Source organism: Sparus aurata, chromosome 8 (genome assembly GCF_900880675.1).
Source record: "Sparus aurata chromosome 8, fSpaAur1.1, whole genome shotgun sequence".
Classification (NCBI taxonomy): Eukaryota; Metazoa; Chordata; class Actinopteri; order Spariformes; family Sparidae; genus Sparus; species Sparus aurata.
The window spans coordinates 11,082,376-11,203,699 of NC_044194.1; the positions used below are offsets into that span (position 1 = coordinate 11,082,376).

At 42.2% G+C, this 121,324-nt stretch overlaps 4 protein-coding genes and 3 long non-coding RNA genes across 10 annotated transcripts; 4 read left to right on the top strand and 3 right to left on the bottom strand.

Moving 5' to 3' along the window:
• Positions 1 to 15,989: 15,989 nt before the first annotated feature.
• On the bottom strand, positions 15,990 to 16,596 carry LOC115587023 (uncharacterized). The gene is made up of 2 exons (XR_003984953.1): positions 16,386 to 16,596; positions 15,990 to 16,299 (listed from the first exon to the last, which is right to left on the bottom strand). It is a non-coding gene; the product is annotated as an uncharacterized LOC115587023 (long non-coding RNA).
• Positions 16,597 to 20,557: 3,961 nt separating this feature from the next.
• LOC115586171 (uncharacterized) lies at positions 20,558 to 21,827 on the top strand. 2 transcript variants are annotated; one of them, XR_003984829.1, is made up of 3 exons: positions 20,558 to 20,696; positions 20,771 to 20,836; positions 21,328 to 21,827. It is a non-coding gene; the product is annotated as an uncharacterized LOC115586171 (long non-coding RNA). The 2 variants fall into 2 exon arrangements; XR_003984828.1 differs by having other exon boundaries at positions 20,558 to 20,836.
• A 6,395-nt stretch (positions 21,828 to 28,222) lies between these two features.
• Positions 28,223 to 29,726, top strand: LOC115586172 (uncharacterized). 2 transcript variants are annotated; one of them, XR_003984831.1, is made up of 3 exons: positions 28,223 to 28,596; positions 28,671 to 28,736; positions 29,227 to 29,726. It is a non-coding gene; the product is annotated as an uncharacterized LOC115586172 (long non-coding RNA). The 2 variants fall into 2 exon arrangements; XR_003984830.1 differs by having other exon boundaries at positions 28,223 to 28,736.
• A 6,764-nt stretch (positions 29,727 to 36,490) lies between these two features.
• pex11a (peroxisomal biogenesis factor 11 alpha) lies at positions 36,491 to 41,687 on the top strand. The gene is made up of 3 exons (XM_030425965.1): positions 36,491 to 36,865; positions 37,043 to 37,158; positions 40,266 to 41,687. The coding sequence occupies exons 1-3, from the start codon at positions 36,810 to 36,812 to the stop codon at positions 40,832 to 40,834; spliced, it is 741 nt and encodes a 246-aa protein (XP_030281825.1). The 5' UTR covers positions 36,491 to 36,809; the 3' UTR covers positions 40,835 to 41,687.
• A 307-nt stretch (positions 41,688 to 41,994) lies between these two features.
• On the bottom strand, positions 41,995 to 72,611 carry LOC115586700 (RNA polymerase II elongation factor ELL). Its single transcript, XM_030425964.1, has 12 exons — positions 72,466 to 72,611; positions 69,328 to 69,375; positions 57,252 to 57,379; positions 56,600 to 56,754; positions 54,005 to 54,246; positions 53,244 to 53,368; positions 51,139 to 51,253; positions 49,152 to 49,608; positions 48,565 to 48,628; positions 47,911 to 48,082; positions 47,761 to 47,805; positions 41,995 to 46,548 (listed from the first exon to the last, which is right to left on the bottom strand). The coding sequence occupies exons 1-12, from the start codon at positions 72,601 to 72,603 to the stop codon at positions 46,438 to 46,440; spliced, it is 1,800 nt and encodes a 599-aa protein (XP_030281824.1). The 5' UTR covers positions 72,604 to 72,611; the 3' UTR covers positions 41,995 to 46,437.
• Positions 72,612 to 72,847: 236 nt separating this feature from the next.
• On the top strand, positions 72,848 to 108,308 carry fkbp16 (FKBP prolyl isomerase 16). 2 transcript variants are annotated; one of them, XM_030424589.1, is made up of 9 exons: positions 72,848 to 72,893; positions 75,191 to 75,768; positions 75,962 to 76,131; positions 77,463 to 77,551; positions 102,065 to 102,282; positions 104,763 to 104,944; positions 105,200 to 105,277; positions 107,356 to 107,493; positions 107,592 to 108,308. In XM_030424589.1, exons 2-9 carry the CDS (start codon positions 75,294 to 75,296, stop codon positions 107,676 to 107,678), a joined length of 1,437 nt encoding a protein of 478 aa, XP_030280449.1. In that variant the 5' UTR covers positions 72,848 to 72,893; positions 75,191 to 75,293; the 3' UTR covers positions 107,679 to 108,308. The 2 variants fall into 2 exon arrangements, with proteins under 2 accessions (XP_030280449.1, XP_030280448.1); XM_030424588.1 differs by lacking the exon at positions 72,848 to 72,893 and having other exon boundaries at positions 74,930 to 75,768.
• Positions 108,136 to 120,085, bottom strand: rasef2 (RAS and EF-hand domain containing 2). The gene is made up of 17 exons (XM_030424586.1): positions 119,421 to 120,085; positions 116,858 to 117,010; positions 115,116 to 115,206; positions 114,693 to 114,788; positions 112,478 to 112,555; positions 112,271 to 112,386; positions 112,116 to 112,184; positions 111,479 to 111,551; positions 111,281 to 111,351; positions 110,992 to 111,181; positions 110,798 to 110,899; positions 109,720 to 109,864; positions 109,550 to 109,631; positions 109,324 to 109,438; positions 109,129 to 109,242; positions 108,942 to 109,018; positions 108,136 to 108,850 (listed from the first exon to the last, which is right to left on the bottom strand). The coding sequence occupies exons 1-17, from the start codon at positions 119,729 to 119,731 to the stop codon at positions 108,748 to 108,750; spliced, it is 1,986 nt and encodes a 661-aa protein (XP_030280446.1). The 5' UTR covers positions 119,732 to 120,085; the 3' UTR covers positions 108,136 to 108,747.
• Positions 120,086 to 121,324: the final 1,239 nt, after the last annotated feature.

Genomic DNA, 121,324 nt, shown 5'->3' on the forward strand with positions numbered 1-121,324 from the left:
CTTCTGCTGACCTTCAGTTTCACACTGGCCATGAACAGCAGTCTCCTGAATGAAAGTCCTTTGCTTGAGACGACTCAACAATGTTCGTGTACCATTTTTCCTCACAGTAACCTTGTCTCTAACCCCACTATCATTTAGGATAGGAAGTTTGTTCAATTTAAAGTAAAACCCCCAAAATGTCGCATTTTGCACAGCAGGAACTACAGCTGGACACTGCATCAGTCCAGAGGGTAATGTCTGTGAAAACCAGTGAAAACAACTACATCCATTTTCAAAACTGAGAAAAACTAGTTCAGAGTTTGGAATCAGGCCACGTGAACAATGATCCTGTGATGACTGTTTTTTGTTCCGACTGTCCAAGAACTTTAGAGAAGCTATTAGATTGAAATGAAAAGCCGCACCACTGTCTCTTCTGTTTAATTGGGGGATTTTGTCGGATTTAACATTCCTTGTAACTCATGAGCCTCTCTCTTCCTTTGAGTTCACTGCCAAAATAAAAGTCACTTTTCTAAAAGCCATTATTAGGAATTTGTCAGATGAAAGTCTACTGAGGATTAAATCAATCAGGGGCCATTGTTCATAATGTGTGTTAAAAGCTGGACTCACTCACTCGAGATATGTTTATCTTGAGTGTGACTCTATTGTGGCGCGTAAATTATGCAAAGCTGCTTAACCTGGAGAAGCTGCCTGGCATTTCCTGCAGAAAGATAGCTGTTACCTGAATAGTGAGGTGTTATTCAGTCTGAAGGAGATTTTTTTCAATAGCCCAGATGTGTTGTATCTATACTCTGTGGGCTTGCCAAATCCTCTCCGTCTTTAATTACAACAAGGAAAATTGGATCAGGTACACGTGTCTGATCACTTTCTCTGTGCCGTCGATTGCTGAATACAACTTCAATTTGTCTCATTGACTTGAATACACGGGGGAGTGTATCGTGCATGGTGAGCGGCAGCTTTATGGGAGCTGTTGTGAATACATCAGGGTGAACATGATCTCCTCTCTTAATCGCTGAGACAAATTAAAAGTCTGTTTCGAGTGTGGTTTATTTTCTGAGCAGTGAGCAGGTCACGGTCGCTGAACCTGTTCAAAAACTGACGTGATGTTGTTGACAGGTGCATGCTTAGGTGGCTGCAGTGAATACTCATTAGTGACCTGGATCTGAAACACCATGCCACGGTGAATGATGAGGTCATCTGTCGCGGCAGATCCACCTCAGAGGTCCACTTTCGCAACGTGACACTATTAAACCAAAACCTGGCAGGAGATCTCTCGCCTGCAACAGGGACATCGCTTCGCAGACTCACCCTGGATTTTTCTGGTCTTGCTGTAAGATATAACATTCATGGATGAAACTGAAAAGAAGGGTTCATGAGTTTGGATGTCTGGGTGGAACAGGTAACAAGACAAACACACAGCTGGAGAAGACGAACCAGTATTTCTTGCTGCACCAAAGGGAGCATGCTGCATCCAAAACATGTGATTAAAGTTAACGCAGATGGCTGAAAATGAAGCTCTGCTTTGTCCGACCTGAAAAAGCTCCTGCGTCGACAAATCTGCAAGTTATGTCAGAGGAGTCAAGAGCATTTTGCTCACGGAGAAGACAAACAGGCAAACTCCACGTCTACTATCTTTTATTTCCTTTGACCCAGTGGAGCTGGTATACTCGCCGAAAGCCAGGTGTCCACTGCATCGCAATTTGATGAAAGCTCAGGTTTCAAACTCTTGTGTCAGAGTTAGCAGGAGTTGTGAGGAGAGGGAGAGAAGGTCAGTCTGCTCACCAGCTGTTTTCCACACAGTCAGGATCTGCTCGACTACTGTGCATTGTGCCAGGCAGCGTACTGCAAAGTGAACAGGGGTCGTGGGAATTGAGCTAAAAATAGTCTCAGTTTAAACAGCATACACAGCATGACGTTTATTCCTGACAAATGCGCACATTTAGAGAGACAAAATAACCCAACCACCATCGAAGACAATGAATAGGGGCCTGTTCAGATCTGCAAGCGTCCTGGGAAGATGTTTAAAAAAGGATGCAGAACTGATCTTGAATATGAAATCAAACCTCGACCCAGAACATTTGTAACTGAATTCCAATTCAGGACACTTCACATGTTGGAAATGCAAGATAGCAGCAAGGCAAGGCAAGGCAAGTTTATTTGTATAGCACAATTCAGACACAAGGCAACTCAAAGTGCTTTACAGGCACACACAAATTACATTAAAAGACAAACATTTCATTTAAAAGACATTAAAAATTGCATTATGAAAAAAAAAAAAAAAAAAAAAAAAAAAAAAAAAAAAAACTCAGAGTAATAATGCAGTTCAAAGACTTCAGTTAAAAGCAGTGGCAAAAAGAAATGTTTTAAGTCTTGATTTAAAAGAGGTGAGTGTTGGAGCAGACCTGCAATTTTCAGGGAGTTTGTTCCAAATATGTGGCGCATAGTAACTGAAAGCTGCTTCTCCATGTTTACTTCTGACTCTGGGGACTGAAAGCAGACCGGTACCTGACGATCTCAGAGGTCTGGATGGTTCATAACACGGCAGCAGATCAGAAATGTATTTTGGCCCGAAACCATTCAATGCTTTATAAACCAACAACAGGACTTTGAAATCTATTCTTTGATAGACAGGAAGCCAGTGTAAAGATCTAAGAACTGGAGTGATGTGATCTACTTTTTTGGTTCTTGTTAGGACTCGAGCAGCAGCGTTCTGAATCAGCTGCAGCTGTCTGATGGAGTTTTTAGGGAGTCCTGTAAGGACACCATTACAGTAGTCAAGTCTGCTGAAGATAAATGCGTGAACAAGTTTCTCCAAATCCTGCCGAGACATAAGCCCTCTTATCCTGGATATATTCTTAAGGTGATAGTAGGCTGACTTTGTAACTGTCTTAATATGGCTGCTGAAATTCATGTCTGAGTCCACAGTCACACCAAGGTTTCTGACTTGGTCTGTAGTTTTCAACATTACAGACTGAAGCTGAGCAGAGACTTTAAGTCGTTCTTCCTTGGATCCAAAAACAATTATTTCAGTCTTATCTTTGTTTAACTGAAGAAAACTATGACACATCCAATCATTGATTTGTTCAATGCATCTACTCAGGGTATGTATGGGATTATAGTCCCCTGGTGATATGGTTATGTAAATTTGTGTGTCATCTGCATAACTATGGTAGCAAATTTCATTGTTTTCCATTATTTGAGCTAGAGGGAGCATGTAAATGTTGAATAGTAGAGGCCCCAGAATGGAGCCCTGGGGTACTCCGCTTGTCATTTTCATCCGTTCAGATGTGTAGTCACCAATAGACACAAAGTAATCTCTCTCATTTAGATAAGATTTAAACCACTTTAGTGTTGTACCAGAGAGTCCAACCCAGTTTTCCAGTCGGTCCAGTAGTATATTATGGTCGACTGTGTCAAACGCAGCACTGAGATCCAGTAATACTAAGACTGAGATTTTTCCGCTGTCTGTGTTTGAATGAATGTCGTTGAAGACCTTAACGAGGGCCGTCTCAGTGCTGTGATGTGGTCGAAATCCTGATTGGAAAGCATCAAAACAGCCATTTATTATTAAGTAATTGTTCAGCTGTTGAAAGACAGCTTTTTCAATTATTTTACTTAAAATTGGGAGGTTTGAAATGGGCCTATAGTTATTCATTACTAATGTGTCTAGAGTTCTCTTCTTCAGGAGTGGTTTAATGACTGCTGTCTTAATGGCTTGGGGGAAGACACCTGAGAGAAGAGATGTGTTAACAATCTGTAGCAGGTCTGGAATCATGCAGTCTGAAACTTTTTTGAAGAACCCTGCTGGTAAAATATCCAGGCTGCAGGAGGAAGACTTCAAATGCTGTATAATGTCTTGAAGGTTTTTGTCATTAATTGGATCAAATTGTGTCAGGGTATTAGAGTTGGGTTTAGGTGGACAAAACGACAACACACCTCCAGTACCTGGTAGAGTGGCAATGACCGCTTGTCTAATGTTCTGAATTTTGGCAGTGAAGAATGATGCAAATTCATTACAGGCCCTGGTAGACAGATGTTCAGCTGCTACTGGCACAGGAGGGTTTGTTAACCTGTCGACAGTAGCAAACAAGGCACGAGCATTATTTTTGTTCTTGGTGATAATGTCTGAGAAGAAGGACTGCCTTGACTTTTTTAATTCTAAATTAAAAATGTAAAGTCTCTCTTTATAAATGTCAAAATGAACCTGGAGATTTGTTTTTCGCCACCTGCGCTCAGCTTTTCGACATTCCCTTTTTTCCATCTTGACAAGCGTGGCGTTTCTCCAAGGAGATTTTTTCTTACCAGAGACCACCTTCACTTTAGTGGGTGCAATGGCATTCATGACATTTGTAATTTTGGAATTGAAATGAAGTACAAGGTCATTGACAGAGAACCTAGAGAGGGGTGGTGTGGAAGAGAAAGCATCAATGAATATGTCACCAGTGTTTTCAGTGATGTATCGCTTTGAGACAACCTGAGTTTGAACATTTGTGTGCACTGATATATCACTCTCAAAGAAAACACAGTAATGGTCGGAGAGAGCGACATCAGATACCAGAACCTTAGAAATGTTCAGACCCTTTGAGATAACTAAGTCCAGGATGTGGCCCCTGTTGTGTGTGGGTTGTGTCACATGCTGAGTGAGTCCAAAGTTATCAAGGACACAGCACAGTTCTTTAGTCCATCTGTCCTCAGGCTTGTCGACATGGATGTTAAAGTCACCAACAATTAACACACAATCAAAGTCAGTGCAGATAAGAGATAGTAACTCAACAAGGTCATCAAAGAAATATGTGCAGTATTTAGGTGGCCTGTAGATGTTTAGAAATATAGCTCGAGAAGATGAGTTTACCTGAAGAGCAACATATTCAAAAGAAGTAAAACTTCCATAAAACATCTGCTTGCATTTGAGTAACTCATTAAACAAAATACTAACACCTCCTCCTTTTTTATGCATTCTAGTTTCACTTATGAAAGAGAAATTTGGAGGACTTGATTCAATGTGAACAGCTGCACTGTTATCCTGGTCTAACCAAGTTTCAGTTAAAAACATAAAAGTAAGATTGTGTTTGATGATAAAGTCATGTATTAAAAAAGATTTTCCTGCTAGAGATCTGATGTTTAATAGAGCTACAGTTACAGTATCAAAACCAACTGTGCAGTTTTTTGCGACAGTTAGTGGCTGACGAGGAATGGGAGCTAAATTGAATGGATTGGCAGATTTAGTCCCGCATTTCCTGTTTCTCAACAAATTCCCATTTTTTCTATTACCTGTAAGCACAGGAATTGAGGAGGCAGCCTGAACTCCAGGGGGCCCTGGCTTTTCTCGGGGGAAAACAGTAGTGATATCAACTTCATAGCCCGGACCCGGTACATATCAGTAAGCGTTAATTGTACTGTCAGCATGGACAGGATGTACTTCGCTGTTTTCAGACTGTAGAGGCCAAAGATTATTCAGAGGGGGCGGAGGGGCACGATGACGTTTTGGCGATGGTGGTTTCAAGCGTGGCAGATTTGGGCGGGGTGTGAGTCTGAGTCCAACATTGACCAGCTTTTTCATCTCATCCGTGAAATCGGCAGCGGCTGGTTTCCGTTTTCAATTTTCCCTCTCCTCTGACCTGGTTTCCTTCCTCTCAGTGGCTCTGAAGGTGAAGGTCAAATTGAGTGAAAGTCAGCTGTCTACACTGAGTACGACTTTCTGTGGATGAAGCACTTTCTGACTCAACTGCTGATAAGTAACACCCACGGTCCATTTGGGGAATTGAGGCAGACCTCAGGCCTCTTTCGGTTCAGCGGCAGCACTTTTATCACACGCGCTGATGGCTTTTAGGTGGGCAAGTCAATCCAGCTATCATCTATATCAATATTAGTTTGTGGTCCACGTGCTTGTAACCTCTGTGTGGTTTATGTCCATTATGTTCCCGCTGTATTGGTCAGAGCCCTCACAGTTAGGCACTTGTGGTTTCGTGGTTTGATAAAATTCTGTATTATATTTGAAGGTCACGTCCGTGTTTAGTACAAACTTCTTGTGGTGAACCAGTTCCTCCATGAGAAGGTAAGATTTTCCAAACGTCACACTCTGCGCTGTGCCTGTGCTGTCTGATCTCCAAACAAAACATTAATCTCACTGCGTCACGTCTTGTGTAATACGAGACATTTCATTCGAGCGACTTTAGAAAAATGTATCATGCATTTATCTTAAATGTCTTATTTTTAATGCATTCTTCGTAGTGTTTTGAAAAGATAGAAGATCAAAGACAAATCCGCTTATCCGCTGTGTTTCAGTCTCTGCATGATTCGAGGGACAAATTGTGAAATCAACCCTCATCTGCAAGTCAACGTTCATGTCAATACAGTTAGCGTATATCACAATCCACATTCATTTAAAGAAAAAAGCTAAGTTATCATTGAATCAATACATCAGTTGGTGCATCAATCAGTAGCGAGAACCATGAGTTCAGTCAAAGTGCAACATGTTATATTCAGGGGGCCAAAACTGAACACCAAATAATATAAAGCACAGACCACATACAGTTTACCAAGATCCACAGTCAATAACGAAATAGATGGGAAAAGACATCTCGAGCAGCCGAATAAAATGACCAATACAACACGCCGATCATGTCCTGCATCACTCGTATTGTTGAGCTGTTCGTCCTCCTGAATCTGTTCATGATAGACTGAGAAGTGACGGGAGAAACAATAAAAATCATTAACACACCGAGTGACCCTCTGATCCCAAATCCAAGCGGCATGGTGCTCTCCAAAGGACTTTGATTGTTAGGACGTGGGAGTTTGAGCGGACGCTTTGCGACTGCATGACTGCCGCTGTGACACTGATTGTCTTTTCCGTTCATTACTGTAGTATCTCTAACTTCCCTGTTGAGTTCACTGAATACTTCACATATTGTAATCAGGTATCTCACCCCCCCCCCCCAAAAAAAAAAAAAACAACAATCAGTTGAAACATCACACTACAATAAAGGTCAAAGACAATAATACAGTCTCATATACACCGTGTTCCAAATTATTACGCAAAATTTAATTAAGTGTTATAAAGATTACATATTTTGTTTTTCAATGAAACTCATGGATGGTATTGTGTCACAGGGCTCTTTAGATCACTGAAATCAATCTCAGACACCTGTGACCAATTAGTTTGCCAGGTGAGCCCAATTAAGGAAAAACTACTTATGAAGGGCGTTCCACATTATTAAGCAGATGACCATTTCCAAGCAATATGGGAAAGAAAAAAGATCTCTCTGCTGCAGAAAAGCGTGAAATAGTTCAATGCCTTGGACAAGGTACGAAAACCTTAGATATTTCACGAAAACTTAAGCGTGATCATCGTACTGTTAAGAGATTTGTGGCTGATTCAGAGCACACACGGGTTCGTGCAGATAAAGGCACAACGAGGAAGGTTTCTGCCAGACAAAAACATCAGATTAAGAGAGCAGCTGCTAAAATGCCATTACAAAGTAGCAAACAGATATTTGAAGCTGCTGGTGCCTCTGGAGTCCCACGAACATCAAGGTGTAGGATCCTCCAGAGGCTTGCAGTTATGCGTAAACCTTCTATTTGGCCACCCCTAAACAATGGTCACAAGCAGAAACGGCTGCAGTGGGCCCAGAAATACATGAAGACTAATTTTCAAACAGTCTTGTTCACTGATGAGTGCCGTGCAACCCTGGATGGTCCAGATGGATGGAGTAGTGGATGGGTGGTGGACGGCCACCATGTCCCAACAAGGCTGCGACGTCAGCAAGGAGGTGGTGGAGTCATGTTTTGGGCGGGAATCATGGGGAGAGAGCTGGTTGGCCCCTTTAAGGTCCCTGAAGGTGTGAAAATGACCTCTGTAAAGTATGTGGAGTTTCTGACTGACCACTTTCTTCCATGGTACAAAAGGAAGAACCGTGCTTTCCATAACAAAATCATCTTCATGCATGACAATGCACCATCTCATGCTGCAAGGAATACCTCTGCATCATTAGCTGCTATGGGCATAAAAGGAGAGAACCTCATGGTGTGGCCCCCATCCTCCCCTGACCTCAACCCTATTGAGAACCTTTGGAGCATCCTCAAGCAAAAGATCTATGAGGGTGGGAGGCAGTTCACATCCAAACAGCAGCTCTGGGAGGCTATTCTGACATCCTGCAAAGAAATTCAAGCAGAAACTGTCCAAAAACTCACAAGGTCAATGGATGGAAGAATTGTGAAGCTGCTATCAAATAAGGGGTCCTATGTTAAAATGTAACTTGACCTGTTAAGACATTTTTGATTGAAATAGCTTTTGATTTCACCAACTATGACCTCCTAATGCTGCAAATTCAAAAAATGAGCTTTTTCAGTTATTAACAACCTTTAAATGTTATAAAACTGCGTTGTGCGTAATAATTTGGAACAGTGCGTTTTAAGTTTTTTATTTTTGAAAAAATACTGTTATCATTGGGAGGTTTGTTGAACAACATTTGAATTCATTAAATAACAGTTGATGACTTGAAAATTATGCTGACTGTCGTTTGCATCGACTATTTAGGAAAATCTGAGAAAAATATAATTTGCATTATAATTGGAACACAGTGTAGAGCATATAGGTTGTAACAAATGGCTTCATTTATTATTCATAAATGACTTAGCCGTGCTTTGTAATAATGCAGTTAGAAAAGTTGATGACCTGCCATCAGGTCTGCAGTAGTGGTCCAAACGTCCTGTCGCATTGTTATGTCATCAGATAAAGAATGAGAACATGAAAAGCACATGAAAGATCGTAGGTTAAAAATCAAGTCATTTATTAAATATAATAATTGACTGTAACGTCAATGTAAAGTCAATGATGTTTGAAAAAATCTGTAGAATCAGTGATGCAGGTCAACGTGATGATGTTGGAGGTTGGGAAAAAAGACAAAGACAAATAAAACAAACTCAGGAGACCGTCGGGGAGCTGAAAGCGAGCGACCAAGCAGGCCAGCTTCAAAGAGCCAGCAGCCCAGCTGACCTCCTCTCTGCTTGGCCTGGCCCTAAAAGGGAAGCAGACCAAAGACCGAGAAAAAAACCAAGCCAAGCTGGTGGGTGTCACAACATTAAATCATTCTCTGCAAACTGTTTCCACCAGGTCATCAAACTGTCCATCGGATGGAGCCATTCTGATGCTGCCAGCCCAATTGATAATAGCTAAACGCCAATCTATAAAACATAAATGGCGTACAAACCATAAATAAAGCCATGGAGGGGTAATGGACACATGAAAGCCGCTCTGTCAGACCCGTCTTCCTCTCAGTCGTCTGACATCAGGCGGACTTATTAAGTCCAGCGCCAGGACCTTCTTCTACTGCTCAAAAGCTTAAAAGTGGCCTTGATGTGATAGGAGAGGAGACAGCTGCCATGTTACCAGGAACCCCTGCCTCTTGTGAATACTACCCATCCAGCTCTCAGCCTTTGTGCCATGCAGAGCAGCAGAAGGGACCGTATGGCTACCGCAGAGAATTGAGGCTCGAACATGTGAGCTGGTAGATGTAGGAAGACACACTAGATGATGCAGAGTCTCAGGTGGCAGCTCATCCCACTTCAGGGAAGGGTCCCTACCACCTGCAACCAAGCGACATCTCTGGGGCCGCAGAGTGAAGACAAACATAACAGAGCCGAAACCTGCAGTTTTGTGAATAGACCCTTTGGGCTGGATCCAGAGCGAGTCAGCCACATGTAACCCCATGTTAAAATGCCCTGTTTACGGCAGATATAAACATGTTTACAGCCTGGAACAAAAGAAAATTTGGTTTTCTTAGATGATTTCTTCCCCACGACAACTGTACAGGGGGCAGTTACTGATTGAACTCACTTGTTTTAGTTATTTTACTGCTCACAGTTATGGATAATTAAGGTTTGTGGTGCTTTGACAGACAACCGGCTGCTAGATGTCTGCTCAGCTTCACCTCAGCTCAGATACCTGTGTTTTAGACTCCTGCTTTTCGACTTGTCTGCAGCGTTCAACTGTGATCTGCTAGTTTTTATTAGAGAAAAGGGGGAATGTACTTTAACTCATGAACAGAGGAGATGTGAAAAAGAAAAGGCATTGGGGACTTTGGTGAGTGCTGGCTTCGGTCAGAGGCTGAACTGAACACCTAGCCGCTAGCTAACGGCAAAATGCAAAGCAAGTGCTCTGTCTGTCTGGGGCGAATTAACCTGCAGTCAAGCCTGCGTTCGTAGTAAACGCATCAAACTAAAGGAAATGACGCTTGGGGAAATGTTATTCTTTCTGTAGAACACAGTTAGCTTGATAGAACTTAGTTAGCTTTGAGCTAGGCGGGTGCGTTTCCATATCCAGGCTTCGTTCTGCTTTCTTCAACTTTCCCCCATGCTCCAACACTTTGCCCATTTTCCCTTTGAGTCTCACACTGGCTCTTCAGGCGCCCATGGGTGACACCACAGTTGCTCTATTCATTATTTTTCTTACAGTCAGTGACTGGAACACATATTGTATGTCTGCCGGAGGGAGCTGTTGAAATTCTAGGGCTTTTGTCATGGCAAGAAATGAACAGGCAACTTATCATGCCAGTCAAGACTCGGCCCTCTAGTAGGCTCAATAATCCCCAGTTTTGAGCAGCTGTAGAAGGAATCTGTTGCCCTGGGAAACCTCATGCCACGTACTCGCTTTCCACATAGCTGTCCTTAGTGCCAAATTTTGGCTTTAGGAAAAGTAAACAAATGTCATGCCAGATTCCACCCTGAAGGCTTACACACAAAGTGATGCAATGAAACATCGGAGGTTTGCATTTTAATGACAAGGGTGACAATGACAAGGGTGCCAAATATTCAAGTGTTTGTGGCAGTTGCTCCTCTACATAAGGATCCTGTTGTACCTCAGTGACCTTGTCCTGGTGGCATGTTTTGAAGGGGGCCGGCTCCACCTCACATAGATACTACTCAGTCACCTTCTGTCTAAAGTCGGCCAGGACCCGAGAGAGAAGTGTGGGAAAACATAAAAGGCTGCTCATGTAGAGACACACAGCAAGCACAGCTGATCCGATAGCATCAGCCAGGCAATCACGCTGAAGAATCTCACCTACCAATTTCCATAATCAAATGGAGTGATATAAATGGCAACTGCACCATTTGTTTATTCGCGTCTCACGTCCTGTACAGGAAATGTAAAGAGAGATTAGTCACATGATTTGACCTGATGTGACCAAATAGATTTGTAATGTATTGTGTCAGGAACAATCAAACTTTTTTTGTTTTTGTTTTTTGTTTTTTTTGTTCACATTTTTTGGTCACGGATGAAGGGGAATGGGGGAGAGGAAAGAGAGACATTTGACAATAGTTCTAGAAAGTATATTAGACAGAAAGTTGCAGACGGCGATATTAAAACAAGTTAGACTTTCATCACGCCTTTCATAGCATTGCATTACTTTTGTCTTTGCCTGAAACATTAAGCATGACACATGAATTAATTTAACAAGAACAGCTGACCCAGTGGGACAGATATTTCAGGACAAATTGTTGTGTTTAGCAGCAAGTATCCCAGCTCTTTTTCTTTTGCATGACTGTGTGTTGTGTACTTTGTAGTTCTTACTGTGGTGTAAGTTGCTTTTCACATCACTGCATTATAATCTGCACCCCTTTCATTCACAAGCATAACATTTATGACGCAAGTAGCATCTCTTCAATGTACTCCATCCTGTCTGTTCTGTAGCCCTGCATTGTATTCAGCGTCACTGCAGCTCATTTGCGCACTTACATTGTATATTGACCTTGGTGTGATTATTTGATTATTGCAGTATTACACTTTCCATTTAAATGCGACAACAATTATAGGTACTGTTTATGCACTGAAATTGATCAATAGATTTAATCAAGGATTATTTTTTTTTTAGCATCTGTTTATTCTTCATTAATTAATCTCTGATTCCATTGTTTGTCTCCATCTGTTTGCAGCACAGCCCTACAACATTGCCACGCCCCTGACATTTAGCTCTATCTTCACTATCCTGTATCATTTTAACCCATCATTTTTGTCCAATAAACTCTGTATCAGTTAAGCAAGAGTGATTTTTGCTTGCTTGGCAAGCAAAGACAAGTTTTGAGTAATCAGTGTTGCTGAAACATTTGCATTATATTGCAAATGTCATAGTTTGTACTTTCTCCCTTTGTCTGTTTTCTGACTTTATTGATTGTCTGCTCCTCCATGATATATTTCACCTGCATCCAATTATCCCTGTCTCCCTTGTGTATATACTATATACAGTATATATACAGTATAAACTACATACAGTATATAGTATACTACAGTATAGAGAATATACTATATACACAAGGGCTCCCTGCTCTCTACGTCAGTTCGTCTGTTTAGTCTCCCTGAGCCCGTTCCCATCTCCCCATGATGTGTTTCTTGCTTTTTGTTTCCGATTCCCCGTCTTATTCCTTATTTGTACGCCTGCCTTTTGATTTGGCACTTTGCTTTTGGTTTGTACTTTGTTTAGCTTTTGTGTTTGGTCCTAGCATTTTGTATTTCATTGAATTTTGCCTTTTTGGCTTTTGTTTTTAAAAGCTCAGTGTCCTTCACTTACTTGTCTGCCTGTGTGTCTTGCATTCTGGTCCCCTTTTTGTTAAATCGTGACCACAAATATACTGTAGTTATTATATTATATATAACATATGATTTATATTATATATATATTTTTTTCACCTAGTAATTTACTGCGATGTCCCACTGAGATAAAGAACATTGTGTTCTGCATCACTGAAGGTCATATACAGTTCTGCTAGATTGTAGAAGAGGGTCTAAGCAGCAGTCACACTGTGAGGATTTTGTGGTTTTGGGATCACTATGTCAGATCGAGGACTATTCTCTTCTCCATGTTCTCTCACCATTGTGAACATGAAAATGTTGAGAATTGAATGGCAGCCCAGTTAACTTCTTGGTATCACATAGCAGACTCTTCTCTATGGTAACGTATCTTTCTCTATTTAGGAACTCAGAAACAATTTCAAAAGGTGAAACTGATGTCAAAAGTTAGTTACTGCGACACCTTGGGTGAAGGTTTCATTTATGAAGTAAGCAAACTCTCGCTGCAAGTATCAATGTTATAAGAAATGCGTTCTTATAATCTTTTTGGGATTAGTAAGAAATAGTGTAGTTGACTCCCTGACTTATCTGAATAGAGGTGGATTAAAATAGAAATAGTGTGATAAAGAGATTGAGAGAGACAGAAAATTAACAATAGAAACTGATGAACTAAAGCGCTGCATAGAGGAGCAATCAAAAATTTAAGAAACTGATTAAACCGTGACCTACTGAGGAGACACATTAGGCATGTTTTGTGCCTTTGCATTCATTCAAATTAAACAATAGGCACTCAGTTGTTGTTTTGTTGTGCTTGAAATATCTCTCAAAAAAAGATGTTTTGAATCTTTTATCAGTCTAACTGTGTTAAATATTCAAGCTTCTTTGGATGTGGTGGAAATGCTTAGATGGAGGTACGAAAGCTGCTTTTGGCTCCTGATTTAGTTCCTTATTTTAGCTCCTGCAGCTCCTCAGTTTCTCAGTCGCCAATAAACTCTCCTCCTTTCAGGGCACCAGCTTGTCCTGACACTTTCTGTACAAGTCGCCTAGTTCATTATTTTCTCATTTTATATGCCGTGCTGTTTGAGATGCAAGTCATCTTTGTGACACTCTTGTCCAGCTTTATTACTGAGCATAAATCTGTATTCCAATTTGAGAATATTGAGCCGTTTGTTTCATTTCTTCAGTTAGTAGAAGCCCCACTCCCCAAAGAAAAAATTAAGAGAGTAAGATTTGATAGACAGCGATGACTCGAGGCACATTTGAGACAGACACGAGTCAGCCGTTAAGTGCAGTCTGTCTCAGCGGGATCAGTCTGAATATGAGATGGTCTGATGGATCTGAGAACACATTTCGTGTCCTGTCCACAAATAACCTGCCTCTTGTACAAAGACTCCTTATATTGTTAAGTTTGGCATTTCTATGTAGCTCTGCAAGGCATGCAAAAATAGCATATGAATAAAACTGTTCTTTTTCCTGGAAATGTATGTAAAATTACCTTAAATCGCTGATCTCAGGCGAGCCCAAAAATAAGTTAAACGCTGCTGTTGAACCATTTTGAGTGCAGGCATGGTTTTGGGCTCTTTTGAAAGGTTATAAGCTGAATTCATCCGCCAAGCTGTAAGGATCAGTAAGTGCATCTGGCATTAATCTAAAGGAGGCTGGTCACACTGAATTATGTATTTACTTTTACCCCCTTAAATTCTCCAATGCAAAAATAAGTTTGTAGATGACTTGTACTGCCCCTATTAGCTGGAAAACACACAGGGTCCACATCATGTTGTCTCATGATCCAAATTTTAAAACAATATCACTAAAAATGGACAGTTAACACTTATTTTTCGGAGGAATTATGCGGGGCCTGGGAAAAGATTTTTATGACTTTTATGAAAGTTCTTTATTTCCTTATTTACACTAATTGTGTGCATATAAATTGGTCAAACGTGCTCAAGCAGATAAAGCTAAATGCATAAAACCACATAAACTTAAAAAACTCAAGTAAAATTACTGGATTTGAAGTCTTATTGGCTACAAGATGCATCAGTCATCCAGAGGCTGGAATTGAGCAGAGAAGAGAAAGAGAGACCAACCAGTTACACGCATAGGCAAGTTATAATGATATATTAAAATTTATTTCAGTTCATATATATTAATATGTTTGAGTAACACAGGCATGAACCACCCACTCATTGTAGTCCGATAGGGTCTGACACCTGACACAGTCTGGCAGTAATATTATAAATTTTTTTCAATCAATACCAAACCTCAATGCATACGTTTGCAACCATATATGCAGAATATGCAGTTGGAATTGCCTCCAAACCTGCAGTTATTTTCTTTTTTCGCGAAGGGATTGTCATTGCCAGCAGTACAGTCTGAGCATCTTTCTATAATAACGTGAATTGAATGTAAAGATCTCTTATTATAAGAGCTGTTCTTGCTGCAGTCACGAGTTCAGATTAAAATGTATTGAAGTGGGGAGAGACGGTCAGACATCTCCTGTGAATCTCTGTTTCGCTCCCACAGGTGATGGAGAAATGAGTTTTTCTATGGCCTCCAATAGTGTGATTAAAGAGGTAAACAAATCTTTTACACCTAATCTCCGTAAACATCCTCAGTGGGTAAATTGCTGTTGAGAGTGAAGAAGACCTCAGCTCATGGCTCTGTTTGAAAATGACTGTAATTGGCATCTCTGAACCTTCTCCATCTCTGAACAGCTCGATGAAGACTGAGGCTCAATCCATCGGGAGTCAAATATCATGTACAGTGGAAAAACATAACCTGTCTCCCCATAGATGTTGCTTCTGTTGTTTCTTTTCTCTCTCTTTTTATTTGACTGTTTTTGCTGTACAATGCAGTACTGACTTCTCTCCCAAGACAGCTTAACAATCATTCACAGCTGGGCTCACCTAGCCTTAGCAACCCACATGACAGCCGGCTTGACCAACGACCCACTCCAGGCCCTAACGACTCTGAAACTCAGAGCTCACATGTGTCCTTAACGCCTCCGCAAGATCACAACCACACACAGAGTTTAAAAGCCAGCCAACTCCCCTCCAGTTAGTTAGAGCTGGAGAAGCCTCTTGGATAAGAGGTGACACGTCTTCAAGAAACTGACACAAGTCCAGCTGCCTACGATACAGCACCTAGATTTACTATGACCTGGATGACTCAGAACCGTCATCACCCAATTGTGTTTTTGTTCCCATCAGTTTTGCTTATTTTTTCTTATGTAGAATCATTCACTTATTTTCTGACCTTCACATTTGGCTGATTAGGTTTTACTGATACTGTGTGTCTCTGTTTATTGCTGTGTTTTTGTGCAGTCTGGTGACAGTTAACAGCTGTGTTTGCAGCGATACTGTCTTGTTTTGACCTTCTGTTATGATAAACAACAGAGGTTGAACCCAAATGCACGACTCGACTCGGGTGATTCTGTTCAAGGTGAGATTTATTGTGACCCAGTGAAAAGTACCACAGTGCAGGAGGGAATAATGGCGTGCTAGGAGGGGTCCCGGGTTCCCACGAGGAGTGCTGGTGGTGCTGGGTGAAAACGTGGTGATCTCCCCGGAAATGGTGGAGCCGCGTCTCAACGCGGTCTGCGTCTTGCTGGTCGGGAGCTTCCCTAGGATGGAGGTCGGATGGCTGCAGTGACCAGCAGTGGCAGGAGGAGACGAACAGGCGTGGGAGCAAGTAGGCAGACGAGCTGGCAGGCAGGCAGGCAGGCAGGCAGGCAGGATTAACTGGGCAGAGGAATCAACAGGTTAGGGATGCTGCACAAGCGAAAAACACACAAGAGATAACTAGAGGCCGGTGTCAAACTAGGTACCGCTCAGGCTGAGAGTATGAACTGGCGACGAGTGGTTGGAAATCCGGAGGTTATATGGAGAGGTTGATTAGTGGGATGAGATGCACCTGGCTCTACCTGCTGGAGAGAGAAGACCACGCCCATGCACAAACTGACTGGGAAGGGAAGAGATGAGGATCAAACATACACAGAGCAAACACAAAGGAGAGGAGGGGCTGCCATGATGTAGATCATGACACCTTCAGGGCTACTGTACGAACGGATGGGGATTCAAAGAAAGAGAAGTGCCATAATGATGAGAGTCATAATGACTTTCAGACATGTTTACAGAAAAAAGTGCATTTGCAATGACGTAGGACTATTATGATTGCATTGAAAAGCTTTTTTATTTTTTTTATTTTTTAGTATTTTTAACTTACATAACCATTTAGTGGAGTCATGTGTCAGACAAACATTTCAATAATTATTATATATGTTATGTTAATATAACTGCAGTATACACAATGGAGTCAATGTTTTTTTTTTATTAATTTCGATTAAATGTAGCCTTCTTTTTTTGTAATTTGAAAGTCACCAGTTATAGGACAACACTTTAAATTAACAGAAGTCACAAACATCACAGTAATGCCAAAATGAAGTCGTACATATGCGACACACAAGAAATATTGCTTCGAAATGTTTGATATGAAAGATGTTTGGAAATGAGCTTTAACAGGTTGAATAACGTGGTTTTGTGGTATCGAGTTGATTCACACACACTGGTTGCAGGAGTAAAAGGAAATTCTTCTAGGAACTAAGTTGTGATTGGATTAGTATCAATGAATATAGTGAAATATGTGATTCATGCTGCTATTTTTAGCTCAGTAATTATGTTCTGGACAGTCCCTTTGGATTGTTACACACTGAATGTGTACATTGTGTTGCTAACCGTGCATGCCATAGCAACATCATGAGAAAAAAGTCTTCTCCATTGCTCGTTTCACCTCGCTGGTGTAGCTAAACGGCTCTGTTTTAACAGCTGGCAGTTAACTGTGTCTTTCAATTTCATGAGACTATTAATAGCTATCAATAAACACATAATAAACACCTTCACATCACACTGATCCTCATTGATGTGTTGACACTTCAGAACATACATTTCAGTCACGTAACTTGCAGAAATAATACAGTGATCAAACTGCAAGGGGCGAACCGTCAGGAATAATCAATTATTGCCATTTTTCTCTTATTTTATTTTATTGATTGTCCCTCTGCCTTCAAGTCTCTGTATTGCTGTGTACACCTCTCCTTCAGCAGTTCATGAATTTAAAGGGATAACGATTGACGGCTCACATGCCAGCGTTCTAAAATAGGGACAGAAGGAAAGTAGTTAGCTCTCAGTGAAACATAGCAGATGCCCATTGTGGTTTTAAAAGCTTCAGTGTTCGATATTTGAAACGACAAGCTATGTTGTAAAGAAGCGTCACTAGCTCGATTACCTTCAACTGAAATGCGCAAACTTCTTTTGAAGTCCAGAGTCTAAGTGGTCCCTAAAAACCACATTTTTCTGTCTTTTTCCTAAATGGGCTCTAATTGCAACACAAATGAATGTTGAAACCAAAATGCATTCATGGAGTTTAAGACATGGGTTTGAATAGAGCAGGGGTGGTTCTAGGGGGGGATCAACAGGGGCCAATGCCCCCATAACTCCGAGTCTGGACCCCCCTGTGGCCCCCCGACAGGGAGTCCGCATCAATAATACAATGACAGATTTCTTGCAATGAAAGGCAGAAATAAAGTGTCTCAGCAGTTTACTACCCAATCAAATTTGCTGAAATTGTTAACACTGTTTTGTCTGAATGAGGGATTTATCTTTTTTTCCGGGTTGTATGTATGTGCCCCCTAACAAAAAAGCCGGCCCCAACCTGGCCCCCCTATTAAAACTGGTCTAGAACTGCCACTGGAGTAGAGTGATCAGTTGAAAGCAGTGTTTGTCTGTAAAGGGTCAGGGACACGACAAACTGTAACTGGTGGTCATATTAAAATCTGCTGAGAAATATTAACACACAGACGACAAACCAACAACAACAACAAAAGTGTTCATCCGTACCCCTCAGCCAAATCTTTATCATCTGTGAAAGCTTCTTGTTCTCAGGTCTCTCTGCAAAAGGAGATCCGAACAGCTGTCAGTGGTTTGTGTCGCACCACTCCATACTTCTTCGGACACTTGGTGAAGATGAAAGACGATTTTTCACAGGAAGTCGGATCATCTCCATCTTTGATCGTGGCGACCTAAAAGAGATATTCCATTGTGTTGGGACCAAAAGAAAATTGAAATGCCAGAAATGCTTTTCTTCTGCAGTTAGTTTTGAGCATTGGTCTGTATTCTTAATTCATAAATAAGGCTACAGCGGCCGACAACGTGTGGTGGCATTTTGCAGCCAGTAAATCGGATTATCCTGCTCAGGTTTTCTGCTTTCGTGAGCTTATCTGTGTCTCTTTTGAAGTGAAATGCCCAATTGCCTTTATCTGTGGTTAAAAACAGACGCATGTGAGTGGATGCGTGGATGTCACAATCATGTTTAAGTGTCACTTCAGCATACACAGCTCTTACACGTACGTGTATAAAGACACACTCAGATTTCTTTTTATTCTAAAGCAATGATTTCTGTAAGGACCCAGAGACAGTTTTGAGACATTTCTCTTTCAACTATAGATGACCCTTGTGTCCTTCTATTTGGTATTGTAGGAGATTCATATTCAGATGATAAAACTTCAGTCACTTTTGTAGAAAGATTCCTTGAAGTGTCGACGCTTTCTTTTTCGTTAAGGCCAATGCACGCAGTGGCATAAGGGCATTCACAGCTAGCATCACTGCAAATGGCTCCCACAGGAAATAATTCAAAAAGAACTAGAGCGTCGGATAAATCTCTTCTCTCACTCAAAAATTCAAGGACTTAAGACGTTGCACATTTTTTGCAAAAGCTTATAAAGAAAAAGGCGCTGATGGGCTGCCGGCTACAGAGCATATAAACCCATGAACCACCCGCTATACTGATTCTCTTTTTATTCTTGTTTCTTCGATCGACTCTGAGTTTCTGTTGCTTGTGTGCGAGGCTCTGACTGGGTCGGGTCCTTCTTGCAATTCTAAACGCCTACACTCATGCTCGAACCCAAAACCCATCAAGGTCCTTCAAAAGAGACCTCTTCGCTCTCTACACCGAGAGCTGAAGCTTGAGATAAGGTGTTTGAGGTTGTAGCCCCAAGATTATGGAAAAGCCTCCTACACGCTATCAGATCTGACACCCATCACTGACACTTTGAAAGACTGTCTCACATCCTGTCTTTTTACCATTGGCCTTTACATCTGCACGACATTGGTGTATTAGTGTGTGTGTGTGTGTGTTTGACTGGTGTGGTCTATCGATTGTTTTATATCTGTCTAAAGCGCTTATTGCTTCTTTTCTTGCACACCAATTAATTTCTGTTTTTAAAATGAACCCCTGGAATAAACTTGGACTCACACATGGAAAATATGTTTGTACCTTATGAGTCACTGTATATATGAGCTGCTATATATATATCATACTGTGTTTTAAAATACAGTTAACACAATTGATTATTTGTGAAGAAGGTGAGGGTATGAAACATATGGCTGCATCTTAACTTAGCAATCACAGCCTACGATATAACAAGCCTCCTTAAACGGTCACGAAAAAAACTGTTACCGCAGGAAGAAAATGCATTTTCCGTGTATTTTTGTTTGCTTTTAATCAATGTTTTACGCAAAAGGGGAATTTTGAAGACATATTTAACACAATCAGGAGGATATTGGGCTCTAGTTTTCTTTTATCTTCTTCTCACTCATGAAATTAGGAAATCTGGAGAAAAGGTTTCTTTAAAGAGGTCATATTATGCTTAAAGGTGCAATATGGAATATGAGCTGAATGCCGCCATCTAGTGTCTCAAGATCGTAGTCACGACAACAAAAAAGTAATTCCAGCAGTCGGGTTGCCAGGTTTGGACAGGGCAGGAGGATTGAGCCGCCTCCGTTTCCTCCGTTTACTGGGTGTGGAGGTCGATGGGTCACGATCAGTATTCTCATATCTAGTATCAACGTGATATAATGAAAATAAGTATAGCAGAGGAGTTTGACCGACAGGTAATGTAACCCGGGTGGGAAAACCCTTATTTATTTATAATATCTTCCCTTATAAAGCAAGAGGTCATGTGATTGCACCGTACGTCATCACGTCACGTCATTAGAGCGCGACCAGTCGCGGTAACATGACCCGGCTGTGGCTTGCTGCCAGCAGTAGCGAGAGGAGCAGGCAGGGGAAATGTTTGCTGCAGGTACGTCGTATCATCGTTCATTTAATTCAACATCAGCCATTCCAGATCTAAATGCAATAACTGTTGAAACATAGGAGCCGACTACCAGAGCCGCTGAACCTCAGAATTGGAGCCGTATGCTGATTTAATCACGGACTTTGGTGAGTCGCGCTAACGCTATTCATTTGAATGGCGTTGGCTTAGCCTAGCCGCTACCTGTTGATTGTCGGAGCGGTTAAGTGTCTTGTATGCCTAGTTCTCTGAATGTGTCCTGCCACATGAAGTGTTAGAAGTGTGACGTGATTTTATGATTGTGTGTATTATCTTTGTGGCAAGAATTGAATGTACTGAAGCTCTTTAAGCTAGTCACTTACATGCAGTCCAGGTAGTTGCTGGTACTGCTATGCATTTTGGTCTGGATGCTTGTCTTGGTGATACTGACGTACTGTGATGAATATTTTGATATAACAAATATTATGTTAATGATTTATATCGATTTATATATATCATGCTGTGATTATATTGTACAATATTGGAATTATTGAATTTGAGATGCTGCTATTTATTTAATGCAGCCTGTGTTAATTGGTTGTAGTATTTCTTGAATGTTGTGTGCACACTAGATATTTAATTGGACATGTTTTCCATACAGGCCAGGTTGATGGCGAGCTGAGAATTAGCCTGGGCACCAAGCCTGAAGACTGTGTCTCGAGAAAAGCCAACAGAACCCCCACTGCTCTGGTCAGGCTGGTAGGAGGCTCCTTTAGGCAGCCGCTCCCTTTTCCTAATTGTTTGGCCCCTCGCAACTCACTAACGGCCCCTACACACAGCACACACACTCACCTTCCAACCCTTGGACTTTTCCCCTTCCCCATTGGACACTAATCCGTTGGGCCGTTGCATTGCGGTAGAGTTTGAACTCTGTTCTTTGGCATTTGGGCCTGGTTAGTACTTGGATGGGAGACTGCCTGGGAATACCAGGTGCTCATGAATTATATGTGCACTGTGAGTCCTCCGATGTTTACTGATGAAATTAATTGTACATACTGATGTTTTTTCGAATGGCCATTTGTATTTGCATTCCATATTTCTATTGTTATTATATTTAATGTTATTGGTATTCCACTATTATAATATATGGTGTCACTAAAATCTTACTGTGTTCCGTGTCTCACTCTCCGCTCCTAGAGCTGAATCTAGTTTTCTGATCCTAGCCCAGATAATAATGTTGTGGCTATCTGTTAGTACATAAACTGTGCATTAATAGGGTAGCATACATGCTACATAACGTGGCGAGCCAGCCAGGAGCGGAGAAAGACCTGAACATTTTATCAATACATTTATTGTGTAAACATGGACATATTCGAGAAACGTGGCATTAAGATTCCAAATGCAGTTTTGATAAAGGAAGCGACAACAACCGAAACAGATGATGAGGTAATCGACTTTTTACAGCAATACGGTTCTATTTTAAAATCTGAATGTATTGATGAACCCGATTCCGCTTTTCACAACTCGATCGTGGCTGAATATAATTCAGGTGCTGCGTTAGCTGCCTTACGTCCAATTTTACCATATACATATAAGTGTAATGATGCTGAGACTACCTACAAGATCTTGGACTTATCTACAGTCTGTGCGCACGAGGTAGGGAAGTTGCAAACTCAAAACTACCTTTCTGAATTACAAAAAGTCGCAAAATTGACCGGCCAAGATTTTGCGGTTGTCCTTAATGGGGTGATGTCTCTGCTTGGTCAGTCAGTCACCCAGCTCAATCCCACTGCCAGTGACGATGAGTCTCCTTCGGAGGACGATGAAAAGCCACCACCACCTGCTGCCACAGTCGGTCTGCAGGTGTCCCCACTGCTTCCTGCTGCTACCTTTGGTCCCCCAGTTGGTCTTGCTGGTTCAGACCAGAACACTAAGCCACAGCCAAGGGTCCAGCCAGCCCCCACAGCCCAACACGCCTCAAGAACTGCTTTGCCAGCCATGTCACATGCCAACCTTGATCCACCTGAAGTGCGCTATGTGGTCGAGCACATCGTCAAGAACGACGACAGCAGTCTGCATTTCACACAGCGTCTCAGAGCCTTCTCTGGAAGATCGCCCAGGCCCCAAACCGAGTCAGACTATGACACATGGCGGTCTGGAGTTGAGCTGTTATTGAAAGATCCTGCCATGTCTGACCTACAGCGTTCACGCAAGATTTTTGACAGTTTGTTACCACCTGCTGCTGACATGGTTAAGCACCTGAGACCCGACACTCAACCAACAGTGTATCTACAGACCCTCGACTCGGCGTATGGCACGGTGCAGGATGGCGATGAGTTGTACGCCAAATTTATGGATACTTTCCAGGATGCTGGAGAGAAGCCGTCCAACTATCTACAACGGTTGCAGGTGGCGCTGAATCAGGCTGTGAAACGAGGTGGAGTCTTAAACAAAGACTTTGGTCGACACCTACTGACCCAGTTCTGCCGTGGCTGTTGGGACAATTCTCTCATCACAGAACTCCAATTAAAACAACGAAAATATAATCCCCCATCGTTTGCTGAATTCCTGCTCCTTCTGCGAACTGAGGAAGATCGTGAAGCTGCAAAAGCCATCCGCATGAAGCAACATCTTGGCTCATCACGATCCAGAGTTGCAACCCATGCGCAGTATGCCTACACCGACAGTGCAGAGAAAGGAGAGATTGCTGCACTCACCAACACCACTCAGCAACTCGCTCAACAACTGGCAGATATACAAAAGCAGCTTGTAGCCCTCACCACTGCCCAGTCAAGCTTAAGCTCTAGTCAGTCCGCTGCTTTCAAGTCCACACCTGGCCGCAAGTTGGGTGAGGGGCAGAGGGCGGGCAAGCCACCAAAGAACCCGTCTTCTGTCCCTAAGGCCGGCTACTGCTATCGGTGTGGTGAAGATGGCCATATAAAGACCCATTGTGATAATCCCCCAAACTCTGCACTTGTCGCTGCAAAGAGGAAGCAGTTCACCGAGAAGCAGCAAAGATGGCAGAAATCAAACCCTACTTCAAGACATCCTTTAAACTAGAGTCAGTTCCAGTTGTGGGGCGAACCGGAACTGGTGTGGACCCACAATGTCCCAACCTGAGAAGCCATGTTGAATGTCATGAAGTAGCCCAGACCACCCCCGCTGGTTCAGCTTGGTTACCCAAAGGCTTGGTCGGATCTCGCTGCACCGCTAACCTCAAAATTTCTGGTGAAGAATTTGATTGTCTGTTGGACACAGGATCGCAAGTCACTACAATCCCGGTGTCATTCTATAACCAGCATTTTGCGGATCAGCCTGTGAAACCCTTGTGTGATTTACTGCAAGTTGAAGGAGCCGCAGGGCAAGCAGTTCCTTATCTTGGATATGTAGAGATGGTGGTCACATTCCCCAGTGAGTTCCTGGGAGTGGATTTGGATGTCGCCACACTGGCGCTTGTTGTTCCTGATGTCGGAGCCCATCAGTCCCCAGTGTTAATTGGCATGAACACCCTGGAGCCACTATACAACCAGTACATGGGGAGTGAATACGCCAACTTCCAGCCGACTGCGCATGGCTATAAAGCAGTGCTCAAACTACTGCAGCTCCGCCTTCAGCAGCACCAGGTGGGCAGCGATGGAGTGGTGAGGCTAGCCAGCACGTCTCCCATCCTCATCCCTGCTGGTCGTACCATTTGCATGGCTGGCTTCATCCATACCAGCATGCTGTCTCCTAGGCAATGGGTGCTTGTGGAGCATCCAGCCTCACCAATGCCAGGTGGGCTGTGTGTCAAGAACTCTTTGGTTATGCTCCCAAGCCAATCCCATCCGAAGATCCCAGTCATCCTCAGCAATGAGTCAGACCAGGATGTGACCATTTCACCTCTCTCCACCATCGCTGAACTTGCAGTCTCACCCCAGATCTTATCACACACTGTGTCAATGAAACGTTCATCATCAGAAACTTCTCCTGCTCTGAAGTTGGATTTTGGGGAATCGCCTATCCCGCCAGAGTGGAAGAGGAGAATCACTGAGAAGCTCAACAAGATTCCTGATGTTTTTGCACTTAGTGCTATGGACTTTGGATGCACAGACAAGGTGAAGCATCATATAAAGCTGCATGACGAAACTCCATTCAAGCATAGAGCCAGACCCATCCACCCTAGAGACATCGAAGCAGTCCGACAACATCTAAGGGACCTTCTGGAGGCTGGTGTCATTCGTGAATCGGAATCATCATTTTCATCACCAATTGTCGTGGTCCGCAAGAAGAACGGTGACATACGCTTGTGTATTGATTACAGGAAGCTGAACCTACAGACGGTTAAGGACGCCTACCCCCTGCCAAACCTGGAGGAGTCTCTGTCCGCTTTGTCCGGGTCCAAATGGTTCAGCGTCCTTGACTTAAAATCTGGTTATTACCAGATCGAAATGAATGAAGAGGACAAAGCTAAGACAGCTTTTGTGACACCCATTGGATTTTGGGAATTCAACAGAATGCCTCAAGGAGTAACAAACGCTCCATCTACATTCCAGCGGTTAATGGAGAAGAGCATGGGCAATCTCCATTTGAAAGAAGTTCTGGTTTTCCTCGATGATCTTATTGTCTTTTCAGATACGCTAGAGGAGCATGAGCAGAGGTTGCTGCGAGTATTACATCGCTTGGAAGAATACGGTCTGGAGCTCTCTCCCGAGAAATGTAAATTTTTCCAGACGTCTGTTAGATATCTGGGACACATCGTTTCGGAGAAGGGAGTTGAGACTGATCCAGATAAGATCCTTGTGCTAAAATCCTGGCCAATTCCAAGAACTTTGAAGGAGCTCAAGTCGTTCCTAGGATTTGCTGGATATTACCGGAGGTTCATAAAAGGGTACTCTGCCATCGCAAAACCCCTCAATGATTTGACACGTGGCTATACACCCACCTCCAAGGCCCAGAAAAGGTCTAGTCCAGTAAGAATCCAGGACCCAAAACAACCCTTTGGAGGGCGATGGACCCCCACTTGCCAGCTTGCATTTGAACTGCTCATTGAGAAGTTGACCAGTCCCCCAGTTCTTGGCTTCGCTGACCCAAAACTGCAATATATTTTGCATACTGACGCCAGCATCACCGGGCTCGGGGCAGCTTTATACCAGGAACAGGAGGGTCAGCTGAGAGTAATCGCTTATGCCAGCCGTGGTCTGTCAGCAAGCGAGTCGAGGTATCCTGCACATAAGTTAGAATTTCTTGCGCTGAAGTGGAGTGTGTGTGAAAAGTTCCATGACTACCTCTATGGAGCCAACTTTGTGGTAGTGACTGACAACAACCCACTCACTTACCTGTTAACAACAGCGAAGTTGGATGCCGCCAGTCACAGATGGCTTGCTGCCCTGTCCACCTACACTTTCAAGCTGCAATATCGAGCTGGGAAGCAAAACCTCGACGCTGACGCTCTATCGCGCCGCCCTCACAGCCACCCTGCTGACCTGATAGAACCCAAAGATTGGGACATGATCAACAAGTTTACGTCAGAGCGTGTCATTACACCTGGTGAATTGGAAGAACTCGACCCAGATGTAATTTCTGCCATCTGCCACCGCTGTCTTGTCACTAGTCAGCCTAGCAGTGTGGCAGGGAGTCCCATCGCCTTGGTTGAGTCCCTGAGCCTGTCGGCTAAAGCCGTTCCTGACTGCTATGCTAGTGAAGACCTCCATGGCCTACCTGTTGTTCCCTCTTTGTCACACCTGGACCTCAAAGGAGAGCAACGTGCTGATCCAGTCATAAGGGAGGTCATCCACCAGATGGAGACTGGGGAGAAGGTTCCCCCAACGGCAAGGCAAGAACTTCCAGACCTTGTGTTGTTGCTGAGGGAGCTGAACCGTCTCGAGCTTCAAGAGGACATCTTGTACCGAAGGAGGCAAGACGGAGAACAAGTCTTGTTCCAGCTGGTGTTACCGGAGGAGCTGAGGTCAGTAGTGGTTGCAAGCTTGCATAATGACATGGGTCACATGGGCATTGAGCGGACCGTAGATCTTGTACGCTCCCGGTTCTTCTGGCCTCGCATGGCAGCTGATATTGAAACCAAGATCAAGACCTGTAGCCGTTGTGTGAGACGCAAGACACTCCCAGAAAGATCAGCTCCACTTGTTAACATTAAGACCACTCGTATCTTGGAGTTACTCTGCATGGACTATCTGTCACTTGAACCAGATCAAAGTAATACAAAAGACATTCTTGTCTTCACCGATCACTTTACAAAGTTTGCAATAGCCATTCCCACAGCAAACCAAAAGGCGAAAACAGTGGCAAAATGTCTATGGGAGAACTTTATAGTGTGCTACGGGATACCGGAACGCCTCCACACTGACCAAGGGCCTGATTTCGAGTCGAAGTTGATTAAAGAACTTTGCCAACTCGCTGGGATTGTAAAAACCCGAACAACCCCTTACCATCCTCGGGGGAACCCAGTTGAGAGATTCAACCGGACCCTGCTCAACATGCTTGGGACGCTGGAGCACAAGCAGAAAGCTAGATGGAAAGACTACGTGAAAACGTTAGTGCACGCTTACAACTGCACACGGAATGATGTCACCGGCTTTACACCATACGAATTAATGTTTGGCCGCTCACCGCGTCTTCCAGTAGATCTGGCTTTTGGCTTGCCTGTGCGGGGGCATCAGTCTACTTCTCATTCCCAGTATGTTGAGAACCTGCGGTCCAGAATCGAAGAGAGCTTTCAGATAGCTTCGAAGAATGCTGTAAAATCTGGCGAAAGAAATAAAACCCGCTTTGATCAGCGGGTTACTCCGTCGAGTCTGGAGGAAGGTGACCGCGTTTTGGTGCGAAATGTCAGACTTCGTGGCAAGCACAAACTTGAGGACAAATGGGAGCAAGATGTGTATGTCGTGGTGAAACGTGCTGGAGACCTGCCTGTGTATACAGTGCGGCCTGAGGACAGGGCAGATCGACCAACTCGTACGCTACACCGAGATTTACTTCTCCCATGTTCCTTCTTGCCAGCATGTGGTGATCCAGATCCTGCGCCAGTTACACCCTCACGTCGTCCCCAAACCCGGAGCCAGAAACTAGCCAGTGCTGATCACACTGAAGACCTGGTAGAGGAGGAAGATGGATGGAATGTGCCTGACGTCCAGATCCAGCCAGACACATTCCAGTTCCAAAGTTTATCTGTTGAACCCGCTTCTGGATTCAGTTCTCAGCCTTTACCCGGGGCTGCTGTTGCACCTGTGTCCTTGGAGGACCCTGTGGTTTCTGCTCCTGAACCCTTGTATTTATCTGCTGATGGGGAGTCCTCTGCTGGGTCCGAAGCTGCTCTACCTGTGGGAGAAGAGGAGCTTGAGCCTGGTGAAACCTTACCTGAAACTGAAGGAATACAGCTTACCTGTGTTCCTGGAAATCTACTTGTTGAAGAACCAGTGCGCCCTGACCAAGCAGAGACATCATCCAGCCAAAGGGAGCGATTGCTCAGTCCACCTCCGATATCGGTTGAAGCTCCAGACTTAGCTGATCCAGTTGTTGAATTGGGTCCTGCCGTCAGGCGTTCTAGTCGGCAGCGTCAACCTCCTAATCGCCTTCAATATGCGGCATTGGGTAATCCGCTTATTTCGGTCGTACAGACGCTATTTCATGGTTTTGTTGATGCTTATAGTGAAGCCCTTGGTACCGCTGCAGCAACTGGCCTTGGGCAATCTCGTGTTTACGATGTTTAGCATGCATCAGGGGTTGCATGGTATAAAGGGGGGAGGGTGTAACCCGGGTGGGAAAACCCTTATTTATTTATAATATTTTCCCTTATAAAGCAAGAGGTCATGTGATTGCACCGTACGTCATCACGTCACGTCATTAGAGCGCGACCAGTCGCGGTAACATGACCCGGCTGTGGCTTGCTGCCAGCAGTAGCGAGAGGAGCAGGCAGGGGAAATGTTTGCTGCAGGTACGTCGTATCATCGTTCATTTAATTCAACATCAGCCATTCCAGATCTAAATGCAATAACTGTTGAAACATAGGAGCCGACTACCAGAGCCGCTGAACCTCAGAATTGGAGCCGTATGCTGATTTAATCACGGACTTTGGTGAGTCGCGCTAACGCTATTCATTTGAATGGCGTTGGCTTAGCCTAGCCGCTACCTGTTGATTGTCGGAGCGGTTAAGTGTCTTGTATGCCTAGTTCTCTGAATGTGTCCTGCCACATGAAGTGTTAGAAGTGTGACGTGATTTTATGATTGTGTGTATTATCTTTGTGGCAAGAATTGAATGTACTGAAGCTCTTTAAGCTAGTCACTTACATGCAGTCCAGGTAGTTGCTGGTACTGCCAGCATTTTGGTCTGGATGCTTGTCTTGGTGATACTGACGTACTGTGATGAATATTTTGATATAACAAATATTATGTTAATGATTTATATCGATTTATATATATCATGCTGTGATTATATTGTACAATATTGGAATTATTGAATTTGAGATGCTGCTATTTATTTAATGCAGCCTGTGTTAATTGGTTGTAGTATTTCTTGAATGTTGTGTGCACACTAGATATTTAATTGGACCTGTTTTCCATACAGGCCAGGTTGATGGCGAGCTGAGAATTAGCCTGGGCACCAAGCCTGAAGACTGTGTCTCGAGAAAAGCCAACAGAACCCCCACTGCTCTGGTCAGGCTGGTAGGAGGCTCCTTTAGGCAGCCGCTCCCTTTTCCTAATTGTTTGGCCCCTCGCAACTCACTAACGGCCCCTACACACAGCACACACACTCACCTTCCAATCCTTGGACTTTTCCCCTTCCCCATTGGACACTAATCCGTTGGGCCGTTGCATTGCGGTAGAGTTTGAACTCTGTTCTTTGGCATTTGGGCCTGGTTAGTACTTGGATGGGAGACTGCCTGGGAATACCAGGTGCTCATGAATTATATGTGCACTGTGAGTCCTCCGATGTTTACTGATGAAATTAATTGTACATACTGATGTTTTTTCGAATGGCCATTTGTATTTGCATTCCATATTTCTATTGTTATTATATTTAATGTTATTGGTATTCCACTATTATAATATATGGTGTCACTAAAATCTTACTGTGTTCCGTGTCTCACTCTCCGCTCCTAGAGCTGAATCTAGTTTTCTGATCCTAGCCCAGATAATAATGTTGTGGCTATCTGTTAGTACATAAACTGTGCATTAATAGGGTAGCATACATGCTACAGTAACGTTAGCTAAGTTAGCAAGCTAGTTAGCTTACCGATCCAGGAGAAAGTTCGCCATTTCCGCATGTGTTTTGATGCCGTGGAAATCCTTTACCTGAGTCCATCGAGCGTGTGCTTCACCGATATTTACTCTGGTTTTTGCTCTTCTCCGGTCACTCAGCTGCTGGGACAGATAACGCACCGTTCGCTGGGGCTCTGAAGAGCTTGCAGACTCCGCAATTTTACCCAGTGTCATCCTAGCTGTGCCGAGCTTTGCCGAGCATTGCCGAGGTTGTGAAATTGGCAACCCGCAATGCCGGCCACTGTTTGGCTGGTACGATGTAAACAGGAAGTCATTGTCGAACCCGTCAAAATTTCTTAAATTATTTATTTCAGACTAAATATAATTTTTCAAGGAAACGCATTACTTTTAATCTGCGCCCCTCTAAACGCCCCGTGGATGTATTATTTTTGAAAAAATATAGCTTTTAATAAGCATATTACATATTCAACCTTTAATATGTATTTATGCGACGCCTGTTACATAATGAAGCCCATATGTTACAGAAGTTACAAGGCTCGACTTCAAACCAGGTGTTTCAGGCAGTGCAGCAGCATTTTCTGTGGAAGAGAGCAACTTTGGCGTGGACCATTCACAAGCACAAAACGCTTAATAACACAACGAAGGATAGGCAAAAACCCAAAAAGCCCAATATGACCTCTTAATAAAATAAAGGTAACCTCTGTGGAGTGTACTGAATTGAATAGAGGTAGGTTGTTAGGATGTATTCATATGTAATAATATTGATGTTTGCTGTGGGTACTTGTGATATGACACTGCTGCTACATTCAGTGTTCAGTGTCACAAGTCGGAACTCGAGCTGAGGGTAAACTGTACAGCACAAATATGACGCACGTCGTGACTGAGATGCAAAATACAAAGGCAGTCAAGCTAAATACAAGGCTGCTGACAGCTTGTGATAGAAGGTTCTGTCACATCTACATTGTCAGATAAAGAACCGCCCCCTCTCTAATCAATAGCATAACCACCTCCAGGGGAAAAGCAAACAACCTTTTAAATAACCTCACAGCAGAAATAATACTTGAAAATAAGGAGTTGTGCATTTTGGATGTTAATGAATAACGAGACAACTGGCACGTCAACTTTGTCTCAAGGTTTGCTGAATCTGAAGATGCAGAAAATTAAATAGTCACTAAATAGTAAAATGTTTATCATCTTTAAATCCAACAAAATAACTACTGCCAAAACAAGATTTCAACATTTCAAAATTGTAGACTTGGTTGAAAATACGTTTTCCTGTCTGTTAAAGTCGAGTGTGTGCAAAATTGGACGTGAGCACTATCTTTGGTTCAAGAACAACTTGAGAGTTTAGTCTAAATGGACTGGAAAGGTTTAACCTGTCAATGATCATGGTTTATTCATTAGACTTCACAGACAGTGAATGTCTTCAGTCTGCAGTTTATATTGCGTTTTGAACTCAGTTGAGGGTGGAATTATATGGAGCACTGAAACAACCTAAGGACAATTACACAAACCGAACCAATAAAGAAAATAGCTCAAGTATGTATGCCATTAAGTGCATCAAAAATACTCAAAACAAATATACGCATCAATTCATATTTAAGATGTTGCTATGTCTGTTTTAAATTTACTTCCACATTTATTTACCCTCATATTAATTCTCCTGTTTATTTTCTTTGTCATGTGTTTTACTATTTTTTCTCAATAAATCAAAATTATTTTGGTAGATCGTTATGTATTACCTTGCAAAATGCAAGGGGAAAGTAATAAATAAATAAATAGATGAATAAATAAATACATGGAAACTATAATGGGAGAGTAAATAAATAGTTTAATTAACACAAAAGTAAAAAAAATACAGAAATAAATTAAAAGGGAAATAGCAATATATGTCACATTCTATTAATTAGCTAAAAGCTACATTCAATTTTAATTTTTTTTTGGTGCACTTAATGGCATATTAATTTATGTATTGAACCATTTATTCATATCTTCTCTATCTATCTTCTCTATCTCTTTGATTTTGGCACTCTTATTCCTCATAGAGCGACTGCAACACAGATTTTGGTAGACTGTTTAGTAGAATCTTTTTTCAACCCTCAAATTTTTTTGCATAATCTTCTTTGTAAGGATTTTGTGGACAAAACCCTCCTATTTCCAAAGTTGGTCATTACTAGTAAATGTTTCTACAGTATATTACTGTGAGACTCAAGCTTTCTTGTCTGTCTCTCTACTTTTAATCTCAGCAAAGTGGCTTAAGAACCTGTTTTAAATTAACTTTCCCCTTTAGTGCTCAAGAGCGCTTTTACTTTCCACCACTGCACCCTTAGAATGACTTTAAATATATAAGTGTCATAATGAGTGGCCCGCTTCATCTGATATTCAGTCGACTGTTATTGAAGAAAAACGAGGTAAAGACACTGGACTGAAGGGCAGGCAGCTTTAAAATGTCATCCAAAGTCGTACTGTGAACATTTATCCATAAAATTAGGATTATAACTGAAGATATATTGCTTATGATGAAAAGATGATCAAAAGTTCCAGTTATAAGAAATTCTTCCAAGGTCACTTGCTCAACCCCAAACCGCCGCTTCAACGTCTCTGCTATTATGGAAATGAGTCCGGCAAACACTGAGTGACCTTATCTCCAAAGAGCCCAGGGGGATTTGGAAACACTACATTTCAAGTCTGTCTCTCAAACATATCGATAATACAGGAATCAGTGTGTGGAAGTTTGGACATGTTATATAGCAAGCTGACACATGCGGACAAACCCAAAAAACAGTGGAGGTGATTTTATTTGAAGCCAACAATATTTCTCAAGTATTGCCTCACCACACAAAGGCTGACGCAAGGAAACTCACTGAACCTTTCTGAACTCGTTATTTCATTTCTTAATAAGATGAAGTAAACTCCAATCACATGCAGCAGTATGAAGACATAATGAGAGCACGTCTTTAAGATAACATTATCATGAAAGTAATCAGATAATATTGTGTTTCTGCTAAAATCTGTATGGTTTCCTTTGTTCACTGATATGATGTATTACTGATGTTGTCTCTTCATTTAATTTCATGATTAACGGTGGGTCATTTGTCATATACACACCAAATTAGAGACAGCGTCCTGTTATTGGAAGGTTGCTGGTTCAATTCCCAGTTCCCAGATACTTAACCCCCAAACTGCTCCTGATGTGCTGGTGTCCATCGGTGTATGAATTTATGTATGAATTGCTTTGGACAAAAGCATCTGCTAAGTGCTCCTAAAATGTATAATGTAAATGTAATGGACCCGCATGGAAAAATGGGGTCATCGCAGCAGCATAGGTGAAATGCTGGAAAGCTCATTAAAAGGCACAAATAAACACTATTGACAAATTCATCGTTTCCGCAGCAAAGAGTTTCAACCGACTCAAATGCTACTTTTTTATATTTCCCACATGTAAAGTGTAATGTAATGTTCATTGAAAGAGCTGGAGACTAACAATAATGAATGAATCAAAAAATACCTGAGGACTAAGATCTTTCAAGAGAAATCTAATGTTAGAATTCACAATACTGAAAAACCTGTATCCTGAAACTCAAAAAGGAGAGAGACAAAAACATGGACTTGACACACAGCACAGTGAGGCTACTGATATTTCAGAGCCATGGCCGGGTTCATGGATTTGAACTTGCACAAACCTCGGTGAGAGAAAGGATCAATGAGTCAGGCAGAGTAGACGAACACTAAACTTAGACGACCCCTCTGCTCCTGCAGTCTCTCTCTAGAGGATGGAGGCTGGATGGCATTATGGTCATTTTGTAAAAAGTGGGGACGACAGCCTCCCCCTTCAAATCGGCCTACTGGACAGAAAACAGATTGTTGTATAATAACAGATCCCAGCGCTGGCTTCACTGCCAATCAAAAGGGGATCAAATATTCATTCTGCCGGTGACACTATGAAGTCATTTTTACAGAAATACAGATTTTACGGATACATTTCGGGTTGTTCATGTGAAGCACATGATCCGACAGCCACCGTCATCATCATAACATATCTCACACCACAGAGAGCGCACTGTGTTATTACTACATCCGCAGTTCAACAAGAGGTCAACAAATATGAAAGCAAACAGAAGCCAAGGTTTGCTCTTTATGAATGCATCTGCAAGCACGGCAGAGAGAAAGTACTGCCAGTGGTGACGGAAAATGCTTTGCTCGCCGTTACATCAGTGTCTTTGTCTGCGATGCCATCTCAGGTTTATATCCTTTACTGCAGTATTTGAAGGTCAGGTCTCTCAGAAGGCCAGCTCACGACCACAGTCATTCTCCTCAATATGTGGAGTGTGGCTCCTCTTATACAGGGAAGATGTTCCTAGAGTGTAAAATGATATTTATAGAGAGACTGGAGGCTGAAAGTCGAGGCTCCTTATGTGAAACTGTCACATTCAACTCAAAAATAAGATATGTTTTAAACTGAAGGCAAGAGGAGGTTTTCACTATTGTGGAAATATTATCAGAGCAGTGTAAAGTGTAATTAATATATCTTTTTTATTTTAGAATAATTGAGCTTATCTTTATGACTAAAATGCAATGCTAATGTGTAAGAGAAATGAACTAGATCTTGGTCCACTGATTTACAGCGACAGCAGGGAAAAACATCATGTAGCATCTTCCTAAATAGTGTTTTCAAGCCAGTTAATGTTTTTAATCCCTGCACACACGAATAGACAGAACAGAAACAGACTGGCTGTTAGTTTGATTTGTTAATCCCATGAAGAAGCAGACGTAGGAAAGCACATAGAGCAGCTTGTGGCATCGATCTTCAACCTTTTTATGGTTGTCAGATGAATGAAAGTACCTCCTCATCAACACACGTTTATTTGGCTTTAATTTAAACATTTCTCAGCTGTAAACTTTGTCATCGGTTTGGTCCAGTTTGCATTTAATATACTACCATTTAAGAATTGGATAAACTGGACATTTTAGCCATTCATCCATTATGTTTAGCCACATCAACTCTTTTTAATCACCTGAAGCACTATATGTTCTATTTTGAGCATTTATCCATTATTTTCAGTTATTATTACCACTTCATCTACAACTGTAGGATCAAGTTTTATCTAATATTTTCAGCTAACTATCTTTGTTGTATATCCATTACTTTAATCTTGTAATCTCAGCCATTAGTTCTTAGTTTGAGCAAACTTTTTCAACCATCGTTATTTCTCGACAGTATTTTATCTGCTTGCCTGCGAGCTACAGTATGCAGTGTTCTAGAGTTACAAAAGACTCAGTAAGTGGATACAAAGCCTGCACACACATTCGGCTTTTTAATTAACTTTGCAACTGCAGGAGTTTGCTGAATCTGAGAAAAAAATGTATTCTTCCCTAAATGATTCAAGCAACTGCCATGTCACTATCTAAAGGAACTGAGAAAGTATAATTAACTAAGAACACTTTTAAATGGAAGTTACTGTGAGAATAAGAATTTGAAGAAGACTCAGGCTGCTATCAGAACAGTAGCAGTCATCCTCTGTGTTTGATTGGCAGGTAATGCCTCTACCTTATTGCAATACAAACAAAGGGGAACACTGGAGATATGACTGAAAATGACACATTCAGGTTAAATATATCTTCCAACTTTTAGACAGGTGAGCTGTGAGTCAGTGACAGCCCAACCCGTTCATTCAAGTGAATTGCCACTTATCTCAGTTGAGATATTTGATTACACATAAAATATGAAATGTTTCTGCAAGTCCCCTACGTATTACTGCCACATACACCAAATCATCTATGCCTATAAATATGTGGGGAAAAAATAGAAGAAACCTCTTGAAGAGTACGAGAGAAGAGATCAATCTCCAGGGAGCATGGAATAGATGCAGTGTGCACAGAATTGACTAACATAGTAACATCAGAGGATGGACATGACAAAAAAAAGCTCAAGCACAGCATTCTAGCAGATAGAGGAGGTAAACAATGTCACAAAGGAATTAAGACAGACAGTGAAAACTACAGGATGAAGATGTGACAAATGTTTGTTTATGTACCGAGAGGGTACATTTGTGCAAGTACACCATTGATTAGTTCCAATACACCCATGTGACTTTTATATTTCTCAACACTGTGCCAGATAACCTTTGTACAGTTAATAACATAATCATAATAAAAGCTAAGCTGAAAACATACACAAACCATGTCTGCAGTGCACCTATTCAGTAGTTTCAAAAATGTGGGATACTATAGTTTTATTTTGTTTATCGCATCTGACGGTCAAACAACTGCCACATTGCCCCCTGTCGTTTAAAATGTGTAGGTACTTATTGTCTCTCAGTTTTTCCGCACATGTAACACCTAATAAAGGTATTTTCCAAACAAGTAAAGACTCAGTTGAAAATTCCTGTTATATATTTTTGGAACTTTAATTCACAGTGACCGCTTGTGTCCCATAGTCTGAAATGTTTTATTTTCATATGGTCCGTAAATTTTAAGAAACAGGTGTTTTCTCTGACTTAAACGTGCTTCTACATTTTAATTAATTAATTTTGCGACTATTTTTACGTACAGGAATGTACATTTACCTCGGTAACCAATAGTAACGCGCTGGTCCGTCAACAACAACGGTTCGACTCTCGGTCCGTTGAAATAGCTGTCCGTGGTGAAACAAGTAGGCGTTTGCTCAGCTCAGTTGTCATGTGTCGACTTAACCGACTGGTAAATTAGCTTTAATGTGAGTGTGGAAGAAGTTTAAAGAAACAATAGATTATCTACTTGACATTTAATCGGCGAAGCGGTGGACCCCCATTGTTAACGCCGTGTTAGCTGAAAACAAGTAAATGACACTCTTATCAACGTTAGCAAGAAATTTACGGTTCACCGTCTCGGCTGCATCTGTTCCTTTAGCTGGCTAACAAGAACAACCTGTTCTTATCCGATTTAAGTATGGACGCGGTTGTAAAGTTCACAAACCAAAGTCAAGGAAGGGACCGTATATTCAGGTGAGTTGTTCAGAGTTTTGTTTTTTGACTGTAAGATGTCGACGTAGTACTTTATTTGCTGAAACGTGAAGTTAAGTCCCCAGAAGAGCTGGGAGCAAAGACAGAGTGCTTTCAGTTCTTCAGTGAATCAATGAATGACAACTTTCCTCCTCCACCTTCTGTCTTTCCTTATTTCAGGGCCACCCAGTATGCATGTGCACTGTCGATATATCTGCTTCGAAACAACTCGGAAAGAAAGGACCTCGTGGCAAAACTCATAAGTCTTGAAGCCACCATGAGCGCTGGACGAAAATGTGAGTATAACTCCAACTGCAAGTAAGGGAGGGGTCGTGAGGTGGATTCAGTTGGTCCTAAATTAAATGAGGAAATCATTTATTTAAAGAAATACACTGGTAAATAGTTATCCCCTGTTGAGGATGCACTGTAAAGGCTGTATGGTGTGTTCAGTTCTATAAATGTAAAAACCACACTATGCTTACTATACATATAAGATCCTCCTGCTAAAATGTGTCACACAGAGTCCCTCCCCTTTGCCATATATTATGTATATATGTATATGCAGCTGAGTTAGCACTCTGTATTTACAGCCACACCAATGCCCTCAATTCTCAATAACTGCTCACACTGGGCTCTAAATAATCATTACTTTTATTAGGATTGATACTTTGATTATTATTTCTGCTGAATTGGGTCTAAAGCATGAAAAATGCCTCTTAAAATACCTGTGAACGGGATTAAATTGTCTATAGCTTGTTTTGTCTGATCTACAGTGTAAATAGAATTTAATAAACACACATGCATACAGTACAAGTAAAACGGATTAAAGCGGCAAATACTTTCCTTTAGGAAGATGGAACAGGCCAACGACATTCTTCGACGCTTTCAATAAATTATGAAAAAATTGTTTTAACTTTTTTTTTTAAAGCATGACAGATATATCAGTTGGCTGATATTGGCCTATCCTCAGTTTATTAGTGTGAATGCTGTAGGCACTAATTTTGTTCTTCTGGAATTTATTATTGATTGTTTTGGTATACTGCTGCTATGTCATTTTTTTAACTGTAAATTATCCTGCCTCCATTACAAATGTATCTCTGTATGGGTTTAATAACCACACGAATAGTTTAAAAGTGTCCTTATCTTTACATTCTGTGTATATACTGTATATTTGACAAGAAAATCAAGCAATAAATAGATACAGGAATGGTTTTACACCCTAACTAGCCCTAAAAACGAATATTGGTCAGGCTCCATTTTTTTGTCTTTTGCCGAGTCATTTTACAACTCACCACCTGTTTTTAAAAGTTTCCGTTAAAGCTAGTTATTTTATTTGACTCATTTTTTATTATTCCATCCCTCCTTTCCTGAGTGTATATATTATATAACCGTGATGTGTTGCATAATAATCTTCTGAATTCATTCAGGTTCTTTGTGAAATGCCCTCGAAAACCCTGTCTCGGCGCTGATTTTCTCTGTAAACATTCATAGCTCCTCTTCAAGGTCAGGATTCGATCTTGACTTGCACTCGTTAAGGCCAACAAGACAGACGCTGCTAAAGCAAATAACCGCTTAAGTTGAGCGACCATCTTCAACTTCCGTCGAGTACATTCTGTTATCAATGATTGAATTATCTGTAATGTCTGAAGATTTTTGGAACAGCCACAATTTGTAAAAAATCCATCACTTACATATTCGGCAGTTCACATAGTCATGAAGTACAGGGAAAGGTTGTACTAGCTGAACATTTGCATCTAAGCAAATGTCACGGATGACAATAGTTGTGACATTTTGGATTATAATGTGGAAAAAGATGTGAGCCATAAACCAAAAATTACACAAGTAGTCTGGTGAAATTAGCGAAACGCAAGACTTTGTTGGGTAACCCTCCTTCGTATTACTGCCATACCAGGGTGTAACTCAGGATGGTTTCAGATTCTATTCATTTCGTCTGGTGATCGGTTTAATTAGCAAAACTTGTGACTTTCGTGTCAGGTCATGTTTGTTCGTGCTATGTAAAAGCGCAATAGAAATTGCAGTGAGGTTTTTCCTCTGTGGTATCTGTGTGCCCTCCGCCCACAGGCTAATGGCTGTTTTTGGCTGAGCTGTAGTCTGTATCCTTTCCCCCACTGTGAGCTGATTGCTGGGATAGACTTTGTGTGGGTGACTGCACCAACTGTGGCTGTAATGGTGATGACCTTAAGACTGGCCCCGAGAGTTATTGATAGATCTACTTCACAAACTTTTTTGACAGCTTTGACAAGTCCTGACTGTAATATGAGTTAAAATAATTCAGAGACGGACTTGACACGTACTCCACATGGAAATGAAGGATAAGGTGCTGCCTCAGAGCAGGGTCAGGCATTAAAGACCTGGTCCTACGTGACGTTGGTGCCGTCGAGCTGTATCGGGGCAGAGGCACGGCTCTGTAGGTGTACCGCTTAATGAACTCTTCTCTGCCTCAAAGCTGCAGCCACAGGGCTCTCCTGTATCTTTGCTAAGCTTTCCTGGCTTTGGTAATGGGTGTGAAGCAGACATGCAGGTGTTTAAAGGCTCAGTAAATTAGATCTTTGATGTTAGTCTCGGTGCAATTAAGTGTTTGTTACGAATGGATTGAGGGGATGAATATTAGTCCATGTGAGCCATTCTGTGGGACTCATCCATATACATGTGCTGGCACGTCAGGCCAGCACAGCAGGGATTTGCATTTCCATCACTACAGGGGCTCAAAGGTGCTTCTTATCTTGAGTAACTGTCAAAGGAGTGGCTGTAGGTAAATACTCTTCTTCCCTGCAGTATTAACAAAGAATAGCTGCCAACAAAGCTTTGCTAATTTGGTGATAGACAAAATTAATTTAATGTAAATTCCTCCCAATAATTGTTGTTTAGTTTATGAAATCTTTGAAGCAGCAGTAACTTAACACGACTGTTGCTGAACAGCTGAAAGCGAACATGATGAAATTGTCAAATAAAGCACATTTCTGAAAGTACAAACGGGGACCCAGGAGAGAAACTAAACTTCAAACCACAGAGATTTCAGTAATAATCTACAGTGAACCAAGAGAGGAACACACAGAGACTTTCAAAAACGGCTTTCTCTCTGGTTTCCTGCATGTGTCTTGGACCCAAATGCTGAGGAAAAGCCGTGCACATATTTTCAGGTTGTCAAATATTGGCGCTGTTGGGTGACATCCAAAAGTATTTAACAAGCTGGGAATGACACTTTGTGCCATCACAGTATGTTAACACACTAAGTGAATGGAAAGTGTGAGTTATTTCATCAGAAAGAAGAAGAACACACTGTAGTTGCATGAAGCCGAACTCTGCTATGAAATGTTGAGCTGACATTTCATATTAAATTGATTACTGCTCTAATACCCTTTTTCTCCTTCCTCTTTGTCAGTGTTCAGGCTGGGAAACACAATAAATTCCATTGAGGCTGCTAAGCGAACCATGCGACTGTCTGACCGAGTACTGGGCCTGTGCCTTACTGCCGCCAACATCAACCGCGCCCTCTACTTTATCTGTGACAATGCACTTTGGGCCAGAAGTGTCGGCCTTATCCGCGATATCGACAAGGAACGGTGGAGCCTTAATGCCTCACGCTGCTACTTCCTCTCGCTGGTTATGCATCTGACCAGAGATGTTTATGTAGTTCTTCAGCTAATGGCACAGAAAGTAAGAGATAAGCACTTTAGACAGAAAATGGATCAACATGTCAGTGAGAATCCTGAAGTAGTCGACGTTGTCGTTCCACAGCTGGATGCTTTTCTTTTTGTGCTGTTGGAGAGCCTAAAATCACATCCGGCTGTTGCCTTGGACACGCTGAAGAATATTTGTGATCTCTTCATTCCCTTAGACAGGTTGGGTATTTACCAGTCAAATGCAGGTGTGGTGGGATTTTGTGGTCTGATGTCTTCACTGATCGGGATTTTGACCCTCACACATCCCGAGCTGAGAATCAAACCTTGATAACGAAGGTAGAAAAAGAACCGGATTGACCAACTTCAGATAAAAACATTATCACGACAGGGTTTCTAGCTGTAAATGTGGACTAAGGTCAGCCTTGTGCACAATGAGGTTAGGTAACATGTCACTGGCACATTTGTTTTTAACATTTATGTAGGATGAGTGATTTGCAAGAAAACTCAAGTCTGCAATAACTGAAAGACTTGCAATTTTCGAGGATGACTGGATCTGATTGTTTTGTGCCTCCCAGAAAAAGGTTGATTAAACTTATTACATCATGCTTATGAAATAGACAAAAACAATACATTGAATTTGGACCAGATGAAGTTTAAAGGGAGCAAATCAAGTTTGTATCTTAACCTTTTGTATTTATTTGTCATTTTAAAGGTCCTACAGTGTGCATTCCTGTCTTCTCTAACATAACACATAACACCAGCAGTTTTTCTAACTTTTGTACTGATTCTTACTGATGTAAGCTTTTGTATCTGCTTTTGCATCCATCTTTTTGTAAAAGTATGACCTTAATCTGAGTAGTGCCACCACTTCAGGTCCTTTGTCTTTGTTTTAAAATGCTGCTACAAGTTTTACCTCTGATGAGTGATGAATAAGTTGATCCCACAACAAAAGTGCTTCAAGCAGTTGAGACATTTCAGGGGATTAAATTACCTGTAAATTATTTGACTGTCGGCTGATTTCACTGTTTGTTAATTTATAACAATTTGTAAAAAAAAAAAAAATGATTTGGTGCATAGACAACCTGCTTTAAATAGTGGTAATATAACCATTTTAATGGAAAAAGGCACCTTTAGATCATGTGTTCACAATTAAAATCTTAATTTATTTGTTCGGAATTGTATGTTTGTGTATGTGTTTGTTTTATTATTTTCATCCAAACAAGTTCACAGGGACAAACTAGAGAACTAAAGTCCATAAAGCTGTTGGTGCACATGATATTATATGTATTAGTTTCATCTATTTGAGATGTTCACTCTCATGTTTGATGAAAAATTAATAGCCACATAAAAGGCATAATGATTTTAATATTGTTCTTTTTAAAAAAAACAGTGTGTATTATTGATGTTAGTCATTAACTGTCTGAGTGGTGATAAGTGGAAAACCAGAAACGCAGTAACACTGCCCTCTTGGGGATACACGACACATTGTTGAATTGAAAAGAGCTTTATTTTTCAATTATACTGAGACAACAATACACTGTTTTTTTTCTGAAAGCTTTTCTCGAGAGGATGACATCGTAATAAAGCGTCCACCTTTTAAAAATTGCAAAAATATATTCCATTTCCCTTTCACCATACTTTAAGTTTTGCTGTGAAAAAAAAAAGAAAAAAACAACTAACTATGCAAAGATGAAGCCGTAAAAGACACATAAACACATAAAAAGCAATAAATAAAAGAAATTTGTTCTCCTAGGTAGATTGCAGTCATTTAAAATTGGCCAAAAAAAGGTTTAATTTCACATTTCCACTGGGGCACAACAACCAAATTAAACAGAAATCGTTTGCGGGGCTGGAAATAGAAAAAAACACAATCCAGGACATTCTTTCTAATTCTAACATTAGATGCAGTTTCATTGTCCTGGAAAACCTTTGCACTTAAAATGTTCTGGGGGAAGAAAATGTACTTTGTCATGTCAGTGCTGATAAACGGTAAACATTTTACAAGGCAAAATCTGATCGATCTAAAAAATAAAAATCATGAACAAAGCACTTTGAAAAGTGGCAACAGTGTGAAACTACAGATGTGTAAATACTGCCGGCCCAATTTTTTTTTCTTTCACCAGAATACCAATGATAGTTACACGCAGAGGGGAATCTGCTCTTGGAATGAAAAAGGCACCTTCAGTAGTTAACTCCTGCAACAGTAGAAAAACATCACAGTTAGCACTTGAGAAGCCCTTTTCACCGAGGGGCTGCTTACCAAAAACAACACAGAGCAACACGAATGGTACAATTGTCCCCATACTGTGATTAAACTGATATTTAACCAAAGGGAGTTTTTACCCATGATGCAATTTGATTACAATACTTCTTTAGTGGTAAATTGGAAAAGCCCTTAACTGGAATAACTTCGGGAAATTATTATTACATTGAAGATCTCAGGGTCTAAATCTTGTTATTTAGACATTTCCATCCTGCGATCATTAAAAAAAAAAAATGTCAGTACCTTTCTGATGTGAATGAAAAATTCTGTGAAATGTGAATAAATTATGTTTAACAAAGCAGGCCGTGTGTTCTTCTCTTTGAATACAACTGAACTCAAATGATTTGTAGATCCTGTACCAGAACAAAGCGCGCTGATCCAGCGTCAGCAAAACAAAATGCATATTGGCAAAAGGATTCATCGAAGAGATCCAAACAGCCAGAGCAATGAAAACGTTTGCTTATGTGTACCGGAGCTTTGTAGCTTTGATGATATTTGTCTGGGCTTACAATTCTCAATTTTCCCAATAGTCAGTGCTGATAAATATTCCTTTCTTGGAAACGTTCATATGTGCCGAGACAGAGCAACTGTTGCTAATCCTTCAAACATCCCAGAATACCAAATGTAAAAAAAAAACATATACCGTACATTTTTACTTTTGCAAAAGAGCTGCAGAGTACGTGACAATAAGCCCGGTGAGGATTTGCATTGAGAAATCAAGAGAGGCAAAGCACATTGTTTTGTTTAGATTCTTGCAGCGATTCATTTGATAGTGGTGCTTGACAGGACCTAGACAGTGAATTAAATACCATTACAGTTCATGATTATCTGAAAGATTATGAGACGACAAAATGCTAAAAACAGATAAAATGATTAAGACAAAAAATAAGACCAAACACGGATGAGACGACTGTTGCACAACAACTATCCAGTAACTGAACTTTCCTTCGAAATAAAAAGACATTTACAGAAAAAGGTTTGAGAATGCTTCGAACTGTGCAAGAACATTTCAGCATAAGGAATAATCTTGGAAATGTCTGAACATACACGTTAAGGCAAATATTAGCTCCATTCTCCCATAAAGACAACAGTTGTGAGCACAGCTACATTGATGCAGAGAAGAAAAACTGAGATCTGATCACTACTTCCTACTTCAGGCCACAGCTAAATTAAAGTGAAAAGAAATTACAGGTTGTGGTTATTCAGATGCACCTGCCTTGGTACAAATAAATCCAGAAAGTCTACAATGAGTCTAGCAGCCTCTAGAGGTCGGCCTGCTCCTCACACCCAACTCGACCGAGGCGGTTGGAAGCAAGCGACCCACAGTGCCATCCTCCCCACGCTTCACACCCGCGGCTAAAAACATCACACAGTCCAATTTATTAAAAGGCATCTCTGTCACATCCAGCAGAATTACATTAACATGTAACACACGCACTGAAGTGAATTACTGTTTTTCATCTAAATCCCACCTCAAGACCTCAACCCAAAGAAAAGATCATAGAAGATATATAAATGTTTGGGTTACCAACTTAAATACCCTCTTAGGTTTTAAAAACTGCGTGTGAAGTGTTCCATGAAGCAACTTATCATCATTTATCTACGGCATAAATAAAAAAGAGAAGTGTGACAATGAAAAGGCAGTTCATGGTAGGCTACGTGTGGGTGAGATTGACACTAAACGTGCACTAGCACTGTCCTGACACTGGCGTTATGGCGCCTGGTAGGAAGGGTGTTGTGGCATTCCAACATTTCTCAGAAATGAAACAGGACGTTAGCGGAAAGCTACCAGGTAAAATTCCTTATAATCAAAGCCCAAAGAAGCTGGTCTTCACCACAGATTCAGTGGCACGATGTCAAACAACCCTGACTGTTGCGTTTAAAATGTCACGCCATCTTTATAGTGATACTTTGAGATGAAGCTTTGAAGTAGGGGTGTCACGATTCTTCACGATTTGATCTGACCTTCGATTTTAAGCATATAATTTGATTCAGTTTCGGATTTAAACTTCCATTAGACTAATGAATCTTGCTTGTCATCTGTTATTTACCTTGTCAAAAAGTAAAGTGTGTGATATAACAGCAGATTTTGTTTTAGTTGAATGAACCACGCATTGGTCGGGTTCGCAGCGCTATACAGGTTACAAGGTCTACAGCAGCATGAAAATGTAGTTAGTTGAATTCTAACATAATAGTGTTATTAAAAATATATTTCAAGTTCATGTCTGTTAAACTTTTCCAGCTAGAAAAAAAACCTTCTGCTTTTATTCCTGTAAGGGTCATTGTAACTGATAATTGTTATAACTGTGTAATACAGTTTACCCTGGTAGTGTGAAACAGTTTTATTTTCTGACATGGTGATCGTCCTGAAACAAAGATGTATTCAAAGGTGCAGTATATAAGATTTTAGTTGAAAACATACAAAAATGTACTAAAAGTACTGACAGAATGTAAAGAAATTAAAGTTTTGCCGTTATGATGTCTATGTATTGTGATGCAGAGATACTTTACTAAAGTTAGCATGCTAACCGGCCCCCCATCCTGTCTCGGTTCCAAAACTCCCCACAGTGCTCCGAGCTCCAGTTTGGGACCGCTAGCTGCACGGCTAACTGGGCTAACTAGCTAACAGCAGCTACATATGGCAGCAGTTAGCGATTGCGCTACCTATATGCTGGCCCCTAGTTGTTTTCAGTGTGAATGCGACAGGTGGCCAGTTCTTACACGTTGCGCCTTTAAAATGTAATAACACTATTTCAGCTGTCAGATGAGAACAAAACGATGAGTCACGACTATCTTCTTTAACTGCAGAAACCCTGCGCTTTTTGCATCGTGTGTGTTTTTGTTTTTCTTCCAACACGCACAAGAAGGCAAGAATGGAGGAAAAAGAACACTGCAAGAATCACCGATCATGCTTTTGATTTCGATAATTGAAACTGAACGCTCATTTCGATTGATTCTCCACATGGTATTGAAATCGTGACACCCGCACTTCTTGAAGGGTCTTAGTCCTGCAGAAATACAGGTTTTGTACGGATGATAAAATGTGTTCGCAGGTGGTCAGCCAGTCTTCGTGGCACGACCGCGAACATTCATTAATACTGTGATCAATGAATAACTGATGTGATTGAATGATTTCTTTCTATGTTTGACTCTCTGTCAGCAAACGTCAAATAAACAATTTTCTCTGTGTGTTAAATATATAACGACTTTAGTAGCATTTATTTTCCCCTACGATTGATTGTACCATCAATTTAATCCTTTTAAAAATCAACTTCTTTTTTTAGTTCTGATAAGATAAAGAATAGAATAAAAATGCAATTAAGCAGGAAGGATCACATCTGTTTTGCATTTCAGAGAAAAACAAAACAAAACACAGATTTGGCTTTCACTTTGTCATCTGACCATTGTACAGCAGAACAAAAAAATCCAGCCGTTACAGCGATAACTGCGTCAAAAGCCATAATGTTAAAGGGCAACGTTTGATCACGAGTCGGTGGTCTCAGCCCGCTTTTGAAAAGAATAACCTCGCTCCCCGATTCCACTGACACTCGGAGGAGTAAAGTGAAAAGTGTCTCCGTGACTCCAGGACCTGGCTGGGCAGTCTTTGTGTCCGTCAGGAGTCTTTTGGTCCAGTCGTATCACACCCCGCTGAGGGCAGAGGCCAGTTACTAGGAGAGTTCCTGTGCTCGGTCGTAATCTGTGATCAGGCCTTTGATATGCGACAGTTTCTGATGGAGGTACTCGCATCGCTTCTTCTCTTCCCGATAACCGGGAAACTTCTGAAAAGAAAAAAACAAGAGCGTGTCAGTGAATGTCTTCTTGAGTTTTCCAAATGTGACCTTTGTAAACCGTACAAACTTGTTAGAAATTGCTCGTTTCAACCCGATGAATGCAACCCTTTCATGACAAGCTGCTCATTTGTGAGAATTCACCGTTGGCATAGACGAAGCGAACGGAAGGGCATTCGCTCGATGGATGGTGTTGTGTCAAAGTCTGTTACCTTGCTGATACGTACCAGCGTTTCAAAACCTGCATTCTTTCTTCCAGATCCGTAAGTAACAAAACTTGCCTATTATTGATACAAACAGGTGTTGAACTCTGCCTTTTCATCGCACTGAGATCACAAGTTCCTGGTCAAATTGGGATTCTTACGGTTGTTTTTCCACTTCGAACTTTAGCCGTAGCCATGTTGCTAATGCTCTCTGTCAACAGCAGTGCCAAAAGTAATCACAACGATAATATACATTGTTATGATTATGATCTATCCCTTGGAGACGGCCCTCTTCTCTGCTGCTCTTCCTAAGTTTCTTCCAGTTTAAATGATTTTTTGTTGTTTCTCCACATTTAATTCGAGTGCTGTAAATTGTAAAGCCCCTTGAGGCAGATTGCGGCTTATGATATTATAATATTGGGCTATATAAATACAAGTTGACTTAACTTGACAGCCATGCCATAAAATAAAGAAGGACTGGTTGCCCTGAAGTCGGGTAGCAGATGTCGCGCTGAAGCATAATAATCCCTGACTAACATGGGAGGTTGTCCAGGAAGACATGACATGATAAATTTGATTGCAGGTGATGTAAAACTGCTTTAACAGATGATTTTCCTCCTGGACGGCAAACATGCATATAAAACTTGGCTGACGCAGAATTTTCCGAGCAACCGCTGAACTGTATAAATCGTTATGCCAAATTACTCGTGGCGAAAAAGGGGAAGCTGTCCAATCTCTCAGCGAATTTTCAAGCCAAGGTGCACGTCACACTGATAAGGTGGACAGACAGTAACATAACTGAGAGTTTTACTTTGTTGAAGGTTTAGTTGATTTCAGTTAAATATTTAGGCCTGCTTTGAGCAAGAAAACCTCTTTTAAATGTGTAAATTCTTAAATTCCCTGTATGTGCCATCTGATAATGAATACGTTCTTGCGCGAGGCCCAGTGTTTCGTGCTACAAGTGTTACATGAAATGAGGTCAACTTTAAATAATCCTTACTTTCTTATATTTCCGGTACTTTTGTAGTATTTGGTCCTCCATAAGCTGAAAAGATTACAAAAAGGGAAAAAAAAGTGTTAGAATGGGTCTGATCTGTTCACTGTCTCAGTAGAATCAGAGCAGTTGAAGGCTCCTGGATCAGAGCAGTACCTTGTACTCTTGTGTTCCCGGCGAGAGGGTGTTGATCTTTGAGCCCAACTGAACAAACATCTCTGTGATGGCCCCGATCCGGTCATGAAGAGCTCTGTATTCGTCGTACTCGGCACAGAAGTCGTCCTTGTACTGTTGACGCTGCTCCAGTGCTGTTATGGTGTTGTATTTTCTGAGAAAAAAAACAAGAAACCAAACGTTTTGAAGGCTGATATTTAAAAGAAGAAAGCCAATTTCTTTTTCCCCCATCACTCCAGCAGATGGCGCTACAGAACAGTGGAGTGAGAGGCCTGACACGTCACTGATTTAAAAGCATGATGTGTTGACCAGATGTATAAACTTAAGCCGTTCGCAGTGAAAGCTGTGTGACAGCTCATTTACACATGTGTTTTACTTCCCTCTATTTATGTGAATGTTTTGAAGCTGAACGTAACCCTTCTGGGACCAGTTGGTTTTCTTTTCTTCTCAACAACACTGGGTTAGACGATGTAACCTAAACCCCCTCAGTGACGGATGACATCAACAGAGACTTATGCGCACCCACTGATGTTGTGACAATTACTTGGACTTCACTCGTGAATCACAAATCCCCTCTGAATCTGGGATTATAAAACATACAGCACAGTCTGGGTGCGCAGTGTGTATTTATCTTACATTAAATAGTCAGGAAGTTCCTCTGCTGAGGTTCGATTGACAGGTGTTTTCTCTCCCTCATGGGCTGCAGATAGGAAAAACACACACACGCACACGCAGTGAAGAAAAAAGGTTAAAGCAATCCACCAATGCAAATGCGATAATGTGCCCATCATATCAAGGCTGATGGAATAATTTATCGCTGCCTCCGATAACAGATCTGATCCAAGGCAAGCAGTCACGTCAGCAGCTCAGAGTGGGAGGCAATGCTGCCTGCTGACTCGCTCGACCGTAGGTCACCCAGCTGTTTCGCAGTCAATCATCAACAGACTGGAGCGAGGAGTGAGGACTGCAGCGCTGAGGGAAAGTGTTGCAGTCCTAACAACACTCACTGCTCTTTCAAAATGAAAATACATGAAAGCCTCTTTGTGGGCTTCCAGAAGCAGCTAGTACTACATTGTTTGAGTTATACTTTTCTAAATAAAAGAGGATAATGTCCTGGCTCGAACAAATAATCCAAAACAGATTCATGACAACACAACTGGATACATGAAGTGTGACGACACCTTAGAGAGAAGACAGTTTAACGGTTTTATGGCTTTTTTTACCTTTGAGATTTTCTTGGTTCTGCTTCAGGTCCGGACTGGTCTCAATCCAGTCAGGTTTTAAGCGCTCTCGTTCCTTGTCTTTGTGCTTTTTGGACCTCTTCTTTTTGTGTTGGCCATTGGCGAACTGCTGGTCAGTGCAAATGGATGAGTCGGTGTGTGGGAGCTTGGAGCTGGGTGGAGTAGGGGCTGGCTCCGTCCTCTCCACTTTAGGAGTAGTAGAAGTCGCGCTGAGTTTGTGCGGCGAGTACAGGCGATTTGGACTCCCCTGGTGATGATTGTTGGTTTTGTCGAACTCCAGTTTGATCTGCACGCCAGAGTTTCCATGACCGGAGGAGCTACGAGTCCCATTAGTGCCGTAGTCTCCATAAGAGGGCGACTGCAGAGGCAAACACTGGTCTAATAGTCTTTGTTTTTTGGGGGTCTGAACGTTGGATGGGTCTGAGGGCAATGGGCGTTTCTAGGATGGAAACAAAGAACACAGTAAATTATTAGCTTTAACTCTGACATGTTAAAGTCCCAGGAGCTTTGCCAAAGAGCCTGTAGCATGCACGTAAATATTTTCTCTAAAGGGGTTCCTTGACATTTTCGGAAATATGTTATTTTTGCGAATCACATTCTCCCTTCTCATAGTTGCACGGTAAATATAAAACTATCGCCAGCAGCCGTTTAGCTTATCTTAGCCTCGCTACAGCTAGCCTTCCTCTGTCCACCGCTAACACCAGCTCGCATATTGACATGTTTTGTCTAGTTTGTATAATCCAAGGTTTTAAAAAATGTAAATATAAAAGCTGTTTTATTTTTTTCTGTGATTTAAAAGTACTATGTAGGAGCTGTCATTATTTCCACTAAGGAGGTCATGTTTTCAATCAGTTTGTTTGTTTGTCGGCAGGATTACACAAAAACTACTAGACAGATCTACACGAAACTTGGATGGAGGATGGGTGGCAGCCCAGAATAGACCTCCTTAACTTTTAGTGTTGAACCGGATAAACAGACAGATCCACTCATCTTTTTTCAATTTCTTTAACATCGCGATTTTTTATATTTATTGGTTTTCTCAGGGAATAATGCATTAAGTTTTTTATGTTGCTGGTCTCTATGAGTGCATACAAAAGGGAACTTTTGGGCCTTGGTTGGGGTTTGTGCTCCACTGAGTTCAAGTTACTAATTGTTTTCCATAATCTTAGCGCGTAGGGATCTCTGGGCACCACTTAATTAGATGCGATATCGACTCAGAGGGCTATGATGCGATGATAAAACAATATCAATGCTTCCTGATGTATTAAAATATTATATTATAGATAAAATAAAAAGATTAATATAATTCCATTTTCTTTGCTTTGGCTCAGTCTTCCCTACCAAAAACTGAAGAAGTAGCCGAGCTACAACATGAACACGACACACATATTTAATCATAGCCAGGTCTTATAACGTTTATACAGGAAATCATAATGTCTTCTCTTCATCAAGATCTAATTTTTCAAGAGAGAATCACAATGCTTGTCTTAAAATGCAGTCAAACACAACTGGTGTTTGTTTTTGGCTGACCCTAAAGTTTAAGTTTTGGCCCAAGGGAAAAAAGTCATGTCAAAACAATAAAGATTTTACTACCAGTTATGTGCCAGAGGATTTCTTGACAGGGACCAGTACATTCATCTCTCTGTTAGTTGTTGACAACTTCAGAGTCAGTGTGCCGTGAAACCTTAAAAACCAACCTAACTAGCTCCAGCCACTTTACAAACCATATTCACCGCACAAGACATTAGAGTGTTGTCCATCATTTTAATTTTACTCACAATAAGAATGTGAATAAGCATTTTCCAAAACTTTTCCTAACTTCATTCCTTTACTTTAAGCGACTCACAGTTATGACCAAATGTACAGCAGTCACATCATAATTCCAGTAAAGAGGACATACCCTGTCTGTCCTTATTCTGAAGAAAGAGGAAGTAGAGGAAAATAGAATTCCCTGAAGATGAATAATTACCGTGGAGAGATTCTTGGCAGGACTGAGTTGTGAAGGAGAGTCCCCGGGAGTTTTGTGGAATGAATGGTTGGACTGGGGACTCTTCAACTGGCTACTGTGGATTGGCTGAAGTTTCCTGAAAGAAAAGATGGAAGAACACACGGCACCTTCAGTTGGACAGTAACTGCGAGGTAAATGGCCCGAAAAAGCCAAACAGGAAGAGGCAGTATGTAGGTCATAAAAGCGTTCAGCGGCAGATTTATGAGAAAGTGGATGAGCAATTATCATTCATTATGACATGCAGGGAGAAAAGACGTCGACGGCGGAAGAGGAAATAATCACTGACATTACAAAACCGTCAGTCTTTTTTTTGTTTGTTTCTTACTTCGATCAAAGCTTTCTGCATGTTTGTGTGGAACTTTTTGTGTCTCTGGTGATGCAGTCGACAGGAGGCAACCACAAAGACTAAACAGAGTCCAGTGAGCAGAACAATAGCAGCAGATTTCACCTCCTGTAGGACCAAACCCTCTTCTCTGGTAATCTGCTTCCTACAGCTCCTTCCTCAAACAGACGCCACAACAAGTCACACTCCCCCAAGAGGATTCATGAAACCCTTTTGAATCACATGGTCAGTGTTCTTGCAGTTCAGACGCATTAAACAACTAATATTTTAATGACAGTAAATAAGAAGAACCTACTCCGAGAAATGAATCAACCAGAGGAAACAAATCTGTGAGTTTGCGGTGTTTACAGGCTATCACAGTTTTATCACACTTGGCGAACAATTTGATGACTACAATTGTGAGCTTTTTACACTTAGCAGGGGTGGTGAACAGAGGGGGGTTGTGCAATCAGCCAACATGACTTGCGCTTTTTCCAAAAATGCTCATGAAGCACATGGCCCGCATGTTTACTGGCAGGCAGAGAACGTACGGGGGGGGGAGGATGCTCGCCCTGAAAAAGCTCAGCCTTGCTCTTCCATGCTAATGCCATTTGGCAACTCAGCGCATGGAATATTTTCCTCTTCTTTGATGTGTCCATTAAGGGGATTCATCAGTGCGGAGAAATAGTCACTTAGAAGCGCCCCTTTTCAGCGTGATCACAGCAGACTTCTGCATTAATTCAGTGGCCTTTCTGTATCAACGCCAGCACTGTCAAAACGCATCCATCCCCTAGTCTTTTCTGCATTATCTACATAGAAACGGGCCTCTCAAGGTCTGAAAGAACTTTAAAGCAACAGTTTGACAATTGGGGAAATGTGCTGTTTGCTTTCCTGCGTTGATAGAGATGAAGAGATGAATTCCAGTCTCACGTTACAGCTACAGCCTGAGGATGATTAGCTTATCTTAGCTTAGTTTAGCGCAAAGACTGAAATCAAGGGGAACAGCAAGCTGACTCTGTCCAAAGGTAACAAATACCTCTGCCAACACCTCTAAAACTTGGTTCTTTGGGAGGATTTGACATATTAATTAGTGATCTGTAGAGGTGCTAGTAGGTGGATTACCTGTTACTACCTGTCTCCAGTCTTTATTGCCAAACTAAGCTCACTGGCTCCTGATGACAGCTCATTGCATTAATGAAGCAACGCTATTTTTTGATAATGTCGATTGTGGTTTGTCAACCAAATGCAGCCACGCTGAGCCCAAGAACAGTTTCCCTAAGGGGACAGTAAAGTGCATTGCATATTGCATCACATTGTATTGCATCATATCATATCGTATGGCATGGCATAATTAATTCAGTTACTGGTGTTGTTGTGTGTTAAATTATTAGCTGTCGATTCTGAACACCAAAGTCACACAGTTACACAGAGTTATTGCTGGAGGCAACAGTGGAGCAGCACCTCCGTGTTCTACGGGGTAAAATTACAGTTTTTTTCAGTGGACTCTGGTGGCTTTGAAAAGAACTGGATAATGGCTGTTTCCGCTTAAACAAAACAATCTGTCTCTTTGACCAAAAAAGTTGTCAGACGCATCTAAGCCTGTCAATGGCTAAATCAAGCACCTTTTGTCCATGTACTTCAATGGGCGCATTTGCCTCCAAGGATCATGCTGCAGTCATTGCGGCTTCTTTTTTGAGACTGAGCCCTGGTTTCAAAATACGGTTAATTTTGCTTTAACACCCACCTGATCAGGAGCCTATGGATGAGTTGCTTCTCCTCTTCTAGATATCCAGGCCAGTCTCTCTGCACGTGTCTGTAGAGCTCATCCTTCAGAGAGTAACTGTGGTCTTTAGGGTTTAGTTTACCAACCTGAAAAACAGACGGTTCCTAATATGAATAAATCAACAGACAGGGGACATATTACGCAGGAAAACAGGCCGGCTGGGGTCATAAAAACACCGAACTGTGTCAACCTGCCGTGCCGTAACTCCACTTTGTATTTAAATAAAACAAGACCTTTCTTCGGTGGATCTGTATTGCTTCTGCGGTAAACAGTTTAAACCCTGCCCTTATACTACTTAATCCTGCTGATACAAATCTAGGCAAACCAACAACTTTCAATTCCTAAAGTAGTCAGAGCCCAGCTGGAGACACCCCACCCCTCTCCTGTCAAAACACAATCTTCTCCTCCAAAGATAATTAAAGCACAGCCCTAATTACAGCTACCAGCAGCGGTACAGGCTCCACTTGACGACTACAGTGGGACACTCAAACGTTGTGAACACAGGAAATAAGCCTGAAATAAACTTACCGACAGCACCTTTTCTAGAGCTCAGTGTTATAGCTGTGCAGCAGCCGTCTGTTCATTAGTATCATTAGCAAACAAGTTGGGGAATAATATATGTTTAAATCCTCTAAAAATAAGCTGAAACATTCGCTTTGTTTGTATTTTCTTCTCCTTGTCGCATCTTTCACCATCAGTCCACAATGTGCCAGATGTCTTACCTCATCCAATACTGAGGTCAGGTCAGCCTTGTCCTTTGGACTGGCACGCTCCCTCTCCAACCACAGTAGCAGCTCGGGTTTCCTGTAGGGCTTTAATGCCAGTAGATGAATGATGCGATCCCTCAAGGGCCGGTGAGCCACAGGGCTGGCAACCAGGCTCCTCTTGTTGCTGGGGGAGTGCTTGTTGCTGCTATCTGAGCCTGATACCAGAGCCTGCTTCCTCTGGACCTTCACGTACTTACCTGAGATCAAAACAAAGGGACACACAGCAGAGTCTCAACGTGACGTTTCCTCTGTCAATTGAATCGAAAAGTTATCACAGCAGAAAATCTCAACCTGTGCCTGAATGGCCACACAATCGCACAAAACTAGAGGGGAGCGAGGAGATTATAACTGATCTGATAAGAGCGTTCACATACGTTGACAGTATCGTGTAATAGCAGAGCCAACATATCATCCCTAATCCAGTCCTCGGGCCAGTTATACAAATCACACCCTAAGTTTGAAAGAGACCTCTGCACACAAGAGACAACCTCGTGCATTTGATCTTCATTATCTCTCCATTGTCATGCAATCTGCTTTATGCACGCTCAAACGATACCGAACGTGCAATACATTCAGCCCAATCTGAAAAGGCGATTTACACACATAAAAACAGAAAAAAGTGGAAAACAGTGAAAGGGGGGGTTTGAGAAGTAGGTTCAACCTACTGCTGAGTAAACAGAGGAGCATGGAAACTGAAGTGACTAACACAGAGAGGCCCTTTCTTCCTGTTGCAGTACTAATTCAGTTGGACCCGGTCAGGCAGTGCTTATAGATATCTGCAGACCGTAATCTCATTACAACATTAAGCCATACTTTGGAGGTTTCTATAGGTCAAAGGCTAACGGTGCTTCCAAAGGGACAACATGGTAAAAGTATCATGTGTGTTCAGTGACAGCGTTCAAACTGAAGATATTTACAAGTTCAATAGTTTAGAAATATGTTCTCATGATAATAAGAGTAACGTTCACAGCAGCATTCCTTGTAAGATACAATTGGAATCACTTTAAATCTACTATGCAAAACGTGACATTCGTGCTGTAACTTGTCTCAACAATTACCTTAAACCATGCCATGAGGATTTTAGGAAAATGTCTTCCTTACACTGAAACAACCTGCACTGCCACTTTTCAGACAAGCAGCGACTAGACGCGTTGTTTGGCGGTAATAAATTGAAAGAAAGCTCGAGGGAAGTTTTCAAGACTCGCATGCCAGTTTCCCCCATAATGACAGTGATGTATCAGCTCGGATAACTGGCGTGCTTTTACAGTGTTGTGGGCGTTTTTATGAGCAATGACCAGACACTAAACATAAACTAAACCTGCAACAGTGTATCCTTTACAGAGCAAAGTCGTTACAAAAGCTCAAGAGGGCGAATCACGACTTCGATACGTATTGAATTTAGTTTAAAAAAACGCTTTTCCGAGGTGTGCACCCATTTCCGCTGCCTTATTCGTCAGTGTCTCCTCTTGCCTGAACTTTAAATCATACATTATTATGTGAACTCTGGACGTTTCTTCTACTCTGAAACCTGCAATTGGGAGTTTGTATATGGACATTCTTTCTGATGAGTGTAGCATTACTGTACCATAAAAAGACAGTCGGTCACCACTAAACAGCTGTGTGCTCTCCACTGCATACGGCTCATACGTTGATCCATAACGCATATATTTTTCTCTTTCTTGTGTCCATGAGAAGAGAAGTACACTCATGAGTTATATTCTATAACTGCATGTTTCTAACAAGGATCTCTTTAGACGCGTACATGTGCTCTGAGAGACTTTATCTGCAGCGAAGCACGACACGTAATGTTTAGGAGCCAGTTTGAACGACTGGCTTCCGCAGCAATTACCCTAAATATCACGTTGTAGCCTTCGTCTTCACAGTGCCGTCCCCATTCATAAAACATAATCTACACAAGCAGTTAAATTCACACAGGTCCTCCTCATGTCACGAGGCCTCAAGGCTAGATCATTTATAAAGTTGAAGCGCGGTCAATTTAGTCGACAATTACTCTAAAGCCACGACAGAGAGGCAGTGAATAAGAAAATTAATTGCAAGAAAGGAGATCCTTCATGTCGGGCCCAGATCACTTCAGGTTAAGAGTGACCTCTTCTTCAGATGAAGTGTTTTATCAAATGGAAATAAATTAAATTCCAGTTAGTGTAATTACATCTTAGGCAAAACTTCATCAGCGTGAGACTTGTTAGCACATACTTCTGGCAAACTCAATCACATTAATGGTGCTGGCAGGCGAGTTGGCACTCTGCCTGAGCAATCTGGTCAAAATGAAAGGGAAAATTACAAGAAAGAGCGGCATCCCTCTCGCATGAATAATTGCAACGCAGCACTTTGATCAATTATGTGATAACTTCCACACCATATGGCAATTATCAGCAGGATGAAATGGTGAGAAGCGCCGGTTTAGAAGCTTTCCGGGAACATGAAAACTCTCCGGTTATCTGTCCTTGATCCCTACGTGCTTGAATGTTGCCATGATGCAGGCTGGAAGATACAACAGAATGTGGATACAGCTATTAGGCAAAGGCTTACTTGGCCCCGGCTTGATCTCAATCGCTGAGCGGCTCCAGATGTCCTTCTCCACCTGAGACATGCGCTCCCGGGTCGTCTGGTACGAGTCATCTGTCGCACAAACTGTGATCTTGTCCTGAATGCTGCCCTGGCCCTCCAGGTGATCCCTGCCCTCCCTTTGAGAAAGCGAAACAAGAAGAGAGAGAAGATTTAAGGGTTTAAGCTTACAAATTCTCTGGCTCAGCTCAATTAACTGGCAGTCTGTCAAACAAAAGTATTAGAGATTCTTGCTGAAATACAAACTGGGCTCTTTGACTTGTCCGCATGCACTAACACTCCTGCGTTAAAAAGCATCAGTTTTAAAGACCGAAAGACTGAAGTACAAATAAAGCAGCTCTAATCTAAAGCTTTAATCAACCCTTTGACCCTGCATAACCCCAAACACTACCTCTCTGTTCTCACTTATTACTAGTCACACCTTCGAGGTCAGTTGCGTCATGACAGCCTTCAGGGGTTATTGTCGTCTTGTTTGAAGGCAGACAGTCGTACTGATTGTTGTCGTAGGACTGAAGAGAGAGGCCACTGTCTGGTAAGGCCCCGCGGACTCACTCTGACACTAAATTTATTACCAATTCCTGTGTCGACTGTGGAAAGAGTTATGTGTGCTGCTTACCCTGAGACATACTGGTGAATGCAGTCGAAGCTGGACTGAGGTTTGTCTTTGCTGTCGCTCGACAGGTAGAACGTGAAGACTCTGAATCCATCAGGGGATTCGGGGGTCGGTGCCGGGATCTTTACGTACTGCAGAGACAGATATAAAACAAAAAAACAATCAGTATCATATCATTCAAAAACATTGAGAAATGTATAACAAAAGGTACAAATCAATGACTCATGACTGACTGAACAATGGCTCGTGATGGTTGAATGCATGAATTAATGAGGGATCCACCAAGATTTCCTGTCATCTGATATGCCCCAAGTTTGTTGAATTTTGGTTACATAAAAGTGTTATGTGGTGTGCGAGCTCGGAGAGACGCCGTCCTGACCAGAGGCCACTGTGCAAGACGGCGCTTCAACACTGGTAAGCCTGAAATCACCGGATATTTTTAGCAAGACATCGGGACATTTTCCGGTCGTGTTCGTGGGCAACAGAACCAGGTAAGCCGAAAAAACATTATCTTTCTAGAACTCTGACCAAGTGATTTTCATGCTGAAACCCAATCAGACCTGAAGCACAGCATAGTCAACGTACAACTGAAAATAAAGAAACGTTTCCTCTGGCGATGGGGTTGTTCAGAGATGAAAAGCAAACACATGGGTCTGAAAGCTGAAGTTTTATATGACTGGAATCATTTATGAATCAGGTAATTTTGGTAGTAAATCAATCAATGATAGGTGTGAACTAATCACATAAAGTCATAGTAAGTTGATCTATTGTTAATGTTTGCAGCAGGTATTCAGGTAATTAAAAAGCCAAGTTTATTTTGAGCCTTTCACAGTTACAGTGCTCTGCAGCACACTCCGACATGAGCGACATGGGAGTTGTTGCTTGTGTGTATCTGCTAGCTAGCATTACTAATTTGAGTGGTGACTTATGCAATAAGCAGTTTTAGCTCTCCCAGATGCAGCCTGATCTGATTTAATATAATCTGAAAGTGGAAAAACACGGGATAAAGTAAATCAACAAAAGCAGCTTTTTTTTTCCTTTCTTTCTTTTTTTTTTTTTTTTATCGAAAGAGATTGGCGCAATCTGTGAGTCGCTGTTTTTTGTGACCTAAATAATCTCCCACTTGGGCCAATCACAGAGGCCACACAGCACCTCCCAGGTCAGGGATGATGACCTGCAGTCAGTCATGGGAGGAGCCTGTCTGAAAGGCAAAACACAACAATAGTACAGCGGACAGCTTAGACGATAACCTCTTCTGTCACAGACTGTCCACACGGCACACAAGCCAGCGGGGTGAGGTCCATCTCCGTCAGGAAAAAAAACCTGTTACATAAAATGACCCAAAAACCCACTTCCTCTAAGAGGACAGTTCAACATAGAAAGTCATTAACCAACAGGTAATATGACCTTTAAAACACATTTGGCAGAGACTCTCTTCTGCACCGCCTGCAGCTGTGTTTCAGCCTGAAAATGGCCAGTTTAGTGCTTTTGTTGATTGAATGTCCTAGATTCAACAGGAGCCAGATGATTACCAACCATCCTTCACGGGCATGAATACGTGTTTACTGATGAGTTGCACCTAATGTGAGATGGCTGCAGCAGCTCAAATATTTCCTCTCCCTCGCTTCTTTTTTAGCAGCAGACCTCGCGGTTCCACCTCGGGCCAAAGCACACAGGCGCTTTTCTAACTGCGGGTCTCAAGAAAAACAAACGTCAGTCAGCTGGACTTGAAGCCGCCTCTTTAGTTATCAGTCGCAAGTGATTGATTATAAGCTGACTGGCTGTGAGCACAGTGTCCCTGGCAGATGTGGCAGGCAGGACTATAGCTGTCACAAATGCCCAGTCATGCAGCAAAGCCATAAGCAGTTTTTTTTTTTTTTTTTTTTGCAGCACGGAGCCAATGAACAGCTCCTCTCCTCGACACCCCTCCTCCTCCTCTTCTAAAACCCAACGCATGCCATTCACCCTACCCCCATCAGCCTCCAGCTTTCCCTCATGTGCACAAGCCCACCCATGTCAACACAAAAACGCAAAGCAGCCCACAAGGCCATGGACACTTGAGACACACAGCTGACCATTAATTCTGACCTATTTATGTCTGACCGTTCACATGAAGTGGTAAAGCGCAGCCCCGCATATGTCCGCTTTGGGTTTTTTTTTTTTTTACGCTAATTAAGGACGATCAACCGAAAAAGCATCAAAGTGAGCGGGGGACAAGAGGCGAGCTGTGTCCTCAGGACCTATTACTTAGAGTAAAGTAGTAGCCGCCTCGACCAAAATTAGAAGCAACAAGTCACGTAAACTGGGTCACTGAAGTAGAGAAAGCATGCAGAAGAACTGCGCTCAATTTTAATTTTATTTTTTTCAAATAAGAGTGCTGCGGAACAAAAGACAGCTCGAGAAAAGATGAGAGCGCACATTTACACACATTTAGCATCGCAATAGTGCCACCACGTCGCCTCTTTCAGTCGATGGCAGCAGCATGAGCCCCCTCCAGCCATGCATTAGATTTGCCTGTCACCCCCATCCATGCCACCGTGCACACTTCACATTCTAATTCTAATCAATGTCACTCAGGTCAGACTGTTCAGGGGTTGCCCCCGTTTTATTCACAGCTTCCTTCTCAAGCTTCATAACCATATGTCATTTAACCCATTAGTTCCCAGTTCCTGACTCGTAAAGCAGAAGCCTGTCTGGACTTAACCCCGTATGTGCAGCACGAAACAAAAAAAACGTTGAGACGTTGCTTATGCGCTTTCTTGCTTAGAGTTAGTTTAAGGGGCTCTGTGTAACAATTTGTTGCAATTAAGTTGTACCAATCACTTTTTTATTGGTTATATTAGAGCGGATTGTAACGAGACATGAAATATGAGAACTTCCCCGTCTCTATAATAAAGTCTGTGAACGATTGTTTTAAGTTGTTTAATGCTGTTGGACTGTGGATTTCTTTGTGAGGGACTCAGTTGCACTTTAAACGTCTTCAGATACAGTGCGGCATATCGCCAGAGTCGTCCCTAACCTATTGCCAATTGTAGCTGCTGTTAGCTAGTTAGCTCTGTTAGCCGTGCTGCTAGTAGTTCAAGCTGAGATCTCGGAGCAACAGGGAGGTTTTCACATCGCTAGCACAGGAGCATATTGCAACAATCAATATATTGTTATTATGTGGTCTCCATTTGTTTGGTGGTGATGGAACACTGAGGACAGGGTGCTTTTCATGAGATGCTCCTCCTACTCTGCTGTTATTACTGCCTATGCTGTCTATATTTTGCACTTCAGGAAATAACATTGCGTTACCTGGTCAAGATGAACACATTTTCTACTGCATACCAAAGACGAGAAGAATCAACTCGAGAACTTTGCTGTAGTCTGAACAACCAGACGTTTACAGATGGCGTCTATAGAAAACACTGATTATCGCAGCCAGTTTATGCAGAGTGGCCTTTTTCATCATCCTCCCACCCAGACCAATGAAATTAACTTGAGGTGTTTCAGGGACACCACTTGACCCAACAGGTTTGGGGTCCTGAACCTGCTGTCAGTCCAGTAGTAGGTGTAGATTTACATAGAGACGCTGAGTCACAGACCTCTCCATATGGAGATTTGGTCTGATCCCCTGAGGCTATGTGTGTGTGCGCGTGTTGTCGTTTTGTCTTTTTTTAGGCAGTGGAAGCCCCACACTCCCACCGGGCCACATGATGCAGGGAGTCAGGTCAAATATTTAGCAGACGGTTTAGGCCCCTGTGTCAACAGAGAGGAGTGACTATCAGTCAGAATTTGTACAGTCACCACGTACAATACAAACAAACAAACAAAGATAAATACAAAGATACTGAATCATCTCTGTAAATGTGAGCAACATGGTTAATGAGTCACAAGAAATACAAATAGGAAAAAAAAGCTCTTAAATAGACAGAGTGCAGTACTCTCAGGTCAGGGACTGGTGTGTCAGTGAGACTTCATGCACATCTTTGAGGACTGTGACAGCAATTAATACAAACTTAATCGAATTGAGGGATCTTTTAATATGAACAATAAGAAAAGATGGAGTTTGATGACGTTGTGAAGTACTGTGCGGTCATGGGAGTTGTTGTCTTCATTATCAAACCAGCTGTAAGCAATATCTTTTGTGTTGTAAAGTGTTAAATAGCTCTGTATTCCAGCAGTAATCACTGTTATAGAGTGTTTTGGTAGTAACCCAAGTTTCTCCTCCTGCTTGTACAGCAAAAGAGAATATACATTTTCTGGTATCTTTGCCCGCTTTATCCAATCAGGACAGAGAACTCCATAAAGAGGCGGTCCTGTCTGCTCATAAACGTGCAGAGATCTGCTTGCTGCGAATGCAAAGCGGACAGTTGGCTAAACGACCAGAACGCTTACAGCAGCTCTAAAGAAAACAACATTGATGCTGAGAGACATAACCGATTCATAGACGATGTCGCATATTAAAGTTTAATTCACGTCACATGAAGTCACGTCTATTCATGTTATGCCATTTAATTGTAATGATATAGTTGCAAGTATCGTTAGCCAGCCCAGTGCTGACTAGCAAGCAACTTGGAAGACTTTGCTTCTCACACACTGAAGAAGTTTGAAAGGAAGTTGTTTTCCCAAAATTTTAATGCGGAAATGTTACACATCTTCCTTTAAGTGCATTTTTTTCAACAGTTCAATGTTATGCTTCCATTCAGTATTTACATCCAGATCAATACATGATGTGTAATACACATAAACGACTCTGGTACTCTGGGGCAGAATTGAGACATATAAGAAATATTCTCAAAACATCGGATTTGCTCAAGCTCTTTTATTTATTTCTTAATCGTGTGTCACTGTAATAATGAAGATATTTGTTTAAATTCAAATGTTTTCTGACATATAATTTCCTCTTCCTGCAGTGGCAGTTATTAAATCAGCAGTATTTGTCCACACCGGAACGAGGGAAAGAATTAATTTAATTGCTCATGCTCCGTATTATTCTAATGATGATTGCGTGAGTCCTTAATCTGATGATTAATTAATCAGAGGGAAGCTTAATGTGGTATTATTGTCATTAGAGGGTCCTGTTAACATGGGTCAGTTTAATAAAATTCAACCACTTCACAGAAGCAGTGAGGGCTGCGTGCTGTTATGCCACACGTCATGACAATACGGGTCAAGTTTAGCCGTTGGACAGTTTGAGCAACCAAATGGCATCGGAACGACAATCCTTAGCACCTTGTCAGTGCAGCCCCCCATGGAGCGGACAGGCTGATACAATAACTGCCTCTGTGGCCACGACCCAGCCACATCTGCTACTTCAGGGCCTGTGTGTTTGGAGATGTCAAATACTTTCAAGCTGTTATAAGGTGTGAACTGGACTGGAACAGAAAATCTTGGCAGGGGGCTCAGCAGTTCAGCGAGGACAAAGGACACCGTTGGTGATGTCCTTGTTAAACTTCATCTTTAACTCCCCGAGCATGTTTGAACGGCTCATCTTTGATGGGGTTAAACAGAGTTCTTAACCCTGCTATTTGGTGAGGAAAGGAAAAACTAGCTTCACCAAAGAAATCTGCTCCCCGCTCAGCGCTGAGCCTTTTGCAAGCCAAACATCTGCAGGGAAAGATGAGAGGATAGTTTCTCTCTGTGTCTTTTCTTTTCTTTGCTCTGCAGACGAAAACGAGAAGGAAAGGTTCCCGGCTCTGGTATTTGGCATGGCAACACTGAGATGGGTGCAGGCGGATGGATATGTGATTTACTCTGAAGTCTTTGCCTCCTGCCCCTGTCTGTACTGACACTAGTTACCATTGTCTTCTCATCTGAGCCTACTCAGCCATAGCTGCTCTGCGAGCTGCCCGTCTTTTGTTCTAGCGTCTTCCCCCACAAAGCTGAGTGCAATGGGCTGTCGGCCCGCCTGGATTATTCATGAACAGCGGGGACGTGTGGCTGTGTGTTGTTGGAGGGTAAAGGGAGGGATTGGGGGTTTGGGTGTGTATGGGGGGGTGGGGGGGTGGTCGACTGTGGCTCCCAGTAGAGCCAGTGCACGAGGGGATGGCCCTAAATAGTCTTCCTTTAGGAATGTACCAAGCAACTCAGCAGAGAAGAGGGGGATGGATCCTGTTATGGAACAAGTGTATTTGTCCTTATTTCCTCTTTATTTAGCTAAAGCACATCGTGTAATGGACTCCACAAGTTGAAGGAAAGACTCGACTGTCAGCCGTGTTTCCTGTCACACGCAGTCAGGCAAGTGTACCATTGCCGACAAACAGCGTCTCGCAGAAAACGCAGGGTCACATTAATTATTCGTACCCACTGTCCCTAAGCTTTGTACAGTGCGATCAACAATTCCACTGTGACTCATTTGTTTAAAACAGAAACAAACGCGTGACATCACCTCTTACGGTCTCATTCGGGCTTTTTAGTGAGCCGGGGTGGATGTGGTGGTTCCTGTGCTCGAGGATCTATTCATTGAAGGGGGGTTGGTAGAGACAGGAAAGCAGAGGAAGGAGGGGTGGGGACTGACGGGAGCTAGTGTGGGGATATGGGGATGGGCAACTGTCGAGCATCCCCCAAAGGTACGGCCTGTTATGCCAAGCAGAATCAGTCTTTTTTTTTTTTCCAAGGAGCTGGAGCTAATCTGTCAACCTCGACAAACACTCTCCGTCTCCCCCACCCCCGACACCCCCACTTGCACCCCCCATTTACTGTAGGGGCCTTCCTCTGGAGAGATGGAGATGTTTTTAAATGTCCCCTCTATTCCAAATATGTAAACTAGGACCATATTTAAAAGAAAACAACAATTAGACATACTCTTTGTTTTTTTTCTGCACATGGATTCCCCCCCTTGCCTTATTTGCATTAACTGGAGGTGGTTTGGAAGTTAGGAAATTCCCTTTACGCACCGGTTATTAGACCTCGGATGCACCGACACCCGTAATGTGTTTCCCTTGTCGATTCTTAGCTGTTTCACTGGACCAATCCCACAAAAACCACTTGGAGCGTTGCACTATAGTCCCATTACTGGACTTTTCTCTCCACGCAAGCAAGGCAGTCTGTAATCCTTTAACAATTCACAGATTGTGCGCTGGAAACTATGTCCAAACCTGATTAACTCGCAGGGAAACCTCAAACCGAACTCGCTGAGCTCACAATAAGATAAATCTGGTGAAAAATACTCCCATAAACCTGCCAAAGCTCTCTGTCTTCAGGCGAAACAACAGCTCTCTGGTGCTGCTCTCGAGCTTTAAAGACTCGTCGCTACTGTAAACACAAACACTGCACGTGCGCACTCGCAGTGTTTGTGTCGCTCATTTCCTGTTGTGCTGCATTTTTAAAACAGAGAAAGAAAAAATGTTTGTGATGAGGCTCCGCAGAGGCCGGCAAGGGAGCCGTCTGAAGTACGTTCATTATTCTCTATTCTTCTTATGTCTATTTTTACAGTACCAAGAGACTTGATGGATGACTGGATGTAGGTCAGTTAAATGGCAACTTCTATATAATAAGCTAAATATGTGTAGATCCTAATGATTCTTGATTGTAACATGAAATAATAAGCACAATAAGCAAATAAGCCCACATAATTCTCATAAAAGATGTATGAGGTTTCGCGGATGCCGTGTTAGTGTTTTGATAACAGCAGGAAAATGTAGTTACTACACACTGTCTTCCTGATTGGACTCAGATCGTCAAGGGGCTCATCTATTTTTACTGAGCAATGGTTCAGTTCCATATATAAACTAGACATTTTTAGTAAATCAGCTACACAGGCCAGTGGCAAAACATCCTGGGAAGTCGGCGAGCACACAGAAGCTCCTACTGCCCAAAGATTTATCACCGGTCTTAAACGTCACGTAGTCTGTTGCGTTTATCAGTAAAACAGCATCTCCCTGCACCCGTTCAATTCATCTCTCTGCAGGGCTCCAGACTGCCATCATTTAGGCACATTTTGTCGCCATTTCTGGAGAAAGTGCGACTACATTTAAGAAGGTGCACCAGGGCGACTCTAAAATATATAGGTTCCGTGTGATTTTGATATTCAAAAATCATTGTATAGCATGTAAGACACCAAGAGTAGCTTTACCGCTTGTAGTTTTATGCCATGGCCAAAGAACAACAACAACAAAACACCAATGACGACAATAAATTGCACATTTCGCCATGTATCCCAGAGAGGAAAAGGAAAACTTCAATTTTAACATTAGTTGTCCATTTATCATCAGTAATTTAGTTCATATGGACAAAACACGAATAGTCTTCTTCAGTAAGGAGCTTTGTTTCCACTGGTAGAAAAAGTTGGTCTGGAGCCCAGCTATGCCAGGGCTGTGGTCTACGATTGTGGATTCATCTGTGGATTATTTTGTCTCGATTCGTTGTTTTGTCTATAAAAATGTTAAAGAAATGACGTCATCAAATGTCTTGCTTTGTTCCCGACCCAAAGATATTCAATTCACTGTCACAGTGAAGTAAAGAACCAGAAAATATTCACAATGACGAAGTTGGAATGAGCACGTTTTTACTTTTCTCTTCAAACTGATCAATCAACTGTCAAAATAGATGGCAGTTAATGTAATAGTTGTTCTGGCAATATCTTACAGTTGTTCCCTTTGTGTCTGTAACTAACAACCAATCAAACTGTATTTAAATTTCCCCTCTGAGTTTCTCTCACTGAGGGGTTTCCCGGGCTGACGGTTACTTATTTAGTCCTAACAGTCCCGGATTAGCTCAGAATGTAAATAAACAGCAAACATGGAGCCACAACAAGTACACCCATCTCTGTTTGAATGTATTTTTCTAATACTGACAAATTCAAGTTTTTTATTTCCCTCGAGTCAGACTGCCTGCTTTTCAGTTTGTGCTATTGATTTTTTGATCTTTTACAGCACCCTTGTAACCATAAAACACTGCCGCGGTCACCATGGCATCCTCCAGAATCCCTTGTTTGAAGGCGAAGAACACAATAATGATAGAGGGAGCTAACTCTCAAAAAGTCCTCTTTATAACTGCAGGATCTCATGAGGCCTGTTCCTAAAATATACTGTATGATCCAAAGTTCCTAAGGCCAACTGCCTCTGCATAAACACTGTGCCTCAGACGAGCAGCGAGCACAGAGACTTTTGCCTGGCTTAACACATCTGGATGAATAGAGCGGCGTGTGCCCTTTCAGAAACACGTGGGACAACTCTCCCTCTCACTGCTATGCCACTGGGAGAGGACGGCTCTCAAACCACATTCCTGTTATTGTTATTCTAATTAACTTCCAGAAAAAAAAAGGGGGGGGGGGGGGGGGAGAGGAGAAAAAAAAAAAGCTGTGTGCATGCACACATACACACTCGCACACTGCAAAAGCTTATTTGCAGTGCGAGCGGGGAGGCGAAGCAAAGCGGCGTGGTGGCGGGAGGTAGAGTCAGAGCAGCCGTGTGTGAGATAGAGGCCCTGATGTCTCCCAAGAATTCAGCCAAGGCATGGGGTGAAATGGCAAAATAATCAAGAGGGCAGGCAGGAGGGAGCCCAGGGGAAGCTCAGCCTTCACACACAGTCGTCATGAGAATATCTTTAAGAGCGCCTCCACATTCCCGTCATCCCGACGCTGCTGCTGCTGCCTTTATGTGACAGCTGTGCACATAAATACAGACAGGGCCATAAACAAAAAACAATTACTCTGGCGACTGCAATTCAACATTTATGAACTGCGGAGGAAATGAAAACGGATGTCACACCTGACACAGCACAACAACCCGGCGTTCAAATGTAATATTCAAATTTACCACAACAGTTTTATTGCACCAGAACACTCGGCTGTAATCGGCGCTCTCTGGAAGTAGAAAGAAGGAAAAGTGTGCATTTCTAAAAACAAGCACTGATAAAACACATTTCCTAATCGATATGCACCCTGCGGCATTGATCTAATAAATAAGAAGTTACACAAGCATTTGTTTCTTGCTAAATGGGAAATAGATCATGCCAACAAGCAGGCGCCGCTGCCAGCCCTGAAGGAAAATAAGCACTGGGATGTGAAATTCCAGGCCATGGGAACCCAGACCAGCTCTGAATATATTCCCTAATCCCTGCTGATTATTTCAAAGTAATCCAGAATCTAATTTCTTTTCAACCTCCAGCTTCAACAAAATGTGAGAGAGAAAAAAGAGTGTCTTCTATTTCTTTACGGTTGCATCACATTCTGCACCTTTTTAGATTTTCTTTCACTGCTCCAGACGCTCGCTATCGATCGGACCCATTCAGTTCACTTTCCACCTGCTATCATCCGGTTTTTAGGGTCCGTTCGTACACGATTTAGGTGCGTAAAAGCAGAAGGTGAGGCAGATTCAAAAGCAGAATTATTTAGCGTAGGTTGTGCGTTTCCACAGTGGCCTCAAACCTCGGAGAGCTCGTGTCTTTCATCGCATGATTACAAGCTTGCCAAAGCAGTTTACAATAGTAGGGCTAAATGCTGCAGAGTCAGAGAGAAAGGCAGCCGGGAAAACCTCAGCGTGCTATTTCTCGATAGAGGCCTCGGCCCCTGATGCCACCGAGCCCTGGAGTGAGGCCAGGGCAGTGATTTGAAGCATTCCTCTGGTTTTTGTGGTCCTGGAAGTGCCCTCTTTACAGGAAATGTGACATGAGCCGGCGCGGACAAAGATCAGAAGAGAAGCAGCCAGGGCTTCTGTGATGGAGCTCTACAGCTGGCAACTGTCAGTGGACGCAGAGCTCCTCGCCCGCTGCCCGTGACCTCTCAGGGCCTCATGCTGCTTTTGAGGAAGGGGATGAGCTTCGGCAGACTCTTATCCATCAAATAATAGTCAGGGAAGAGGCCTAAATGTGTGATGCTGTAAACCTCCAGCATGGAGACACAGATACTGGTGATCCCCTCGGTCTGCTGGATGCCAGACTGCCATGTTCACCAACATCCTCCCCCCACTAACGGCTTAATCTGGCCTCCCCCACCACCACCACCACCACCACCAATGGTTGCAGCTACCTCATTAATGCCCAATCGTCCAGCTCGGGGACTATTGTCGGAGGGGGAGGGAGCTCCTGTGCTCGAATTCCGCAAAGCAATTTGAATATGTAATGTGCCAGCCGAGATATAATCACCAAATCCTATTCAGTGATTAAAGAACACTTAAATTGCACTCACTTAACATTTCTTCACAGAAAGACTCTCATGAGCAGGTTAATCTGCGGCTCGTTTTACAGATGTTTCGTGACATGTTTACACATATTATTTGTGATTTTGGACACGTTATGGTCGCTGCCTGGATCGGGAAAAATTCCAGCGCTCATGTGTCATTCCTTTATTTCGCATCTTTCATGTCTGCACACAGACAACAGGCATGGAGGCACGGGGGCTCCCTGGGGTTCGCTAACTCCCCTACCTCCTCCCCCTCCCTGAACAAAGCCTCCCCAGTTGCGAGCCTGACCCAGTAACCTGGCTAGCAGCCTGGGGGTATAGCGCACCCTGTCTTAGGGCTTCCAGGACCCGTGTGAGCACACAGGGCCAGCATTTGTGTACAGAGCAAAGTCACTTTCGTCAATGCAATCGGCTCTTGCGGGGATTAGAACAGCTCCTTTTAGACGGGGCCGATTGTGTGGTAAATGTGTAGTAGCCTAGCAGGCAGAGCCGGGCAGGGTGTAATAGCGGCCCGGCTAATCTGGCCGGACACAGGCATCTTTCTTTACAGACGCTTTGCAAGAATGCTCTCTCGCTTTCAGCGCCAAGTGTTTTAGTAGATCATGTACCTCGTCTCTGTATGTACATATACAGTCTAGGATGTCTGACACAACATAGTATAACTGAGCAAATTCATGACACATTCCCCTCAGGCTTTCGGTGCTCCGGTGCACTCAGAGCAGCCATGTTCTCCTTGTTGATCACTGTAGAAATAAAAACGGTCCGAGGCGACGACTGAAATGAAATTCATCCCGACATTTGTGAAGTCAAAAGGCCGACGTTCTTTTGCGGATGCATGCATGTGCTTCTCGATACTGCTTGAGAATCAAACAAGATGTGCGAGAGGAACTGTCACAAGTGCGCTCCACAGCAAATCAGAACTAATTAGAGCATTCAATTTCTGAGGCATTAGGGAGAGTATGCAAAACATCTTACCCCCTGGCTCCCCTTGAAGCAAATCGCTGGCTGATTTGATAGTGATGCCTGAGGAGGGAGAGAGAGGGAGAAAAGAAGAAAGTGGTCAGGAATCGTGTTCATGTTTAATCTAACGGACAGCTCATACATTATGAGTGGGAATATATTGCCATTGTTCCAGCCCGGCTCTGTGGATTTCTCTCGAAAAACGCCAGTCCCGGCTTGTTAAGACAGGGCTTTCCTCATTAAATGCCCAAACGTTCCCCGATTAATTACTGTCATATTTCTATGTCATTAAGTCTCCGGTTCAGGGGCTTCTGGCCCTAATCTTCAGAGGAATGTGTGCGATTAATCGATCTAAAGCTTGCAGAAAAACCCCTGCTACTGTCAATCAGTTTTCATGTTTTTCGGCTGGTTTTCCCTTCTAAACGATGACGCGAATAAAGGCTGCAAAAGATCCCAGCGGACAAAAGACGAAGCTCCTTCTGAAACCAATTACATTTCCTTAAAAAGCTACTTTCTGAGGCCACTCCGTGCTGCGGTTGACCACAGAGTACCTGGCTTAAGCTCCCCCCGACATCACATTGTTTCTGTTCCCCCGCCTGCTGATGAAGAAATATTAAATCACAAGGAAATATCTTCCTCTGAGGCAACGTGATACATGGTTAATAGATGGAGACTATTATCTGTGAAGTACAGCTGTGCCGGTGATTGACAGCGCTCTTTATTTATTATTAATGGTTTTGGGAGACGTCTTCCCCCGTTGAGGAGCATTGTTGTGATTTTTCTTCATCATCCGTTAGCTTTTTAATATTGAATGAAATGATAAATATTAAAGCGCAAAAGTGTTTGTTACACATTCCAAACACAGCCGCGGGGTGAAATCACACCTGCTTACTTTAAGGTCTGAATTTGGGTCGACGAAGACGCGAGGAGGATCATTAATATTTGAGCTGAAACCAGTGGTTGATTAGGCACCTTTTAACCTTTTAACAAGTTGTGATTCATGGCTTTATAGATGCTGATGAGTCATTTAATGTTTGTGAAACCCCAAATCAATCGAATAGTATGAAGACGATATGTTAACCTGATGTTCAAACTGATAAACTTTATTGCTCTTGTCAATGTACACTTGGTATGAATCGGATGAACCAAAGCTGTTTTGGAATCGGGGGGTTGCAGACTAGTTATTAGCGATTATAAAATAATTGAAAATGTTGGGTTGCCAGGTTGAGACCGATCGCTTTTGCATCCCCCTCCAGCTGAAGCGTTTCAACCGCTATCCATGTATTAGCAACTTCTTTATTTACTGCAGAAATGAGAGCTTATTAACGGACCACTAGCATTTATAACTGCAAAACAGAGCAGAATTAATAAACACCAGCTAAAATTGACTTTTTTACAACCTGGCAACCCAAAGTTGGTGCTTTAAGGGCTTATAACTGATCTCTAGAGCATTAGCAAATGATATATTAACTATTAATGAAGCCATTAGCTACAATAATAAAAACCCTTCATATAATAGGGGGATGTGGATGAGATTAATGAATTAGTGGATCAACTGAAAATGATTCCGCATTTATTTTTTGATGATGGATTAGTCGCCCAAAGCATTTCGTTTAGTTTCGGTGGTTCCGACTTCTCAAATGTGAATGTCTGCTGTCTGTTACGATTCTTATTTTAAGATATTTCATAAATCAAACACTTGCGAAAACAATCTGCATGGAAAACATCAGTTGCAGCCCTAATTTGATTTAAATACTATACAATTTCATGTAGAAGAATGCTTATATTTCCCCCCCTTTTCCTCACAGCACAGGCATGAAAACACATGAATAAATCATAAATGCTCTTTTCAGGTTGAGGCTGGACTGGAAGCTTGCACACCACACAGTGGGAGTCCGGCGGTCTGAACCCAGTACTTTCTGGGGTGGTCTTTCTGACTTGGAAAACTTTTGCAGTAACCTCTCCTGCCTTGCCTGCCTTGCCTGTCTTTTGGCCTGGAGGAAGCTGTCAGGCTTGTGTGAGCTCTGGAGTTTACTCTGCCTCACAGACCAATGAGCTCTGGAGCTGGGCGGGCTTCCAGGCGTGTAAAAAGGCAGAAAAAAAAAAAACAATAATACACAAGAGCTCAGCAACAACTAAGGGAGCCCAGAGCGGACTACACACAGCCTGAACCACCTCTTCCCACATCCAGAGAGGGAGGTGGGAGGTGAGGTGGGGGGGGGGGGGGGGGGGACCTCACCAAAATGAGCCCCTTAAAACTGTAAAGGACTAACTGTCTTATCAAGCGTTGCTCTGGGAAAGACCATTTGGATCGACTAAATTATCCCGGTCTAATCTAATGGACCATAAAAAGCCATAAAACAGTCGCCAGATTCAGAGGAGTCGAATAATTTGCTTGATAGCCAGTTCATTAATTTATTCCCGAGAGCGAAACGAGGATAAAAAAAAAAAACGAAAAAAAAAAAAACACCCCTTTTTTCCCAAAAAAGAAAAAAACATTTAATGACTGACAATCACGTGCTAATCTAAATAATGAATTTCAGATGTAATGTATGTAAAGAAAGCAGCAGGGTTTCAGAGCTGTGGGGCACGATCACAACCCTCTGCTGTCATGTAGCAACTTTAATACCTTTTTTTTTTTTTTTTTTAAGTGTGTGTGGCTGTGTGTTTGGCTGTGTGTTTGTGTGTGTTTTTTAGGGAGATTACGCGTTTGGCACATACGCACAATTGTATAAAACAGCCTCCAAAACACTCTTTTTTTAAAACACCCATTCATCAGAGTCTATTCAATACGCCTGTTCCTGATCCGATCGCACTCTTAACATCAAGCTTCGCCTGCTTTCTTACTGTATCACAGCCGGGACACAACCGACACAAGACAACATTATCGCGTCTGTCGAGCAGATTTCAAATCTGAACTATCACAACTTTACTTTTTTAATTTTATTTTTTATCTATTTATTTAAATTGCTACCACAAGGAAGAAACAGGCTGTGTTTTCCCCGGTAGGCATATGAACAGTTCCCGGAGTTGGGAGGCGATTTAAAGAAAGAAAGAAAAAGAAAATATAGCTGTAAAAGAAACACACACACACACACATACACAGACGCACAGACGCGATATCCAAAGTTCAAAGCGTCGGTTCCGTCTTACCTTCAGGTTCTGGTAGGCTTCGAGGGTCCGGATGGCGGTGTCAGTGAGTTTGACGTGGTAGAGAGTTTGGTTCGGGGTGTTTTTGTTGATTTTGCCACAGGAGAGCCCATACCGATGCTCCTGTCTCAGCGCTGCCATTTCTACAACTGAAGGCTATTGGCGACATTCTGCCTGAGACGTCACGGGAGGAGAGAGCGTGTGGGCGGGGCTTACACACAAACACATGCGCGCACGCACATACGCAGGCAGGCAGGCACGCACACGTACAGACACACAGATACACACTCACTCTCACACACACACACACACAAACACATACAGGAAGTATGAATTAAAGAAACAAGTGTGCTTTCGCTTTTCCAGGTGACCGTCGTTGGTCACTTCGTCTTGTGTTTGATTTATTCTTTGTCTCTTTACGCACGGCAGAGGTACACACACACACACACACACACACACACACACCTGCAGAGAATGCACAAGTGGCAAATGACCTTTGTACAGATTGTAATTAAGATGGTAGCCAAATCAAAATTCATGATAAAACCTTTGTTTACACCTGAAGCAACAGTCAGAAGAAGGTCTGTCGTTGCACAGACTGAAAATACAGAGACGCTGAAATCCAGTTTAATATCCATAGTTTTTTAATCTTAATAGCTTTATTGACATCTCCAGAACAAAATACAGCATGGCCAACGTATTGTACTGATATTGTGTGTTGGTAATTATTAGGGGTGTAACGAAACATCAGTCCGGATTGATATATATCGGTTCAATGATCAACGATCCAGTAGCATCGACACAAAGTGAAAACATCGATTTGTATCGGTGCCATTGTTTAGATGTGCCTGTATTTTGAAATTACCGCCATTTGGTCCTTGTGCAACTCCTCTCTAAACAGTGCTTTGTTTTTTATGGAAAATTATGGATTTTTTTTCCATTTAAATGTCTGGTACCACTGATAAAATAATATTTCCACTGAATAATTCATTAATAACGTCGTCAAATCATATTTAGGTTGCTTTTTGTGAGTTGATATAAATGTAACTGATTGCGTTAAACTAAACAGGCATTGTAGAAGCTGCAACCAGAAAATATTTGGTATATTTGCTAAAAATATTTCCAAAATTACAAATTGATTATCAAAATGGGTGTAGATTGAGTTTCAGACCACTCACGTCACCTTTAGTTGTTACATCATACTATCATACTATAACATGTTCACGTGTAAGCAGCATTTTAAGGTTGTAGCTGAGCTAATTTTAGCTAGCGTTTCGCAGTCAAGTAGTTTAATCCATGATAAACCTGATAGTTTAAAAGATTATCAGATGTTTTTATCGTAAATGTTACTGTAGCTGTCAGATAAACGCAGTGTAATAAAAGTACAATAATTTCATCTGAATTTAAGAAACAAAATGCAAAATAAATGACACAACTTTACTCACTGTGTGTATCATTTCTGAGAGAGAGAGCGTGTGTGTGTGTGTCATGGAAATTAAAAAACAAATATGGAATCTGGATTAATTTAATCCCTGATGGACAACATGCTCTGGCTGTGGATTAAAGCGCCGCCTCACAGTCAGAAGCGCGGTGTTTATTTACAGCATGTTAGCATTGCATTAGTCCACGTCTGCTCCTGCACGGCTCATGTTTCCTCCGCAGACCGTCCGTCTTCTGAGACCGGAAATGAGATTCAAAGGCACTCGACATGACGGCCAAATATTTGTTGTAGCGTGTGATCTTTTGTCATGCTGTTTGCTTAAATGTGAAGCGGTGAATACATTTGCGGTGTTGGATCAAATGTAACAACAGTATTCTTTTCCGTACCAGTCGTTTGCTGTCAGACAGATTCATAAAGTCTACCAAAGCTTTATCTTTAGTGGCTTTGTGACATTTTAATCAATGTTATTTCTGGCCTGTTGTAACAAATAGAAATAGAAACCTCGCTTTTCTTGAACTTGTCACAGTCAAAGAACCGAAAGAACAAACTCCTCCTGGTTAAATTAGTGTTTAGTATTTTTCTGTCATTATTTAAGGCTCAGAAGAATGTAGGTCAATCTATTTTCTTGATGAACCTGAAGGAACAAAACATTTTTTTAATTACCTTAACAAGTTAAAAAAAAGGACAACTGTGACTGAATCATACACACATGGTGTGACGTGTGTAGCCTGCGGCAGTTTCACGCTGTAACAGCACTGTATTTAATCGGATCTATCATTTATCTAAAGTCACCTTTACAGCCGGCAGTGTTGTGGCACTTCTTAAAAAGTGAAACCAGAAATCTCCAGACGCAACTCGAGGCAAATTAAGTTACAGCCCCGTATCCCCCCCGAGATCTTATTGGTAGGTCGCATTCATGGAAACTGCGTTATGGTGCACAACGGTGAAGTCATTAAGAAGCTTACAGACGTTCTGGCAGATTAGGTTTTTCTCTTCTAATCCTGCAGATTACCACTGCACAAGCCTGCTGGCTGGGAGTGCTTCGTTGCGCTGCGCAGTTTCTTTACATTGATCATTTTTTTGTCGCTCACTGGACTTTGTAGACTAAGACCGACACGGGCAGGAGAGAGAGGAGGTCAAAGTGCAACAGAACTGAACAGAAACTACGCGGCTGTCCCCTGAGAGGACAAACTGTAGATGAAGCCGGGATTTAGGGATGCACTCAGAGTTGGATTAATGAAACACAACATGTATCACACTGTGGATATATCCTGTTTGTTTTGACAGATTGTAGGTTTGCAGAAGTTGGTTTCGCAACAGAATTACTAACCTGCACCTACTGTAAGTGGAAGATTGGCTGGACAAGGAGGATCATCGCTTTCGCAGACTAATGCAGACAGTGTCCATCGCTCTCTGTAGTGAAATGGAGACGGAGACGTGTTGTGAAGAGCTCAAAGACCCCGCAGTGGAGCCCACAGAGCCTGAGGTGCGAGGGGCCATTTCTGAGCCTGCTGATGGGGACAGTCACACCTTGCCGCCCTGCGGGTCCGCAGAAGAAGGCGAGGAGCTGTTGGGGAAGGAGCAGGTTGAAACGGAGAGCGGTGCAGGAGGGAGTGAAAGCACGGAGATAAAAAGCCCCTGTGATCCCGAGCGAGAAAGTGGAGGCACAGCATGCAAGGAACAGAGGAAACTGAGGAAAACAAACAGCTGGAAAATGGTGCGATTCCAAGACCCATCGGAGGATGATAATGTGTTGGAGAGGGATAGCTCAGCAGAGAGTCTCTTTCCGGAATATGCTCTGAAGGAGTGGACTTCCTCAACCTTTGAGGAGCTGTTCATGGCAGAAGACTGGCAGGACATCACAGGTGAGAGCACATCAGTGGATGGTAGAGACACTCTGGTATTGGTGGTCTTGTATCACTAACTAGAATAAAACGTGGTTAAAAATGTTTGAAATCAAGCTCAATGTGTTTGTGGCTCTTTCTGAACACGTTTGCCAACAACTAGCAGATTATCCCTGCCTGCCTGAACACAACCTTCTCTTCTTTTCTCATGCAGAGGACCGGCTGTTGAGGAAGAAGGTGCTGGAGTCCAGTGCACAGAACGCCCTGCTACCAGCCTGGGGCCAGGAGGTCACTGTGAAGATGCAGTGTGTCCTGGAGGACCGCACCGTGGTGGAGAAGGACTGCAAGCTGGTTTTTGTTATTGGAGAGGGAGATGTAAACCAGGTAAAAAGGTTTTAACCCTGCAGCTTTGTCTGACAGGTTAATTTTCTAAAGAGGTCAAAGCTCCAGCAACACTTGAAGTGTCAAGAAAAACGTAATTGTTACACCAACAGGTTTGGGCTTGTTCCCTACATCAAGGTCATTTTGGGTAGTTTTCTTCAGTTTTCACAAGAATAATAGTTCAGTAATAGCTAGCAGCTCTTGCAAAATGCTAATGTCGACATGCTAACATCATGATGACCACCATAGCCTAGCGTGTTAGCATGCTCAAATTAAAATTTTCATTAAAAATGGCAAAACAAAAAGTGCAACTAAGGCTGATGGGAACATTAGTTTCAGACAGTATAACCCTGCAGTGGGCAACTCCACTGGTCCAATTGTATGTAAGCTTATGAGAAAATGACCCTACTTCTCGCTTTATTTCTCACTTCATTAAACAGTTTCAAAATGAGTTTATGGTCTCAATTGCTAGTTTCAAGTCTCGACCAGTACAGCATGATGTTAGTCTCATTTACAGCTAAACAGACGATAAAGCAGGGCAGCTATAGCATGTGGCTACCTTGTGATTGACTCATTTACAAATCAAACCCCTAATCAACAACTTTCGAGTAGAAAAAGAATCTAGCAAAGTAACGTGGTATGTAAAATAAGCACAGCAGTAATGTCAGCTAGGTCGGACTATTGTGTTTAAATACAGATCTTCAGATGTAACTGAAAAAGAAAACAGGAATAAACAAAGTAGCTGATTTTACATATCAAATGCAAATTAACCACCGGTTGTCCACCTGAAAGTGACTGCTGTTTTCAGCGCCATATCACTGTGATTCAGTCTATAGAAGCATTACATTGTGAATCCATGGCACCCACTCATCCACATATGGACACCACCTATGGACGCCAAACTCTTCAAAACAGAAGTCCACAAACCAACAGGTGATGTCGCAGTGGATACGTCCACTACTTTATAGACAAAGTATTGGAGGGTGTATGTGTACATACCAAGATTCATGACAATGCATCTGATTGTGAAGCTGGAGGAAACGTTCTCCAAAATCATTACGATAAATCCTGTGAAAACTACAAATATGTTTACAGAATTTTACAGCAATCCAACATATATTTAGATTATAGTCTGAACCAACCAACCAACATTTACCATCCCTAGGGCTGGTAAAAAGCAGGTCAGCATGCTTGAAAGTTAAAATTTATCTTCAAATGTTTTAGTCAATGAAGGATATTAACATGCACAACTCAAAGTCATGCATAAATATATTCTGTGTAATTATGCAAAAAGCTCTGTCAGTAAATAACACATTGTTCTGTGACACCTGCAGGCCCTGGAGGAGTGTGTCCTATCCATGCAGAAGGGTGAGATCACATTACTGCTGGCAGACTCACAGTATGCATATGGACTCCTGGGAAGGTAAGGCTTTGCCAGTCGCTGCTGTTTAATGATAAACTGTTGAATTAAGGAGCACGTAGCAGCAGAAGCAAGACTTATCCAGTTATGATTGGAAGTCTCATCTCAGCAAGAGGCCCAGGCTTCTTCTACCTGTTGCTGCGGGGGCAGCCTGGTCATCCAGGGGTAGCGGGGTTAATGAACCATAAACAGGAGCAGATGGCTTCCTCCTAACACCATTCAGAGGCGGCCTATCAATGGTGTGTTTGTAACCTCCCAACCTATGGGAAGACAGCACTCATATTACAGCCAATGGTTTATAACCTTTACACCGTTAAAGAGCCAGGGTAAACAAGGAGGAGGTCGGCTGACGAGAACTCATTGTTTATAGTTTTTAATGTTTGCTGTAGGGAACCCGAACCCGTTAGAGCGAGCCTTTAATGCAGCACCGTGATTTGATGAGATTACGTATCAGTGAAAATGTTTGAAGGAAAAAGCATGTTGAGGTGTGACTAGAGGGAGATTCAATGGGATTTAATTTGTTTGCTGGTTGATTATGTTGCAAATTACTCTCCGTAGTTCTCGCTGCTGTAAGGCTTTTCAAGGAGACGCTGTACAATGTATATTAGCAAAAATATGACCATTCATTTTATTTTGTGATGTTATCAGCTGTATGCTGGTGTTTGTACGAGCCCACAGCCGTTAGAGTGAATTAAAAATCATTAGATAGTTTCGGCCATATGTGCTCTGTGAGTGGAAACGCAAAATGTTGCTAAAATAAAAGCTCGGAAAGTGTTTACCTGCAGTTTTTTAGGATGTGCTGCGCTACATGCGGGGCATACCGTACCATTAACGGAGTGGCTGTACAGAGTGGTAATGCATAAAAACAAACATGCGCCCGGAATTATCACGTGGCAGTAAAAGCCTTGGAAAGGTTCAGGATAAAAAGCTAAATGTATTATCCTCATCCAATTTTACAGGCTGAAACAAAAAAACAAAAAAAACAGTACATCCGAACATTGTTGACAACAGAATAATCAGATGTGCTGAACATTTGGTCGGGAAATTGTGTTTTTTTTGTTCCAGTGTGTGCGCTATACTGTTTCAGCCTCTCCCGTTCTGTGAGAGCTTGTTTGTTTTACGGAGGGGATGGTGGGACACGGGGGTGTGCGAGGTGAGAGCGAGGAGTCTCCGAGGTGTCGTCGAGAGTCTCGCCCTCTGTCATGTGCGGCGAATGAGGCCAAGAAAAGAGGGGGAGAGGCGGCGGGAGGTTAGTTAATGATTGTTTTGATGCAGCTGATTAGGGTTGTGTGCTGTGGAGTCAAATTTAGCTGAACCATAAGGAAGACAATCAGAGCTCTGTGCCAGCTCTTTGAACATGATTCAGTTACTGAGGTTGCTTTGTGCTCTGAAATATGATTTTCTCCTGTTTTCTGAGGTTAAATACATTTGTTACATAATGATAAAGCAGCGTGTTGCAAACTCAAGTAAACTTGAAAAGTAAAAGGTCTCCTAATTAAGGATAAGTCTCTAAACCCTGTAGATGCATCTGCTGAAGACTCTGAAGGAAAACGCTTCGTCAGTTTTTCTTTCTTGCTGAAAGATAGACTAAAAGATCTGTATCACTGAAATATCAAACATTCAAAATGATCAACAGAATGTGACATATCATGTTAAAGAGATACCTGCTGAGGTCAGCATGCTAACCAGCCAGCCCTGACCTGTACTGGTCCAAAGCTCCGTGCTAGCGGTATAAGCACTGCCCTGGTGCTCGAAGCTCACAGTCCGGATTGCTAGCTCCATTACTACCTGAGCTAACTAGCCAATGGTGGCTACTTTGGCTGCAGCATTAAGGGGCTAACTTCGGTGAAACGCTTCCCTCTATTTGTCGTAATTATGATTTCGACATCATGATCATGATCACCATTGCCAGCCAGTTACTTTAGCTTAGCTTAGCATGACTGTAAACAGGGCGACCTCTAAAGACTCTGATTAACAGGTTATATCTTGTTGGTTTAATCCATATCAACCAAGGTGTTTAAAGATAATTTCCCATTTTGCTCTGACCAGAAAACAAGCAACGATTTCAATGTTTACAATCTTTGTGCTAAGCTAACTGGCTGCTGACTGTTGCTTCATCTCTGCCATACCAAAATATATAAATTGTTTATTCTCACTCTTGGAAGCAGAGCAAATAAGAGTCTTTCCCAAAATGATAATGATAAGACTCTCTCATCATTAATGACATGTTTTTCTGGAAAACGCATCTACTTGAATTGCCCATTAAGGTCTATTACAAAAGTTATTTAATGAAAAAATTATTTGAGCAAATAAGCTGACAAAAATGTGGATCACAAGCAGTGACAGACATCATGTTTCAGAGTAGATTTGACAGGCTCAGCGTGTCTGTGCTGTAGAGATGACAGCGAGACAATGAGGGGAAATCTCATTAGCCGCTCTCTGTTTTCTGGTAGATGCATTGATTGAACTCTGTCAGTTGCCTGCTGCAAACAGTGCTACTAAGAGCACTCCACAGTTATTTATCAGAACAGTGCGCGAAGCCGGTCAGACGGCATGATTCAGCACAGCAGAGTGGTCTGTGGCTCAGTGTGTGGGTGATGGGCGACGGATGCGATCAGAGCTGCAGAAGGTGAACATGAGGATAATGAAACTCCTGGAAAGGTCTGGAGCATTTACCTGATTGATGACAACCGATAAGCTGGCCAGGACTAAATCTGCTGCGAGAAACACTGATGTTTTTTTTTCCTCTGCCATTAAAGTTGTGAGCCTTTTGAAAAAAGGGGAAATGACACCAAACTCCATCACGTTCTTCTTTTCAAGGAACAGCAGTTTGCGTCAAAGCACTTCCCCACTGAGGAAAATACTACTTAGTCAGAGACACAGGCTGCCCCCCTCAGTCAGTCGGTCATTATCAGAGAGAAGTGGAAGGTAACATCTGTTGATCTCTGGACAGGCGCAACTTTAACACTCATAAACCCTCCAGGGGCCAGAGGGAGTCTGCCCCATCAGCCCTGCACCTCCTTAAAGTCAACAACATTAAGTGTAACTGGCAGCTGCTTTATTTTCATTCAAATAAAACTATACTTCCCAGACCTCTACTTCTATTATACAGTATACAGCACAGCCACGCTTCTAGCCGTGCGTGAATGCAGCACATTTTAAGACTTGTTCGGTGTGAAGTTGTGCGCTGTAAGGTTACTGTGGCTGGCTGTCAACAAACAGAAGCTTAAACCTCCGGCGCTGCCAGCAAAGGTGTGACCGTACTTGCTACCCCAGTGGCTCATGTCGAGGTGGAGTTAACAAGACCGCTGGAATGTGTCATAGTTAAATTCATAGTTTAATCCACGTCCAGATGGACATTGTCAGCCAGTTAATCATTTGACGGTTGTAATAATGTGTCATGATGGAAGTGTGTGCTATTTATGATTAGTGCTGCAGTTCAAGTTTATTTTGTACAAGAAGAAAACGTATGATATGCACAGAAGCCCACATTTACCTCATACATACAGGAGAATTAACAGCGTGAAACATGTTTTTGTTCATTTGTTCTAAAGAAAACACTTCCAGTATAAATCAACCATGGATCAATGATGAATGACTGTAAATTTAAAACGGCATCAAAAAGAATCAATCACAATTGAAGACTCCAGCAGGTGCCAACATGAATACGAATTTTTAGACTTTACTTTGTTTGGGTCTGTCTGCGCAGTGGGTGGTTGGTTGTTCCATAATGTGATCAGGTGTGAGGGCATGTCGGACGTTTTTGGGGGGGTTTTTACCTTCATTTGATACTAGACTGAGAAGATAGTGATAGGCAGCACAGGGCAAAAGAGAGAGTGATATAATACGCAACAAAGATCCCTAGCTAAAATCAAACTTTGGACACTTAACCATAAGGCTAAGGCATTGATTCCTTCCCAAATTGTCAGAGGTCATCAGGACATCAAATTTTGACATGTTTGGTTGGTAAAGCATCCCAAGCATAATAACAAATTGAGTAAATCTATACGGTTGCCTGGGTCTCTGAAGATACGAGACACTTTACACGCCTTTACGCTCCATTCCAGTCTCCCTCCTTGTCTTGTTTCCGTCTCGTTACGTCTCTTACGTTGTTTCATCTTGCTACATCTGCCGTGCGTGATCTGCACTGACAGGTTGAAATCTGTCTTGTGATGTTGGCAAGGCGCCGTGCAGTGACCCTCAAATGCATTAAAACTGAAGGAAGCCTGGTTTGGAAATGAAAAGGAATAGAAAGTACAGATATTTGTGTTATGGGATGTAAAAGTAAGAAGTTGTCAAAAAAAAAAAATTACTCGAGTAGAGACACCTGAAAATCTACTTAAGTACAGTAGCAAAGTATTTGTACTTACAAGTTACAGCACCAGTCTGCACTAACTGGCCAGCGTCTGGGTTATTAGAAGTATGTATTGTTTTGCAGTAGGTAAAATGTTAACATCATAATTGTAGATGTAAAACATCACAGTATCATAGCATGTGATTCAGTTTGATCAGTGGAAAAACAATATCCAAAATTATCAAAGAGAAAAGGAAAAGAAAGTTGAAATATACAGATATTTTAACCAGGTAGTAGCATCTACAGAAAAAAAATGTAAGGGACCCAGAATTGAACCCTGGTGTATCCCTCATGGAGTTCAAGATAATAAATTACCTGCAGAGACTGTGAACAACAACATGCAACTGAAGCAGATAATCACATACTTAACAAACACCATGTACAGGAAAAGTAGAGACACTGAGGACACACAAGATGGCTATCATTAAGAAAAACAAGTCCTACTATTGGAGGAGAGAGAGGAATCTCCCTCTGTTTGACCTTGGAGGAGGTGGGACTTACGGCTGGTGGAGCCTTGCTTATATCACTTACAAATCAGGCTGTACAGACTCAGGGTGGAGCAGGTTGAGTGAAGCATCAGTTCGTGGGAAAGTACCTTTACTCTCGTCTACTCTATGACTGATGGTTATTGCCCAACATTAATCTTCTGTTACTGCGTAGATTATTTAATCTTGCGTATTTGTGGCTTTTTGTTTTGTCAGACAGCCAGGCTGTCACAGTGAGCGAGTAGATAGTGGACAGTGTCAACAGCATAGTGTAGGTGCAATACATCAAGGTGTAGGTGTAAGTGCTTCGTTTTAGAATAGATACATAAAGTCCTGGACTTATTCCCGGTCCCAGTCCACCAAACTTTATCAGAAAGGAGGCAGGAATTTATAGTCCGACACTGAGAAATATTAGAAAAAAGCAATTGAATCATAGCGGAAAATTGAATCAAACTTATTATTAGATTATATGAAAATTATTGAAATATGAAATATTAAGTATTGGGCAAGATAAAACGATAAAGATTACATTCTATTGATTAAGTCTTTTTGTGCAACAGCTTACTTGATAACAATGACAATGCTGATGTTAAGCAGGTATGATGGTTACCATGTTGACCACTTTATTATAGGGTGTTAGTATTCCAATATTTGCAAGGTTACGTAGAACTAAACACAAAGTACAGCTGAGGCTGCTGGGAACGCCACTAGTTTTATCGGTATTCGGTCATAAACCAAAGAACTGGCCAGATTTTTACAAGGTTTTACAAATCAATCTAACGAGGAGTGAATGTGTGATGTAACTGCAATGGTACACATTTACGAGGCAGCCATTTTCCTCCGACATCACAAATGTCATGCTGCTGTGTTCCAGATTGTTAAAACAGGATGCTGACATATCATTGTCATTTCAACATTTCCTGATTGATCAGCAAGTGAAAAGACAACGGATAGTGAAAACCTGAAAGGGCCATCGGGCCATGTTTCAAGGGGGAACCACATATTTGATAACCCATTAGCTAATGTTAGCATCCAACCACTTTCTAGCTAATGTTACAGTTTGAATAACTCCTGCGTGTTTCACCTCCAGGCTTAAATAAACATGTCAAAGATGTACATTGATACTTTAATAATTTGTCAGATTCCTTACGTTTATTCGATTTACAGCCTGGAACAGAGCTGCATGACATTAGAGCTTCAAACACCGAGAGTGACGTCAGTGTTATGTGGCCGTCCATCCAATAGCTGTAGACTATGCTGCTAATATATTCAATATTCAATCCTGCGCTAAAGAGGCGGACCGACTACATTGTAGCATGGCTAAAAAAAAGAATAACCACCAAGTTAAGATATTTATAACCTATCATTTCGTTGCAATTAACACCAATAGGAACCCAACAAAAGAAATCCCATCAAAAAAAAGTCAAGAATTGTATAAAAGAAATCAACATGCCGGCACAGGAAGGTGTTTTGCTTGTAGCCATTACATCAGACAATGTTTTCATCCAAACCAGAATGTCATCATTTCAGAATTATTTGGATTAGCTCACAACCGTGATACCGCCAAATCATTTTTTAAAAACATATTTAACTGGAGTCTGTGTGCGAGCATTGTTTGACATGCAGCAAGAAATATTTACCCAGATCTAAAAGTTAACTTTGACCTGTGAATCGTATTCCTGGGAATTGAGCTCAAGAGGAATCTTTGTTGACACTCTCGAAGGAGTTGGCGTGTGTGTCGAAAGCCTCGCACTGAGGCACACCCAAAGCCAGCGAGGGAATGCAGCTGAGAAAGGTAACAATGACATTTTTCAGGGCAGAAAGGCATGTAGGCCGGGAGATTCACTGAGCAGTGTCAACACAGGAAAGTGATACAGTTCCACCCTTGAATGAAGTGAGAAATGTCAGGAGCTTCTGACACAAAGCTGCATATGTGGGTGCCTGCATTTATTTAAGTGGTGGATTAATTGTGTGTGTTCTCTTAAAGCCATCTCTCTTCTCATCGCCGGATGTAACATGATGCAACCGAGAACTGGCAGTCCTGTTCTTCGTTTAATCAGACGCTTGCCAGTAGACAGGTACAGTGACTCACTCGCCACAGAGCCGGACTGGAGTCTGTCACTTTTCATGCTGCCCGAGCCCTCCCTCCCCTCGCTCCAGATACGCAGCTAGTCGTCCACTCAGAAAAATCTGTGAGGTGGAGTTCCTCTCTGTGCATAAGGTTGTGTGACTCACTCCGCACAGCCACCTGGGTCAAATGAATAATGTGACCTTTGAGACGCTCCTCTGTCGGTAAAACACAGTGATGAATCTAAGCCAGCCTTATCCACATCGCTTTCTGGATGTCAACATGAAGAGCATTTTTCTTTGTTATCCTATTTGTCATCAATTAAATATTCCAGGAACAGCTGCACTCTTGGCTGCCTGCTCACGTGACCTAAACAAGTTTGACTGTAGCTTTTTGAGGTGTGTGTATGTGTGTGTGTGTGTGTGTGTGTGTGTGTGTGTGTGTGCGTGCGTGCGTGTGTGTGTGTGTGTGTGTTTCCCGACACAGTCACAGCAGGCTCACTAGAAAACCACACCCAGGCCTCACGCTCCAGGAGCAGGCCAGCAAGCACCGACAGCTGTTGCACGCTTCAGATAGGATCGCTTCTCAATCAGCACGCTGTCTTCTGTCGGCCGCAACCGCTGCCACAGAAGTTTGGACGAGTCATGCGTTGACTTAAAGCTAAAAAAAAAAATAATAATGCAAGAATTAAATCTGAACAGAATAGACTCTTAAGAAGACGAGATGGGAGGGTCGTTCTGGCTCCACGGCAGTATTCTGCCGCTCAGGCCGTTGTTTGAACTGTGCGTGTCCCTCATCTAATCTCCCTGGATGTTTACCTTTTCCCCCTACTGCGAGCAGGCTTATCGCTCTCATCGACACAGCCCGGGTTGTAATATAGCCCTGCCCTCGGTTACTTCTGCTTTCAGTGGTCAGGGGTGATCTAGCGGGACTGTAAATCTCCTCGACTGAACTGTGCTTTTATTGAATTTTAGGTAGATCTATTTTTAGAGCAGATAACACTTGGGGGGGGAGTAAAGTTGGCTTTGTGTTGTGCGACCGCCACGCTGGCTGGAGCTTGTTTAGACTGCTTTTTGTTTGAAAGAGTTTTTTATTTTTGCCCCCACCTTCTCCCCACTCAACACCAAAGCATTGCGGTCCATGTCTCTGCGAACTCTGTCGCTCCGTCAGGGGAAGGTGTGGACTGAGTTTGGCAAGTTTTCAACGGAGGCCGTGTTGGTGCCATTACAAGAGAATTAAAACCCAGAATAAGATAAGAGCAAACGGGACATGACTCGACATGACACCAAACCAACCACTTCTCACTGCGACTGACATCTAAGACAAACAGAAGATGTACGGTCACACAAATGCAAATTGGAGCTTTATCCTATCATATCACTGTATTTTTTTTTTTTTTTTATCTCATCAAGCCTGTTTATTTAATTTGACACTCTTTTGTTCAGGTATTACGTATTTTAAAAACTTCCCACCTCTGCCTGCTCCATCTTTTTCCTATCGTAATCTCAGCTGCTGTTAAAATAATCGTCGGCATCTCAACAGTTCTCCCAAAGATGTTTTTCGGACTATAAAGGGAAATATTGCTTCCAAAAAAAAACACAGCCAGGATCCATATCAGAAAGGCTGCCATCTGTACCTGCTGTGCCACCCTCGCCCTCACCGCTGATATGTAACTCTCATACGTTGGTGTCACAACACACACCGCCTGCGCTGGAACACTGAAAAATGCTGTCACGCTTCACCGACATCACCTCTCGTCCGCGGTGCTACTAGCTGCGCTCTGTTGTATAACCGTGATGTTGCGACAGAGTCTGTTTTCCAGAGCGTGGCGAGCAGGAGGGACACGCGGGAGAAGCACACGTGAGATGCCACTTCAGCCCCACCAGCACCTTTCCCTACCCGTGCCAGGCACTCTTTTTAAATCATCCGTGCCTGCTGTGCTCTATACACACAGCCGGAGAGCGAGAGAGAGGGAGATTAGTGGAGCATGACAAAACGTAGATGGCTGCACAGAACAGGTTTTAAAAGTAACCTCATGTGCTCTTGTTTGCACTCTCCTGTGTGCAATCGACTGGTTGTATCCGACCTGGATGTACAGTGTCAAAAATGCAAAGCAAACAATTAAGATTATTTGGGAATCTTCGCCTTGTAATGACCGCTTTTTGGGAACACCAAACAGTCATGAAACCCTCAAACCCTGACACCTCTCTGAAGTCAGAATAAAAGGGGCTACACCTGATCATTTAATGGCGAACTGGCTAATGTTAGCATGCTCACACATACCACAAGGGTTTTCATTTTAATCCTGATGCCTCTATATGACACACAGAAGTATGTATCTGAGCGGGGAAGCTCTGCTCTGCTCTGTAGCCTGGAGGTACAGCAGTGGATACGACAGCAGAGCATCTGGCTTGTTGCGTAACATTTCATGCCAGCCTTCCTGCCAAACTGTATCTTGCTGTTAACTTGTTATTGTTGGGACGCGCCGTGAGGGAACGTTGATAACTTTAGCTTACCACAACAAAATATCTGTTACCGAGCGACTGAATCAGTAAGCTGTCGGCTGACGCGTGACCTGGGTGATGAATGGCAACTGAAACAAAATTGGCTCGCAGCATCTTCATATTACAATTTTAATCTTCCATGGCCACAAATAGATACATTACCTACTTTCCATGTATATTGTAAATAGCTTGCTTTCAAAACAAATGCACGCACTAGCCAGACCAAAAGGATCTTTTCTACAGGAGGCGGTGGTGCTGATACCACATTTGTACACAGGGGCTGCATGAATCAATAATAAAATGGAATGTCCTTATTGCTTTGTAGCTGCTTTAAAGCAAAAATAGATGATTTTAATACTCTTACTGCTTCTAGCATTTCCGTACGGAGTTATTGTTACCTCTGCTGCTGCAAAGACACCGTTAGCAATGTGGCTACTGGCGCAAGCGAAAAACAACGCAAGAATGCAAATTCCACCTAGAAACCCTGATCTCAGTGCTGTGAAAAGGCAGAGAAAAACACCCAGTTGTATTAATAAGTGGGCAGGTTTTGTTACTAACTGATCTAGTGGAAAGAATTCTGGTTTTGAACCGTTTCACGTCCCACTGGTAAGGGTGAACACCAGACCTCTCTCCATTGAGCGAATGGCCATCCGTTCGCTCTTGTACTACCTCGGTTTCTATCTTCGCCTTCTTCGCCATCAACCGGGTTCTTTTTCTTTTGCAGTGTAGAGTTTCCGCAGTCATTCCAGTTCCTCCACTGTTACCTGGGGATAGTGACCGGGGGAAACGGCGTCTCTTCCTGTTTTGGTTGCGCAATGACAGACTTCCTTTATGCTGTAATTCGACCTTGGGTTGTCCGGGAAAAATCCAGGCCGGTGGCAGACACAGTAGCATGGTCAGAAAAAAAAGGTGTCGTTGGTGTCATTTTTCTCCAGCCATTACATTGTGTAGTCAGTGTTCAGAATGATACGTTAGAGTTGAAAGTTTAACCTAGATGTTGATCCTGAGAAATATCATCCCTTCGTAGCATGGTAGTATTGTCACTGTCATATTAGCACGCTGGCGTTAGCATGTAGCTCAAAGCACTCCCAGTCTCACAGAGCCACTAGCATGCCTGTAGAGCCTTGTTTTTTTTTACTGAACTGTTTTGTGTGGCCACTCAGAACAGCTATAAACACTTTTGCTCATGACACGTTGCACCAACCAGTTCGCTTCGAGCACAGACCGCCTTGTATTCCGGCTGTGTATTCATAGCTGCTTCCAATCTGCCTTGTCACTGCTCATGTACAGGAGCTGGTTCTGGGATGCTTTGACTTCCAGGACCACCCAGCGCCGCTCGTCACTTGTGGTTTCAAAAAGTCACCTTTTGTTAACATTTTTACCATTTTAGATGCACATTTCAGTCGACCAAAGAATGCGACTTTCCCGTAACGAGTTGCAGCGCAAGTACCGAACCCACTTCGTACATTTGCTAATTTGTCAGTACACCCAGTAGAATTGAAGCAGATGGGAAAGTGCAGGGGCAAGCTGTAACTTGTGGTTAGTGACACACACACACACACACACACACACACACACACACACACACACACACACAGTATGTTACAGGTCTGTATCTGCAAGTTAACATGCTGAATTTATCACCCACTGTGGCAGAATTACGGACAGCAGTGTATCAAACAAGCTAATGTGTCTGTAGAGCTGCTGTAGAGAGTGGTGAGGTGGTGAGTGCTGCCTGCGAGCCTCGAGGAAGGAGATCTGCAGCAGAGTGACAAGTGGCACTGGTGTGTGTGTGTGTGAGTGTGACACTGTGCTCTCTGTGTGTGTGTGTGTGTGTGTGTGTGTGTGTGTGTGTGTGTGTATCCATGTTAGGGGGATGAAGGGGTACCGACAGTGGCGACGTGGAGTGTGACTCATCTCGCTCCAACGTCATTGCTCCGTCATCAGTCGTCTGCAGCAGTCACACGTACACACACACACACACACGCACACAAGCCCAAAATATTCCTCTCAAAGTTAATGACTGGCAGACTCCCGCTGACGTTCTCGCAGCGGAATCAAAATCAGATGTGCAGCGATTCATCTTTAGGGATTAACCGCGTAGATCTCATTATCAATGAATTAATCTCTGTCGTTTTATAGCACTGATGGGATTAGTTGCACCTCAGTAATGTTTCATATTGTCACTCCAGATGTTGAAAGGACAAAACAAGTGAGCCTCATGGACAGAAAAGCCTCTTCTGTGCAAGAAAACAACACGAGTTTCACTCGTAAGAAAAGAAACAACAGGCTGAAATTCCTTAAAAATGGGCTGCCTGTGTCTGCTTTCTAAGCTCTCTGTGATGAGGCTGACCTATGCCATTGCCACCGGCTCTGGTCAAGTAAAGTCAAGCCCTTCCTCCCTAAGAAATGCGTCTCTTTCTCTCTCTGGCTTGTGATTGATGTTCCAGGTCTCATAGCCCCACACAATCATCAGAGAGAGACGAAAGGAGCGTGCTAATGGTCCCCGCTACATTTGCCTCACTCAGACAGCAGACGCAGGCTGCTCCTCCGTGACAACCTGACTCATAAGTCAGTAGTTCAGTGTGCTGCTATTGATTCACAGGCTGCACAGGGAGGTAGAGCTCGCTGCTGCCACTGAAAGGATGCTGGATCTTTATTGGTTAGATAACAGACACACAGTCACCGAGGCAGTCATATGTCTCGTGGACGGGGGCGCGACGGCGGAAGATAATGTTTTTTCTTGTTTGATGTACGTACACAACCTCGGGGAAGTCAACACGTAATGTATGTGGCTGTAAATGACTCCCTCAGATATTCCCAAACATTAAAAGTCAGGTGTGGCCACACAGGTGCTGTTGCTTTAAAGATCCATTTCATTTAATCATCAGTCGGCGAGCGTGATAACTGCTGTCCGTTTGTTGTGCGCTCAATTTGCAAAAACTGATATCCAAGGGAAGGTGACATTTTCTCGGCGGGAGTTATCTGGTTTCAGCACATGCATGTGTGACAGCGTGGACCTAGAAGGGGAAATTAATTTCTGATCAATATCTCTTTATGACATTTATTCCCCCCCAACCAGAATGTCATACATAAAGCGATGAGCAGCTTCTGGTCACAGGCGTTAATGTTCACAACTCCGGGAAACCACAGAGGGAGACGAAAGGCAAGCCGGTCGAATGATAATCAACGTCTCGACCATATTTTACGCCACCAAATCACACTTTCTAGAAAAAATAAATCTTTGATCTGGATGCAAATTAAATTGCTCGTCCAAATAGAAAGCATAAAATTCTCCTCCAACACTCAGGGATTGATGTGTCCAAAGAAGTAGGCAGACGTCGACGTGAAGTATAACAGTAATGGAAGAGGAGGACTTTCATCTTTCAAAGGGAAGGCTTTTTGGCTCCGCGCTCAGAATTTGTCGTAACTTAGGAAGCTTTGAAGTTTAGAAGCGAAATCCAAAACTGGCAGAGATTCGGTTTATATAAACAGTCGACATAATGTCTGCGCAAAGAAAAGGAGCCGGGCTGTCATTGCTGTTAACCACAGCTTCACATTTAACCCGAAACTAAACCTCACTCCCCGGGGCTGCATGAGAAACTGCCACTTGACCGCAGCGCGAACACCTCCGAGACGACTGCTTGCTCGTATTGATCGATTATAGATTTGGATTCAAATCCAGGGATAAGATATCTGCTACAGATAACACAGAGTCTGATTTTCTCGATGACCTCTGGGGATTTCTGAGCAAGACAGATTGCTCTCATCCACCTGAACGCAGACCAAAAAGCTTTGAACTTTTCTTAAAAAAAAAAGAATTATTCATCTGGATGCTGCCACATATCAGAGCCCGAACCTGTGAGAGATTTCAGATTATTGCATAAGGTGGAATATGAAACTTTTCCCGCTCACCTGTGAGTCAGACGGAAGCCGTCGTTTTCTTAAAAAGCTTTGAACTTCCCTCATTCGTTCGCTGCAGAGAGGCGGAGTTGCAATTGATTCCAGTCTGATTAAACCGATGAATTAGATTTTCATTTGATTTAAAAACAAGTTTGCTGTGATGGATGATTGTACGTATCATTCATCAACCTTTGTTTGCTATTTATTGTTGACAGTCATGTGATGACTTTTTGTTTTAAGTTCCGTCAAGTGACATTTTATATAACGTATAAATGAGGAAGTATCCAAACTCTTGGCGCTGGTGTTGTCCCTGGGAACATCATAATTAACATCGCTGCAAAACGGCCTCATAAACCACATCTGAAAGCGAGCCATTGTGGCTGCGTGGGTTGCGCACAGCAGGGGGGCTGCTGTGGGCTATGGGCCAGTACCAAGCCTTGGGTCATTCAGCGGGCTGTGAAAACCCAGTAGGAACTAAGGCGGGTGATGTTGTTTCCATTTATACAAGGCAAATCCTTTTCATTTTAGCCAAAAACAATTGTATTTACATAGAAGTGTAAACATGACGATGAAAACATACTATTTGCGGGTCAAAGTTGCACATTCACGGGGGGGGCGGTCACTTTAAACACACTGCATCAACAAGTTTTTTTTGTTTTTTTTTTTTACTGGGACTGCTGAACAAAGGCCCACAGACAGTGAGGATAATGGAGACATTAAGAAGGAAAAGACAAAATTCAACTGAGAACATGATGACAGCAACATAAAATTTGGTTTCGTCGCCACTAGGGAGGCAAATTCTATCACTATGCTTATGTATATATATATTATACAAATGATAAGCTACAAGAGTCTTGGTGAGATTCTTGGTGACAGAGTCATTTATCCGTTTTACCGGAAAGGGAATGCACTCAACAGTTTATTAAGCCTCAAAGATAAACACAATGCACACTGAACGTCAACATAATTACCTGAAGACTCCCCAGTGTCTCTATAAGGATGTTGGTTGATGTCTCAAACAGTCTCTTGGGTCAGGCCATCACCCTCACGTCTGCAGATAACTACTGTCTGTACTGTACTTAAAGCCGCTTTAATAAAGTTGTGTAACTGCTGTCTGAAATGGCACGCCAGCTACACATCCCTCCCCGCTATTAAACAGCAACTCCGTGCCCTGCAGGTAGTCCACGGCTGAAACTGGATTCATTTTAACAGGCTAAGGAAATCTGCTCTAGATTATGTGGAGACTTTTGAGGAGCTCAGCAGCCAGGATGTAGGCAGTAGCTGCCCTTGATCCCTGCGAGCACACTTTCATTGGTTCAGTGCTGGAGGAGGAAAAATAAAAACAAAAAATAGGCAGGAGGAGAGAGGAGAGAGCACATGCCGGGGCCGCAGCTCCAAGGTGTCATGTGGGTCACTGGTGATTAGTGCTACAGCCGAGTGCTCCTGCGCCGAGCCCAGCCAACGAGTTAGTTTTGACATCTCTGATAATAGGAGGCTGTTTTGCCGCAAATTAACTAGTATGGCAACAGGCGAGCGAAAAACAGCTGTGACGTCCCACCAATGCTGGGATTAAAGCTAAGCTCCTTTGCCCGACTGTGTCCATCGAAGAGTCAAAACAGACACTGAACAACAGCAGCAGCAGCAGCAGACCTGTTTCCACCGCTGTGAAAAAAATAAACAACCTCATAAATCCTCCCGGATTGTGTATTATCAAAGCTGCACACCACATTTTTTACGGCATATTAGTGCACTATCTGCGGTCGTAACCATAGGAACCAGCATGAGGCAGTTCGCTGGCCTTTCCGTCTTTTAAAACACAGACGCGTGACGTCAGAGTGACCACTGTTTTCCCCTCCGAGGGAGTTTTTCCTTTCATTCAGAGCGGCGAGGGGGCCCAGCTCGACAGATAACAGGATGAGTCAGCGGCACTTTCATACACCTTAATGAGGAAGTTTGCTAAGCCACAACACATGAATCAAATCCATCTTTAATGAACGCTCGACTTCCCGCGAGATGAGCGGGGGGGGGGGGGAGAGCCTGTTGCCCTCATCGGACCGTTCATACGGAAACGAGAAGAATGAAAACACGATCTGTTTATAGTCACAATACAAGAAATACAGGCGCGTCACACACACGTCACGCAATATAAACACTGCTGGTGTAGAAACAGTGGGCGACGTCATAAATGCTGATTAGACCTTTGTTTAATTTCTGTTGTCCCCAGTGAAGATACCGCCGACTGTGATTGTTGTCTTCTCCATCATCTTTTCATTGCTCACAGCGATGTTGTATTCAGCTATAGTTATGTTTTTGTCCAGCCTGGTTTAGATCTCTCTGACCTTTCCTCTGTACTGTGCTGGCGTTGTGCTCATTAATGAGCAGCGGAAGAACCTGCAGTTAAACAAACAACCAACAACCGAGCAACCAACCAAGCCAGAGGTATGTAGGCAGGATCAAGCCAGACAAAGTGAGACATTTTATTCTGGCGACTGGTCTGCACAGCTGCATCGTTCTTTGTTGTAGACTCGCAGACAAACCGTAACTCCGATTGATTTTAACTGCTCAAACGTTGGTAAAATTTAGAGTTCTGAGAGTTGGATGATACGGTCGATGCCACTGTCACACCTGTACAGACTCTCCCCTCTGACACACCTCGTATCTTGATCTCTTCAGCCCTCAGGCTCTGTCCTGCCGCCGAACAGCCCCAAAAAAATCTCCCTCTGTTTCTTCTCACTGACCTTATCTCTGGATTTGTTCAGGGTCATTTCTTTTAGAGATTGTTTGTAACTCTGGAATGAAAACCACAGTGCTTTAATCAATATCTCAACCTGCAACAGCAACCCTCAACGTTACACTGTGATGTACAGTCAGTCCACCACTTGGGTCATCTTGAAGAGAATTGGATCCATCTTTGTGTTTTGCACAGATCGTCGTCACCCTCAGAGGATCCTAATGACCTTGTTGATCCCCTGACATTTCATGTACTGCCACCAGCATATTGAAGTTTTTGGTTCAAATTGAAAAATCCAAACTGCACCAGACGGTGCAATATTTATGTCACCCTCAGGATGAATTCTAATAACTTTGGTGATGAAGTGCCGTCATTAGACCTAAATTCCAGCTTCTTTGGAAACAAGCTGGAGTTTTTCTCTGCTTTTTCCAACTTTTCTAAAGGTCCTCCTGGTGTTGTGACATGCTGCTCCAGATATTTACTGTGAATGTCAAAGGCAATCGATCAAGCCGCCATGGACACATCTCATCTTGGTAGCAATCTATCTAATAGAGGACGATTTAACCATCATTTCACTCGATAAATACACTCTGAAAACTGAATTGACATAACAACCGTGTCAAGCTAAAGGCGCTCTTTAGCAATCAACCTTAGATTGTGTTTGTGTGATGAGTGTTTGAGACTCTTGGGTTGGTAAGATTGTGGAAAACAAGCGAGAACAAGCTACATTTTGAAAGTGTCCATCAAAAAAATCCCGACCCATCCCTTAATGCCACTCCTCTGAAACACATGAACACACACTGCCTGACTAGCACTTGCTAGCCAGCTGGGAGGTGTGTTAGCATCTAGTTTGAAATGTTCAACAAGCCCTATTTTTAATCTATGAAATAAAATAAACAACTCAGTTGAATGTCAGCATTGTATTAACACAAGCAAAAATAGCCATCATGATTACGCCTATGTCCAAAAAAGGGCTATCTGATGTGACAGCTATTCGTTGGTGGTGTAGTTGTGTGCTTTGTGCTAACTGGGTTAGCTTGGCTCAGGGGCTATGTGCTATATACTCACTGGAGCAATGGCTCTTTTATTTGGCTCTTACGTGTGCTTTGTGGGACTCGGTAAGCAGCTGAAGCTTGTTGGGGTTGTTTGTTAGTGCTTCTGAGTTAGCTGGCTAGCTCCTGAAAAACAGGTTCACGGCCTGTGTAAGACACTGTGAGCACAGAACCATGTCGTCATCGCTAATCATATCCAAAAACAACAAACATGGCTGTTGTTGGTAATCAGCGCTGTTGAGGTAGTATGCTAGCAGTCACACACAGTGAGTACAGAGTGTGGTAGGCCTGTAGGCTGCCAATGTTTTTATGTGGGCTCTTTAAGACAATTGGATTTATCAGGGTTTATTAGAGGCCTAGAACATCCAAATTTACTGTTTGTTTGTTTTTTTGTGACAGCATTTGATTTAATAATTGCTGCTGGGATGTTAAGAGATTTACTACGGATATAACAAAAAAATGCTTCTGGAATAACAGACCGACCATCGCTTTGAGGAACAGCAGAGAGAGGCTGACAGGAGAGGATACCAGGTCTGAGGCTCACTTTTAGGACGTGGACCCGGTCTAAAGTTGCAGGCTCGGGTTTCATTGGGATCTTGCGGACGGATCTCACCCCGCTGACCAGCCCCTGCTTCCTGTTTGCACTAATAAGACCCTGGGGGCTCATTGGCTGAGCTCAGTGCAGCAGCACGCTGGTGTGGTGCTAATCACCACTGACCCACATGACTCCATAAACCTTATAGATCTGTCAGCACACTGTTCTCAGATTACACTGGACAGCTCCCGAGTCATGCCAGCTTTATTTAACACTCATGAGGGAGACGACGGCAGATCAGATCTCAGTTATTCACATTATTCCTCTGTGTTTAAGACGTAAATCCTCACTTGGTTTTCTGCTTATTGCTTGTTCGTGTTAGCTGCTGAGTTCGTGACACAATGCTTCAAAGGTCACCTGTTGAATCTTGTATGTGGAGAGAAGCTTCCTAGTGTGTGTGCGTGTGTGTCTGTGTCTGTATGTGTGAGACCTCTGTTTCTTTCGTAGGATGATAACACGTCATTTGAGATTCATTAAGTTCTGACATGGCACATTTAGTTTGTGCTGTTCGAATCGAGGCAGCTGTACCTGCATCGATTAGTTAGAAATGACTCATCACTTCCCATCTAATGTGTCCCGAACTGCGTGAGTCATGAGCGTGAGTCCTCTGTTAAAAAAAAAAAAAAATAAAATCTATATGTAATGGCATAATGACAGAAGAGGCTTTGCGGCTGATTTATTTACAAACCGCACAACGTGGGACTCACGATTCTGACATCTGGAGGCCCAGTCAGAAGTAACGATTTGATGTGATAACCTGTTTCCTTCCTTCCTTTAACGAGACATCCAGTACATCTGTTTAACCTGCTCCTCAGTGGTAACCAATATTGTACACAACTCAGGTAACATAAAGAGTTCATTCCAGGCTCTTTATAAAGGTAATTATAGAGATGTGTGGAATCATGCCCTATTTACTTTAAAGTGCACTGCTTTTACCACATGCCAATTATCTGATTCTGAGTTTGAAATTCATCTAATAAATATATAATACTTGATGCTCAGTGAAGGTTGATTGATTTGTACAAAATCTTCTCCCTCTGTCATATAGGGGACAGTGGTGGAATGTAACTAAGAGTACTTTAAAGCTGCAGTATGTGAGAATTGGCCACTTGTGGAATTCATAATAATAGTTGGCAGCACATCACCAGAGGAACCGCTAACTTCTGTTAACTGAAGCTGCCATCAGCCAGGTTTAGCTCAGTTAGCCGTGCAGCTAGCGGTCACCACTGGGAGCTGGGAGCATCGGGGAGGTCAGCTGTCAACCCCGGTTGGCATGCTGAACACTGCAACACAACACATAGATGTCATGACGTCAAAACTGTTACTTGGGATTGAGCGAGTACTCCACTGAAATGAGTATCTGGCACAGAAAAGTATCATCCAAGTAAAATGTGTCAACGTCCATACTCTGGATGAAGTGAAATCTCCTTCAGTACTGTACTGAAAGTAATGTAGGCTATGTAAAAAACACTGATCTGATAAATCCTGAGGCTGTGCTGTAAATAGTTTTCAATTAAAGTATAATATGCAGAATTACCCTAAAAAAATAACAAAAAACAACAAAAATAGTCCCTCTCAATCATCACCTATGACCCTCTGGAAGTGTATCTGTGTATCTTCTTCGTCCCTGCCCTCTGTCTGTATTTTCTTTCCGGAGAAAGATGGCTGATTGTTTCATCTCATTCCCAGGATGTCAAATATCGACGCTTCAGGTTGGCAAGCTACCAGCCGGTGCTTTGGGTTGGCAGGTCACCGATCCAAAGCGTCGGTTTTATTTGCCAACCTGCAAATGACATGCCAATCAACTGTCTTTCTTCGGAATAGTTTACTGCGCTGACAGACAGTTCCTGCGTAGTTTCCTATCAAGGGGAGTATCTTCCTCCATGACTGTACAGGAAATGGTGAATCATTATATTTAATATTCATGAGCTGTGACAAAAAGAATAGTAAAATGACTTTAAAGCAGATGCATGGTTTCTCAATCCGCTGTGTCTGCTCTGGTAAAGAAGTCAAGTTCATTTTAAACCTGTTTTCAGGCTTATATTGTGCGCTCTGTTTTTATTTAGTAACTCAACAACAAGTTTCTTCAGCAGTGCATTCAGAGGTGAATTCACAGAAGTCCCTGTAATCTGGAGCCAGGCACTAGCAGGGCACAGTGTGCAGGACACTGTGTGTGTGTGTGTGTGTGTGTGTGTGTATGTGTGTGTCTGTGTGTGTCTGTGTGTGTGTGTTATTGTTATACTCTGCACACTGTTACATAACAGGCAGCCTTCAGAATATTGTGCAATAATTTTCAGATAAGAGTAGAGCAAAGCATGCAAGGACAGCAAGCAGCTACAGTATGTCCGTGCATGGTACAAAATTTGACGTGAATCATTCGGTGATGGGTGTCACGTTCTTAGTATGGCAGCAGAACACATGACATTAGCAGGGAGGAAGGATCCGTCTCTAATGATCGGATGTATGCGGCCTGTTTAAGGAGGACTGACAGTGCAACTCAAGTCATGTGCTGTACGTTCTTCATAAATGGATCGACTGTCTCCTTTCTCGGCTGCTCTTGAACGACCTGTTACACAACACGTCCCTGATCCTCGCAAACATGCCGTGGTATGCAAAAACAAGCCGACGGGACTAAATGCTGCTTTCAGAAAGAGTTTGCTTCCAAAAGACCTGCGTCTACTAAACGATAACGTCCCCCCCGAGCGCCACTTCCTCCAGCCCTGAGCTCATGGATCCGGCTCAGGTTTCTGAGGCCTCGGATCAGCTGCTGGCTTTCGCACTCCTGTGCGCCCTGAGACAGCGGACGAGGTCTCCAGAGAGGAGAGGTGAAAGGGTAATCTGATCCCACCTGCTGACACAAGCTGCCAGTAGCTGGGGATACAACTAATTCTGTGAGACAGACATAAATTGTGTCATTGACACAACCGGTTTGAATAATTCATGACCTGACACAACTCCCAGTCCTGTCACTTTGCAGCGAACAGTCAGTGGGCGGGGCTTGCTGGGAGCCGCACTTCCTCCTGCCTGATTTGGTTTCAGATCTTTTTTTGTTTGGACAGGGTCTCTTAAAAGTTTGCTTTTTTGTGTGTGCTAGGATAGTCACATTATTCTGAACAAACAGCTAATCATGTTTGTGTACTTGAACGTGAATCTCACAGTATTTCTTTTGTAATTTCTTGTCTTGCTACGATCAGTAATGTAGGCCACTTCAAAATCAGCTTTTCAAAATGAGCTTAAGCTGTCATTGCATTCATTCCCTCCCTGTCTCTCTCCCTCTCTCTCTCACACACTCACACACACACACACACACACACACACACTCTCACACACACACACATACACACCTTTGGAATCAGAGCCTCCACAGAGTAACTGATAATGGACCATTGTGTGCCATGCGGTCACAGGAGCCTGATGATTGAAAACCAAATTAACTTTCCTTCTGAGTGACTCTTGAGTAAGATGAAGCCGACGTCGGCTCACAGGTTCCTACCAGTTTCAAATTCTTGTCTGCTTAAATGAGCCGGAGTCCCTCAGACGCCCTTTTAAAACCATGTGAGCTGTTGGATACAGCTGTTTTTTCAGTTTTTTTCCTAACTCACGTTTCTCCATGCCAAGTTAATTTCTTCAAATTGCTTGACGCGGCTGTCTTTACCGACGTGCGGCTCAGCAAAACAAACTGCACTAATGCAACCAAAACACTTCACGCACATCTCAGAATGAACACGGGCAACGTTCGTCTCACGTCAACAACATGGCATTAAAGTAAGTGATGTGAATGATTAGTCATGAATCAAATGAAATACACTACCAACAATACGAGATGGGCAGAAACACATCAAAATACAAATACTTGATAACCAAATATATCAAAATGAAATACAGAAGAACTAAATAACAAGTCAAGTGATTCATGATTTAATAACATAAAAAGACATTCTGTTCAAATTGATTTCATTTTAGCCATTTAGTAGCCTTATTATTTGATTTTACTGGAATAATTGATGGGTAGCGACAGACGGGAGGTCCTTTCGGGTGATGTTATGTGACTTTATGTTCTTTAAACTCCAAATGTAGCCTACTCTGACATTGATCATGTCCGTGGGTAAAACAGCTCTGTAATGGCAAATCATCCAACATATTTAATGTATTATGATACAGCGATTGATTATTAAGGTAGCCGACAAAGTTAAGGTCCCTTCTTTCTTGCATGGATTACTGTATGTGAAGCTTTGGTGCCATTTTTGCAGAGAGTGCACAAGTGATGCAATACTAAACTACACAGACAGAGGAGAGCCACAGTTAAAGAGACACAACGGTGGCAGTCAACCTGAGTTTCTGTCCACGCTTTCTGTCGATCAGTCAACAGGCCTTCCCCTCGCACAGCCAGAGTTTGTGATCAGGTGCTGTTTGTTTGCAGGAACGTATAAAGTTCAAAAGATCAGAAACCTGTGAGCGCTCGTGTCATTTTTGCTGAGTGCATCTGAAGAAAGCTATCGGCGAAAATGTGTTGTTAAAGTCGTGTCAGTGTGCGGAGGTTCATTCCGATCCTTACTTTCTGTTGCTCTCTTGCAATGCGCCTGGAAAAGAGTCTTTTCTGCATGCCTGATCTGATCCGTACCTGGCAATCTCCTGCAGATTATGTCCAGACATCCAGCCTTGGTGGTGTCCAAGAGGGACATCTGATCATGTGGATGGTGGTCATAAACATTTCCACTATGAGGTTGTGGAATGGAGAGAAAGGTGGAAGGAAAAGTGAGACCACTCCATGACTGGAAGAGATGGCGAAATCACACATTGTTCCATACAATAACAAAATGTTCTGGTCTTCTTTGAGGTCATCACGGCATAAATACAGACTCTCAGTGTCCTGGTAATGACTTCACGTTGGTGTGTTGTTTAAAGGTTTTGTGACAGGTATGCAAACGTGCAAAAAATTAAATAAACAGAGTTTTGGTGAGAAAACAGTTGTGGTCATTTTGTGTGAAGGCAATGAAACATGATACAAAGGTTGCACCTCATTGACCTGCCTGACGAGTTTTGAAAAAGTGCAATTGAGAGATGGGAGGTAACAAGTGTAAACAACAGTAATCTATACACGGGAAAAAAAATGAAGATTTTCCCGGACAGTGTGTTGTCATGTTTAAAGAAATACCTCAGAAACACTTCATGGCCTGCTGCTGCTATGGGCTAAAAGAAATGTTTCACCCACTCACTCGTCCTTGTGTTTTTCTTTTCCATGGGAAGGTTAAACTTCAGACTAAATTGCTAAATCTTTTTATCAACTGAGTCATCACTCCGAGGAACTTTGCTCCTCAAGGCTTTCTTAGTTTTACTCAGTCACCATTTATATCTGAGAACAAGAAGAGGGCTTCTGCTTACATCCAAACTCAGAAATTCCTGATAAAATCTATTGTGCTGTGTTCCAGCTCACATTTAGATGTGCTGTCGAAGAATCATGTGATAATTAGAATACTTTTAACCATTTATTGAACCAAAATATATATTTAGAGCTCTTAAATTTCCCAAACTGCTATTAAAAAAGTCACTTATCAACAAGTTACTGTGTTAATTGAGCTTGTTAAGATAATGTCTGACAAATTAGATTTTTTTTTTCAAGATACTTTCAACTCAGAATGTTGTTTCGTCATGGTACACAGTACATACACTACATGATACCTTAAAACCACTGTAGTATTTGTAGTAAATGTAACAAATGTAGTAATATTTACTTCATTACAAATCATTATATATGATCAATAATTTGAGTGAAAGGTTTAACCTTAGAAAAAAGTCCATGAATTTCCAAATATCTTACTATTTGTTGTGCCCTCAATGTTGCTTTAATGACAGCATGGCATGGACTCCACAAATGTATGTAAAAAAAAAAACTAGCTTTAATTTGCGGTGATGGTGTGGCCACACTTTGGATAAAACTGATTCAGTTTCTGAAAAGCGTAACATGAGTTTACAGGATTTGCACAAGGATCTCCACACACTTGTGGAGTCCATACCTGCTTCAGTGCATGCTGTCAGCAAAGCTTTACAAGTCAAGTGAAAAGTTGAATCTTAAAATGTCCATGAAATTCAGAATATCTTAGTATTTGATGTGTTGCTCATGTTGCTTTAACCATAGCATGCACTCGAGCTGGCATGGACTCCACAAATTTGTGAAAAAAACTAAGTTTAATACACTGTCATCAAAGCCTTACAACTCACCTGAAAAGCTGAATCTTTCAAAAATTTCCATGATTTTGAGAAAATATCTTGGTATGCTCAACTTGTGCTTTCATGACAGTATGGACTCGAGCTGGCATGGACTCTACAAGTTTGTGCAAAGCTGATGACTCAGGTTTTGTCTTCAGTACCTGGATCAGTTGTATCTAAAGCGTGACCACACCATCAGAAGACCAATGTGTTCAGCTTAGCTCTTTACACAAACTTGTGGAGTCCATGCCAGCTCATGTTGTCATTAAAGCAACAGAGGGGCAAACCACAAACTAACACTTTCTGAAATACATGGACATTTATTTGAAAGATTGAACTTCTGTGACTGTCCGTCCAAACACTGTCTTGTATTTTGCACACGGTGGTCAGATTTCATGTCTGAGTTACGAGGCTGTGCAGCGTGTTGACCAGCCTGTTCTGCTCGCTCGCTTGAAAAGAAATTGATTTCCTGATTGATTGGAATAATCTTTAAGAGATAAGGAACAATAAAAGACTCCTGACTCAAAGATAACTCCTCAGACACTCCTTTGCTCTTTTACTCCCTGTGATGATATTGATAACTTGTGTGTTTGTTTTTGGTCTGTGTTTACTCTCAGGGAGCCTGATATTCCGGCCTGGGCTCCGTTACTCTACCAGCTGCAGCTGCTGGACATCAGAGAGAAACCGGACCCGTTGACTCTGCCTGTTGCAGACCGCATCCGCATCGGCAACCAGAAAAGAGAGCGAGGAAACTTTCTTTTCCAGAGGGAGGAGTACTGCCTGGCTGCCAGGGCCTATTGTATGGCTCTGGATATGCTAACCACAAGCAGCAGAGGTACGGCTGTCATCGAAAGCTGAATTTATTCATAGAAAAACATTACCGCACTGTCACCCGGGAAAGTGTCGCCACAGCTGATATGAGCACCATCTTCATGGGAAGAGGTGAAAATGGAAAAATGGAAAAAAACAGATACAACACACACACACATGCATTAGAAAATTGAAACGCAGCGTTTGATGGAGGCTTCAGACACATTTCACATCCATCTGAGCCCAGAATGACATAACAGTTCAGCTCTGCCCTCCAGTCCTCAGCACGCTAATCACGCCATCGCCATGCAGAGCCGCGTCTATCTGCGCCGAGTGCCACCGTAAACGTTTTTGCTTAATTCTTTTGCATAATCAGAGCTAATCAACTTTCATATTATTTCCACCTTCTTAATCACTTCAATCACCGACGAGGCAGGACGGGCCCGTGAGGGAAATGTGACTGAACAAGTCAGTGAAGAGAAAAACATGGACTGCCTCGTAATGCGTCAATGACGGCGGAGCGGCGAGTGAACTCACAGTGGCACCGAAGAGACGAGTTTATCAGGGCATCGAGATCGTGTGATTAGTGGATGAGGAGACGAGCGGGAAAATAGACGATAATGAAGCAGAGACATCGACAGCTTTAACTCTTTTTGGATCGATTCGAGCCCATGAGGATTATTTTAAGTACGATTCATGGCACATGGAGATTATTAATCACTCTCATTTATTAAATATCTCAAGAATTTGAAAGGTCACTGACTGTTAACCGGTGCCTCTAAATGACCTACATGAGCAAATGGGACCATCAGCATAGAAGATATGTGATCTCAATATAGTTAGTCCTAATGACTGCCACCAGGGCCCGGTTCTGAATATTAAAACAATCTTTTACGGTGGAGTGCCGAGGATGAATCGAGGAGTTTCATCCTGAGGGGAGGAAGCTGCTCTGTAGTCTGGTGGTACGGCAGCCGATGCTTCTGTATTGCCAGCCAGCCACAGAATAACTGGCTTTTTCAACACATTTGATGTTGGCCTGGCAACTGAGCTTTATCTTGCTGTCAGCTTCTAATTACTAAAACGTATAATTACGAAAACGAAAACTACGACTACCACCAAACCGAATCCGTAAGCTTCAGGAGTACGTGTGACCTACGTGTATGAATGGTTATGTTACTTTAGTGAGTTTAGTATGTTTACTCTGTTTCACCGTCGTCATATTGAAGTTCAGTCAGACAACTCACGCTTGAAATGTGTAATATAGCAGCAAAACGGGGTTAGAGTTTAGCGTCTAGACTCCGACCCCAAGACTCCTTGCAGGCATGTTTACAGCAGCCATGTTTTCATAAAATCTCAAGTGAATTTTAAGCAACCTTTTGAAAGTTTGCAAAATATTTAAATAATTAATTAATTTAAAATATGCAAATCTGGTGCATTTCCGTGAGCTGCTTTGAGCAAATTAATAAGTGTGGCTACGTCCTGTGTGATTGTGGTAGTAAACAGAGGCTAGAGGTAAATCTTGCCGTTTCCGTACCATTTCTGATACAATATTCTTCAAAATGTGCATAAAAATGCTTTACCAAAATACGGCTAGTATTAATTTTTTCTGCCTGATATGGCTTACAGGCATCGTCCAATTTATTAATGTTACATAGGCACTAACACTTCAAACACCTGTGTTTAAAAAAAAAAGTAGTACAAAAAAATTGCATCTTTTGTTTCACTCACATGCAAAAAATGCACGCACTAACCAGATCAAGATCATTACGACAAGAAGAGGTTGTGCTCATACTGCTTTTGTCCACCTTAAAGCAAAACAAGTTACTTGGTGAACTTATAGCAGCAGGCAAGCAAAGCAAGCTATCAGCTTGTAAACACAGCAGAGCATTTTACAGCTAAAGAGCTGGTGGAGACCAAAACGGAGCTAAAAAAAAAAGAGTCAATATTGAACTCGAAGTTATTATTGATGTAGGTCTGGACTGCTGTAAGTGCAAATTGTCAACTGTTTCCAGTTGGTCACATGAGAAGTCATTAATGTGTGAGTGTAGCATTAAGAGCTTGTGTCTGTGGCAGAGTGGAGTTATGAGAGGATCCACACACACGTGGTTGCTGAGCTGCTAGCATTTATCAACCATCATACTCCGGGCCAAGTACAAAAAGTGCTCATTACTGGGGTCACTGCTGCATTCAGCTGGACTTGTGTGTCTAACGATGAAACCATGCAGTTTTTTTTCCAGTGGAGACAGTGATACAATATCCAGATGAATAAAAGAACAGAGGATGAGCGATCCTTATAATGACACCCGATGGGAGTTTCTCTTTGATTGGCCAAATATTTTCAAGATTCTGCTGTATTTTTTAATAAATCCTCTCCAGCATTAGATGAATAATCTCTCTCAGCTGGTCCTGGCTTTTTTTTTTTCTTTTCTTGTCGGCAGTATCTGTGCCACTAAATGTCCCCAGCAGAGCAAACATCCGAGGTTGTGTGTCTCGGTCTCTGTACAGATGGTAGCGATGGCAGTGTGATGGCGGAGGAGGAGGAGGTGCAGGACTACCGGGTGAAGTGTTTGAACAACCTGGCCGCCGCTCAGCTCAAACTGGAGCGGTACGACGAGGCACTGCACACCAGCAGGGACGTTCTGACCCTCGAGCCAAACAACGTCAAGGCCCTCTTCAGGGCGGGGAAGGTGAGGGCCCGATTCTTCCGGGTTATATCACTGAGAGGCAACTGCGAGGAGCATCTCATTTGATCCTTATCAATCCATAAATGATTATTGCAGGGACAGTTCCTGCAAGCAAGAGAGTTTTCTTTAATTTGGGATTAGATTTGATTACTTTTGAGAAAGAAATAGCCGCAACGTTATTGCTATCTGTCCTCTGCCTGTTTTGATTTATGGGTCCTCCAGCACTGCTCACACTGTACCTTCTCTAATCTCCCTCAGCTCCTCTCGGACATGGGGGAGTACAAAGAGGCCATGGAGGTGCTAAAAAAGGCCTTGAAACTGGAGCCAGCCACCAAGGTGAGATTATGTGGGTGAGCCGGTCCGTCCCCTCGCCATGTCCATCCAAAATCTGCCTGTGAATCCCTCACAAACAAAGGAAAGGTCATTCTAAAATTAGGCCGCCATTATTATTAGAGCCACCGAACCAGCCAATCAATACGGATGAAAAGTGGCCCACTTAAAGGTCCAGTATGAAGGATTCAGGGGGATGTATTAGCTGAAATGTAATATTCATAATTGTGTTTTTTAAAGTGTATAGTCTTTTATGTTTTGGTCACCTTAGAATCAGCTTTTTGTGTATACAGAGGTCCGCCGTGTTTTTCTACGGTAGCCCAGAGGAGACAAACGAAAATCACATCTAGAGAATTAGCACCAAACACAAAGTAAAGCTGAGGCTGATGGGGATGTCATCGATTTTACAGGCATTTTGTCAAAAAAGCTAAATATTGGAAAAATTGAATGGGGGAAAAAGCTAAATGACGAGTGAGAAGCAGCAAACCTATTGTGATTCATCCTCAGAGGGACACGAATGGCTGAACCAAAGTTTAAAGCAATCCAATATTTCGAGACATTTCAGTCATAGCCACAAATGTCACCTCCGTGGTGCTGGATGCTACAAGTCAGGTGATCACTAAAGTAAAAAAGGATTCATCCTCAGGTGGACATGATGTCTTTCTCATATTTCAGGACATTCTTGTCTGGACTGTAAGCAGTTAACAGACATTGTCATCCATTAAAGCTCTGGTGCTAGTGCAGCTAAGAAACCATAAACATACACAAGCGAAACTTAGCAAAATATTGATTCATGCAGCAGTTGTAATGCAAGTTAACACACGGTATGTACGATTCGGTTCATGAAGAAATATTATACAGTCATTAATGACTGAACTGAACATAGTCAGAAAATGCAAAAAAAAATTACAAACTATGAAACTTTTTCCAGATCTGTTCCAGATCACGGACAGTTGAGAATACAATAACTTAATTTTCTGCCCCATTAAATCCTCGCCATTCAGTTCCTCTCATCTTCATCCACGCTCGTATATCCCACAGCTGCTTGTTTTACTGCAGCTTTTTCAGTCAGCAGAAAAACATCTTCTGCAAACTGTGAGAAACACTCTTCATGTTCACTGTGAAAGTTTAGAGCCGTTCACACGTCGGCCTCAAGAGAAGGATCCTGGTGAGCGACTTCTGTTGAGGGCCTGTCCCGTCTTGTTTGTGTGGGTTGGCTAATCTGCCAAATCCTCCACGCTGAGGGCTCTGGCGAAAAATAACTGCACATCTGGCAGCCTACAGATGTGACCGCACGGCTCAGAATTGTCCGGCAAAGTTGCTGAAAATAACAAACGTGAGCTAAATACTGTCACTGTGAGCCCGGCGCTGCAAAAGGAGTGGACTAAAGGTAAGAAAGGGCCAAAGTCGACCCTCCAGACTGTGTTAATAAGACAACTTCTCTCTTCGTTTCATCAAAAAAAGAACAACAATCTCAGGTCCTCGTCTATTTTTAGCCGACTGATTTCACTCACTGCAGGCTGGGTGAGAGTGCTAAGAGTTAATGATCAGCTGTTTACAGCACACTGCTGCCAGTACTGCAGCGACCTGACCTAAAGGGCACACTGCCACTGTCACAAATATGTCTGGTCTTGTCTAGACAAACCGAAAATATCTGCCGCTTTGGTAATTACACCCCTTGTCTCAACACTGGATTAAATACTTTGAGGAAAACTGATTTTAGCTCCTGTGGGAGAAAGTTGTCATACTGCGGCTGTACTACAAAGTCGAAGCACAAACAGACAAGAATACGTGTTTTGCCCGCTTTGTTTTAAAACATTTCATGACAAGCTACATGAAAACGGTGGAGATTAAGCACGGGCATTTGCAATTTAAAAGAAAAATGAAAAATTCTGTTATGATTCATTTGTCTTTGGCCTTCAGTCTTTAAGGTCAACTCTGTCAGGATCTGTGTTTCAGACCTCTGCTCTCCCCTGCTGGACAATTTTTGAAACTGCCTCCTGTCTCCTTTCCAACATTAGATCTTTATTTTATCATTTAGAAGATGTGTTGTTGAGATGTCATGTTTATCGCTTCTTCTTTAGGCGATCCACGTCGAGTTATCTAAACTGGTCAGAAGGCAAGCGGGAGGCAGCGACACTCAGGAATGGAGAGCCAAGCCGGCGGAGATGCTCGGAGACAACATCGCACCATTTCTTATTCCCTCTAAGAAGAAACCATCTGTAAGCCTCAGCAGAAAATATGTAAACAGATTCTGTTCTGACTCCATCTTGACTCCTCTTTGTTGTTTGTGTGTCTTTTTCTTTTAAATATTTTTTAGGGACTTTCCTGGAAGTTTATACTCGGAGCTCTGGTTGTGGCCTTGGGCAGCTTGGTGACGTCGGTGGTCCTGACCGCGAGAAACTGAGATCCTCAGCAGGAGGCGCTTTGAATGTCCTCGTCACCACCACCACCACCATCACCATCACCATCATCATCATCATCATCGTGTGCAGGTGCAGAGCATTGCCTTCTAGTCTTATTTAGTCTTTTGAGGATTTTTTTTTTTTAACTGTAAAGAGACGAGAAGGAATGCAACACAGAAGACGCACTGAAGCCTGAAGTTGTGTTTTGTGTGAGTTTTTACGTGGTAGAAAATGTTTGAGTGAAAGGTGTAAAGTATTTATGATATTGATGACAGTGCAGCATCGAGTGAATTCACAGCACCGGCAGAGATTTCCTGCTGATGGATAAGACAGAAGGTTTTCTTTGCAGTTGCATCTGTTTTATTTGGAAAAGGGATTACATTTTTGTTTGTCATATTTAAAAAAAAAGGGTCCTGGAAAATATTCTGGTATCACAGACACAAAAAAAAAAAAAAGAAAGGGAATCTTTGTAAAGCGTGTAACCGAAACCACAAACGTAATTAGTAAACAAATAACGCGCTCAACATCACAATTCTGAGATATAATTGAGCTCCAGTTATTGTTGAAACTGAAATGTAATATTGCTCACATAAGCAATGCTTGCGATGCTTAATAAAAATGTTTTGAAGAAAGTACTTGGTCTGTCTTGATTTTTTAAAAACTAGGCACCTCTGTCACAGACATTTGGTCGCAAAAGGTAAAAAAAAAAAAAAAAAAAAAATTTAAAAAGGAGTTTTTTCATCTGGTAAAACCATTAAAAAAAGTTAAATCTCAACTCAATCTCAATTATTGTTCCTTATTTATTTCCTTCATAAAATTACTTTACTACCGAATAAATACAAAAACCTAAGACAAATATAAGCATGATTACATTATTTGCATTTTACATGTGCGCATGTTTTCCATTAACATAAATCTTCATTTTGATCAGAGAAATACATATTTGAGGCTTGAGAGGTAAATATTTCAACGCTTAAAAAGTTCTTGCAGGAAAAAAATATGCTCTTCATCACAAAAATAAAAACCACTTGGTGTCCTTCATTGCTCCGTCATATATCGACTGATATCGATCTACAGTCCACAGCAGGCGTTTAGCTTCTTCTTTGGGTTGGACGGACTCAGTCTGACCTGAGATTCTGACTGCCGCCTCAGTTTGACATTTTTCTTTACCTCTCTGTGGAAAGGGAAAACAAGTCTAAGTGTCGCCCTGGTTTGAGAATGAAAAAAAAAAACCACTTTAAAACTCACTCTCTTCTGCCTCCTACCTCGCTAGATGAAGCACGGCCTCGACGATGTTCGTTCCCTCTTTGGCACTCGTCTCGCAGAACAAGGCGCCGTATGCCTGCAAGCAAAGTAGACATACCTGACTGCAGTGGGTTTATTTAGACACCTGGGAGGGCCGGGTGTCTGTATAAACATTCTTCAATAAGGTGGAATGAGAAAGTTACACACCTTGGCTAACTTCTCTCCGTGCAAACTGCTCACACAGCTTCCCTCTGGAAGCTGCTCTCGCAGGTCCACCTTGTTTCCAATAACACACATGGGGATTTTCTCCTCTGCTGAGTCCTGTTGAAAAACAAAGGACATTGTAAAATATATTCCAGCTTCTTGGTCAGTTATTAAACACTTGAGAATTTCAACAGTTACCTGAATCTGATCCACCCACGCCCTGACATTAAGGAAGCTGGTTTCTGAAGTGACATCATAGAGGAGCAGGACTCCATGAGCTTTACGGAAATAGGACCTGGCAATGCTACGAAACCTATAATAAAAATAAATACAACCCGATTTTTAGTGCATTTTCAATTGAAAGAATAGTTTTGTTAACACAGATTTAATTGATAACATGTTTTTCCTGTTTAAACTCCTCTACCTCTCCTGCCCAGCCGTGTCCCATATCTGCAGGCTCGTCTTCTCTCCGTCCACCAGCATCCTCTTCATTTGGAAATCAACTCCTGAGAACCAAAAAACAGATTTTAAACTTCTGAAACCAAGAATGCGTCAGCGTCTGATTGAATGCTATGTGTTTGCTGTGGCACCCACCCAGCGTTGTCTGCATGTCTCCTCTGAACTCGTTGAGCGTAAGTCTCAGCAGGAAGCTGGACTTTCCAGATCCTGCATCTCCGGCTAAAACCAGACGGAACATCGGAACAGGTTCTTCAGATTCCACTATGTCTGCTTCTAAAGGCTTCTCACAAGGGACAAAAGATAACTTTAATATGGAAAAATCTTATTTTCTGCTTTATTTTTTAATTAAGAAATCAGTAAGTCAGTTTATTCTCGACTCAAGCTTCACTTCATTATTTTTCCGGAGCCTTCACTCAAATCTCACAGCCTTTGCCATCATACAACCACCTGTAATCACATGACCAATGCTGGCCATTTCATTTAGCAAGTTACTAAAACGCTGATGGTAATGTCGTTAGTGTTGGCAGGTATTTGATCATAAACCCAAACAAGTTGGATGAATCACATTTTTCAACACAAAAGGTAAGACACTGGTGGTGATACATCATTGGTTCTCAACCAGAGGGTGAGGGCCCCCAGAAGGTGTTACAGTAAAAATCTGAAGGGTCATGAGGTGAGTGACGGAGAGGAAACAGAGGAAATGTTCCTCTAATCTTTGGAGTTTTGTCCTCGTAAATAACTAGCAGTTTTGGTAATTATTCTACTAGTTTTGACGTAATTTAAGAAAACATTTGAAATATGTTCCTTGGTAATAACCAACTAGCATGAAATTTCCAGACATGTAAAAATGCAATTTCACTTCTTTGGGACTAAAACAGGAAATAGATCAATGAGTTGTTGATTAAACTCGCCTCAAATGGTAAACACATGTCTGTTGGCTTTCTATTGTTACCAGCCAGGGCACACCTGTGTGATAATCAAGCTGGTTAATCAGCATCTTGATATGCCGCACCTGTCAGGTGGGTGGATGATATCAGTGCTCACTGACGTGGATTTAAAAATATTTGTGAACAAAATTAGAGATAAATTTGCATAGAAAAAGTCTTGTTTTTGCTTGGTTTGGGAACAAAAACAAAGGTGTTACCTTTATATTTTTGTTTGGTGTAAAATGAATGCTTACTGACAAGGTCTCACGCATTAAAAAGTGTTTTACCTTTGAGGAAAATGCAGACAAACGTCTTCGTAGGGATGATGCAATAGAGTTTGTCCTGCTCGGAGCCACTGACACTGTCGCTTCAGATTTCACTTCTGATATCTGTAACAGACAAAGAAAATACTATTTTTAACTCACCAGCACATTGACATTATCTGACCTCTGACCTGTTTGAGCTTGATGTCTGATCTGACCTCCACATCAGACGGGACATACGAGTAACTGCGATGCACAGTTTCTGTCGAGCTCCTGCTGTCGTCGCTGTCGTAATCGCTGCCTGCGCTCTCAGCCGTGTCCATCGGCAGCGAGACTCCACTGTCCAGGTACTTTTCAGCCCAGGTGGCCACATGAGAGTAGGTCATTTTGCTGGGATCCTGCTCCGAGCTGCACCAAAGCACCAACACACTTTAGCTTTAAGCTGTGACGATTGAATTCGCCGAAATCAATCCTCAGATTCACAGAGGTGTAAAAAACCTTATATACCTGCTGTGGTTGAGTGTGCTCTGTCGGAGGGGTTTCATCCTTCGGGCTGGGATTTCATTTTGGGGAGACAGCTGTTGGGGAGATTAGGAGCGTCAGGGAGGAAACTTTTTTTTCACACTTGAACTAGTGAAGACAATATACTGTCAGCGTCTATCGGGAAATATGAGGAAATATGTCTTAAGTTAACACGGAACTTACCCTCCTTTTAGCTGCGCTGGCCAACGCGGAGCGCAGCCCGTCGTTACTGTCATAAAGCTTTTTGTTCGTTTCCCTAATGACGTGTTCAAGGAAACAAGACAGGTTCAGACACAAGTACAAACATTTACTTTATATAACAGTTGTGTGGTAGAAAGGACGGGGCAATATGAAACTATACATAATCTCAGATTTTTTATTTCACGATGAGTGTTTTCCTGGTTTTAAAGGCTGGATTACAGTTAAGTGATGTAATTTTATAAAGTTACTGTTCTACCATTTGTAAGCAACATTATGTAGAAATTGCCATTCTGTGTGATTTGGCACCCCCCAAAGTTCCGGAGTGCAACACAACTGTAGAACAATACAAATCCCAGGTCTGTAACAGTTTGTCAGACATAATGTTGCTGCTGACTACAAACAAAACTCACTACATCAGAACAATTTAACACTGAATTTATTATTTTGTTGCCAACAGAAATCGTAGCCACTGATATCTCAAAACCTGAGCAATCAAAACCAAAACTATCTGAGGCTAACCGCTGATCAAATGATGAGTAATTATAAACTTTCCATGGTTACTTTTTTCTTCCTGAATGTTCAGACTCAGAAGCTTCATCAAGTAAAAGACAAGACTTACTGGAGAATGTTTATCTGACTCGAATACGACTGGTACTCCAAAAGCATCCTCTTCAAATCCTCTGTTTCTCTGTAAAGAAACACAGGCCCCATGTTGCACTGTAAGCTGGATCATATTTTGTGTCAACAGGGCTCGAGTAAACAACAGCGGCTCACCTTTCGTGCTGAGCCTTCTGGTCTGCGTAAATGTTCTTCAGCTTGTCCAGCTCTGTGTGCAGGATGGCGATGTCGGTCTGGGCCTGCACCAGAGACGTCCGCAGCTGCTCGTTTTCCTGGGAGGAGATTCAGCGAAGAGCTAGAATAAATCTACACGACATACATCCGACTGGTTCAACTAAAACAATCACATCTAAAACGATTTACCTGTGAGAGATCACTGATTTGTCTGTTCAGTCTGACCACCTCCTCCTTTGACTGGTTGGAATCAGAGTCCTCCTGGCTCTGGGAAAAAAGACATTTACACAAAACACTTTGTTAAAAAACACTTTCAGATGTCAATAATAAAAAAAAAAGATGGAAAAAAAAAAGGCATTTAAAGACTTGTAGTTCCATATAATGGCAAACTAAGTAGCAGCAGTAGCAGTCAGCCCTTTGGATGTAGACATGTCAGTTACATATCAGTTATAATCAAACCAAATAGTTGGTATATCTCAACTTGTGACCAAGAAATGTGCCAAGTGGGAATTTTGACAGCTAAAAAATAAATCTGTCATGTAAGTATTTTGGTGTGAACTGTCAGTCTACTGCTTCACCACATATTGTTCAAACTTCCTGAGACTTTTCTTCCTATAAATATTTTGGCAATAAACTAATGGCCAATATATTGTTAACAAGCGCCATCTACTGGCAAGTAATGTAACTGCTTTCACAATTCAACATTTGTGCCAAACGGAGGCCTTGAACATTACTGCATTTTTCTCTTTTACACCTGTTTACAGTGTGTGTGTGTTCCTGCTGCTAAAAACTAATACACATTAAAGAAAATGTGCAACAAAGACTGATAAAGTTTTGTCTTTGGTGCTGCACGTTTCAACTACAAACAACATCAAAACATTTTTCCACTGTAGATACCCTCGAGGTGGAATTGTTTTCATGCATTGTGATGTAGGGCGGACCTGCTGAAGGTGTAGATATTGACCTATAGCACAGCATCAGATTTCACTTGTTGATAGCACGACTGAAACACAATACAGATAAGTCTTGCATTATCAAGGCATAGGGTGGTGTAATTATCTACCCCACAGTAACTGCGATTAAATTTTTGTATTTACTTTGTGATTTAAAGGAACGATGAGAAAGTTTGCTTCATGTTGATAACAAATAGAAGGCTACTGCCATGCGATTATCAGCATTGTGAGCAGGTTAATGAAGAGGAAGAAGATCATTGAGCTTTTCTTTAACCTGCTGGATGTTGGTTTTCACCATCATCATGCGCCACACTGCCCGAGACGATCGCAGGTCTTATGCTCTGCTGCCACATTATGCTATGAGCTTCTACTGCACAAATATAAAGGCGACTACTTCAACTTGACATTTAACGCTAACACTAATTTATCTAAGATAAGAGCTGCTTAGAGAGGGAAAAAATAAGATTTTTTATTCATCTTCAAAAAAAAAACAACACTTCCAGTTTTGAAGCACAATGAAGGTTGGTGTGAGACGATTTATTTTTATTTTTTTTTACCAATTATTCATTATCATGTTGGCTAGCACTTAGTACAAGTGTTTAACATAACACCTCAAACACACCCAAACAAACAAAAACAGCAGCTATAACACAGAAGAGAAAAAAGCAAACAGATTGCCCGTAGGCGGCAACATCGGCTATGTCCAGAAGTGCTGCTACTCTTACGTACAGAACGTATTATAATTATTATTATTTAGTGTCGTTTTGAAGGTCATCCAAGGACGACTATAGTACAGTTCAGACTGCAGTGCTGTGGCGGGAAGGCAGGCAGGACAGGAAAGTGCCTGTTGCTGGATTGTAAACTTAAACTATGGGAGCTAGCACAGCTAATGGGCTAACAACAGCATTCCTCAAGTTGTACACACACCGTCTTATCAAACATTACCCTCTGTGCTTGTCCTTGCACCAACTACAAGAAAGCAGCATTCCTAAGTCCTGAATGAGAAGTCAGGCCGACTCCCTCTCTGATACTGGCTTGACACTGGAGGGCCTTGTGATTTTCCCTGACGCCTTGTTTAACACAACATAATTATCGTGTCTGAGGCATGTCTTCTCTGATCTTTGTGTCTAATGTTTTCTTTTTGAAATGACACGACTGTGTGTTATTTATTTTAACAGTTACATTTTCCTTACACGAGTCCTTAAAGGTGCACTTTGATAGGTCATCTCAATAAATGCGAGACATTTGGAAAGCACTTCCTCTCTCTCTGTGTTGCAGCAGGGGGTTTTTCCGGAAATGAAGCCAGAGCTGTATGTGCAGGAGCTTCTGTGTTGTCTTTCAGGTCCAGTGGCTTTTTTCTCTCCTCCATGATGTAAGAAAATAAGCCTTCTTCATACAATCTGTCTGCCATGGGAGAACAAAGTAAAAGCATGTTGTGTGGGAAAGCCTACCTTTAACAGCCTGTCCACCGTTGCACGCAGGTCTGCGACCTTATTCTCGTGCTTCCTCTGCACGGTTGCCAGAACTCCCTCCATTTTCTTTCGTTCCTACAAACATGAAACCGAAGCAGTTAGAGGTGAGGAGCAGCTCAGGCCTTGAAGAGAGGCTTTCATCTGACGGTACAGAGGCTCTTTGTGAGGAGACGTGTAACCTGCTGCTGTGTGCTGCACCACAAATATGTAGGTAGCTCACGAGAACCAAGGAAAATGTGCAGAAATTAAGGCTTTACTGCGAAATAAAACACAATCTTTTACTCAATTTTTGTGTGTCGTGTTAATTGACTAAACGCAGCTGCTTAACTTTGATTTCTATGAATATTAGAGTAAACCACAGGAGCAACCGTCCACTATAAATACTGCAGGTATCGCACTTACCTCTTCTCGCACCCTCTCCTCTACTCTGGCTAGTTGCTGCTGTATATCCTCCTCCAGTTCTGTCAGTTGACTGTTGTTCATCTCCTCAGCTCTGTGTGACCGGAGAAGTATGTTCAATTAAAGCAGATCCTCCAAAAGTGGCCCGGCAGATTAATACAGGCAGGACTGAAAATGCGAATCCATTCACCTACCATCAATAAGTCAGTTCTACCCGACTGACTCTACTCTTGTCAGACGACATATGAACCAACCAGAGGGGAGGGAGGGACAGACCTTTTAAAGCAGATTCCACAGGTGTGCTAAACTGTGACAGTGAGACTTCTCAATATTGTTTATTTTATTTTAGTAAAGTTTTATATCAGGTTTTCCAACGTTTAAAGAGTATTTATTTTCAAAAGATAATGGAAATGCACTAAGATTAAAGCAGGTATTCAGTTTCTAAAATGATGAAAAGAACAGGAAAGTGCAGCACATTTAAGTTCTTCCTACTTCCTTGAATGAGGAATGTGACTGTTCCGTACTTAATGAACCACAGAACAACGCTAAACAAAAACAGATTGGACACGCGATTCTTTCCAGTGTGTAGGACTGAAATACAATAGTCGTGTCAAGGTACTACATGAGGGATCAGTACACAGACTTAAAAGGAAATTATTAAAAGACTTGACTCACAGCTTCCTTGAGCCTTTAAAATACAACTAGAGTATCTGAAACCAGTGTTCATGCACTTTGCATTCATTCATTCATTGTTCAGCTTAAATGTTATTCACAAGGGCAAAAAAATTTAAGTTGACATAACAGTCAGGCATTTTCTCTACTGTCAGCTGTACAGCAGTGACCACAGAAATTACTGTTATACAATAAAAAAAAATGTTGTAAATCAATTTAATCCAAATTGTTAATTAACATAATTTAAAAAGGTTTGTTTTGACAAAACCAGAGCTAGTGATTGTTGGAACAGAGTGAAGATAAACCAAGAACATTGTGGTGAATTTTATTACATTTTTCTGTTGATTCTGAATGAAGCATTTTTAACTACAATAAAATGACTTCTGGGTCTGGTAGCTTCTGCGAACAGCTGTTTCTGGCTGGATCTTATTGTTTAATGAAGAGGTTTAGTCTCTGTAGCGATGTTGTCATTAATGACACTCAATAACAATCTGAGCCAGTCAGTGGCAAAAACGAGCTCTTAAAGTGGATTACTTTGAAGGTGCACAATCGCCCGCAGGGATATTGCAGCCGGTTTCACATGTGCCTGCTGCAGTAAGCTCACTCAATGCTGGACCAATTTCAAAAACAGTTTTCACTTAAACATGGGAAAATGGGATCCAGGTTGAAAAATACCACTATAAAGTTCCCTTTAATGCAGTTTAAAGTGAAGCAGTTAATCCAAGTTGATGCAGTGGAGTCGGAGGTTTGGTTTATTCACTGTCTTTGTAGTTTAAAGCCACAAGAGGGCAGCAGTTCACCACTGGGCTGAAGTCAAAACACATCCACAGCCAGTTTGTTGTAGTAAGGACAATTAGGACTTTTTAAAGTGCCACATTTAAATGTTACTAAATGCCACTGCTCATACCAACATTATAGCCACATAAGAGTGTCCATCATCTTCAACACTGTGTGATTTGAGTCACTGTTTAAATAATAGCTAATTATTTCATAGCCATTCTGTTTATTTCTAGTTCACAGGTCACATATTCTAAACTGACCCCACACAGGCAAATAGTAACATTTGTCCTCACCGCTTTAAACTGGTCTCCAGCTGTTCACACTCTAGTCTGTTGTCCAGGCTTTGGTTGACCAGCGAGTGGATGATTTCCTCATACTGCTGCAGCAGAGTCATGTTTGCAGAGGAGTGAATGGCCTGGTACAGGTCAGCCAGCTGCTCCTTGAGACTGGGAGGAGAACAAACAGTTACAACCAGCAACGAACAGATCAGTGTTGTTTTTTTCAATGTCACACTCCACCCAGAATCTATCTCTGTAGGATCAACTACTGTTGAACGATATGTAAAAACCTCCAAGCATGGAAAAGTGGGAGCAGTCAAGATTTTCTTAAACAAATAAAAGGACTGTGTGTTTAAAACTCAAACACACAGGCTCATCGTTAGCATCGCAGCATTTGACTCAGCAACAGGTAGATGTGCAATGATCTCATTAATCACTGTAGAGAGAAGTGTGAGTTCATTATAGGTTAATCTGCTATTTATTTTCTGGATTAATAGATAAATCATGTAGTCTGTAAAGTGTTTTTTGTCCACGAACAGTCCAAAACCCAAAAAATCTTCTTTTACTATTTTTAATAACACAGAAGTGCAGCAAAGTAAATATTTGACATTGGTGCTTTAAAAAATGATTGAAAAGATTAATTTATTATCAGAATAGTTGGCAGATCATTTTCTTTTAATGGACTCATTGATAAATCAACCCATTCCTGCTGCTCTAAAAATGAATAGGCCTCTATTACTTAATCAGTCATAAAATGAAATTATTGATAAGCATAATTTTGCATTTTCATGTATGAGAATCACCACAACAGAAAAAAATAACAAGCCAATAATCTGATTTTCCAATAAAAGGCCAACAAATCTGTCAATGTCACTCTGAATTGTTTATTTTTCAGATTCAAGAATTACCATTACTGTTATATAAAGTTCAGAAATTTTATTTCTGATGTCAACATGAACTCTGTTTTTAGTAAACAGCTTAATTTGTTATAAATCTAAACTTTATCTATTATAACTTCTTTAGAGGCTGAATGAACATATTATGATGATTATCGGGATATGATTGTAAATCGTAATTATTTTAGTCATGATAATCATCCCATGTCTGATAGAGGCGGATTCTTTCTGCAGTCTTCTCTCCTCTGTCTTGGCCACCTCTAACCACTTTTAAAGTAAAATGCCCACTTAGCTGCCAGCAATTGGGTAAAACTAGCTTAAATGCAGTAATGTAACAACCCATCAAAGAATCCTACTTTCATGAACATGATAAAGCGAGTTGTTGATTCAACTTTGAAGTCATTTTGGAGGCTGCAGTTTGAGGTGCTGATGAATTATAGACCATTGCACTGAGAGATGCTTCCATTACTCTGTCCTGCAATTTATCAGTTGAAAACAAACGAAAGAAACATTTCTTACAGAAGACCCATTATGCTCTTTCCTCTTACCTTTCCTTGAGTGTTTTATATATGTTCTTGTCTCAAAACACACACTGCTCCTGACAGCGCCTCATCAGCAGTTTGCCTAGAATTTCATGACTTTTTTACGCAATCGTAATGCGTCTTTGTAGCGCATAAGATTTGACACAGCCGTTCTGTTATTGTTTATGCGACGCTGGGTCAGGTCAAGGACTTCACATCAAAACCTGGACAGAGCATTCGAGGCAGAGTGTTTGGAAGCCAAAATGAGATCTTGAAAACAGAGATCTTACTTGGCGCATTGGAGACTTCCGCCGACCGAGCCGGCTTTATAAGTGCCCTCAACTGTTAAATCAGCTGCTGAAGTTTGATTGTTAAGTTCACAGACTTGCCATTCAAACACCTATTTACAGCAAGCGTCCATGTTTTCCTGAGCAGATGTACTTTGAGATTGGAAGTTGGGGAATACCCCCTCAGAAATTCCAATTTACCATGAAACACACCATTAGCAATGCTGGGTCAGGCGTGGCTGAGCTGACCAATCAGAGCAGACTTGGTATTAGGAGGGGGGGCTTAAAGACACAGGCGCTAAAGCACTGTTTCAGACAGAGTGTGAAATGTAGTGCTGCAATTAGTACTGGACAGTATGAGGAAACTGATGTGTTTTTTGAGCATCAGAGCATGAAAAAGTTGAGAACAATATGTCTCTTTTAACTCAATGTCCACTTATAAGGCTTTAATTCCAGGAAATGGCTCACCATGAGGACCTTAAGCTACATTATTTTTTTTTACCATTTCTATTTATTTTTCATATATGAACACAGACCACTGGAGAAAGCAATGATAGTTATAATCCACCCATGTAATATGTTAACACAAAAGTTTAAATAGTAAAGTCAAGCTAGCTAGCTAGCTAGCTAAGCTAGGCTGCCGTTGAAGATGTTACACCTGTTGACTAATCTGTGCGGCCGGGCAGGACGCCAGAAGCCTCATTAAAGTTATCCTTGATGAGTAACTTTGGTCTACGGCTAATGGGTCAGCAGGACTATCCAACACGCTTAGTATCAATATCACTAATAATGATAATAAAGCTATATTTTTGTTAATATGAGCAGCAGACAGTAGCAGCCGTTGGTCACGGCGGGCAGCCGGATGTGACTTTACCTCTCAGGGAGCACAGGAGCAGCATCTATCCCGCCCACAAACTCTTCCCACGGACAACTTTGGTTTTGGGACGACCCAGCACCAAACGACGCCAAGTCCAGAGTCTCTGAGACCTCCTGGAACCTGGAGGAAAAGCTGCTGTAGTCGATGTATCCGTCTTCGTCCGGGTCGAACTTATCGAACAGGGTTTTGATCTCCGCCTCGGGGACGCACAGCTCCCGGCACACGACGGTAAAGTCCTCGTACTCGATCTTGCCGGACTTGTCCACATCACAGGCAGAAAACAGTCTTTGGAGGCTGGGTCGGTCCATAGTCGAACAAGTAAAAAACACATACAGAACATATACAAGATAAAGTAAAAAAAAAAACAACAACAAAAAAAAAAAACCCGCTTCCTCTCTTGGAAGTGATTTCTGCTGCGCGACAGCCAAAATAAAAGCCTCCAAGTGTCAGTGAAAGTCTCACAGACGCGTTCAGGTGCCACCCATTGGTCCAGGTCTCACTGTAGGCGGGTGTCATCCGAATTAATGGACCCAATGAGCCACTTCCTACCTGGGATCTCTCAGTCACTGCTGCTGGGTTTATAGTTGTTTGTTTTCATCCACAGTTAGATGTCATCCATGTGTCGCTCCATACGCAGGTGGCCTGTCTCTGTTTGCCTTTAAGGTGTGTGTGTGTGTGTGTGTGTGTGGAGCATATGAGAGTTTTATCAGATACACTCCTCTTTGTTCACCTGGGTGTGCAGAGTGCGTTTCTGACTCCACCCTGTCAGATTAAAACAGGAAAAAAAAAAAAAGCCAATAAAACCCTCAAAATGTTAATATTGTGCCAAGCAGTTACATTCACATATATACATGCAGGGTTCTCCCCAGAAATTCTTAGTATAGCGGCGCACCGTCTGTCCGGGGGGGGGGGGACGTACGGACAGCCGGTCATCAACTCCGTTAGCATGGGGACGGACGGACGCTCATCGCCGTCAGCCGGGAGCTCCTAGCCGTCAACCGGGGGACGAGGGACGGACGCTCGACACTGTCATGCGCGGAGTATAGCGGCGCTGACCCAGCGGTATAGCGGCGCAGCGCCGCTGTTCCACCGTCTGGGGAGAACCCTGACATGCCAGCATACAGCAGGGGAAGAGGAAGACGTACTAATAAAACACTGTTAAAACACAGTATTATCTGCAAAATATACTTAAATTAGGAAAGGTAAAAGTACTGTTTGTGCAGTAAAGTGACCCCTTGTCAGGTTTAATATTTGGATTTGGATTAATAATACTAGTATCAAAAAATATAAAGTGCATATATGTTGCATTTTATTGCTGTTGTTGAGCTAATTTTAACTACTTTATATACTTTCTGGTATTGTAATCATGTGTGTTTGGATGCTCATCTTAAAAATGTATCCAGGTACAGTTATTAATCACATGTTAAATAATGAATGTAGTCAGTGACATTATCCAAGTATAGTTATCCAAGTAGTTAAGTATAATGTAACTTGATCACTTTGCATTACTAATGGATTACCTCCATACCAAACATAAGCAAGTAAAGACAAGGGAAAATAAAATATCATCAGAGTGATGTTGTCTGAGACTAGTATGTATGAGACTAATAAATGTATCTGTAATCTCATCTACATCTATCATAATTTGGAATTTAACAGAATAGTTACCTTCATTTGGTATCCAAATTACGTAATCCTGTTTCTCCACAAGCTGATATGTAGCATCACCATCCTGTGAGAGTCAGCACAACTTTTCACGAGCTCAGAATAACAGTTACATTTTCCAGCTAATCCAAGAGGATTTTTAAATAGTTTCTTAAACTGAAGGAGAATTTTCGGAATCATAAAAAGGAACATCCTTTAGTTCATCGGGAAAAAAATCAAATTACCAACTTTGAAGA

Coding starts and splice junctions, on each gene's coding strand:
- rasef2 (XM_030424586.1), bottom strand. CDS start 119,731: ATGGACCGACCCAGCCTCCAAAGACTGTTTTCTGCCTGTGATGTGGAC. Junction 117,011..119,420: donor GCTCCTGTGCTCCCTGAGAG/GTAAAGTCACAT, acceptor TTCTCCTCCCAG/TCTCAAGGAGCAGCTGGCTG. Junction 112,556..114,692: donor CGGTGGACAGGCTGTTAAAG/GTAGGCTTTCCC, acceptor CTTTTTTCCCAG/AGCCAGGAGGACTCTGATTC.
- fkbp16 (XM_030424589.1), top strand. CDS start 75,294: ATGCAGACAGTGTCCATCGCTCTCTGTAGTGAAATGGAGACGGAGACG. Junction 77,552..102,064: donor GCATATGGACTCCTGGGAAG/GTAAGGCTTTGC, acceptor GTTTACTCTCAG/GGAGCCTGATATTCCGGCCT. Junction 104,945..105,199: donor CCCTCTTCAGGGCGGGGAAG/GTGAGGGCCCGA, acceptor AATCTCCCTCAG/CTCCTCTCGGACATGGGGGA.
- pex11a (XM_030425965.1), top strand. CDS start 36,810: ATGGACGCGGTTGTAAAGTTCACAAACCAAAGTCAAGGAAGGGACCGT. Junction 36,866..37,042: donor GGAAGGGACCGTATATTCAG/GTGAGTTGTTCA, acceptor TCCTTATTTCAG/GGCCACCCAGTATGCATGTG. Junction 37,159..40,265: donor CATGAGCGCTGGACGAAAAT/GTGAGTATAACT, acceptor CCTCTTTGTCAG/TGTTCAGGCTGGGAAACACA.
- LOC115586700 (XM_030425964.1), bottom strand. CDS start 72,603: ATGGCAGCGCTGAGACAGGAGCATCGGTATGGGCTCTCCTGTGGCAAA. Junction 49,609..51,138: donor CTGCCAAGAATCTCTCCACG/GTAATTATTCAT, acceptor TTTCCATCCTAG/AAACGCCCATTGCCCTCAGA. Junction 47,806..47,910: donor CGGGAACACAAGAGTACAAG/GTACTGCTCTGA, acceptor TAATCTTTTCAG/CTTATGGAGGACCAAATACT.